General features: G+C 45.9%; 2 protein-coding genes and 1 long non-coding RNA gene across 4 annotated transcripts; all 3 read left to right on the plus strand.

Moving 5' to 3' along the window:
* The first annotated feature begins 1,562 nt into the window (after positions 1–1,562).
* On the plus strand, positions 1,563–5,574 carry CRIP1 (cysteine rich protein 1). Its single transcript, XM_064664378.1, has 5 exons — positions 1,563–1,678; positions 4,427–4,521; positions 4,631–4,688; positions 4,820–4,867; positions 5,224–5,574. Exons 1-4 carry the CDS (start codon positions 1,639–1,641, stop codon positions 4,858–4,860), a joined length of 234 nt encoding a protein of 77 aa, XP_064520448.1. The 5' UTR covers positions 1,563–1,638; the 3' UTR covers positions 4,861–4,867; positions 5,224–5,574.
* A 7,988-nt stretch (positions 5,575–13,562) lies between these two features.
* On the plus strand, positions 13,563–85,088 carry TEDC1 (tubulin epsilon and delta complex 1). 2 transcript variants are annotated; one of them, XM_064664392.1, is made up of 8 exons: positions 13,572–14,129; positions 15,001–15,079; positions 21,709–21,911; positions 34,338–34,508; positions 40,115–40,213; positions 59,620–59,706; positions 62,701–62,913; positions 83,837–85,088. In XM_064664392.1, the coding sequence occupies exons 1-8, from the start codon at positions 13,758–13,760 to the stop codon at positions 84,194–84,196; spliced, it is 1,584 nt and encodes a 527-aa protein (XP_064520462.1). In that variant the 5' UTR covers positions 13,572–13,757; the 3' UTR covers positions 84,197–85,088. The 2 variants fall into 2 exon arrangements, with proteins under 2 accessions (XP_064520463.1, XP_064520462.1); XM_064664393.1 differs by lacking the exon at positions 59,620–59,706 and having other exon boundaries at positions 13,563–14,129.
* A 15,172-nt stretch (positions 85,089–100,260) lies between these two features.
* On the plus strand, positions 100,261–120,204 carry LOC135418777 (uncharacterized). The gene is made up of 3 exons (XR_010432656.1): positions 100,261–100,532; positions 108,979–109,090; positions 114,213–120,204. It is a non-coding gene; the product is annotated as an uncharacterized LOC135418777 (long non-coding RNA).
* Positions 120,205–142,382: the final 22,178 nt, after the last annotated feature.

Below are 142,382 nucleotides of genomic sequence, written 5' to 3' on the forward strand. Positions count from 1 at the left end.
GGCTGGCCAGCTGGAGGAGACTTTCAAGTGGGCAGTTTTCAGCTGCCTGCTAACACAAAACCTGCCTTAAAAGGGAGTGCAGCTGAAGGCGTCTGTCGTAGCCAGGCAGTGGTCCCAAAGCAGCCTGGCACCATGTGGAAGGGGAAGCAGGGCCACCAGAGAGGGGAAAGGACATGCCTTGCCCCTTATATTTCATCAAGGTGCCAGATGTACCCCATGTGGTGTGAGGAAGGAGTCCTGACCCGGGTAGCACACTCACTGGGTGCTGTGCCCCAGTGCAGGGGGACATGACGTGGCTTAGATACGGTGCCTGCCTGTATGTGGTGCCTAGGGCGGGAAGAATGAGGAGGAGGCAGGGTGGAGGCCCTTGTAGGACACCTCTCTCCTTCCATGCTGACTGTCTCAGCATCTCAGCATGACTCATGCCTTAGCCGGGAGCGGGCTTTCTGGTGATGTCCCGCCAGCATGGGTGCTGGCACCCAAACAGTGTCCTTGCAGCAGGATGCCAGGGGTGCTCCCCAGCCTGCGCTGACGCTGCCAGCAGGTGGGGTGAGCCCGGCACCACCAGCAGCTGCAGTGAGCATCAGCGGGACAAGGGATCCTGCTGGGAAGAAAGGCTGGAGCCAGGCTGGGTCATAAAGCAGTCCCAGCTGAACGTGAACTTCGCCTCTGGGCACAGCTTGCCGCCTCTCCTCCTGCACCCACGGGTGGGATCCGGTGTCAGTAGGGCCCTGTTTGTGGAGGCGAGGGATGCCTCACATTTCAGGAGGCAGTCACTAGGCGTCCTGGCGCTGGGTTTCACAAGCCCTCATGACCTTTCCAGCACAGCAACGTGCCCTGGGGAGGATTGTTTCATACAAAACAGACCTTTGGATAGGCTTTTCATTTCCTTCACAGCCAAACACAAAGGAACAGCAAGTCCTCCCTCCTAATAAAATGACAACAGCCAGTGACACAGATGGGCTGGCTCTCCACAGTGAGCGGAGCCACGTCCCGCACCCACGCCATTCCCAGCGTCCTACAAGAGGGGGATTATAACCCCGCAGCTCCCTCCTGCTTCAGCTTGCACCCTGAATTTCCCCACGTGCGGGAGACCTGTCTGAGGGTCGACTTTTACACTCCTTTGGGAAAAAAAAATTAGATCTGCGCTCCAAGGGAATGAGCCCAGGTGTTCAGCATCCCATGAATCTTTATCTGGCAGTGTGGTTGATTGACCGATGCCAGTCACACCTCCAAGCCCCGCTCAGAGCCGGGCTCTCGGCTACCCGCACAGCACAAGCGTGGGCAGGGAGCTGGGGTGCAGAGGGGAGAAGGGCGCAGTGTGGGCTGTGCAGGCGGCGTGGGGAGCACTGGATGTAGCGGTGCACGGGGTGTGGAGCTGCGAACTGCAAAGGCTGCACGAGGTGCAGGTGAAGGGATTGCATGGGGCAAGGGGTGCAGGGGTTATAGGGCTGGAAGGGGTGCAGGATCCCATCCTAGGAGCAGGGCTATGCCCCGGGCGGGCGCTTCCAGCTGCGGGCGGGGCCGCACATCTGGGCGGGGCGGGGCGGGGCGGGCAGGCAGTGACTCTGACGGGGCCGGAGCGGAGCATCCCACAACCGGTGCGAGCAGCGCCCCGAGCCCAGCCGAGCCGAGACCATGCCTAAGTGTCCCCGCTGCCAGAAGGAGGTCTACTTCGGTAAGGGCTTCCTGCCCCCTTCCCAGCCGCCCGCACCCCGCGGGGACGGCAGGGCTGTCGGGCACCGATGCTGCACCCCGCCAAGCAGCGGGTCCCCCGGACACCCCGGCGCTGCGGGTTCTGGGTGCCTCGATGCTGCGCGCCTCATCTTTGCAAATTCTTGGGGTGCCCCAAAGTTTCTCACCCTGTGCTGCGGGTCTCCGGGGTGCCCTGGGTAGGTGACCCTATAGATCCAGCCAAGGAGGTGCCTGGCTGCAGAGCGCAGGCTGCGCTGGGTACTCCCAGCAGAACATGGGAGCTCAGCCTCATTTTCTTCCCAGCACAGCCCGCAGCCCTGTGCCAGTCTGGAGCCCAAAGGCCCAGCTGGTGTAGCTTGCTGCTCTGAAAGCCAGGGCAGGTGAGCAAATCCTGCCCTCTGGCAAGTTCCTGGCTCAGTGGGTTGCCACACACTGTTTGGTGAGGTTTAGCACAGCAGGATGACACCTCCGGGGTGTTATTTTTAAGCCGCGGTTGCAGGCTAGTTGTGAGACTTGTTGGGCTGCTGTCTGCTGCTCGGCTTTCTGCAGATGTCCTGCCTCCAAACTGGGCCCCTGAAGTTTCTTCCTCTTCTGGTGCCATGGTCCTGCTGTCCTGACAGGGTATTTGGGGGATTCAAGCCTCTCCCCCTGCCAGCAGCTGCTGGAACGGGCAGGTTCTGGCTGCCAGACCTCCCCACTTCCCTGATGTAGCTGAACTTGAGGGGAGTTTGCTGGGAGCAGTTTATACACACTCCCTGCTTTTTAATTTACTAGAGACGAGGGATCTGGAACCTAAGTGCCATCGCTGACTTCTCTCTCTTCTTTATTTGTGTTCTACTTGTTGGGTGTGCCCCAACGACTTGTGTTCTTCCAAGAACTTTGAGGCTCAAACACAGGAGCTGCTCTCCTGATCGAAGAGCTGTGTCCATTAGCACACCCTGTGGGTGTGCACTGGGTCTGGCCCGGGCACTGCCTGGAGGGCTGCTGGGGATGTGGTTCCTGCCGCTGGGGAACATTGCTTTGCCTAAACTTGAACTCGCTTTGAGATGAGGTTTTGGCACGATATAGTTTGTGTCTCCCTCCTGCGACTGAGGGTCCTGGGGCACCTCATTTACCCATGTGGTTTGATATCAGGAGCTACCAAGGTGGTGGTGTCAGTATCTGCCTTTCCCTGTGGCTCTGTGTCAATCCCAGTCGGGCAGTCTGGGTTTGCCGTGCCCACAGGTGCGGCCGTGGAGACGGCGTTTGACCAAGGAGGGGTTTGAGCTTGTGCTTATCAGGCTGCTCTTACGAAATGTCTCTGTTGATGCAGAGGCTGAGAAGGGTTCAAAAGCTGCTGGAGGACCAAGACTGACGCCTGATTTCTGTGCCTGCAGACAATCCGGAGCACTGACAGAGGAGGCAGAACAAGCCTCACTTCAGGGCACCCTGGGACTCTCAGAGCCTGGCAGTCCTGCTCAGGCATGCCTCAGGCTGCTTTGGGTCAAAATCTGTCTGTAGAGTGCAGGGATGAGGAGAAGGTGATGCTGAGAGGACTGTGCATAGGGTTTGCAGGAATCTCACCTACGTGCCTGAGCGCCAGAGGGGCCCTGCTGCAGTGAGCATTGACAGAGCTCCTGCCCAAGTGTTGGTGCAAATGTGTGTGTGAGAGCTGGGGACGCTGAGCTCCTTCCAGAAACCCTGTAATGACAGGGCCCTGCAACTGGCCAGGCTTGGGCTCCTGGGGGTGCCCAGATGGGGAGGACACTGTGGCCTCTGCCAGGCTGCGGGCACAGGAGGCTCTTTGTGCCACTGGGGAATGGCAGCAGGGCTGCCTTGTGACATTTGGGCACTGCCCCCGCTCCCACCTCTGCAGCCGCCAGCTTGCTCCCTGCACAAGCTGTTGTGGGCATATTTGGACTCCAAAGAAGAGACGCGTCAGGCTGCCGAGGGCCCCTCGTGGCACGCACTACCCACAGTGGCTTGGTCCCATTGCTCAACCTCCTTTTGCAGGCATGGGGAGAGTGCTCAGACCTGGCTCTGGCAGGGTTCCTGTGGACAGCTCTGTTTAATTGCTTAATAAATTCCCAGAAGCGCAGTTGCCAATATGAGGAGCACACATCTGCAAAAAATACCCTCCTTCCCTGCTGTGCTACAATTAAAAGCCACCCTGTGTTCCCCCCTCTCTCCGTAAACATGTCTTGGCTCCAGGATGTTGTCCCTCCCACGGCAGCCTGAGCCCCAGCCAAGCTCTAGCTCTGCTCTGGTTTGCCATGGTCCCTGTGGAATCAGAGCTGTGGCTGGAAGGGACTGGTTCATATTGGCAGGGCTTGGCAACGGCTTTGCCTCCCCAGTCCTTGCCAGCATTCCCCTTCACCCCTGCCAACTCTAGCATTCGCTCGGGCTCCAGTTTGCTGGGGAGAAATTAATCCCCTTGCAGGCTGATGTTGGAAGGAGGGAGGTCCTCAGATCTTTGGAAGATAGATCGAACTCAGCCCATCTTCATGGATGCAGTAGTGTTCACCCTGGGCGTGGCACTGCTGTTTTGGATCTGTGCGCTTGGATGTGTCTGGCGTTGTGTGTCCACAGTGAACACTTGCGTTTGAAACTCAGTGCCCTCTGTCCTGGACAGATAGACGTGAGAAAATGCCCAAAAATGTCCTCCCTAGGGTTGATGACAGGGAGACCAATCTGCCAAAATGGACTTGTGCCTGTTCAGTGCCTCAACTAACCCATCTCCCTTCTGTGGCAGCCGAGAAGGTGACTTCTCTGGGGAAGGACTGGCACCGGCCCTGCTTGAGATGTGAGAAGTGTAACAAAACCCTGACGTCTGGAGGTCATGCAGAGGTGAGGTTTGCTGCCCAGGAGGTCCCAGTCCTCTGCAGCCAAAGGCTGGGATGGGCAGAGGTGGAGCTGAAGGGTGGTCGGGGCTGAAGCTCTTTCTCTCTCCCTGCAGCACGATGGCAAGCCGTACTGCAACCACCCCTGCTATGCCGCCTTGTTCGGGCCCAAAGGTAGGGTGCCTGTGGCTGGTGTTGCAGGAGGGAGGGCAGGGGGCTCGGAGATCTTGTCTCTGGGCAAGTTGCAGCCCTCAGTGTGCTCCCCATCCCACAGCAGTGCTGACCCTGCTCTGCCTCTCTTCCAGGGTTCGGCCGGGGAGGAGCTGAGAGCCACACGTTCAAGTAAACCTCAGGTTGGTCCTTCCCTCGGAGCTCCCCTCCTGCCTCTGGCTCCATGGGCTGGCTGGGGCTGTCCTCCCTCAGGCAAGCAGGGAAAGCAGGCCATGCCACAGCATCTCTCTGGGCTGGCTGTGACTCCCAGTCCTTGCACTGGTGTTTGGGAGCAACCTGCTGGGTGCCAGCTGCTGCTCTCCACCAGCCCCAACTGACCGTCAGCACCCGCTTAGCTCCGGCACTGGATGACAAAGGCTTTTTGCTTTGTGGCTTGTTGGCAAAGACAGGGTCTGTCCTGGAGCACTGTTGTCCCTGGGATATCTCTGCTCCAAGCCCAGCCTGAGTTCATCCACTCCTCTTTTCCATCCCTCTCCAGGTCTGACGGCCAGGGTTCTCAGCACAGTCTGAAGACAGCACAAACACACCGCGACAGACATGCGTTTTTGTTTTTAATTCACTCTGTACTAGACTAGAACGTTCAAAGCAATAAGTAACCAAGGCTGGGGCTGGTGTGGAGAGGAGCGTCTGCTCCAGATGAAGTACTGCTGGGGTGGGGCCTTTGGGTTGCCCCGCCGGACAGGAATTTGGCTGGTATTGCTGAAGGCTGCCTGGAGAGGAGACCACACCCTTCCAGCCAAAACCTAGCTCTGCTTCTGGCACCCAGCTCTTGTGGCTGGGTCCACAGTTGTATTCTCAGTCTTTAATAAACCAAAAGATGCTTCCCCCATGTAGCAGCTGTGCTCTCTGTAACGGGGGTCCCGCAGGACTCACTTGTGAAGTGCTTGCCACTTGCTTGAGGACCCCTGTGTCCTTTGGATTGAGACACTGTGTGATGGCTCCATGTGCTTCTGCTCCTGGTGTGTGCAGAGTCCTGCCCTTGGCTGCCCAGCCCAGGGGCTGCCTGAGCCCTGGGGCAGTGAAAGCAGTCCCAGGTGCTGTGGGTGAGCATGCCCCAAAGGAAGGGGTAATGGATGTTGTACTGGTGCTTGTCCAGGGTTGGAGTCTCCTTGCTTTTGGGAGCAAGGTCCTACTATACCCACAGCCTCACTGGGTCTGTGTGGAGACATTTGCAGAAGTCTAGAGCATGGTTGCTCCCACCATAAGCCAGCTCTTGTTGCCTGTGGCTGTCATGGGGTTAAAGTGGAGGCATGCAGTGCTGCTGAATGAGGGGCTGAGACTGTTGACCTGAGGTCTCTGTGGCACTCTACAGCCTCCTGGCTATGTCCTGGCCTCAGGCACTGACTGCTGGAAAGCCATGCCCATGGGCAGCCCCCAGATCTGCTCCTGGATATGAGATGGCCCTGTGCAGCCATTTTTTGGGGCAGAGAAGTGTCTTGCTGGGAGGGGGTTACCTGTCACATCAGGATAACCTGGTATTTGCTGCTTTTGCTCTGAGCAGGCATACAAAAAGACCAAGTGATCTGGGAGATTATGGTTGAGGCAGAGCCAGCCTCCCTTGGTAGGGAAAGCAGAGGTGTGGTGTTACAAAACAAGTGCTGGCTCATAACAGCTTTGCTCTTTTGTGTTTTAATGTCTTTGCCCCATTGGAAGAACAGCACTCACAGATGTCAAAGATGTCAACTTGAGGGATGTTTCTAAAATGGCTTCTTAACCATGTCTTTCCCTAATCTGAGCCACCCATTTACATATTCAGAGATACCTCATCACCCACTGGGATATTTTCGTCTACAGTTTATGCATGCATTTCCTTAGAGACTGCTTTGCATCTTACAGTCATGCCGGCCCTGCTGGGACTTGGCCAAAACCCTCAGGGGTCAGCGGTACATGTCCAATGTCAAAATCTTCAGTGTCAAAAGCAGCCTGATCTGATAAGCATCTCAAAACTTCCAATTAAAACTTGCTTGATGCTACAAGGCTCAGCACCCACTAGGAATGCTTCAGTGGGATGAACTCGAACAGCCGGAGCTGCGTCACCTCCCACCCAGTTAGCACAACAAACAGGCGTCTGTGTCAAAGGCAAACCCCAGCTATTGCTGTTCAGCTGTCACCAGACTTCCCAGCCAGCCAGGTCTCGTAGGGTCCCCTGCCCTCCTGCTCCCACCGCTGCCCTTGCCAGCAGCCTCCCGGGGGTGCCAGCACCCATGGACCCATGGCTCCTGGCCACCGCTGCTGGCACCCGGCCACCCCTGGGGCACTGGGACACGGCTTTCCTCTGCCTACTGAGCTTCAAAGCAAACTAGTGATAGAATCTCAGCAGCTTTGAGCGTGCCAGTGAGATAGTGTTTTCCCTCAAGCATTAAAAATAATGGCAAACAGAAGCCTTGTCATCCTCTTGATTTGCATAAGTGTGTCCAGCTGGGAAAGGGACCTGTAAATTGGGCTCCTGGTCTTTCCCAGCAGGGCCTTGCACTTGAAACTTCAGGAGCAGCTAATTCCAAGTGTAAGGCACCAGGCCATCAGGGATGACAAGAGAATCAGTGAGAGGTATGGAAAAGCAAGTTCTGCTGGGGTGATCCAGCCCTTCATCTGCCAGCCCTTTCTGTGGGCAGTGGCTGCAGCTGGGGCTGGAGGCAGCGTGTTGCTGTTTGCAATGTGTTGCCTGGGGCTGCTTTTGTCCCTGCCATGAATTTGAGGTGTAGTTGTGGTGGCTAGGGACATCTCTCCCTGCCCTGACTGTGTGGAGGGATGTAGGAACTGAGCTGTGCCAGCTCTGTGCAGCTGCAGCTAAACTTGATCCTGCAGCTGCCTCACTCTGTGCTGCACAGGGGAGCGTGTGTTAAAAAACAGGGGTCTCTCAAGCAAGGTCTGTGGACAAGCCCTTGGGTATTGATTCCCAAAATCTCCTTCTTAGTGTCCTGTTTTTCTGCCTACCCTGCAGTAGAAGCTCCCTGAGCTGGCTTTTAGCCCCAGGACTCACTGCTGGCATATTCCCCTCCAAGAGCTGTGCTTGTATAAGCCAGTCTCTGCCTGCTCCAGCCTTGATGCTGTGAGGTTGGGCAGTTCAGGCACAGGTCACATCCACAAGGAGCCTTGGTGAAAGAAAATATACGATTAACCTATTTTTTAAAAACTTGCTTTGGTCTATAGAGAGGAAGCAGAAACAGCTGTATTGCATTTGGATAGGAAATCCACACCCCAGCGAGGCCTCCCCTCGATGTGCAGGCTGGATCAGCAGCGGCCAGTGCGCCAGGGAGGTGGGGTGTCACCACACACAATCTTTTCTCCATGGAACAGTATATCTCTGTGGCCTGCAGTGTGAGCTGCACAGACATGCAGCAGTCTGGCTTCCAGTGCATTTTGTCTGTGATGCTCTCGGCTCTGAGCTTAGGACAGGCAGGGATGGTCCCTTTGCTCTTAGTGCAGTGATGCTCTGGCTGTGCTGCTCCTGCAACAGGGAGAACAGGATGCTCAGTGAAAATCCCAGCTTCCTGGGGGGATCAGCCAAAGGATGACAGCTTGGTGTGCCCCACCAGCTGCTCCCACTGCTCAGGGCAGAGAGCAGACCCTGGGGAGGTGGCTGGCAGCCCCCATGTCCTGCCTGGTCACAAGGGAGCCATCATGGGGATATTGCTGCCATCACATGGACCCAGCCCCAAGGTGCCTGTCTGGGACAGCAAAAGGTGTAGGGTAATTTACAGTGTGGTGATGCCCAGCTCAAAGGTCCCCTGCTTTGGTGACCTGAAACAGCACCATTACTGACCCTGGAGAAAGGGGCTGTGCTTTCTCTGCCATTATTTCGGAAGCTTGGGCTGAGATCAGTGACGTCTTTGGATTGTGGAGTGATAGTTGCTATAAACACTTCATCACTGTGACAAAGAAAACAAACAACATCACCAGTTTCTCTGGCAGCTGGGTGTGGGCGAGCCTCAACGCCCTGGGTAGGGAAGCAGAAGAGGTTTTGGCAAAGGACAGGAAACAGGATGGGCTCAGAAACTAAACGGCCGTTGCTCCCCACCCTGGCTTTGTGGCTTTCTCTACAGAAGAAAAAAGGAGAGGCAGACAGAAAGGGGCTTGGGGGTCCTTCAGCTGATCTATAAAATGAATGGATGCTATTTCAGCCCCACTGGAGGGCACAGTGCAGGGAGGAGGGGCTGGTTTGAGTCACCCGACCCTGTGTCCTTCTCTCAGCATAGATTGACAGACTTTAATCCAAAGCAAGGGACCCACACAGATCATCGACTCCAACCTTTAGTCCTGCACAGGACCATCCCCAAGAGCCACACCGTGTGCCTGAGAGTACCAAGGACATGAGAGCCCCGGAAGCACAGATGAGGCCGGGCACCTGCTGTGGGGTGGCAGCAGTTTGTTTCCCTGCAGTGTTTCTCCAAATAAAGCTGTGTCCCTTCAGGGACAGGCAGGGTGCAGGCAGGGCTGGAGGAAAATGGCACAGGGGCTGTGGCTGCAGGTGGTTCCTGCTCTTTCCTGTTCAGGGACCGTGGGGATGAAGCCAGTCTGTAACTGTGTGGTATCCAGCTCACCACTGCTTTGAGTATTTTTAAAGCTGATTTGTGTTAAGTTCAAAGAGCTCCAATATCTTTTAGGTCAAGAATGTGTCTGCCCATCTCCTAACACCTCAGAAATCTGCCTTCTTATCTAGACAGTGTGGTAAGAAGGACTGTGCAGCCGATGTCAGGCACCAGGAGCTCTGCAAGTTCTCGTGGTGAGCCAGGACTTCCCGTCCCAGCTCCGCAAAGCAGTGGGTTGGGGAAGCCCCATCTCACCAGCGGAAGCAGCTTTGCAGAGGTGGCAAAGAGGGGCTCAAACTTTGTTCCTGATGGGGAGCAACATCCCCAGTAAATACTGAAGCAGCTGAAGATACTGAAGGCAGAAGGACTCTGGGTAAGTGGGACAACCAGGGGCATAATGAGAGGTGAATGAGCCCATGAACTAGCCCTCAGTACTGGAGATTGAGATCTAGTCAGGGAGCAAGGAGAGGAGGGGACAGGCTGTTCTACCCTAACCCTGTTCCCATTGCTGGTGGTCCATGTTGGAGAGGAGCTGGGTGGGGAAATGTGGGATGGGTGGGATGTTTGTCAGGTCCTTGGCTTTTCCAAGGAAGGAGCCCAAGCATAAAAGTTGACATCAGGCACTGAAAGCTGAATTTTACTTTCATCCCTCTTTTGTTATTTTCAAGGAATCAGGGAGAGTTTCCAAGGGGGAAGGGTGCAAGAGCTTCCTGCCAAAGCCTCTTGTCTTTCTTTGGTGAGTCTTTTGTTAAAGGCCTGGGGGGAAGAGGTCAGAGGGAGTTTCCCTCTGTGCAGAGGAACGTCAACTTGTCTATTAAAGTAAAAAGGGTGAAACTCTGAGAACAGAAAGTTGCTGAGATCTCAGATCTCTTTTCTAATCCTTCCCAATTCACTTATCATACTGAAAGTTCAGACCCCTGCGTCAGAGGGCCTGAAACGCCAACGCCCATCTTAAACATCCAACTGCTGGGAGCTGACCTTGGATTTTGGTGCTACAGCCCACACACAGGCCTATTGCAGACTAACTGACTGTGTCTAGGACAACCTGCACTAGAGCATTCGTGGAGCTGTTACGGTCCCTTTCAGGGATCTCAGTCATGTAAAATTGTGACACGATGCAACTCAGCATGCTGAATGTGTGCTGGCCATGCCAGCAGTAGCAGCACCTCTTGCACTGGTGAGAGTGGTGTCAGGAAGCAGCTCAGTGCTCTCTGGCAGGGAGATGCCAGGCAGATTGTATTCACAGCCCCTGTGCTGCTCAGCTCCCTCCTGCCAGCATCATGTTGGCCCTGCTGCCATCCCATGCCTTTTCCCACTCTGGTTAACCTGCTGTCCCAGCAAGGGGAGAGAGAGCACATATAAAAGAGTCTGGAGGGCGCAGGAAAAAGGCTGGAAATGTTTGCAACAGAAAATGATGCAGCCTGCCTGACCTGCTCAGGGTGTAAAATGCTCTGGCCACCCAAGGCCTCCCTTGAGCAGTCAAGGAAAGAAGCTGTGCTCTGCTAGGATGGCTGCAGAGGAGGAGAGAGGAGAGCAGAGGAGTGAGGAGCTCTGGCTGCCCGAGCCGTTGATGGAGCGTGGGAAGCACTGATGCCTGGCCTGGGGGTCTGGCCTGGAGACAGGCTGGCTCCCGCCTGCATCTTCACGGGGATAAAAGCATTAAAAAAAAAAAAAAACAAACCACCAAAAGAGCAAAGGAGTTGTTTTCCCAGAAGGAGAGCTCACACCTTCCCCTTGGCGGGGCTGGGCTGAGGTGAAATCAGGAGGCCGTGCTGCCGCTGGAGCGGGCAGAGATGGCCGTTATCACATACAATCGGCATGAGGCAATGGGATGGGCTGCCGTCGTCTCTGGCAACGGTGCACAGAGTCTGTGGTGGCGGGTTGCCATGGCACGGGTGCAAACAGGCGCCCTTGGCCCCGCTGAGTCACCCAGGGCGGAAATGACCCCAGCTGACACACCGTGCCAGAAATGTGCGGCTGCGTGGCTGTGCAGCATCACATGAGCCCAGGAACCCAGAGAGGGCGAAGTCCAGTGGCTTGTCCCCAGGAGAAGCACCCCTGGCCCCTCAGTACGTAGCCAGTCTTATCCTTCCTGTTGTGGTCGCCACTGCCATGCTCACTGCTGGGGCAAACTGCAGCTCGGTTCATCCCGAATCTGTCTCAGTGCTGGGGGGGCCCAGGGCAGTGGCCAAGCAGGTCAAGCCAATGAGCCAGCTCTGTCCTGCTTCCCCCTGCCATACAGAGGGTCCTGGAGGCTTCCAGTGGTCTCTTGAGACCCTGCAGGTGCCCATGGTGACATCAGGGTGGTGTGCTGATGTCAGCCAGCCATTGCTTCTTTCCATCTGCCAGTCCTCATGGGACTGGTGGCTGAGATAGGGGAGGAGAAGGAGGCCTGGATGCAGCAGGGCAGGGGCTTGCTGCTGGTGGGGTGCCATCACCATCCCCGCTGGGACAGCACACTGGGGGCTGTCACGCTGTCACCTCCTTCATCTGTCCACAGCACAAGGTCCATCTCTGCAGCAGGAAACCATCGCCTTCCCATCGGCTTCTCCCACCCTGGGAAAACCACCCAGGGAGTCAGCAGAGCAGATAAGTGGGGCCTCACATGCCGGGACTGAGCCCCCGCCACACTGTGCCGCGCCAGAGAGGCTGGGATTTGCTGCCTGGCGTCCGACTTGCCCGTGGCCAAGCGCCAGCTCTCTGCAGCGCCAGGCGTGTTGTGTCAGCTGCGCCCACAGAGCTGTGTGCTGGGGGAGCCACGGGGCCAGGGACCAGGGGACGGTGGCCAGGAGGGCAGCCAGCCTGGCTCTGGGGCGCTGTGGGGTTGGTCTGGCCAGTGGGATGGAGAGGCGCCACAGGGGCTCTGGGAGTGCTGGGATGGTGTGGATCCCAGCTGCCACTCCATGCTGGGTGGTGATGCTCACTGGCCTGGGGGACCAGTGAGTTGTTGGCCTAGTGTGTTGGCTGGGGGACAGGAGCCCAGAGGAGGGGTGACGGCAGAACCATCTGTGCGTGCAGTAGGTGATGCAGGAGAGCCCTTGTCTCGGCAGCTGCTCTGGGGAGGAAAGGGCTAGACAGAGGATTGTGTGTGGGGACAGGGATAGCTTTGAGCAGGGTTTATGGAGTGGTCAAGAAAACACAGGAAATTGGCTCCAGCTGAAGGTCCTCCTGCTTGGAGATTACAGCGGGGACAGGAAAATAGACAAGCGATGTGTCATGGAAGGAACAGACAGCATCCATAAGCAGCAAGGTATGGAAAGCCAAGGAGGATGCCAAAGACAGCAGAGGATTGTCCAGGTTCGATAAGGCTCTGGGCAATAAAAAAGGAGTTTATGGGCCGTTGGGAACCAAAGGCCAAAAACTGTGTGGAGGTGCCAAACCTGTTAGGAAGGAGAGCAAAGAAATGGATAGAGATTGCTGAGCTAGAACTGGATGAGGGATAAGGAAAATGCTTTCCAGGCCATTAGGAAAGGAGGATGTGAGACAACAGCTGCTAGAGAAGATATTTTAAAAATCCTTAAGCCTGGATAACTCACACCCAGGGGTCCTTTGAGGGCTGGCTGGAGTAGCAGCCAGGATCCACAGGACTGCAAGAGCTCTAAGACAGCACTCAGTGTTGGAAAGGGCTGCGCTCCCCAGCACAGGGGTGGGAGGCAGGAGAGGAGCAACTAGAGGGAAAGAGTGCAAACACAGTTCATGTTGGTTGGAGGTCTCGTTGGACCACTGTGATTTCTCTCCTCACTGTGAGCAGCCACTTGGCTGCAAGAAGCTGTTCTGTAGCAGGAAGGAATTTCACATGTTGTTTCATGTTGTTCAGATATTGGGGAAAAAAAAAGGAAAAGCATCATGCCAGATCCATAGTGAGCATGTTAAATGGGCTATGAACTGGGTAGCTGGCCAAGAAACCACCAGTGGGAGTTTCCAGCAGGTCTCATGTCTAGGCACAGGCAGGACCCCTGCAGTGCTGATGGAGCAGACTGGTGTCCCTGGCTGTGCTCCCTATGTAAACCCTCAGTGGGAATCCATCTCTGGGCCAGGTTTTGGTTGTGTAAACCCTGGCCAAGGGTAGACTTTCTCTCTCAGGTACTCACGCTGTCTCCCAAATGGCAGATCCGTTTCTCCCCCACTGCCACCCAAGGATTAATCCCTGGGATTGCTTCAGTTAAGGGGTTCTATGCCTGGGTACCCGAACTTGCCGCATCACACCCTGCTGAGCCAGAGGCAGATGGGAATATCCGCAGACCTGCTGCTGCTGCCAAACCCTGTGCTCTCCCATCACTCGAGAAGCGGCTCCCTGGTGTGCCTGCAGCAGAACTGCGTTTTTGGAAGAACCGAAGCAGGGTTTTTGCAATAGCTCTTCCCGCCAGGAAAGGATGGATGTTTTTTTTGCCGGGCGGGACACGCGGCCGTGGCTCAGGCCACGTGCGGGCAGTGGGAGGTGACATGTGCGAGGTGACATGTGCGGGTCACTGGCTGCCCAGGGATGGCCGGGAGCGTTCTCTGCCCCCGGCCAGCGCGCACAGGCGGCACGAGCAGCGGGACGAGCCGGGATCCAGGACATCCAGGGAGGCGGGCGGGGAGCCCGCAGTGCTCCCTCCCGGCGGGCAGGGGGAGCCGCAGCGGGCGGGACGGGCGGAAAGGCAGCGCGGGGAGGGCGGGAAGCGGCGGCGGGATGCGGGGGCGGCAGCGCGTGCAGCACCAGGAGGAGCACCGGGAACACCGGGAGCACCGGGAACACCGGGAGCGGGGCCGGGCGCTGTCCGCCGCCGCTGGGGCGCTGTGCCGGGCTCTGCCGCCCCGCGCCCGGCCCGCCCCCGACACCCTGCGCCGCGCCAGGTTCGACCGGCCGCAGGCGGTGAGACCCCCCCTGCGACAGCGCCCGGGGACCGGGACACCCGGGTGGCACTGGGCCGGGGGACAGGGTCTGGGTGGGAGGGCGAGAGGGACTGAGCCTGGGGACAGGCGCCTGGGTGGTGAGGCTTTGGAGTGGTGCTCAGCTGACAGGTGTTAGGGGACTCTCGGCTCGCTGCTCTGGTAAGGGTTTTATCGTGCTGTGGTTTTAATTTAGAGCTTGGTGTTTCACCGTGGTCTGCAACACTCTTTCCAGTGTCACCTGAGGTTTGCTGCCCTTTACTGTACCCCAGCTTGGGTCTTCCTGCTTTACTTCCAAGGCCTGCAGCTCGCACACAGGGTGCCCCCCTTGCTCAGTTAGCTATTTTAAGGATTTTACGAGTGTTGACTGAAATTCCAGCTGTAAGAATCACTGTTTCAGTTTGTCAGTGTGCTGCCCTTGTGTGACCAAGAAATGACTCCCAGTTCCAACTCATTCTGTGCTGCCTCTTGTTTGTGAGTTTTTGACACTATCGTGGCTCAGATCTTTTCAGCGTCTTCAAGTGCTTGTTTGAGCACAGGTGAGTCGTGCCATATGTGATTATATCATAGCAGATTTTGGAAGCTATGCTCCTGTATGTATGTGCCTCAGAGTAGATGTGCTGGGTTTTGCTGCACAACCAGCATTAGCCCTTCTCTTTCTGAGTGCACCTTAACTGTAGGTAGAGTTCATAAGACAGGTAATACATGAACCTGCCTGATTCAACGGTGTTGGCAGGATGCAGGTGTGCCCGTCCATGCATATGATGCTCAGATATGGATTTGTCTAATTAAGGCTAAATATATGGCAGATATTTTGCCTGCTGATCTTCTCTGCCTGTGTCTTTCTTTTGCAGAGCCTGGATTTCTGGAGGCTGCTCTATGCACTTCTGAAACAAATCCACGGAGGCAAATGGACAGAGTCTGATGCCATAGGTAACCTGGTCGGTCTGGCTGTGTGATTTCCATCTGTCCCAGTATGTACTGGGACTGGTTTTGTAGCACCTTTTCTTTGGGTCCTTGCTCCGTGTTCATAGTGCTCCATTTTTAATACCTGTACCACCAACATACTGTGCATCACAGCTGTGCAGGGAGGTTTACTCCTCTTTGACTTGCTTTGTCCAGGAAACTGGGGTGTTCTTGTGTCTTCCGGAGGCTCTTGCTTCCATTTGACGTTTTGTTGCAGGTAAATCTCTGCAATGATCTTGTGCATTCTCAGCATCTACAGAGGGATTTACAGAAATAGACTTGTATTTCCTTTGATTCCTTCTTTCCCCATTCCACATATGACACATGATTTGGTGGTTACTTTTCTATCAAGCCCTGTGTCAGAGCTGTGAATTGTAACATGTGAACCATAAAGGCAGTGTTTTGTATTAAAGTTCTAGACAAAACAAGAAGTAGAGTGTGTGTGATTATTTTAGGGAGACCATGAATATCTTTGTGGACAGGACCAGTACTCCAGAGAGGAGCTGAATGTAGATTGGCTTCTCACAATGACAGAGCACTATTCCTAAATACATGTTATTTCAAGTACGACATGACTCCCCAAACTTCTCTTTTGAGACATGTCTATCTAGAGCCTTTTCATTGACAGAGGAAGTTTTGAGAATAGGATTGTGATGAGTCAAGAAAACACTTCTCAGGCCGAAACCACTTGAAATCCACTTTTGCCATGAAAGCAGAAAACCCTAAACAACAATGTTTAAGCCCCTGAATAGCTGGGAGTCTGGTGGCTCTGTAAATGGAGTTAAAAAAGGTTAAGCATTGTGGAGTGTGGAGCAAAATCAGCATAGTTTTGCTGGTAGCTCAGCAGGAAATCAGCATGGTTCTGTTACTCACAGGACTGCTATTTTTCATTTGACTGTTTTTATTTTTCCACTCATCCACAGTCTGCTGTGTATGGTAAGTCTGTTTATTGACTTTCTCCTACAGCTTTGTGGATGTGGTACTGCACAAGTGCAACCTCACTGGATTCTGGCTGCTTCCATACTAATTCCCTGTAGCATTTGGAAACAAGATTTCCATGTGCACGAGGTGGGTTGCTGGCTCTAGAGAGAGCAAATGCAGCCTCTGCTGGTACATTGTGGTTCTGCTCAGCACTGCTGAGCTGATTTTTAAGAAACTTGTGTAGTTACAACTTGATGATTAAAGCTGAAGTTCAGGCTGGAGAACCATACTGTTTTTCAGAAGACACTAGTTACCTTTGCTTGGCAAATGACTGAGTTGTCTGCCGTGAACACGATCAATATTTTACTCCTTTTTTTCTCTGCCCCTACTCTGGTCTCTTGTGTATTTAATGCAAATGAAATAAGGTCCCTTTGGTCCCTTGGGCATAGGGACCAAATAATTTTCTCAGGTTTGTACAGGATCTTGTTGTACAACAGAGAATTGAAATGGATTCCTCTAATCCAAGTCTAGTGCATTAGTCCATGGATCAGGCTTTCTTTTTCTTTGCTGTTTTTGTACAACCTCTTCATTACCTTAGTTAAAATGAGTAGAGCAGCAGTTGCCAGATCCCAGAGAAAGGTTGTGAAGACTCCTTCAAGTATAAAGGTTACCATGTGCATAGGAACAGCTTTCTGGAAAAGAGAAGCCATTCTCCAATGGTCTGAGATCCTTTATTTTTCCAAAAGAAACACTGAACTTTGGTCCGTAGTTAGCAAGTGTTGTGTGGAGTCACAGTGGTTCTTCTCACTTTCAAGGTGTGTATTTCTGTTTTGAATTAGTAGTTTTTATTAGTCAGTTTTTGATCTGATCTTGTCATATGGGTGAATTTTAGAAGAGATTGAAATTCACTTTGAACAGAACAGCTCCTAATCATTCTCTTGTTATGGCTGTGATGTGATACTTAGCAAAAACTTTCTGCATTATGTTTTTAATGGGTTGATGTATTTTATTGCCTAGCTAGCAGAAAATAAAATAGTTCTAAAATCGTATCTAAAAAAGCCCACACAGTCTGATGTATTAAAATACAGGAACTATTGTGTTCTTGCAAAAAAGAAACCAGCAATCCCACTGAAGCCTGCCAGTCGGTGGTTATGAAATTCTGCACATGGCTCTTGGTTTCTCCTTTTGGAAGAATTTTTTCTTCACACAGTGAAAAGCACTTACTGTAAACTTTGGTGGGAAGCCATTAGCACACTCCAGCCCCTTAAATATGTTGTAATAGTTGGTCTCTTGTCAGTGCAGTATGAGTTAGAGTAAGCTGTGAAAATACTCTGGGCATAACCTTACTGATGAAGTCATGATTAATGGTTTCATGCTGCTTGTCATGCTTCAGGCTGAGAGTCAATGAACTTGGTTAACAACCTGACAGCTACGCCAGGTACCAATGCAATATGCATGTAGATACTTGGAGGAAACATTTCTTTTATGGAGTGGCTATTCAGTTTTTATAGTACGGGAAAGAGGTCTGGAGCTGCAGTATATTTTTGTTTGTTTGACAAACGAAGCAGAAAATGTTGCTCTGAAGCAATATTTTCCGGTAATACCACTACCTATGTCGGTGTTTCTTGGCTGAGTGAATGAGGTAATGTATCTGTGTCTGTTCTTATACTTGGTTTATAGTTCTTTTCCATTTTACCCTGCCAGGCATGTCTCTTATTTGAATATCATCTTGTAATTCTCTGAAAATATTTGTCAGGATTCTTAAAGCGGAAGAGCACAGCTTGAGTATAGTTTTAAGAGAGTTGAATCCTGAGGACAATCCCCAGCTTGATTTTACTTGCTGAACATACTTTTATAAATAATATGTGTGAAGAAGCAGATTAGTTGGAAGGCCCATGTTGGGTCTTTCTCTATAAATTGCCTAATGCTAATGAAATGCCATCAGATGTTGTCAAAGAGGAGGTGTTTGAGTGATTCGTGTTATCTGCTGTCTGAATGATGGTTTTTCCTCTCAGCTTTGTGTTGTGGAGGAATCCATCTTGGTCCTCTGGGTGCTTGTGTAACCTTTACTGCCATATATCTGAGCACTGTTGCTTTTTAGGTAGAGCACTGTAGAGATGAGAAAAACTAAGTGACTTCTCTAAGATCATGGAAAGGCTCTTTGAGCCCCAGTTTCACATCAATGCTTTGACCACTCACCTGCAACTCCTGCCTGATGCTCACACTGATCTGTACCCTCTCCTGTGAGGGCAACGTGTTGCAGGGAGAGAGATGAAACATGGGTAGGTAAAGGACCAGAACAACACAGAAATTCAGGTGGTGAATTGCCTTGGTGGATCTGTTCTGAGTTGTATATCAGAGCAGGGAGATAATGATAAAGGAAAGAACCACCTGGCTTGCTGTCCTTTCCTCCGCTTTGATATGTGATTTTTTTGAGGAGCTCCTTGAACTGCAGATGGCAGCATGTGATGCTTGTTTGCTTTGAAAAGGGAGGAAAGCATGTATTGATCTTCCTTCCTTTTGGAATATTTCTGCTTTTACCTGTTATGGCAGTTCCTTTCTTGACAGATGCACAAAGAAAAGGAAAGGACAGCCTGAAAACCCTGCTCATGTGAGAATGTTCAGGAGTGATCAAAGTAAAATCTCTAATATCAGAGTCCTCCTCTTGTGCATGAGGGATTGGAGTGCTTATCTACAGCAAGATGCTTAGCCAGCATAGACATTTTTGCCACCCTAACATTGTGAAGAGAAGCTGCTTTTTTCATTCACAGGCTCTGCAGAAAGAGCAGTGATTTAGGTGTTTAGGTTTCCTTTTTGTGTCTGTAATGCAGAAACAAGCTAGGTTTAAAACTGCCATCTGTCTCTGCAGGAGCTCTGCTATGCAAAACATTAGTCCTGCAAAAAATTAGTAGCTCTGTGCTTAATCATGCTCCTGATCTTGTTTTTTTTCTTCAGTCATGGTTAATGTCTTTGTCAGGAGTTCGTTTGTAGCTTTCACGTGGTCAGTCACATATTTCTGGTCCCTGCTGCTGAATATGTGCAGTAATCTGGTAACATTTTTAGCTGTGTATTTGGACTGAGGAGCACTCTGGAAGGAGGCATCTCCTTAGGGATCTGCACTTTTGTTTCCCTAAATCCTAAAGTTGGTCGAACAGTCAAACAATATACCTTCCTCTGGGTTTTCGAGGCACAAAGGTCTTGTTGGCTTATTATGTCTCCAGCTCCTCCCAGTCTCAGCAGAGCTGTAACAATGTGCTGCTCCTGTAGGGTTACTGGCATAGGTCTGCTTGTAGGTCCTCCCTGTGTGTTGGCTGTGTATTACTCCTGGTGGGTAAGACTCCTTTAGCATTTTGCAAATCCAGTTAAATCAACCTCTCTTCACTGTGGGAGTCTCTTGTAATTAATGAAATTCCTTTTGAGCGCAACATGATTTTTTTTCTTGTTTTGTGTTTCGAAGTTGGTCTTTATGTGGTTTTTGAGCTTCAGCAGGTGATGCCAGATGCAAACAATATGTGTCAGTGCTAAGGGACACTTTTAACACAAGTGTCAAGGACCAGGCAAATGAGTATGTAATGTGATGAATTGGTGTGTTAATTAAGGACAGCAGTGACAATCCTTAATTGTGCAAAGTTTGTACTTCCTGTTATTTTTGTGTGTGTGTGTTTTATATGAAAGGCTGGGGAGATACTGAAGCATTACACTGGAAAAGGGGAGCAGCTTTCTTCCTTGCTTTGTAAGAATGCCTAAACTGCATCAAACTGTAGATTCCTCTAGCTCCACCCAGCTGTGACAGCTGTCAAAAGTGAATGCCCTGGGGAGAGGAGAGAGCAAATATAGAAGGATACTTTCAGGGTGGGGGTATTTTTTCAGTCTCTAATCTCTTACATCTTAGACTTCCCAATTCAGAGAGGTTATATTTGTGTTTCATAAGCTTCCATGAACTCCTGTTCTGTAAATCCAGTTCCTCCTTGAGCCTATGTGACTCTTAAGAGTCCACAGTGTTCCATGGCCAGAAATTTCAGAGCTTTGATGTATGTGTGAAGAGCTTCTCTTTAACTTGCTTTGACTCACATGCTTGCTAGCTTTGGTGGCTTGCAGTTCTTGTATTGCACATTATGCAAGCAAATTATCCCCTCTCCATCCATTCCACAGCACCCCCATCGTTTTGAAGAGTTTTGTCATATCTGGTCTCAGTCATCATCTTGGTCTACTTCATCAGTTCTTACAATGCAGCTGTACTTGTGATTGTACCTGTCCTTTCTCTTTGTGTTTTTCTAAATCTTCTGTAGCCTTTATGGGACCGAAGAAATAAGGGTCACAGTGAGTACAGACAATGATGATGTGTTGTTCCTTGTGTTCTGTTTAGTGTCCTTTCTGTGTTTCTCACGTTGAGTTTGCTTTTGGATATAAGAAACAACTGTGATATTGTTATTAAAAATCTTACCACCTAAGATTGTGTTCCTGAGTCCAGTGATCAGCTCCAAGCCCATTCTTATGTCAGTACAATTAGGAACGTTTCTTTCCTTGTGCACATCGTTTTTCATTTTTTCTAAAAATAATTTTATCTGTCATTTTAAAGCTTGGCCTCATTAGGCTCTGAAGCTCTTCACAATCTGCCTGCATTCTTGACTACTAATGTCACATCAGCACCAAGCTTTCTGTCACTGTCACATTGTCTGAGTGTCATTTTGAGTTGTTTGAACAGCAGCTGTTTAGCACAGAGTATGTGAAACCACTATTTGTTCCTGCCCTCTGGTTCTTGTCCGCTGGGCACTTGTCATTGATTTAAGGGCCTTTCCTCTCCCTCCACCACAGTTGCCTTAGTTTCTTTGTGCTAGTTGAATTCCACTAGGAAGTCTAAATGTCCTACATTGGTTGAATCTTCCTTAATCACTTCTTTTTGCCTTTGGAGAACTCCAGAAACGTTTTGAGCAGGATTTCCTTTTACAGCTCTTAATTCCTAGTCAGTATGTGTTGTTTGTCATTGTGCCCCCTAATTATGTTCTTTATTCTAACCTTGCATTAGCACAGAACTGGGGTTTACTGGGCAGAACCTTTTTTAATAGTAACTTTCTCTCTTTTTTTCCTCAGTATTTTACAGTTCTGTAGTGCCTGTCTTTTAGCTGTCAGGTAACATTTGCTGGTGTGAAGGAATATGGATCAGAGCATTCCTAAGGATTTAGTAGCGCATGTGGTGTGCTGCTGTACATCTGCCTGCTCACTGGAGCTCAGAGATTTGCAGCAGGCTGTGAAACCCCTATCTCTAAATTCCAGTTTCATTCAGGAGCAAAGTGATTCAGAGTGTTTACTAATTCATAGCATGCTTGGTAGCTCATAAAAAATGAATAGGTGAATTGGAGTCCTGTTGTAGTGGGGATGGCTAGTTACCTTTTTTCCCTTTGTTAATCTCCAAGAGGCCATCGCTGGCCTTGATCTCAACTTTGAATTTCTTCTATTCCCTTGGCAGTAGTTCCTGTAGATCAGAATGGGACAGCTTAAAGAGGGCTTTTACCCTTTACCAGTTGTTGATAAAGACTGTAGTCTCCACAGACTTCCAGTAATCTGAGGCTTGACTAAAAATCTTGCTCTCAGAGGAGGCAGCAGTTTCTGGAACTGAATGGATAAATGCAGTGAGTGGTGCGGTGTGTTATTCTCAGTTGTTTTCTTCTTTTCAGGTAACCAAATCGGGTTTGTAAAGTCAGCGTTGTGGTACCATGGCTATGACAGGCCGGAGCTCTATCAGCTCCCTGCCGACGGCTCAGCGGGCAGTCGGGAGCTCCTGCTGGCGTTTTCCTGGATGCTGCACAGACTTGGCCTCTTGGAGCAGCTTTTGGCTCGGAACAGAGTGAGGACCGGGGATGAAACCTCTGTGTGCACGGTGAGCACGTTTGTGTCCTTTCACCTTATCCTGTCCGTAAGTAACGTTCTGTGACAGCAGCTGTGTTATCACTACTGTGTAATGGGTGGTATCTTGCTACCTTGGCAAACAAATGTCTTAAACCAGCTTCAAAAAAAAAACAACTTACAGGGGCCAGCATCTGAAAACTGTTTTCTTTTCCTTCTCTAAGCTTTCTGTGTTCTGCAGGTCATCTGGGTTCCTTCTCATTCTCAAACTCCCATCCCTGCCTGAATTCCCTGATTTCTATTTCCAGTATAGGTGAGACCACAGTGGAGGAGTGCAAGTAAGTGAACGTCTTCAGTCTCTGCTTCTGAGTTCTGAGCTTCCAGCCTGTGTCTTGAGTGATTCTGCAGTGCAGGCAAACAGGTTAGCAGTGAATGCTGGGTGTGTTGCCATTGGGTAGAGCAAGTAAGGGTAAGGCAAATAATACTTTAAAAAAAACCATCAGTCTCAAATGGCAGCTGCTGCTCTCAAGGTACCTTATGACCTTGTAACCTCTGTGAGAACACAGCAGGGTATGTTGTTGTTTTCATCAATAAAAAGATGTTAGTACATAGAAAGTCTGCTCTGAAGTAAGCTAAGGATAACTGTGTGTCTGCTTTAGCTGCAATATATATATACTTGATAAAAAAAGAGAGAAAGAAAAGGAAATGCTCTTTAAAACAACTGAAGTGAAATTCTCAGCTGAGCAATGGCCTGAAAAATCTTCCACTGCATGGGGTCTCTTTAATGATTATGAAAACTGGAAAATATTTTCCTGAAATGAAAACGTTGCAAAACAAAAATCCAGGAAATAGTATTTGGTTCTGTGCATTGCTAAGATCTCTGCCAAAATGAGCAAAGCATGAAAGCCAGTACTTGCTGGCAAAGTACATCGGTTGGTCTGCTAGTGAGAATAAATTTGAGGTAAATCCTTACCCCTTATCCTCATCTGAAAAAATGGAGTCTCAGTGACTGTGGGCATAGCTGTGGTTCAAACTGATATTCATGTGGTTTGCTTTTAAAATTTTGTCTGAAATCCCCAAAAGTGAACAGGGTCTGTTGTACGAGAAGAGAGAATGCAGCTAATCCCTAAATTAAGGATGCAGTCATGTTCTGAGTATTCTTTCAGCCTAAATTTGAAACAAAGCCTGCAGCCTGCTAAATTGCTGATAATATGCCAAATACCCAACATATCAAGGGCCATTGAAATTAATTCATTTCATTTCAGATTACCACTTTCTGGCCTTTTTTTTTTTTAACTTTGCAGTTCCTTAGCAACACTGTTTTCTTTTCCCTGCAAGTTGAACAGTTCCATCAGCTCTAAAGGATTTCAGGCCAGTTATTCATAGAGGGACAGGGGTGTTCATGACACATGATGGCCATGGAACTCAGCCGCTGCATGGAACTCATAATCTTTAGATCCTGAGCTGGGGAAGGCTTCCAAAAGCTTACTTTTATGTGCACTTACATCTTCAGAATCAAAAGCCAAGTGATTCTTGAAATTATAAACTCAACGTTGGTGAAAGTGTGATGAAAGGTGGTAAGAGGTGGTGCTTTGTGTGGCTAATGTAATAAATATCATCTTGAGGTAGTTGTTGGTAAGGACAGGTATGGTTAGTAGCCTAGGATGATTATGTGGGTTGGCTGCTTTTGAAGTTAGATAAGAAAGTCCTTCAGGGCACCTTGGCTCGTGGCCTCCAGCTTGTATTTTTAGGAAGGGCAGTGCTGCAGTTCATCCTGAGCCGGGATACTGGTGCCTGCAGCAGGATGCCCTGATGAGCAGGACTGAAGAAGCCTTCTCTAGCCTTCCACCCCGTGGCTCTCTTCCAGAATGTGAAGTTTATAAACTGTGGGGGAGACAGTTAAAAGAACAAACTGGAACCTGTGCTGCTGTGCAGGAAGAATGAGAGAGGGAGGAAGGAATCAGTGCATCTCAAACACTAGTTCCTGGCTGCTGTAGCGCAGGTCTGTTCTCTGTATTTACTGTGCTGATCTGTCAGCAGGTTGGTGACTCCAGAGACAGTAAGTGAAAGTTCAAACCTTGCACTGGCCAACACTTTAAAAGAAGTAATCACTAACTCTATTAGATCTATAAAGACTTAAGTACAATCTGAATTGGAGGCTCACATCGATTTACTGAAGTGTCTGCTTGGGAATTCTCACTTGTTATTTCTTTAAAGCACTGGGCAATTAAGTGACAGAAGTGGTTTTCAAAGGCTTTTTACGCCCCTTGTGAATTTCCATCTCAGATATGCGCTGTTCTGGTGTCAGTTTTAATGTCTTTTTTTGCTTTGGTGATCATGTACAGGCAGATTATTGTCGAGTGCCATTCATTGGTTCCTGTTTACACATATAAAATCCTAGTATACAAGACACATGAAAACCTGGATAGGAAACACTCTCCTTCACTGAACTTGTAAGGCACACCTGGGGAGTTCTCATTCTCTCTTTGAGAAGCAGATAATTGATATAAACTTGCCTTTTTAGCACATTTGGTATTTGACTAAATTTTTTTTTACCCGGCTTTTTAAATTTTAGTAATACCATCCCAGCTTTCTCCAAATCTGTGATGGTTTGTGCAGGTAATAGCAGTACTCTGTGAGCGTGTATTCCTTCTGTTTTCAGGGAGGAATACTGCCTGTACTGGTATTGTTTACAGAAATCTTGACAGTCACTGCTGCTCCATAAACCAAGTTATTAGAGGAAAGTGTTAACATAGCAGTCAAGCTTGATGTTTCCCCCCAGCAGGAAACCAGGAAACTGTTGGCACTAGTTTCAGAAAAAAATAAATTTTCTGGGTTTTTTCCACCTCTTCACCTATTCCAGTGAGAATGGAGGAGGGAATTTTATTAACCTTATTGATTCTGACTCAGAAGCATAATTACTTTCCAGATCTTTATGGGCTATTTTAGTCTGTCAGCTTTCATTTTTTGATTTCCCTCCCTTATTCCCTATGCTTTTGGTTCTCTTTCCTTCTGTCTTCCTGATAACTCTCACCATTTATGCTTTTGCCCTTTTTTTGCTATTATTGTTGCTGGATTCAGTAGCTTCTAAGGAACACTTTTTTAAAAAGCCATCTATAAACCTGAACAAAGGGATCTGTAAAGTTTCTCCTGCAGAATTTTCCTCACTTCAGTGTGGCTGACAGGTCTGTTCTAGCACTCCTGATTTGCACTGCTACCCCCTACTGTAGAGGCTTCTGCCTGAAACTAAGGGAGGAAGATGCTTAAGCTTTGATTGTCTGCCTTTTTTACTTTTTAAAGTCACTTACTGTATAGGTAACAAACTCTGAAGTGTTAATTTTTGTCTTTAGTTACTGACATTGCCTGTAGGCTTAAAAATATTTTGTGGAAGAGGTGATTAAATTAGGAATATGTTTTTGCCATACAAGAACTGGAGCACATTTCAGTTTGGACTCTTGAAATACACTTTTTTTTTGTGTGTGTTAAAGCACAAGTTATAAATGATAGCTGAAATTGTCTCCCTGTCATTCTGTGTGTGCATATGAACATGCTATTCCTTCTTATCTTTTTTTTTTCCTTTAATTTCATGCTTTGAACTAGTCATGGAACCTTCTTCCCAATGAAAAACAATTTCCTGTGCTGTACTGGAAGAGGTGTAGTTACCAACATTTTGCTTGACACAGTGAATAGACAATTAAGAGGTGGATTTTTTTTCCCCAGACAGAATGTCAAAGTAAAATGCTCTAGCAGATGAGTCTGAAACGATCAGAAAACCTTATAATTTATTGACTCTGCTGCCTCTTTGAGAATGTCTGAATTTCAAATAAATGCAAAATGTCTTGAACTTGACATGACAGCTGATATGTTCTGGATGGGGTTTGCTGACAGGCACTGGAGTCACTTGAGCTGTGGGAGAAGAAGATGAGGACTGGTGTGCTAATAGAATTTAGTGTGGCCAAATTGGTACTCTGCTGAAATCCAGTGTAGGGAGCTCCTTCCTTGGCTGTTGGGGAAACAGAGGGATTATAACACGTTTCAGTGCCTCTCCTGCCCTCCAGTGACGGGGAGCAGCCAGTACCTTTGGTACCTTCTGATTATCCTTGGAGCCTTTTAATTTAAATGCAAACATCCTCTGCATTTGCTGTCACACTGTAAGTGATCTGGGTTTAACTCACATTGGAGGATCCTTTGAAATAAAGCACATTTCCCTCAGGAGAACAGAAGGACTGTGCAAAGAGGGGCATGGAAGGGCTCCTGCACATGGCAGAGCTCTGCCTCTCCTCTCCTGGAGGGCAGGTACTGTTTCTCCTGCTGGCCTCTGGCTCCAGGTGTGCTGCTGATGCAGAGTCCTGCATCTGCCTCTCTCCACGGGCTGCCCCTGCCCTGCAGCTTCCCACAGTGGAGCAAATGCACATGGGCAAGCAGGGCTGCAACTGCAGGCAGAGGTTGCATTTCTTGAGCCCTTTAGTGCTCTCCGAGTTAAGATCTACCCTGTCATGTGTTTGTCTTAGTATATTTAGTTTCCATGTTTTGTCTGAATACTTAATGCAGTGAGCACTGGGATTTTCATGTTCTTTTAAAACCTTGCAGCTCCAAAGATTAGGCAGTGCTGCCACGCTCTTTTGAAGGCATAGTGCTTTTGCTGTATTGCAGAGCTCTTAAATAACCTCCCAAATGAGTGAGGAGGGACGGGATAAAGGGCTGACTTGCTCTAATGCCTGAGGCCTGTGGCTACTGCCAGACAGTCTTGTTTGAACAAGGCAGGCATTGGTAAAAGCTGTGTTCACATTTTCTGTCTTCCCTCAGCACCTTCTCTTTTTCACTCTTTGCCAAGAGTAAGCTCTTGGGAGTGCTGTTGTAAGTAGTAATTTTTACAAAAGACAGGGAAATTCGAAAGCTAAAAGGCCTTGTGGAAACACAGGATTTCACTTTTTTGGTTAATTGCTGAGTATGCTGTAAGCATAACTTCTAGAGCACTTATGTTCGTGGAAAACTTACCTTCTGTGCAAGTATCTGGAGATTTAATTGGTACGTGCATCATGTGGGAGTGGATTTTTACACCATCTATCTTTCCATGCATAAATTTAATCTGGATCCTACCTTGTCTAGGAGAAAATCCAATTAGTGTTGTTTATGGTGCTATTAATGAGAATAGTGCTTTCCCTTTTGCATTCATCTGTTCAGATTGCTCCTTTTCACGTTTTCCCCTCCTGCAGATAGATATATGACTGTATTAATTAAGAAAGCATGTCTGATACTGTTATTTCTGGCTATGGTGTTTAATTTAAAAAAAAAAAAAAATTATGCTCCGTTTAAAGATGTGTAATTACAGAACTCAACATATGTTATGTCACATCAAAACCATTGTCTGAATTATGAGCGGTTTGGAGCGAGTGCTCAGTAAAAGCTGCAGGAGGGCTTTATTGGCTTGATTTATGTGGTTGCTTTGCCTTTCCCGAGCCCTGCAGTGAGGATCTAAATATGCTCCTTTCCACCTTTGTGATGCCAGGCTGTGTGCTTAGTGTAGCTGAGTGGTAACTGAGTGAATATTTTCTGTCTAGACCCAGAGTAGCTCCGCTGCAGGTGAGGAGGGGGCTGGGAATGTGCATTGGAGGTTTCAGCTGGCAGTTGCTCTGTTTTGCTCTGCTCAAGGATTAATGTCAGGAAGTTAGCACAGGACCTAGTGCAGATCTCCGTGGGTTGAATGTCTTATCCGTGTTTCTGTAGGCTTGCTTCTCCATGGGTAAAGTAAGCAACAGTTTGTTTGCTGACTGTTCAAATGTGGAAGCGGAGAGCTGATCCTTGGAGGGATTTAGATGTCCAGGGAAAAGCCACAAGTCTCCAGGGATGAGCTGGAGGTGGCTGGGGCCTGTCCTATACCGACAGGTGGCAGCTTGTAGTTAGAAAAGAGCATCTCCAGCCCTGCCATAGCCTTGTTTTACAGCAGTGCAGGCAGCACAGGCCTTTTCTTTTCCATTGTAAGTACAGGGCATGGTAAATTTATTAAGGTAAAAATTTATAAGTGTTAAAGATTCCCGTATCAGTAGGAGTAGTACAGAAAGTGTGAAAGGGTGATGAAGTTGCACGACAGAGGTTACCTCTACAGCGTTGCTTGTGACATATTATAAGATCGCCCCTGACTCTGCAAGGAATTTTACATTAAAACAATATTTGGAGTTTGTTTAATTCAAAGTGTATGAACAGAGCAACTCCATACCAGATCACTGAAATCCTCAAATGGAGTAAGCAGTGCAAAAAATGCTCTCTTCTCACGTCTGTAAACACACTGATGATTGCTTTGTTCTTTTAGAAGCTATATGATGAAGTGCTTGTTTAATTTATCTCCATCCACTCTTGGTAGACCTGTTTTCTGATTTCTGGTAACATGGCATTGCTTTATATTTCAAACTGAAAAAAGCTTCATTTCTGCTATAAAAGTTGGGACTTCATAATATTTAATTTCACTCTAAGCACGTTGCATGCAAATTGTTTGCTCAGATGTATGGAATGTAGATGAAAATTGATATATCACCAGGTCTATTTTCACACCCTCCTTTCTCCCACCCCTTATTCTTTTCCTCTAAATACTTTTATATCTGATGGCTTTTTTCAGTTCAGTGTGTTTTGTGAATCTGACTTGTCTGCTCAGAACAATTCTGCTATGAGGACTTTGGCAGTGTTGGCCTTTTTTTGCACTTGCTGCATTGTATAAGCACAAGTCTGACACGTTTTGAGTATTATCTGGCACCTTTTTTCATAACAATTCGACTTGAAATAGCCTGGGGAGGAATGCTTAGGGGAAAACTCATGTGGCGTTGGAGACTGATTTCTAGTCTGCCTTGCAAAAAAATTTTAAATATATGATTTTAGGACATAAACCGTGTTTAGCTCTGACAAAGCCAGAGATGTGTCTATGAGCTTGGGATAGGTTTTGTAGTTTGTGAGGTACTTTAGTTGGGATGGTGATGGATGGTGTCCTGGAGTGTGTATTTGTTATCGGCTTCACTGTTTATTTGCCTGATCTTTCACCACACAAGAGCTGGTTCTGGTGAAGTGTGGGCAGGGTGACAGTTCAGGAATTGGCTTGAAGGAGTTTATGTAAATATATGCTTGTCACTTCTATCAGGCTTGTGCTTGCTTTTCTGAGCCTTACCAATAAATGGATATTGAAATTTAACAGCAGTACTTTGAGCTTTTAGGATAGAAAGCTCATTTGGGGTGAGTTACAGTGGAATTGAGGGGGTTCATTCTGACTTCTGCTTAAGTTACACCAATCACAGGTGCTTTGGCAGGTCCAGATTGTCCAGTTTGACAAGACTAGTTTGGATATCACCAGTTTGATGGGAATAGACTTGACATGGTGATGAGAATATGGATATCTGTTGGTATGGATTTTGTATTGCAAGCCTGTGCACCATTCTGTAGCTGGATGCCTTCTCTGAAATGAAATCAAAGAGAAACATTAATTGCAGCAAACAATTTGCAAGCAAAACAATTCTCTGGTAAGTGGCTATAAAATGATCTCTTCCAGAGCTGGTGTGGAGTGTTCCAAGTGTGGGAAAGCCATCAAGGTGCCTGGGTAGTTGCCTTGGCTGCTCTCTTTATATACTGGACTAAACAAGATGCACTTTTGTATCTCAGAAATGAAGGTAGGTGTGTACCTGTATTGCTGCATAGATTAGATAAATTCACAGTGGTATTTGAAGCAAAGGCTCTAGATTAGTCTGGTATTTTAGTGATTTTTCTCCCACTGGAAGAGCAGTAAATAGACTTAGTTTGTAAAGATGGGACTAGAAATTGAGGTCACAGCATAATATGTAAGACTTTTTTTTTTACCTTGTTTACTTTATGCCAGGCTAAGTATTTCATAGCAAAATTATTTTTTTTGTGCAGTTTGTGGAATAAATAATGGAGAGATCCTGTTAAAAATGCATTGGCTGGCTTCCTAATTTTAATATTAATAAGGCAGGTTGCTACAATAAAATTAGCTCTGCATGGTGTTTGTCACTGTACTGCCAAAGCAATTCAGTCTAATGCCATTCCTTTCTGAGATCAATCCCCAGGAGAGCAGTATTTGGGCTGTTCTGAAACCTCTTAACAGGGAAGTTGGAGCAGAACTGTAAATTATGGAAAATGCAGATTTTAATCTGGGGTTCCCAAGTCTGTCTTTTTTTTGTTGTTGTTAAAGATGAATCTGTGCCTTTAAAAGGAAAAGCCCTTTACCAACCCTACACCTCTGTGATTTATAGCCTGTGTTTATCTGAGCTACAGAGCAAAGGGAAAAAACCTGTAACATTGATACATTTTGTTATGTGACCAGAACAGCATTTTTGTGCTTATAAATAATAGGAACACTCATTGTATTAGAGACTCTGTCAACTGGTGATATTTGAGGTTAAAAGAAGTGTTAGGGGGTTATTTGATCATGGTTATAGACACACTTCTGTTGAAAGACACACTTCTGTTGAAATGTGCATTTAAAGCAAGATTAAACTCTCTTAATTTTACAGTTTCCATTGTTACTTCCAGTTTGGATCCTAAATTACATTCCAGCTTTGCCTGCCAACTGGATCTTTTAAAGATGTTATTGAACGTGGAAATCTGTGAAGCAGGGAAGCACATATGTTTTAATACCATCAAGGTCTGTGGCTCCAAATATGTGCTTAAGTGCTTTCTTGAAAACAATCATATTTCAAGTAGGCTTTTTAAATTTCCACTTTAAAGAAATGTCTTGAGGGTCCAAGAACTGGGAGGCGGATCCTTACCTATCAGACACCTGTTCTGAATAATCAAGTCTTTACAGTTCTGTGTTATTTCTCTTTCTTGTGATATGTTGTAGTAAAAAAATTTGGAATTGCGGGTTGTGTTTACTGTGTGTGATTTCTGTAGACCGTATGAAACTGACAGCCTTACTTTAAGTGGTGCTACAAGCATCAGAAGTAAAACTACCCATGTCTTCTTCCCCTTTTAATTTGCAATCTGCAGGAGTCAGCTGAAAATGGAGAGATCTGTTTGTACATGTGAATGATCTCTTTGTGCAAGAGGCTGGGGGAGGTGGAATTCCCCCTATGTTCCTTGGGAAAGAGATATGATAGAAATGTGTTGCTTTATGCTGTTGGGCAAGCAGAAATTTCATCCAGTAGATGAAGGTGTTGGTTGTTGTTGGGTTTTTTATCTGCAGCAGAAGGAAAGCGGGACAAGATGAACAAATGGAGACTCTTTGCTTCTCCCTTTGTTATAGTGTAGGCTGCAGTTCTCTTTCACCTGGAGGGGTTGCAGTACACCTGGAACCGATTGCCCCAGGGGTGGAAACACAGTCCCACCATCTGCCACGGACTGATCCAGGCTGCACTAGAGAAGGGTGAGGCTCCAGAACATCTGCAGTATATTGACGACATCATCATATGGGGGGACACAGCAGAGGAGGATTTTGAGAAAGGAAAGGAAATTATCCAGATTCTTCTGAGAGCCGGTTTCACCATAAAGAAAAGTCAAGTCAAGGGAGCTACCTGAGAGATCCAGTTCCTGGGGGTGAAGTGGCAAGATGGGCATCATCAGATCCTAGCAGAAGTCATCGACAAGATCACAGCAATGGCCCCACTGACCAGCAAGAAGGAAACTCAAGCCTTCCTGGGTGCCAATAGGTTTTTGGAGGATGCACATCCCCGAGTACAGTCAAATAGTAAGCCCTCTCTATCTGGTAACCCGTAAGAAGAATGATTTCCATTGGGGCCCTGAACAGCAGCAAGCATTTGAACAGATCAAGCAGGAGAGTGCCCTTGCTGTAGCCCTTGGGCCAGATGTGAAAAACGTACTCTATTCTGCAGCTGAGGATAATGGTCCTTCCTGGAGCCTCTGGCAAAAGGTGCCTGGCGAGACCCAAAGCCTCCCACTTGGATTCTGGAGCCGAAGCTATAGAGGATCTGAGGCCAACTCCAGCCCAACAGAGAAGGAGATCCTAGCAGTTTATGGAGGAGTGCAAGCTGCCTCAGAGGTGATTGGTACAGAATCACAACTCCTCCTGGCGCCTTGACTACCAGTGTTGAGCTGGATGTTCAAGGGAAAGGCGCCCTCTACACATCACACCACTGATGCTACATGGAGCAAGTGGATCACTCTGATCACACAGCGCACCTGAATCGGAAACCTGAATCGCCCTGGGATCCTAGAAATCATCACAAATTGCCCTTAAGGTGAGCACTTGGGTCTAGCAGATGAAGAGGAAGAAGAGCCGGTGGTACAGGCTGAGGAAGCTCCATCATACAGTCAACTGCCAGAGGGAGAAACACGCCACACCCTTTTCACTGATGGTTCCTGTCGCATTGTAGGGATGAACCAAAAATGGAGAGCAGCTGTATGGAGCCCCACATGACAAATTGCAGAAGCTACTGAAGGGGAAGGTGGATCAAGTCAATTTGCAGAGCTCAAAGCTGTCCAGCTGGCCCTGGACATCGCTGAATGAGAGAAGTGGCCAAGACTTTACCTCTGCACTGACTCATGGATGGTGGCCAATGCTCTGTGGGGGTGGTTGGATAGATGGAAGAAGGCCAGTTGGAAACACAGAGAGAAACCCATCTGGGCTGCCAATATGTGGCAAGACATTGCCACCTGGGCGGAGAAGCGGATTGTGAGAGTCCACCAGGTAGATGCCCATGTGCCCAAAAACTGAGCCAATGAGGAGCATTGCAACAATGAACAGGCAGAGCGAGCTGCATGAGTCGAGGTGTCACAGGTGGATCTGGATTGGCAGCACAAGAGAGAGTTGTTCTTAGCTCAATGGGCCCATGATGCCTCAGGCCATCAGGGCAGAGATGCCACCTATAGATGGGTGCAAGACCGAGGGGCGGATTTAACCACGGACACTATTGCCCAGGTTATCCATAATTGTGAGACACGTGCTGCCATTAAACAGGCTAAGAGAGTGAAGCCCCTGTGGTATGGTGGATGTTGGAGTAAGTATAGATACGGGGAGGCCTGGCAGGTTGATTGCATCACACTGCCACAAACCCGCCAAGGTAAGTGTTCTGTGCTCACTGTAGTGGAAGCCACCACAGGATGGCTGGAGATGCATCAGGTGCCCCAGGCCACTGCCCGAAATACCATCCTGGGCCTTGAAAAGCAAGTCCTGTGGCGACACGGCACCCCAGAGAGGATTGAGTCAGATAATGGGACCCATTTCAATAACAGCTTTGTTACCACCTGGGTGAAGGAGCATAGCATCGAGTGGGTGTACCACATCCCATACCATGCAGCAGCTGCAGGGAAGGCTGAACAGTATAATGGACTGTTGAAAACCACCTTGAAGGCGTTGGGTGGAGGAACTTTCAAGCACTGGGATCAGCACCTAGCAAAGGCTACATGGTTAGTCAACACTAGAGGCTCTGTCAGTCGAGCTGGCCCTGCCCAGTCAGAGTCCCTTCACACCGTAGATGAAGTTCCTGTAATACACATGAGAGGTGTGTTAGGTAAAACAGTTTGGATTAACCCTGTCTCAAGCAAAGGCAAACCCATTTGTGGGATTGTTTTTGCTCAAGGACCAGGCTGCACTTGGTGGATAATGCAGTAAGATGGAGAAACATGATATATACCCCAAGGGGACCTTATCTTTGGGTGAACTGCGCATAACACTGTGCCTATATTTGTATGTAAATATTTGTAATATGTGTATAGTTGGGGTAATGTATGTATTTATATGGTTGGAAAGGTTTAATTTGATATAGTGCGTTGGTATGAAAAAATTTGGGGTGGATATTGTTACAGCTTCTCTCAATTTCAAATTTATAATTACTTAGGGAGAGGAGCTTGGTCTTCTTCATAACTTACCCTCCTTAGCAAACACTTCTGTCTCATTAAACAGAGACACCCTTCTTCCTTCCAAATTACTCTAGAGAAAGGCAAGACAAGCAAGACAGGCGATAAAACTGTAGCTGGGAGTGCCTCTGTGGCCATTGCCAGCTGCATCGTTTTTTCTTTTCCTCTATCCATCTGCCTGGATGGAGAAAAGAAAATAGCTGGGTAAGCACAGGCCCACGATTTTGTCCTTATATAAGTCATTGATTTACAAAATAGGGTCTCAGGAAGACACTGGAGGAGCTAAATCTGTTCTCTGACATATTAGAATCTAGTCAAATGTGATTTTTCCCATCTGGGTAAAGAACATGCTTGCTGTCTCAGGAACACTGTGTCTTCCTGGGTATGGAAAATGAAAGATGGGAGAGGAGACGGCTCACCAAGTCACAGCTGAGAAGCTGATATTTATTCCACACTTCTCTACTTGTTTAGGCTGTTCCCAGTCCTGTATTCTAAAAGATGACAATTTCTCTATGCTGCTGAAATTGACTTCATTGTTGGGGATTTTTTCCCCTCTTTAGCCTATATAGCTTGTATGTTTTTCACTACCAAATGACTTGAAAGTGTTCAAAATAATTTAAAACGTTTTTGTATTCTTTTCTCCTTTTAGTGTGAAGATGATCTGCCTAACATCCAGAAGGGTACACCTGAAACAACACCTGAATGTGGGCTGGAAGACAGGGTGGATGTTCGATACCTTCAGTGGTTAAATGGGAGGCTGAGGTTCCAATGGCAGAGTCTGCATGCTCAGCACCAAGAGCAGTGCAAACTTTTGCACAAGGTAAATGATTCTTCTAACTCACTATGACGTTGTTTATTATTTAAAAGCCTTGTCAACTGGAGCTAAATGGACAAATTATTCTTGTTTGCTAGTTCTGCCTTTTCTGTAGATAAGAGTGAATTACTCTAAATGTAAATACCTCCACCTTTCCCCAGTGCAGCAGAACCATGAGAAAATGCAATATATACAGTTATGTTTGTAAAGTTATAATTGTATAAAAGTGTCCTTTGCAGGTTTGCACATTAGTCACTTCTGCAACCATAGGCTGTTCTGATTGTTCTAGAAAATGCCTGGTAGAAACAAGACAGAGCATTCTGGTCCCACAGACAAGAAGTAGTGATTCAGAACTCTTAACTTCCCTGGAAACGTGGATTCAAAATACTGAGCACAAATATGGAAAGTAATAGCAAAATAAAATGCAGTTTCCCATTCCAAAGTACTAGGCTACATCTGAGCAGAACCCAGAGTCAACCTGGTTTTAAATCAGGGGTCAGTAATAATCTCTGCATTGCTAAGATTCCAGTTCTGTTTCTGTTTATGAATGTTTAGATGCCTGTCTGGAAATCACACACATCTGTGGGAGCATTATGTCTGTTTAGGATGGAAACAGCCTTCAGTCCCAGAGTTGACAGTGGTGGTGACTGCAGAGACAAAGTAAAAATCTGGTTCTGAAGATAGTCCTATAAGTTATTAAACATTGTTTTCCTTGGGCCACCTTTTTCCATTCTTATCTCTTTGGATAACTTAAATGGAGTCAGTTATTATTGTACCCAGAATCCTCACAGAAAACCTCTTTGTTTTGAGACTAAAAACAGTTTTGGGAAGTTTCTTCTCCAAGAACATTTATCAGAAAGTTGTCAGGATCATCTTCACCTTTGAACGAAGGTGCCTTCTTGGTTTTAGTCCTGTGTCTGACGGAGCAGTGCTGAAAACTATAACGAGGTTACATTTTGTTCTTTCCATGAACTGATTGCTAGGGAAGATGTCTGATTGACAGCACGAGGGGAAAGATCAGGTGCTCTGTGTGCAGCATCTAAAATAACCTTTTGCTTTGCATTGACCACTGCGGATGTGCTTCCCTGACCTGGGAGCAACAGATAACAATTCCTTGTAAGTGCAGGTGTAGTCCTTGGCTTTTCATTGTGATTACAGACTGTGATGTTATTGAGAGAGGTGAAACCCAAGTGAAATGATTGGCATCTTCTCCCCCTGATAAGCTACTTCTGTGCAGGGTATGTTGATTTTTATAGTAGGTGAGGCAAATACCTCCATAAGCCATCATCAGCTGTCTGATTTATGTAGTACTTGACAGTAACAAGTCATTAGGCAGCTCCAGTGCCTCAGCTTGCAGTTAATGAGCCCAAGGAAGAATTAAGAGCAGGTCAAACCTAAGACCTCAAGTACGAGCAGAGATAGTCTCAATGGTCCAGATCAAACCCCGAAATAATGAGGAGATGGTGCTGATTGGCAACATGCTAAACTTGTTGACAGGGGAGATGAGGAGATGATGACCTTCCTGGGGGAGGCTGTACTTGGAAATAAACTTGGACTTATTTTTTATCTCTGAAGGAAAAACATCTTCGAAAGTTAGGACAGCTACAGTCAGACAAATCTAAGAGACAGGTTAGTTATGGTGCCAGGTCCCTGGACCATGATTTCCAGAATCTGGAAGAATAAGCAGGAAGGAGATTGTTTGTCTGTTCATCCAGTTTCCTAAAGCTGCCATTACTGCCTTCTCCAACAATCATCACTGGACTAAACTGAAAGCAGTAGTGGTGCTGGTGATGACTCTAGTGGTTAGGCTGTTTTGCAGTGTGTAGAGGGGCTGCCACCACGGATTTAAACAGAGGAGGGTAGAACAGAGCCCAACCTCCCTCCCTCTGTGATCCCACACTGATATTATGTGTGCTCAAATACATGTGTGCAGCTGTGGGAGTTCTGTTCAGTGCTGTAATAAAGTGCAATGTCCTGATTTATATTTTAGTCTGAATTAAAAGCAGGAGAATTGGAAGGTAAAAGGGACTTTTGAGGGGACTTCACTACAGAGCCACATTAATGTTAACATTTACAGTAACACAAAATATAACATACTTGCACAATTTAACAGCTGCATAAACTGTAATTGATATTTCATGACTCTTTCTGGAGAAATTCCTCATACTGGTGCATTCATTTCAAAACTTTTAAACTATTGCATGTGTTGAAGGCTGAGCTGACCCAATATGACCTCTATGTGAGCTGCTCCTTTTTTCTAATAAACCACAAACACAGTGTGCAAAAGGCTAATGAGTGTTGTGTTTTTTAATTATGCTGACAGATTTACAGAGGGCTTTCTCTACAAAATGATAATTATGGCTTTTACTTGCTCTGTTTAATAACTTACCAGGTTATCTATCTCAGCTGTGGAACAGTCTTATTTACTGCTGATCATGAGCTATAATTCTTGCCAACTAGTGGCGACACTCACACAGATTTCATTCTGTGACTCACGCGGGCTCTGAAATACCGTGTTCTCTATTTGGGGCTTTCTGAGAAAAAAACACCACAGTTGGAAAATATGTGCTTATTCAGAAGATGACTGCTCTTCTACTCTTTTTCGGTATGGATATTGCTGGGGCCTCTATCTACTCCGTCCTGCCCTTGCCACTTAAGGTTGATGGTGTGAAGTTCTGCAGTACCCAGAGCAGGTTGCGGAAGAGGGAAGCCTCCCTGGAGCTACAGCTGGTTATGTGCTGCAAATTGCTTGTTAGGTGGTCTGACTGGCTGTTCCTCTCTGCTAGTTCTTCTGATGAGCTGCTTTTTCAGTGATTTCAGCTCCCAGAAGGCATGTTGAAGCCTACAGATGCACACATGTCCTGCTGTAGTAGGAAGGCTTCCTCAGGGAAATCTTAACCTCTCTGCTGCTGAGGAATTTTGCAGCCTGAGGGTATGAGCTGTTGAGTAACATTATAATGGCTTCTCATTGCAGACAGGTTGGCTCGCTTTGAAAGTATAATGTAGTGATACCATTATGATTCCCTCGAAATTCTCAGCGGTACATATTTACCTGATGTGCCTTCAAATGATATGGAAACGTGAAGGATCAATTACCGTGTGAAGGCAAGCCTCTTGGTTCTTCCATTCTGTTTCTCCCTCTTTCTGCCAAGTGCCAGAGGAATATCTGTCTGCTCAGTTTTTGATCCCTCTTGAATTCACGGGAGAGAGCAGCTGTTGTTGTTTAGTCTCTGAGTTACAGCTTTGCCTTAAAAAATGTGAATGAGAAGCCTTGCATAGTTTCAGAAAAGCAGGTAGGAACTCTGTAGTTTCAGACTGGCATTTTTTGGACTGTCTGTTAAATGCACTGTTCCATGATCTGCGTGTGAAAAGAAAGAGCATAACAGGTGAATTTGTGCAGAACTGATGGATTTCCTGGGGATATTTTTAGCTATCTTCCATCCTGAAATAGTGGAGGGTTAAATCAGGTTCAGAGATTAATTTTTTTTTAAGTAGGTGAATATCTGATTGTGCATATAGGTTAGTAAGAGTAAAATGACATTAAATGGAATTCTTGATAATAGAAGAAGAGTTCAACGTAACTGGAATTATCAGATCGTGGTAAGGCAACAATAAGGGTTATAATATGATTGGAAACTATAAGAGTTTTGTTTTGTCGGTAAGGATGCAGAGGAGCACTGAGAGCCACTACCTTTGAATGGAGTGATTTCTTGTGCCTTCTCCTAAGATAAACAATATAAAATAAGATGTAGTGCAGTGGATTGGATTGGTCATATCTATATACCTGATGATGTGGTAAGAGTAAAGGAACAAGGATAAAGTCTTGATCTCTGAATAATAGAGGGCAGAGACTGGCTGGTGCTGGGTAATTACCTCATTGTCAGTAATTCTTGAGTGAGCTAAACTGCAATTGTTAGATGCATCTCTGTCTTGACATGAAGAATCTACCATGTTCCTCTGTAAATTACTACAGTGGTTATTTATATATTTCTTGTCTATTTGGTTTGAAAATCTTTCCTTTTTTTCCTAAATCGAATCTGCCATTAGATCTCAAAAGCACGTCCTTTGATGCAGTGGAATTTTTTCCTCTCATGCAAATGTGTGTGAGCTATGAACAGGCCCCCTTTTCATCTTCTCTTAGGTGGATTAGACACCCTGCAGGGAGAGCAGCTTGTCTGAGCTCAAGGCCGTTTAGGAGTTGGTACTGGAAACTCCCCAGAAGTGGTGCTAAGTGGGGGGCTGTGCCTGTACTCTCATGCCAAGGTCAGTGTGAGGTTAAATCAGAGTCTGATTCCTGCCTCCACCTTGGTGTATTCCAGTGCCATGAAGCAACAGCTATACGTGCTCTGTCTCTCACCCTTTCACCTGCTGCTTTTACCTTGGTACAATTTCCCTCTTTAAACGTTGTTTTATCTTCGGTACGTCGTGGTTATCAGTAACAGAGAGCAAAAATACAAATGCTGGATTATTCCAGTATCCATCTAGACTGGTCTCAGGGGAACACCTTATTACTCTGTTGTTACATCTTCAGTGTATTTGTTTTGGGCTTTAGCCAGTGATGCTGCTGCCACGTACATTTGAAGATGGGCTGGAATTCATTGCTAGTGGGGCCCAAAGGTTTGGCAGCCGGTTGCACAAGAATGCAGCAGGGAGGGGAGTGGCAAGAAGAAAGGAAGAACACTGTGTGGGGAGGTGCTTTTTTATTTTTAAACTCGCATAGCTCTGCACATGTGACAGATGGTTGCCACCAGAAGTGAGTTTTGGGAAAGGAACGCTAAAATATTCTGAAGTTTCACGGAAGGGTTGATAATTACCCAGTGCCTGTCAACTTTAAAATAGTTGTCAATACCCAAGTGTGTGATAAAGTTCATATTAGAATAAAGAAAGAAAAGCAGGAAACATTCTCTGTCTTCTGGCAGAAATATTAATGAAATATGAGTGATTGTCTGACAAATGTGCACTGCTATCTTGTTTGGCAGCTGCAGTTATTACAGTAACAAAGGGATCAGCTCTGAATAGGAGGAATTGCTTTTTATTGTTCCCTTGACTAACTTGGGAAGCTTCTTCATCAAGTAATTGATGATACCAGCACCAGTGCAGCTGGGACAAGGTCTTGGTAAGCAAAAGCCAAGTGTGTAGCAGCAAAAGAGAAACTTACTGTGACTAAGTAGCATTTTCTACTTTAAAGGAAGAAATAAAAAATTATTCTGAGGGTATCCTTTAGCTCTGTTAAGACTCCTGCTATCTGTGTAAATGGTTTCTCCTTTCATGCTATGCACAAGAGCATGTGTACTGTAAGGAAAATGACTTTAGGACAGGATGCAAAGAGAAATCTTTCAGTTTTACTGTGGCATCAGCTATTGCAATGCCTGCATGTGGTAACACTACCAGATGGACTGTTTTGTGAGATAATTCTGGTTGCATGTTCATCCTTTCCATTCTGGCTGTTTTAAAAAGGTCTGTTGTATTGGTGGTAGTAGTTACGTTGGGAATGGGCTTGTAACCACTGGTTCACATCACCAATCCATACCAACTGTTAGATGTTAGCTAATGATCTTGCAAATGGTCTGGTCCTTGCACTGACAAATATCTTTTAAATCAATCTGTTTCAGATCCATTTATTCACTAGTGGCTCCCATGTGGACCAGGTCCTTGGACATTTTTCTGTCACAGAAACAGATCTTGTTAGACAACCGGAGAACTACAAGCAGGTAATGCTTCTGTAATTCTTGGATGCTTGGTATGCTTTACACAGATGTTGTTCAGGAGAAGACTGCACTCCCTGTAACATTTTTTTAACTTGGTTTCCAACAGAAGTACGGGCTTATATATTGAATTATCAGTTTCCTCAGTTATAACTTGTATTCACCAAATCCGGTTTGATAGAACATAAACTCAAAGGTATCAGGCCACGTCCAGATGGCTTTTTAATATCTCCAAGGCTGGAGACTCCATAGCTTCCCTGAGTGACCTGCTCCATGCTCAGTCATCCTTAGAGTAAAGTGTTTCCTTAATGTATTCAGAGAGAACCTCTTAGGACATCATTTTTCTAGTGTACTGTTTTACCCTTAAGTGTAGATTTCTACTGTTCTCAATTATAATAGATGTTTCAGTTTATTGTTTGAAGTAGTATAATTCACTTCTTTTAATACAGTATAATACATTTGTTTTAAAAATCAGTTTGTAAAAGTTCATTCTGTGTGAAGCTGAAGCAAGGTGGAAATTTTAAGCTCATCCCTAACAAAATCAATATTTGGCAAATTTCTGCAGTCTGTCCAGGTCTGTTTGCTCAAAGAAGGTATTCTTTCTGCTGCTAGCATAAGAACAAAAGCGGGCATTGTAAATATTGTGCACAAAGAAGTTCAGAGCAGTTGATTCGAAGGTGGGAGGATAGTGTTATGTTCAAACCCCCTAAAGTAAAGTGCATGTTAGTCTTTCATTACTGAGCATTTCTTGGATGAACAGCTCACATCCAGCCTCTTGATAAAATTCATCTGTTTAGAACGTTTTCCAGGAAAATTATTGTTTTTCTAGAGCAAATGGCTCTAAGTCAACTTGAGGTTTCTTTTTCGCTTCTGCTTTGCAGTCCCTCTCCTACGGTTTGCTCAGCAGCTTGGAACACACAGCAGCACATTGCTCTGAAGTCTATACTTTGTAGTCTTCCAGATCTTACAAAAGTCTGTAAGGTGTGACAGGCTGCTATTAGAAACTTACTGGCTGTGTAGAAGGACTTTGCAACTACCTTTTTCCCAAAGCCTTACCTTGATTATGGCACTGACCTGTGACAGTAAAGCGTAACAATGCTCCTACAAAGCCTAACTGGTTTTGACTACTCTGTTAATTAACCATTCCAGGAGTTTTTTCTTGCACTCTGCCCCCTTTCCTGGATGTCTGCTCCAGGTGCATTGTTCAGGGTGGGGCTCGGGATAAAATGGAAAGAATCCTTCTGTACTGTAAGCATTGTGGTTAAGTAAAGTGCTGTAGTCAAGTAGGTTTAGTTGGCAGCTATGTTGCTTAGTTAAAATGAGTAGAGCCTTCAATCCACTTTTCCTAGGCTTAAACAGCAAATACGTGAAACAAAAGCGGGGTGATGACTGAGAGGCACAGAGGCAGGGTGGCAGAAGAAGTTTTCTTTAAATAAACTATGAGTGGCCACAGTGTCTGTCTCCAGTTTGTGGGCTCTGACAGGTGCAATCCCAAACAGGTTCCAGCTCCAGTGCGTGTGTGTTGGAAATTCTTTTCTTATGTCGCTTACTGCTTGGACTGATCCAAAATTGGAATTGTTTGTCAGTCTAATCAGCTGTGAAATTCTTAACCTCTTGAAGCTCTCAAACCCATTCAAGAAGGGAGGTGTCCTCTAAGCTGCTCTCATGTGCCTGATTCTAAAATAAACAGGCGAAATTGCAGGAAATGATCACAACACTTCAGTATACATGTTTTCAAGAGCCTCATCATTTTTATGGCCACCATATGAGCAATCTTTGTAGTTTTTGTCTCCCCTTACCCTTATTTCCCAAAAGCAGCTTCCAGAAGTCATATGTTCGGTATGTATGAATAGCCTGATATAACAAGGTGGTATGGACTTGAAAAGGCATCATTGTTTCAAGTGTCACTTTTCCAGATGGATCTAATACTCAATATGCAAAGTGATGCTGCTTTGGAAAATGTAATAAAAAGCCTCTAATTTTCAAATATCTTGTTAAGATTAAGTACATTATGCATATTTGAGTAGCTTGGTTTTCAAATATTGGTGCAGATGGTAGCACTCTGCCAAATGCTTTTTCCAAAAACTGTGAAATAGTTTTTTTTCTTTTCAAGTAATGTGATATTTCTCTTTATGTTACTTCAAGTAAGAACCTGCAGCATGGACCAATAAAAAGAGCAAGCATGTCAATATGCCTTACTGTAATGCACCTCTCTTGGTGGATGGTGTTATGAATTCCTTCTCATCTTAGGCATCCTCTAAAGCATAGTAATGCAAAGTGGATCGAAGCGTCAGAAATTAGTTATCACAGAAAGGACTTTGCTGTCTTTTTATTGAAGCCTCGAGTTAATTTTCCTCAAAAATATCCTGTGGAACACGTTGCTCTTGCAGCAAAACAAGAGATGTTTAGTCTGACAGGAGAAGTGTCATAGGATATAGAGAGCTGTGAAGTTAAGCTTCAGTTTATGAAGTGGAAGAGTCATGCTGTTCCTTTTCTATAGGAGTTGCACATCAATTTCTATAAAATGTTCTTCCCTTGGATTTCTGACTATAAAACTCTTTTAGTGCTTTTACGTACAGGGATTTTACTGGACATTATTATTCTTCTATCATCATAAATGTCTTTGTCAGATTCATGGAGCTGGAAGTTTTCCAAACCTAATGGTTTTAATTATGTTTTTCTCCAGTGGGGCATGATCAAAATTCCAACTTTTCCTGTCGTTTGGCTTGGCTGTGGTTATATATATGTGTGTGTGTGTGTGGCTGGGAGTTGCAGGTCGCTGCTGTGTTTAGTTCCTATGCTGCCCAGGGGTGTCAGTGTAGGGGAGGTGGTGTTATTTCAGCTGGAGTTCAGTTTCCAGTTGAAGTGCGTGTGCATGCTCATGTTAGCTCTTGACCTCTGCACATATGTCCTTTCCTTCCTAAGATGCTGTTGTGTGTTTTTGAGCCCCCCTGGCTTGAAGAGTGTTGCAGAAATGCACTGGTGGTCACCTTCTCAGCAGAAGCCCCTCAGTCAGTGGTGATGGTTGTGGAGCTGTTTGCTTGCCAGGCTGTGTTGGAGCGAACAAACTGGGGACACGTACAGGGAGCTTAGGTGGTCATTGTGTTTTTTCTTGAAAATCTCTTGCACATGTCACTTAGAGTGTCCTAGAAGATAGTCCAAAACATCTTAAATGTCTTGTGTTTTGATGCATTTTCCAGGCCTATCCGTTTTTTAAATGATTCCCTTAATAAACTGGGGTACAGTTGGGGTGCTGCTGGTGTTTGCCAGCCTGAAATATCTCAGGGCAGAAATGGAGTTCTGGTCTCTGGCACTGCAGCTAAAATAATTTGGAAGCCTACTTGGAAGAGTATGAAGAAGATGTGGCTGAGGGTAAGCAGCATCTGCCCCAAACTTTGCTGGGCAGTAAGAATTGTCTCTGAGGATGTGGTCTCATTCCTCCTGTGGCTGTAAGGACAGTGGCTGTGATGTGTGACCACTTGGGTAGCTTTTAATTTTTGTGAGCCTGATATAGTCCCATTCTTGTCTATCAAGCCTATTTACCTTAATTCTTCATTGCAATGTCACCAGTTCTGAAGTTTACCTTGAGCTTGAAAAATGTATGTTGCAGCTGAGTCCCTAAATTAACTTTCTCATCAAATTGTTACCATATAGAGATCAATGAACTTTGAATGAGAACAGCATAGTCTTTCAGTGTCTTCTGTCTCTTCATATACTGCTTTATATGTGGAATTCAATCTAAGTAGAGATTAAATGTTGAAACTCGGGTCATTGGTACAATGCTGGCAGTGCTGAAGTGATCATTGAAATTGTAATGAGTAAAGATGACATCTTTAAATGCCAGTAAATCAATTTATTAAGTGTGACAGCAAATAAATAATGCAACTGTCTGCCAGATGGACATACAATGGTGTTGACAGAACTTGGATGTGAATAGCTAATAATTTTGTTTCAGAAATATATGAAAAATATTTATGCTTGTTGATTGTTAACATGTTTTAAGGGCGATTTATTTGGCTTAAGAAACTAAGGTCCTTGGTAGCAAGTAAATAGGAGCAAACAAGTGGTCTGCCTGCCTTTGCATACATAATGAATCATCAATTCCATGCCCATAAAAAATTCAGGTGAACTTTAGCACTCCAAGCAGCAGGGGTTGGGTAGGATGGGATAGGATGGTGCAGGCATAGCACTGATCCTCTCTCTGGACTGTTGATGTATCAGGGAAGGAAGCCAATGTAAAGTGTCTGTATTGCTTCCTTCAGTCAGGTGGGATCCATAATTTCTTATTGGGTCATTCAGGGGGTAAATGATCAAGATGTATGATCAGTTGATTGTGAACCCTAAATCTCGTGGCGGTTTCCATTTAAAACATCTGTCCCAGATGGCTGTTACAGATGGGTGACACAACAGGTTTATTCTCTGTGAGTTACAGCCAATGATTTGAATTCATGCAAAGCACTAAAGAGCTTCTGTGCCTTTCAGAACAAGTGCATTCAAATTGGGATCATTAGGAACTGATAAAGTTGGAATTTTTAAAATTGTTGACTGTGCATTTACTAGTTACTTTGCATGAAATTTGAATCTTCAGCTGTTGTCATGTGCATGCACACGTGGGCTTGTGCACTTGCATAAAGCCCCCCTGATCTAGTGAAGTCTTTTATCTGCATAAATATGTTACACAGAAAGAGCAACGAGTGTATTCAGAGCATCTGAGGGACAGCACCACCTCCTGGCATGTGTGTGAGGGCAGAGGTGCAAAAGGGAGGTCTGTTAGCTAATATAAGTTATTTGGTTGGCTACTGAATAATTACTGTGGTATTCCATTATCTCCAGAAATGGATCCTAAGTTGCTGACCCTCTTGGATGAAATTGGAATAACTGTGGCAGGATAGTTCCAGCTGCTGTGTCCCAGGCTATATTTGGTGTCCTTGTGCTGATGGTTTGGGACCTCATGGAATGTTCCTGGTGGTGACACACGCTGCAGGCAGGTGCTAAATGAGAATAAACAGTTAAAACTCTCTGATAAGCTTGACACTGTGTCACATTATTGATTTGACACAGACCTGTAGTAGTATTTCTGTAATCAACCCTGTTGTGGTCTTATATGGTGGGGTGAATAATGTAACCTTATTTGAATCTCAAAGAGCCTGTTAGGGAGCCATCTGATATTTTATGATGTCCTTCCATCTCTTGTACAAGAAGCAGTTGAAGAACATATTTCTCAGAGTGTAGATACCAGTGGAAAAAAATTACATTCATCCTATAGACAGTGATGCTGCTGTGTGGAAGGTTAATTCAGAAAGTGAAGGCTTGTACTGCATGTAAATTCCAGAAAAAATATTTGTTCTTTAATGAAAAAATGTCCTTGAGCTTCAAGGACAAACTGCCTTCCTTGCTATAAATTATCATAGATTCAAAATCTTCTGTGATGCTCTGGCAGCTAATTCTGTTTGATCTGGCCCTTAGCTTTTTGTATGTGTATTTCTTCATTCCCTTAGTAAAAGCCATAGTTCTGTCATTTTCATCATGGAACAGGGATCAGTATTTTTTGTTGTAACTACTGTTCTAATTAAGGGTAGCTTTGCCTATTTGTCATCGTGTTCCAGGTTTTTTTGTAAGAAAAGAAAACTTGAATTTTTTCAAGATGATGCTGCCTAAAAAAATAATACAGTGTAACAGGAACCGCATTGAGGCTTGTGAATGTTTGTGAAAACATGGGATTTTCTTGTTTTGGTTTAACTTTTGTGCATTTTCTGTACAAAATCCCTCCTTGGCCAGTCCCGATGCCACAGAAATCTTCACGGATTCATTTTACTCGGTGTTATGCCGGGGTCTGTGTGAGCTCTTCACAGAAAGATTGTAGTGTGAACTGGTTCTCAAGGTGAGGAGAGACTGTGTTGCTGCGAATGAGATTGTAAAGGTGGAGAACAATCCCCCCCAAAGGAGCACAAAGGTCTGCGACACAGTTCTCGGAGCAATAGCGCAGAAGAAACAGCCAAGCTCTGAAGAATTTAAACACTGTGAGATTTTAGACTTTCTCTGCACACTACCAGAATTAACTTAGTTTGAATTAGTAATGACTCCTCATCATTTACCAGATATGCTTCTAGGGCTTCAAAATCCAAAATCTTTGGATTTTAGCCTTGTTGAATTTTCAGAACACCAAGTAAGCTGATAGTTTATGTAGCAAGAACAGTTTTTTTTTCTTTTCCTTTTACAGAACTTTTTAAAGGTACAGGTTTTTCTAGCCCAATGCATCTAAATTGTTACCTGTTTTAAAGCAAGTTTGTTTTTCATTGAAGATTGCTGATGGCTGCATGTTAAATAAGTTTTTTAATGATGAAATGAGATGCAGTTCTAGAACTGCTGACCTTTAATAAAATTTCAGGGTTCACCAATGAATTGTATGTTAGGCCCATGGACACACGTGTTTTGAAAAGGTCAACTATGACAAGTTTTTTGAATTTGCATAATTATGCTCACCGCAGCTCTTTGAATAAAAGTAGAAAATGCTTTGCCCTTTTAAAGTATTCAGGTTTTCCTCTCCTGTTTTTAACTTACTTTTACTAAACCATTCTAACATAATTGATTAAAGAACACAGGGAACATGGACTGTGTTAGGAGCTGCAGACTGGGAGCTGAAGTAGGACTCTGAACAGGCAGAGGAAAGGGATAGGATGGACAGTAGGGAACCTTTTTGCTCTGGCTCTTGTTTAGTGAAGTCAGGATCTGGGAGAGACCCATGGACTAGAGGCCTGCATAAGGGCATTGGGGAGGCAAGGTAACTCTGATATGAAAGAATTCAGATTGTCTGGGTGAAAAGAGCACAAGGGACTGAATGTGGACAGGAAGGTCAAGAGCAGAGAGGAAAATTAGGACAGGGAGCTGTGAATGAGGAAGATGAGTCTGTCTAAAGACTTGAATCACTGTCTTGCTCCTTGTGGGATTCTGAGAAATTGCCTGCTTCCAGGAAAATGTCATCCCCCTCCAATGATGATCCAAGTGGACTAGTTCCTGATGCTGCAGGAGGAATTTTGAAAAGTATCTTTCTAAAAACATCAAAGTTATCAATAATCTAAATAGGAGCACAGCATTGCACTATATCCTAATGTATTATATCCTATATTATATCCTAATAAACAAGATATGTTTATTAGGAACCATTGTATCATTCAGAGAACAGAGTGCCTTATTTGTGAGTCAGAGCTGTGGTGAAGAAAGTGGTTGATGAAGGTGAAGAAATAGGAGTGAGAGGGGGAGAATCACTGGAAGAGGAAGGAAGCTAGAATAGCTGAGGCAGCAGGGCTCTGTCCTAGAGAGCTGCCATGCTTCTGTGTCGTAGGATTCTCAAATTCCCTAGGTTAAGTTACTTAAACTAGACTTACCATGGTAGGAAAACTGCCTAAAGCATCTGCAAGTTGTGGAGTTGTGCCGGATAGACATATCCATGGAGTGCCTTATAGTAATTTTTAAATTTCCTGAAAATCGTGTCTTGGAAGTCTCAGTTGAGGCATCAAAAAAAGGAATGGAAGCATTTTACTTACATCTCCTTGTTTTCATTTTCCAGTTGCAAAATGACATTAATGCTATCGTCTCGTCTCAGATGGGTCATTAGGAAAGATAACTTGTTTATCTGAAAGATAAAAATTCTGCCTTCAGAATGGGATTTGAATGATGTGTGATAAATAAGTGTATGGCTTCCCTGTGAAGAACAAACAGTAATATGGCATTTAAAAGGAGAAGAAATAGCATGTGGAGTGAGCATCAGCCAATCTGTGCCCTTGGTGAGACAGATTATGAAGGGAAATATTTCGGTTGCATGATTCTAGACCTTATACACATGGGATGGGCAAATTAGTGTTGTTTAGGCAGCTTGAATTCTGGCACTTTTTAAGTTTGAATGCTTCAGTTTCCAACTTTAGCATTTTTCCTGCTGGGTTGTGCATTAGAGGTGTAAAACATGCTTACTGCCATGTGCTCTGAACAACCCTGCCAGTCAAAGGCAATGCTTTTTTCCCCCTTGTTAAGTGACTTAATGCTTTGTGTTGTTCTTCCAGCCACAGTTACTTTAGACATTTTACATGCATGATAGTCAGGTTGGTGAGAAATAACATGGGCACTGACATTAATATTGCAGGGGAAAGCAGATCTAATAATGTATTGCATTATAGATGGGGCTCCAGCACCTAAATGCAGGAGGCCTGGAGGCTCACACAGGAAAGCTTGAGGGAGCTGAATGATTCAGAGCATTCGATCTTTGATGGTGGTGGTTCAAATAAGAAGTGGAGGTTGTAAGGATGGGTTTAATATGAAGGTCACCTGCAGGCTAAAATGAAATGTAGCCTCTGTCCTGTTTGCAATGAGCAGGGTCAGGAGTGTGTTGGTGATCCTTGGCTGGTCTGAGCTGACTTTCTGACCGTGTTAGAGACTCCTGCCCTGTCCTGGACTGCTGCTTTCCTGTTGGTGCCCTGGTATCTGTAATCTGAATGATGGAGCAAGGACTAGCTTTAAACCTCCATGAGTTATGTTGGTTGAAAGGCATATTCTTTCTCTGTAGATATCTCTAATTTGGTGTTTTGGTGGTGTAACATCAGGAGTAGAGTGGCTGCTCTTGTGCTGTGCCCAGTGAAATTGCTGCCCTGGGATGGGTAGACTTTCAGACTCTCCAGGGAGGATGAGCTGTGCCAGGAAACACATGTTTTCCTGGGAATGTTCAACACAATAAAAGTGTTTTGGTTCTCTTAGTGGCACTGCCTAGATTATCTTTAAAATCCAGAATACTCATTACTTATTGTTGTTTTTCTGGGAGAGGGCTCTCTTGGTTTGGTTTGAAGCTTGGTACCTTGAAGGTTATTGGGAAAAGCTGTTGTGTTTTGTTTCTCTTGGCTGTGTACATGGGAACCCCTCCTTACACTGACTGGAGCTGACAGTGCATGCTGTCTTACAAATGAAGTGATTTGGTGGTTGTTATGCATTTCCCGTAGAGGAGGAGAGGGGCTACTGAGAAAACAATTTAAAATGGAAATCAAAAAGCTCCAGGCGATTCAGATATAATTTTTCTTTCCCACATGTCATTGCAAGGCAAGAATAAGTGCTAAGAAAGCAAAGAGGCTGTCAGTGACAGCATGTGCTGCCCACCCCGTGCTGCGTGGCAGGAACAAAGAATGTTATTCCTGCCTTTTTTAATGAGTCACTCCACAGAAGGAGCAGGTAGGCTGCCATGTCATTTTCCTCCTGAAATACTGTAGGCAATTGGTTTTCAGTTCATTTGCTGACATTTGTCACATAAAACACGGTTTGCTGTAGTAGTTATTAAAACGTGTTGGAGACAGTGGATCCAGGTACTCATTTGCAAAAATGAGGCAGAACAAGATTCAACCCTTGTCATCTGTGTAAAATTAGGAAGAATTACCGAGGTCAAATGGCTTCAAAGCTGCTTTTAGACAGTGTCTATTTGTAGCTGAGTTCCCGATCCTTGTTAAGAAAGTGAAAGGCTCTGATGAGCTGTGTGCTGTAGAAGCAAGAGCAGTCCAAGTGCAAGGTAATGTATATTGGAGTTTCTAAGGCAGATTCAAGTCAATTTTAGAAGGAAAAACTTTGAAAAAAAGTTAAAATACAAATGACTTGCTTTTGAATGCTTTGTGTGGTCCCCTCTTGGGGCAGGCAGTGGACCAGTTGTCTTGGGTGAGGAATTCCTTTCCTAACTTCCCTGGTCATTCCTGTAGTGGTGTTGCTGGAGGTTTTAATATCCTTCTGGAAACAGTGGGGCTCGGCTTCCAGATCCTGTCTGAAAGACAAGCAAGCATTATCCAGAGCTAAGAAACAGATGCTAGTCGGGGTGGAAGTTTAGGCTTGATGACAGGAGAAAAGATGCCCGTGGGAGAGTTAATTTAGGGAGGTTCAAGAGGTCAGAAATGTATGGAGTGACTCTCCCTCATGCTGTAGAAAGAAAGAAAGAAGCCTCTGCAGGAGCTAAACCGCTTTGAATTTCAAAAGATGAATATGATCAAAACAATTCTCCTTCCCCACAACTGTGTGGAATCAGATGGTTTCTGTTCCTCTGATGCTGGCTGTTACCAGGTGGTTCAGTTGTGACTGCTCTGGGACGGGCACTCCCCACCTCTGCAGTCCCCTCGGATCATGCTGCTGGTTCTCTTTCAAAGCAGTGTGGAGTATCCCATCCCAGAAGGAGGCAGAGACAGGTAATTAAAGAGCTTTGAAAAGCAGGTAAGGACAGAGAATGGCCGGTGTTTATGTGTCACTGAAGGAAAATCCTTATATCCTTTTAGCCAGCTTCGTTAGAGATGGGCTGGATTAGTGAGCGGGAGCATGAGGGGAAAACTATGGGATACTGAGCTCAAATTGGTGCCTGATTGTTAGTGGTGTCCCTCTGGGATCAGCTCTTGGTCCAGTACTGTTTAACATCTTATTCATGGTTTGAATGATGGGATGGAGCACACCACCAGCAAGTGTGCTGGCAATACCAGATTGGGCATAGCAGTGAATATTCGCTCAGGGGGTCCGAGATGGGCTGGAGAAATGAATGAGAGGAGCCTCGAGAAGCTGATCTAAGGCTGGTGCAAAGGTACCAGCTATTCCATCTGAGGTGGAACAAACCCCTTGCTGGGAGCTATCTGCTTAATAAGCAGCTTTGAAAAACACCCCACACAGGGGAAATGGAGAGATCCTGTCCCTTTTCCCAATGCTCGTGAGCCTGATTGCCAAGTGTCTGGTTTGGGCTCCCCAGCACAAGGATGGTGGCACACAGGAGCAAATCCAGAAAGGCCACTGAAGTGGTCAGAGATGGAGCATGGGCCAGGCCCTTCTCAGAGATGCACCTGGACAGGAGAAGGAGCAACAGACACAAGTTGGAACACGAGAAATTCTGGCCAGATAGAAGAGGTAAAAATTACCATGAAGATATTCAAACTCTGGAACCAGATCCTGGAGAAGGGGTGAAATCTGCATTGTTGATGTTCAGGACTTGCTGGGCAGAGCCCTGAGCACCTTGCTCTCCGTGGAGGATTGGATTAGAGACCTCCAGAGGTCCCTTCCCACCTGCATGGTTCAGCTCAGCAGCTGGCGGTGAGACCCTTAGCATGAGACCAGCTTCTTCACTGACAGGCACTAGCTTGTCACCAGCCATGGATCATTTAGTTGTTGAACTCGCTGCCCAATTTCATTTTCCCAGTGCCTCTTCTGAAGGAAGGGTGCTTTATTTTTTTTTTTATTACTCCAGACATGTTTAGTGCTAAAATATTTCTTTAGATATTTTTTAAGCAAGGTGGCCTCTGGCTGCAATTAGTGTCCAGTTGGAAGAACTGGAAGCATTATATAGCAATGCTAAAGCAAATCATTCTACCTCATAGCATTATTACCTTGATCTGAAAATTTCCCCAGGCTGCAATTTGTCACTAATATTGCTTTCAGCTAAACTTATCCGTACAAAAAAAAAAAAGGATTTAATAGAGCTGCAGTTCTGTAGTTGCCGTCACCATTTTTTTGGTGATGAGTTATTAGTACATTTTACTGACCAAGCTTATAGAGTTCTTGGACCTTGAAAAATGATGCAGTGGTTTATCACAGACTCCATAAATTCTTGGACTGTGTAGCAGCAATATCTTAGTCTCCTACACCATAAGAAAGAAGGGTATCTCTGAGGCACGATAGATACATACTGCACTGATACAAACACTTGGTTGTGATTGTCAGTGGCAGAACTGATAGAATGATACTGAGCTTCACTGCTGCTTTTGTGCTTTTGCTTGTTTTATGCTGTACTTAACATAATTTGAATGCTGTGACAGTGGCAATGACAGTGACATACTATAATATAATTCCATATGAGACAATGCAGCTGGAATTAATAAGCTGGAGAGACAAGGCTGAGGTGCTTTGTCATCAGTTGGCATTAGATTTTTAATTTTTTTTTTTTGTGGAAGTGCCAGCAAACCCAGTGGTGGGAGCAAGATGCCTTGGCTTGGGTGATGCTTTGGGTCAGCACAGAGAGGCCAGGCAGACTCTGAGGTCCCATACAGTGCTACAGAAAAGCTTGTGCCAGCATCATATCTGGTGTCTGTAAGCTGAATGATGAAATTCCCACTTATCAGCTGAGGTTGCTGAGGTGTGAGAGGTGTGTCTTGTATCCACATTTATATCAAAATACCCTGGTCATGCCGCCTCTGAACTTTCTGTGGTAGGAGACTTTGGAGTGAGAGTGGCTCAGTTGCTGACAGTCTTTAGCTAATGGAGTCTGAAGTGGTCTCAGTGGTCCAGCCAAGTTGATTTTAAAACTGGGGTATTGGACCCTGAAGGAACAAATTAAATATCAGGAAAAAACGTTTAGGTAAGGAGCTTTCAAACTCATAACTCATCTCTTGAATTGTGCCTTGAAGGTCACAGTAACCACTAGAGAGTGCAGAGCATCTTTGCTTGTGGAGTCTGTGCTGTTGTTTTCATCCAAAAGAGAAATCAGTTATCAGCTTCTAACAGAAAAGGGACCTCAGGCTTGTCACTCTTCTCTTGTGCCAAAATACAGCTGTGGATCAAGTCTGATCCTGAAGTGCCCCAGAGCTATGATGACCTTGTGATCCCTCACTGAGGCCTCATGTTGTCCTCCATCCACCTTTGCACGACTTAACCCATCCAGAAAGTCAAGAAAGACAAGACCACTGCATTCTCCAGCCTCGTGCTGGTTAAAGGAGACTGCAGTTAAATTCACACATTGCAATGGCTTTGGCCACAACTGAACTGTTTCTGGAAAGCTAAACTGAACTGAACCCTTTTTCTGGAGGCAAGAATGCAGCTCAGATTGGGAGGAGCTTTTTTTATAGCCTTGTAAAATTAAACTTTGTGTGCAATTGGCCCATAATGTTAACTCAGCTCTACTGGCAGGTATTTTTTAATTTTTTAAATAGCCAAGGAAATAGAGTTATAAAATCAGCTGTTATTCATGCTTTGCAAGAGGTTTTGGATTTGTGGTTCTTTTTAAATGTTTGTTGTTTAATTTAAAGGGCTGTGAAAGAGACTAGCAAGAGAAATGAATTGACATGAGAGACTGTAGCACATTTTAAATTAGTACTTTCTTTAGTCATTAGTGCATATTTTGAAATGTGTGAATACACCTGCATACACGACAGTCTATGATGGCTTGTCAAAGGAGAGCTAGGCTGGGAGACACTATTCATATCAAGTTGGCAAGCTTAGACTAATCCACATATTGAATAAATTTCTAAATTAATTAAGTGACATGAACATCTGTGATAATTCTGTGTGCTGTTGGATCTCCCAGGGTAGAAGCCATTCTTTTTTGTTTCTTTTTCTGTCTTTGGGTGAGAGCTAAATTTTATTTAACATTTCTATATGAGAGAGCTGTGAGGTACTTGGTGTCAGGGCAGACATGGAACACATGCACAGCAAACATACGGCACATGTACATATGGAAATGCTTCTCCTATAACTGGCACTTCTTCTTGGTGTAGTAACATCCCCTGTGGAAACACACAGAATCCAGGATATTGGAACTGTTTGGGAGTGTAGCATCAGTGCTGAATTCAGAACAGTTTAAGAAGCAAATTAGAAATTGCTTGTTCTTGTTGATTTCTATGTGTGTTTCTGTGGTCTGCTAAAAATATAGGGAAATGTGCAAGTATATGGGGGGGGAAGGAAAAAATAAGTATGGATAATGCTTTGTTCTGTGTAGAGGAACAGTCTGAATAAAAGCAGAAGAATAATGGTCTTTTTGACATCTGCTACATAGAGGTTCTGGTTGGCAGTAGAATAATAACAGCTGTCAGGCAGTACTGTGATACAATTTGATGCTTTTCTTTGAAATCTTTTGGCTGAGATTTCTCTAAAGTAAATTGTGATTTTTGGTATTTACTGGCTGTGCTTTAACTGAGCTAAAGATACTTCATACTACCTGAAAATGTGGCTCTTCAGGAATGCCAGGTTAGGCACCCAAAATCGGTTGTACCTTAAGGGGAGAAAATGTGTACATTTTCCATTCTCCTATATCTTGATCTTGGCTGTTGAAGTAAAAACTTGCACATTAGTCTTCTTTTTCGTAATAGTTTTTTCCTGTTTTAATTGTTCCATTTCGACAGGGAAAATGCCAAGTGGTCTGTTCATTGACCTGCTCCTTTGCAAATGAATGTTGTTGGTACAGCCCAGTTCATCGCCTGCCACTGTGAAAGCTGTAGTACAACTTTTATCTGCCAAATGCCTCATTTTGTTTGTTTTAAACTCCGTTTTCTTTCAGTTGCATTTTAAACAGCTGTTTTCTGAATCCCTCCACAAATAGCAATTATGTTTTATAATGATGATCTTTGTCACTTAAGTCTTTAATTAGCGGTTTGATTTCCTGCTCTCAGCAATGAAAGACTGAGATGGCTCAGCTGAAGTTTGAGCTGCGGTGATGTAAAACTGGTGTTGGCGAGTGCAAAAGTCACATACTTTGGTTTAGGTGTTGGAGTTTTTGCACATGTCCTGACATCTGGAATTACACTCCTCCACCCGAAGTTCCTGTGTTTTGTATTTTATGTATTGCTAAAGATCCAAATCCTGCTTTCCCTTACAGTCTTGCACCACAAAAAAAAAAATGCCGTTGCAATTCCAAAAGAGGTGATGTTCAGCACATGTAGAAATATCAGCTTCTGGAGCCACACAGGGCTTTTCCCACTCCCTGCTGGGGTGTCAGTCAAGGTCCCTATGGGGTCCATAGCTGGTGCTGGGAGAAGTTCCACTTCTGTCTTCCAGGTGCCTTTCAGATTCACCTGCCTCATGATAGTTGGGCTGTGGTGCTTCTCCTGCTCTGTCTCAGCCCTCAGCTTTCACAGGCAGAGAGAGATGACTTGAGTAGATCCTTATTTGCCTTGTGGCTAGAGGCTGCTTGTTGTTCTCTTGGTTTTTGCTCTTCAGCTGCTAGTATTTCACACTACTCCAGCGTGACTTTCTAGTTTTCAGGCCTATTTATTTTTGCTTTAACCTTCAAGGGATATATGGCAATGTCTTAAACCAGCTTTGCTTCTGGAAAAATCACAGTGTGGAACTGAATCTTGGAGCACTAGAGTGTGTCCACCTACGGTGTTGTTTTTCTGTCCCAGCCCAAGATGTTTGTGATACTGAGGTCTTCTCTGGGTTTTTTTTTGGTGAAGGCAATCTCAAAACTTTGCCCTGCTGAAAAGCAATTTGGGCAGCGTGTGACATTTTAAACTGAATGTAATCCACCTAACAGCCTGCCTGCCGAGAGGCTCTTATTTGTCAAGGTTTAAGTGGTTTTTTCGGTAAGGGAGTTTTGTACTGATGGAGGTGAAGCTGTGTTGAATTTGTTTGTTTCATCTGATGCTTGGTTATGTCTCTAAATCCTTAATCCCAGTAATGGTTTTCTTCTGATAATGTGAATTGTGTAACTCTCATGAGCGTTTACCCCTTTCTTTGCATTTTTTGGAGTGAACTTCTCCACTTACCTTTTGTGGTTGTTAGATATTCAGAACTAGGATTCAGATTACCAAAATTCACATTTAATAAAGCCATTTCCTATTAAACAAATAAAGTTATTAAATAGTCTTGATGGTTCCTCCTATAAGCCTTCATACTAAACCAACCCTGTCTCAAGCCTGGAGTAATACTCCAGAGATGCTGGCCTTTGGAGTGAGGTTTGCAGTGCTCAGGAGTCCAATGCAAGTTTTCTGTCTACAGACATATGTGAATAGGTGATGAATCAGCAGTAGTTTGTCTCTGAGCCAAGAAACATAATTTATTGCTGTAATACCATTTTTTTTTCTGTCTAACAATAAAATGATTTTCTGAACATTTAGGCAGAGCAATTTTTGATTAAAAATACTTTTGCCAGTGGTGTGGTAGTTGAATTATGATTTGTGGGCATTGGAGATTAAGTACTTGTTGTGGGGAGCTCTCTGGAACTAAGCCTGTGAAAAGGGTGCATTATGCTGCAAATTATGAAATATTGATTTCTGTAACAGTCTACAGGCATCAATGAATTTTGTAATATGCTAGTAAATAATATGAAAGAGATTAATATCTCAAGAGCATAAGTAATTACAAATGGGTCTAAATGGCATATGCGTTAGATTCGTGGATACTGAAGAAGTTTCAACTTTGACCTCTGGGTGAGTACCACAGAATGGGTAGGGTTGGAGGGGACCACTGGAGGCCATCTAGTCCAAACTCCTGCTCAGAGAGGGTCCCCTGGAGCACATCAGGTTTGTGTCCAGGTGGCTTTTGACCATCTCCAGGGAGGTATCCAAAACCGCCTAGAAGATCTTGTCACCTCGGACTTTTGCAGCCAAAGTTCCCAGAGCTTCCTGAGGCCTGTGATCTGTGTTGGATGCTGGATGTTTGGCTTTGGAGATCACAGCCACATGCCAGAGGAAGCGAGGCATGTTCTTTACAAAGCTGGCATTCTTCTGCATCACTCTGAGGTTTCCTGGCAGCCTGCTCTGAAGCAGCTCAGTTAAGCACAGTTTACCCTCTATAGCAAAGCTGTTGCTTGCACCAGGGACGGTTTCTTTATAATGGTTTAAAGAAGTCGTTACTGCAAAGTGTTTGCTCTCAGCATTCATTATGAAATTGCTTCTCCACAGAGATTAGCAATTTGAATTTGTCATTACTTTTTCTCTCAGTGTAAATATTTTAGAGCAATAACTTCCTCCAGAAGAATGAAGGAAATGGATTTTGTTGTCTTAATTTTGTGTAGAGGGAAAGACAATTTTCAAACGTTATCCTTAAGCATCACTTAGATCCATGTGATGCACATTTCTGATTTGCTGCCTCGCTTTGTTCATGAGTCAAAATTAATGCTTTTCTACAGACTTCAGTCTTTAAATTTCATTAGGAGGCATGATAACATCTGGGTCCTTAGGTCACTGAAAATGGGCAGCCAGCTTTAGTTATAGCTTATGAATTTTTTTTTTTTACATTTTGAGGGGTTTATGTAGTAGCAGAACTGCTTATTGCATATATGTGAACTCTTGTTGGTACTAAATGAACAAGAAAAGGAACTGTATTGGGGGGAAATGCAGAGGTACAGTTTGGGCCATGGTTTCCACAATTGCAAATACAACTGAAATACCAGCTCTGGTATGACTTTCAGTTAGTGACCTAAAAAATGTATGCCATTGACCTCAAAGTCACAAAAAGCATAGCTTAGTTAAAGAACAAGAAATGCTTGTGAAAGGCTTGAGTAAAGGATGGGGTTGGGGGAAGGAAGCTGTCTGATAGAGATGTTCATTCCTGAGTGCAGGTAAGTCTGAGTGAAAGTCTGTCACCCCTGGGTCATGTGGAGACTGTCCTTGTGACCATGCAGTCACAAGGCATGCAGACATACATCCCTTCCCAGCCTTGAATATTTATTTGCTTTTATGATTTTAGCTAAGATATCTCAAGGATATTTGTAGTACATTAGTTTTTATTGTGTTCTGCTTTATTCTCTGTGTTGCAATAACATCAAAGTCTTGCAAGGCCCATATAAAGGATGGCAGAGGATATTGTCATTCAGGAACAGTGCCTAAAGTCCCTCGGGGTAAAAACTCAAATGCTGGCTATTGCAGGCTTGCCTAAGGCTGCCAGGGTGTATTCCTTCTAGGCTGGAAACTGTCCTAGGATGAACAGTGCAGTGATCCCGTTACTGATTTAAGGCTGAAATAATCTAGGACACAGTTTCTGAGGGTGGTAATACCTTAGTGAAAGGTGAGAATGCTGTAGGTAGGTGAGTCAGATGAATGCTTTCAAATGAGCTATTCAAGTTTTGTATAACTAATGGAGCAGTTAAAAAAAAAAAAAAAAGGCAACAAAACCCTCCCAAATGCAAAAGATCCTGAAGGGTTTGAGGTTAGGGGACTGCTCAGAAAGCTTTGATTATTGTTAAGGTCAGTTAACTCCAACAGATCCTTTACAGGTTTGGTGAAGTTTCAGAACCACATCCTTCCAGTTGTGGTGTGAAAGCAAGTGGCAGTGGCATATGGCACTTCTAACATTCAGGAGCTCCTCTAGTGAGAATAAAGATGATGACTGTCTTTTTACTAAGACTATTTTTTTTGAAGGCTCAAAATGAAAGACTCCCCATTCCAACCCTCAGCCCTCTTTAGCTGTAATAAGACATGTTCGTAGTGCAATCACACACAGCTTGTGAGCACATTACAAAGCTGCTTTAAAATCAAGTAACTTAGCTGTTGCCTGAATATTTAATCAACTTTTTGTCTGGGTTTTATTGCCAGCATCAGATCCCATAATGTAAACCATTTGTGCTGTAGATATACCTATGAAAAAAAAAGTAGAAAAGAAAAAGAAGGAGATAGAAACTCATTCTTCCACCTTTTATATCCCAGCTGAGCTTGAAATTAGCAGTCATTAAGTGTAATGCCAAGTGTCAGTTGTGCAAACAAATGTGTAATAATTGTATTTTGGATGCAACAATGCTTTAGAGGAAACTGCTTATAATTTCCAGCAGTTACTCTTGCATTCCTTTCTTTGGGTCCTTTATCTTCAAGTTATATCTGCAGAATAAAATTGCAAAGTCAACGCATGCTTTGCAGTTACTTAAATTAGGTGATGTAGTAAACTCAACAAAGCTAGCAGAAGACAGTTATCTGTGTAAGGTGGATTCAAGTAGTTATGATCTGGTCCTCATCATTTTCTTTGAGGCCATAGTTTTATGTGTGTCATCTTAAAAAGTTGTCTTTGGTGTCAGATTGGTGCTAAAATTGTTAATTTCAAATATACATCCAGTACCAAAATTGTTAAATCTTATAAGCTTTGATTTATACCTAATTTGTTCACCTTATCGTTCTTTCCAAGAACTTTTTTTTTACTGATACATAAATATTTAGTCTTGGAATGTTTCTTCCGTATATGTGTGTGCATACATATGTGTTATGTATATATTCATGAAAAAATAATAATTCATGTACCTAGAATGTAGGTAACGTCTCTTTCAAGTGCTTTCAGGTAAGGGGAGGGATTCCTCATGCAGCAGATCAAACAGTTTATCACATTTTTAGTGCTATTTCAGAGTGAAGGGGTAGATGGGGTAAAAGTACTTTTGGATAAACAGGGCTTATTTTGGTAGTCAAGAAACACAGAAGATTTGAAGATGGTCATGCACCTAATTATATATCAGAACTATGTCTCTTTGATCCCTCAAAACAATATGGAAGCTCACAAATATGCACAGAAAAGCTGATCAAGTTTGTACATTTGGAGTGAGGGTGATGCTGAGAAAAGTGTTTCACATCATGTTTCTCCAGCTGGTTTTACAATGTCCTTGTAAAGCAACCCAGTGCTGTCCCATGTACCACTCACTCTTTTTGTACTTCAGACCAAACATACATTTCATTCAGTTCTCAAGTGACCAATGTTACCTTATTTCCTTTCCTTTGTCTCCTTTCCTCTAGCTTTTACAGCTTCTGGAGTCTGAAACCATGCAACTAGAAGCCTTTCTGGAGTGGAAGCAACTGGAACCAGTTTATTGGCAGTGGATGGTAATGAATCAAACTGATTTTGAAATGTGCAACTTTCTTGACTCTAACATAGCTAACTATGTCCAAAGGCCCCTTTCCACAAAATAAATGTTGCAAACCAGCTGTTCAACAGCATTTGAGATAAAGTCAAAAAGCCTTTGGTAAAGTAATGTTTTCTTAGTTTTCTTTTGTTCCTGTTTTCTTCAGTAGGACTCACCCAGCTAAGCTGAGGAATTGCAGAACAGAATGGCAGAATTTCATGTAGTTAACACAAATGTAAACATCTGATCTTCATCTTGTTAATAGTTTTCGAACATAGCAATCACACATTTTCTTCAGATTAAATGGCTTTTCAGAAGAGGGCCTCTAAGGTTTATTGCAGTCTTGAGAATAACTAAATTTGCAAGCAGCTGATACTGAAAACAACTTCATTTTTCCCAGCCAAATTGTGTGTTGACATTGCTGATTTCCCCTTGAACTGTGTTGAATGATCATAAGAAAATCAATAAGCCTCTCTCTGTGCATCTTAGGATTTCTCAACTAAGTGCAAATGATGCCATCCATCTCACTTCTCTCTACGACTTTTGCCCGTTCGCTGTTGCTGAAATAATTCTTTAGAGCACCACATTACAAAATTTTCATAATCAGTGAGCTGACTGGTAATTGCCCATATGCCTCCTTCTACACTAAAATCAAGGCACAGGGCAGTGTAAAATTGCCTCACTTGAAAGATGCTTCTAGCTGCTGTTAGTTCTCTAATGGCTTTTGCTTTACAAGTTTACCATCTTAACTTTTTTTTGAGAAGGATCAACTCTAGCATAGGCCTGGCTCCCAATAGGCAAAATACAACTGCAGGTGTTATGGCCAAAATATTTGCCTTTGGCATGTTGCACGGTGTGGGGAGTGATAGGGAACTTCCTGGAGATGTCCTAAATAAATACTTGAAAAAAAATCAACTGACCAGCACATCTTTTTAAATTATTCAATATGCTGGATGGTGAATTTGCCTTTTGTTTCACTGGTGGTTGTTCCCAGGTGCAGTAGGATGTATGGAAATGAGATGTGCTTTGAAAATACACTAGTTTTCACTTTCCCCTTAACCTGTGTTTTGCGCTGCTGATCTGATGGATGGGGTGGTTCTTGCATAGCTACTGCCAGGTCTTCCTGATGGTTGTGGGCAGGAGCATGACAGAGCATGATATCACTGCAGTAATTATAGAATATCCTGAGTTGGAAGGGACCCAGAAGGATCATTGAGTCCAAATCCTGGCCCTGCATAGGACAACACCAAGAACAACACTGTGTGCCTGACAGCATTATCCAAATGTTAATGTTACTTCAAAATTTTGTCATTTAATGAATTTAAAATGTGAACAGAAAACGCCTCCAAAATGCAGCAAAACCAAAAAAGCTTTGTTTTACTCCCATGCAGTTTGTTATCCTGTCAGTGTCCCCCCATGTCTGTGTTCTCCTGAGCTGGGCCTTGGTCAGCATGAGCTGCTGGCCTCAGTGATCCTTTGTGCCAATTTGCAATGCTGATGCTTGCTGAGAAAGGAGGTTTAGTAGGGTATCTTATGTCATTCTTAGCTGTCTTATGAAGTTTTTTTCTTGTATGAGCCTAAAAATCTCTTGCTGTGAATTAAGCCAGAGTTTTTAACCTACCTTCAGAGAAAAGAGAGAAAGAGGCGAAAAAATAAAAATTCTCATCCTCTTTATAGCAATCTTTTATATAAGTGAAGGCTGTTAGCATGTCACTGCCTTCCCAGTCCCTGTTTCTAGGCCAAGCAAAAGTTCTGATGTCTTTGTGTCTCTTTGTAGGCCATTCTTCCAAACTTGTGATGGTTGTTGCTGCTTTCATATAGGACTTTCCCTCCCCTTTATCTGTGTTTAATTTCAGGTGCCTCACCTGTGTGTCAATGTTACAGTTATTGCTCTTTTATCACAGAGACTTGTGTTTATACTTGCTAACATGGTACTTGACTTTAACAGTGTGATACTGGTGACTTCTGGCTTTCTGATCTCATCCAGCAGTGTTGCTGCTGAGCCAGTAATTATGGACTTGGTTTTTCCTCACCTGCGTGTAGACCATGCTGTTCAACTGCTGAATTTCCTCTCAGTGTTTTTAAATTACTTCTTCAATTACTAAAGATAATTCTGAATGCAAATTATGTCCTTAGAAGTGATTATGACTTCTCCTATTTAATGTCTTCTTGATAATGGTATGGAAATAAATATTTAATACTCCGTGAGTGAGGCCTGGCTCCTTTAGTTGTGCTGTGCTACCCTGGCTTGAACACTGTGTGTTTCTACACAGTCTGTGCACCAGAGTGAATATATGCATTTCAAGGACTCTGAAGGCTTTGTTTATTTGGCTGTGGATTGTTTGTTTTTTTTTTTTTTTGAGTATATGAAATATCAGTTGCTATCTTGGAAGGCACTTGCAGAATTAATTATCAAGTCAACTAGATGGTCATGATCAGCTAGAGCTGACAGCTCCTGACCAGCGTGGAGCAGGGATCTCTTGGGGTTCCTCAACTTGTGGAGTTTTCCATGGGCACAAGTGATCCCATGGGTGTTATAGCTTGCTGTGCCACATGTCAGGTGAGGCTCTCCTGTACAGTGTAAGCACTTACCTCCTTCCTGATCATCACTTTGTTACAAAAAGCCATAGAAGTGCATCCAGCCTCAGAGTCTGAGAGGAAAGGGCATATCTAGAGCTGCTGCAGAACTAATCACCTCCATCTGATGAGTGTTACTTCATGCTTTAAAGCAGTAGAGAGTAGCTGACTGTGCAGTGCTTTTTAAAATAAGCTAGGTTAGCAACATAAGTTTTCTGTTAACTTGGAAATGTGTTACAGTGAACTGAGGGGGTTCTCTCTTAAAATAACTCTGAAATTGTGGAGCAACTGTGTATTGAGATGGCAGCAGTGAATTCCTAGTTATGAATTACCAGGAAGATGGGGGGGAACCATTTTAGCTCCTGCTGAAAAGTAACTTTTATTGTTTTGCCTTTAGGAAACTGTGTTGGATAATATGGCTGAAGAGGGAAATATGTGCAAGTCCCAGGACACTCATGTCGAGAAAAGAAGGCTGCCAAAGCTGACCTCCTGCTGCCCCTGGGCTGACAATCTGACTGGGCAAATTGACAGATTATCCAGAGATCTAATGACTCTCCAGGACCAACTGCATAAGCTTGTAGCCCACCGAAAGGCTGCGTGGTGTGAGAAGGTAAGGCTTCAGGTGGTGTTCATGATCACTAGTGATTCCTAAGATCATTCCTGGTTTTCATCTCTTTCTCTTTGGCCCCTTCTGGGGCAGGCTCCCTGTTGCTGCTGTGTGTCAACCTTGCTGCAGTCACGATGTCAGATCTGTGGTTACTTGTCTGTTTATGCCCACAGCATGCCAAGTGCTCTTTCAAACACAAAGTAGGCATCTGTCCCGGAGAGGCAGCATGCTGAAACAAAACAAGTGTTCTTTTGGAAAGGAAGGTTTCAAAGGAGAGGAGAAGAGAGGGGGGAGGAGGGGAGGAAGGAGGAGATCATGGCAGCCCCCAGAGGGGATAGATGCAGTAGGCTGAAAGCAGTAATGATTATAGTGAGAAAATAAAGACAGGTATTCACAGGGAAAGAAGGGTGGGAGAGGCCAGAGCTTGTCATCTTTCACTGAATTAGGAGTCTTTGAAATGTCTGATGGGGGAAGGAATAAGAGGGATTTGAAACCTGTGAAGTGAGAGAAGAGACTAGGCATAAGATTTGATGGAAGAACAGACTGGCTGTGGGAGGCTGGCTGTGGAGGAAAGCAGGTGATATGAAGGAAGTGTACATGGTATTCACTGTCATAAGGATGGGGAGATACTGGGAAGCACCCGAAAGGGGTGGTGGGGCATAAATAAAGGAGATGTTAATGTAGATGTAAAAGGTGAATCTGAATATGTTGGCACAAGGAGAAATTACAGTGAGGATGCAGGCATAAAAAAACTAATGATTCTTCTCAGGCATCAAGAGGAGAGAATCACAGAATCATAGAATCAACCAGGTTGGAAAAGACCTCTGAGATCATCAAGTCCAACCCTTGATCCAACACTGCTGTGGTTACCAGACCATGGCACCGAGTGCCACATCCAGTCTCATTTTAAAAACCTCCAGGGACGGTGAATCCACCACCTCCCTGGGCAACCCATTCCAATGTCTGATTACTCTGTCCGTAAAAAATGTCTCACCCCGCTCTCACTGCCATGCCTGTTCGCCACGCTCCGGGTCACAGCACTCCCTGCAGCACTTTAAATCTCCCGAAAATGACCTCGACCTCAGCTCCACTCCCTGATCAGCTTATTAGGCCTCTTAGGGCAGCTGGGCTGAGCTGGGCTGAGAAGAGGATGCCAGAGAATTTATGATACGTCTGGATGGAGAAAAAGTGAAAGAAAGAGTTTGGGCAGATGGAGCAGTAGCAAAATTGCTGTTTCACTATTTTGTGTCTGTATTAACTCAGGAGAGGGTTTTTTTGCTTGAGGTGTTAGACTTCTTTCTTTTCAAGAGAGGGGCGAGTATGTGCTTTTAGATTGAAGTGTTGGTAGACAGGATTGTAGATGAGCTGACAAAATGAAGATGGCAGGTTGTCAGATCAAGAAGTATTTGCCCAAGAGTTCAAAACAGGTTTGGCGTGGAAAAAGTGTGTGGAGAGCTAATCACTCTCTTCCACTGTAAGGAAAAGGAACTAATTAGGATCAGTTGGACAGGGACAGGCCCAAGGAGCTGCTGCTTCACATAGAGTACAAAACCTCTTCCCACAGGGCACTGTGGATATAAGCAGTGTACACGGATTCGAAAATGTTGTACACATTCTTGGAAGTTGAAATCCATCAAAGACTATAAAATATGCAGATAAAAAATACAGCCTTACGAGTTAGCGGGAGAACAAATCATTGCAGGCTGTGGGAATATTCTGAGGAAGTATCTCCATATATTTGCCTTTGTCTTACAGTATTCTCTAGGCACTTGTGTCGATCACTGTCAGTGATGGGGTACTGGACTAGGCAGATCTCAAGTATCATCAGATTTGGTTGCTTCTGTGGCAAAACGGACATGACTGTTGTGGGACAACTCAGACCCTAGAATTCTAAAAATAAAACTTGCAGTGTGTGATTTCTAAAGCAAAATATGCTTGGACTTCTCTTATATATAACACTATGTATGCTGTTAAATATGATGTTAGATATTATGTAATATCGCACTGAAAATTTTTTATGCTTAAAAAATTTAAGTCCAAAAAGATTTAACTGATGATTTCTTCTTTGAAATAGGTGCACTGATTGGATTTGAATAATGGTTGGTCATGTTCCAGTGTTTCTGAGATTCTGTGGGTATCATGGGTTTGTGACTGGGTAGTAGATGGAGTGCACTTTAAGCGTGTTGTTAAAAGGATGGATTATCGCAGATGCCTCCTCTTCTACGTGCCCTGAAACAGAATTGTTTTGTAATGCCACATGACAGCATTTTTTGGAATGCTGGGGGTCAGACGACTCTCCATCAATCCTCTTCATATCAGGCCTTCCTTTGCATAGTGTTGCTGCTTATGTGATGCTTTTTGCCTGTGGTCTGTCTTTTTTCTCCGCAGCCAGGCTGCTTGCTGAATGCAGGCTCCTCTATCAATTGGATGTTTCTGACCCCTTCAGTCTTTTCCCTGGAGAAATAAGCTTATCAAATCTTTCCTTCTGTATTATTTTTTTAATCAAACAAAGAGAAGATACAGCGGTGACTGAAGTCATAATCACTGACTTTGTATCTTGCAGTACTGAGACATCTGGAAATTATCTTGGCTCTTACAGGCATGCCCAGCTGAGGGACAGTGCAGTTTATTACAGCTCTTGTGTCCACTACCTTGTACTTCACAAAGAACATGATAATCCACAGAGTATTTGTCTGTTTTTACCAGTGGGGCTGATACTTGTGCCAGGCAACCGGGTGGAAACTGTTCTGAACAACAGAATGGAGGGCACAGCATTCAGTGTGATATACTGGGGAAGAGACAGCACAGGTTTTTTTGCAGAGAGGAGTCATGACTCTCAAATCTGTTGGAGCTCTCTGAAGGGACCAGCAAGCATGTGGGCAGGGGCGGTTGGATCGATGTCGTTTAATTGCATTTACAAATGGTATTTGATGAAGTCCCTTTCTGAAAAGATTCCCAACAAAAATAAACTGCCCATGTGATTGTCTTTCCTCTTTTCCTTGAGCAAACAGCAAAGCAGGAGGCAGAGAGGAGAGGGCTGCGATGGGTTTGTGGAGCTGGTCACTGGTGTGGCCTCATAGCCCTGTGCCACTGCTCTGGGAAAGGGCCTGTATGGGGAGGTGCCCCAGTGGAGAGGGGAGATTAAATCCCTGAGAGCACCTGAAGGAAAACAGCAAAGGATTATTGAGGGTCCTTGTTCTGAGTGGTGAAGTGGTAAAATGTCAGATGAAATTGCGTGGGGATGAATCTAAGAAAATGCATCTGAAGGGAGGATCATAATTTTACATGTGTTTCTTCTGATTGTCTTGGCACATGAATGAGCTCTGTGAAAATGTCAGTGGTCAGAAATAGTAAACTGAATCCTAAAAAACTGTTAGGAAAGCAGAAGAAAGCAAAACTTAAAATATTCCCATCTGTTTTTGGAATGCCGTGTGCAGTGCTAGTCCCATTCATAAATAAATAAAAAGGTGGTTGAGCTGAAAAGGCACAGGGAGGGGATGTAGTGATGACCCAAGTTGTGAAAGGGTTTCTCTGTGAGGAAACTTACCTAGGCTGGACTTCTTGCACAAGGAGAGAATGAAGAGGGATATTACAATGGAGCAGGAGGAGACGGGTTTTTTCTGTTCTTCTGATGCTCCTTGGTTTTCATGATGCATGAACCTAGAGGGAATTACTGGACAAATTAATGAAGAAAAATGTCATTGTTAGAAATATGGAAAGTACTCTCTGTTCAGAAAAGACCTTTAGCCATAAGCTGCTGGAGTTTAGGAAGTTGTATTTTTAAGTGAGGTATTGTTCCATATATGTCTATTCCTAAACCTATTCCCTAGTTATTTGCTATGACTACTGAAGACAGTGCTGGGTTAGATAGAGCTTTGATCTAATCAGGTACAGTTCCTCTTTCCTCATATCCATTGTTGAGCATCACCACTGAGGAGAGAAATTAGGGAGAGTGCAGAAGACAAAAATGAAAATAAGTGTGAAATGTAAGGTCTTTGGAAGATCTTTGTGTTAAAAATGGCAAGACTAAGGTGAGGTATATGATTCTTTGTTCTTTTTTTCCTCCCTATATCCTCAGAGAATGGGACAAGAATGTGTGTAAATCACAACATAGAGATTCTAATTAGATACTAGGAAAAATTAGATACTTAGGAAAAACTCCTAATATCCAGGACAGAGAAAACTTGGGAGTAGGTTGTCTGGTGAGCTGTGAAGTTTCCATTCTTGGACCCTGCATAAACCAGGTTATCAGGTGTCTGTCAGGGATGGCTCAATAAGAGTTGGACCTGCACTAAGACTGTGGATTTGGCTTGAAAATCTGTTGAAGTGTCTTTAATTTATGAAAGCCTGCAATTGATTGATTTGTTTATTTTGGACTGTGTAGAGGTATTTCAGATGTGTTACTCGTTGCTATGCCATGATGCCTGGTTTGCACCACTAAGCAACTGCTTATGATTCAAGATGTGGTTTCAGGGGCAATGTGTCTGTTTGTTGTAAGTTTGGTCATTTGCACACTGTGAGTCTGATAATTAAAACTATCAATCTTAAATCTCTTAAAATTAAGAAACTTTTTAGTTATTTTGTTTCTTTGCTTGTTTCCTTATTTCCTTTTGTTTGTTTCTGCCTACCCCCAGCTGTTTCTTTGGTTATGTGCTTAGAATGACCCTGAAATCCTTTCCCCTTTCAGGGACATTCAGTTGAAGACATTTCAATGTTACAATAGGATTTGGTGATTTTTGAAATCCTGATTAATATGACATTTTAACTGATATCCATCTCTAGGCAGCAGCGTGTTCAGTAACTTGAAGGAGGAGAAAAGGTATATGAGAGAGGTGTGATCTGAATATGGGGCTTTCTTACTGTTAGCTTTGTTCTTTTCTGTGCAGTGCTGGGCAAATAATCATAATTTCTTTGGTGACATTTTGGAGATCTGTAAACTATCAAAAAGTGGAGGAAAATGGTTAAGCTTTAAGAATGTTTCTCCTCTCAGAAACAAACTTAACCGTGAGAGATGAAATCTCCTATTTCCAGAAGATCAGTTGTTTGTTTACTTTTTCCTTTCTGAATATTTCATGTTATCTGCTCCTCACTTAGAGGGGAGGATTTGATTTCAGTCTTTGTTAAACATTTGGCATCCACAAGCTGGAATATGGAGTATTTGACTCCAAATGGTAATGGTCTCAGTTTTCATCACATAAATGCTTATACCATTCTGAGCCTTTGTTGAAACTTGGGATATTGTATCCTGGGATCCTCTGTGTTCACTAGCATTTAAAAGCAAGCCAGAGATGGCAATATGATGGGATGGAGCTTGCTCATGCATACACCTCTGGAGCACGTACCAGAAAGGCTTAGAGTCATTAATCTGAGCTTGAACATGCTCTTTTCACACTAGAATTCTCCCCAGAAATACTGTTGGCTGTGCTTGCGTGCTTGGCTGATGGTGTGTCCAAGTACCCTGAGCTGAGCCCATACCAGACCTCCTTAATGACAGTGGAAGAGCACGAAAAACTACATTCTGTCTTTGGTTCTGTATTTTTCTCCTGATTGATCACCTCCCCCTCCATTCAGTAACCTCTAACCTTCCCAAACTGTTGCACCCACAGCCTGGATAGGGATAGGAGAGTACAGGGCTGCCTCATTTCAGAAGTAATGCCCTTTGAATTTGTAGTGTGTTAGGGAGGGGCTGTATGGAACTGAGATGTTTTGTTTTCTCTTTCAGAGGAGAAGGAGGGTGCAGGGATGTCAGGAATGGCCTGGGACACCCCAATGAGTTGAGGTGGTGAGGACTGAAACACAGAGGCATTTTCTCTCCATCCCAAGAGTTCTGTGATTCACTCAGAACTTTTTGCCACTGCCAGCTCATCGCAGAATGCTGCTGGAGACATCATAGAGTCTAATAAAAAGATCTTTTTTCTAAGGATCTTACATTTCTAAAAGACAAAATGGTTTTTGATGCATTTTGATTTAAGTCTTCAATATTTGAAGTAAGGAAGCAGCTCCAGAGGCTGATGCTGAAACATAGTCCTACATCCTTCTGGTTTTGGTTGAGTTTTTTTCTTACCAAGATTGAGTTGAATTTTATCTGCTCAGGCAAGTGCACTTCCAAAGTTTTTCTGTATGACTTAAAATGAATCAGAGAGGAGGGTGAGGAGCTGTGGGTCCCTAGCAACCACTCCTAGTGTTTGCTGGCTGTACTGTGGCTAACCTGCATGAAGATAAAGGCATGTGCAGTATGTATGTGGGTGAGGGAAGTATAAATTCTCCACCATGCGAACTTTGAGGAGCACTGGTGGGGCTGGACTGCCTCCTGGTGTGCTGCTTTCCCTCCTGCACTGCTGTGGGGTTGGATTGTTTCTTCTGCCTTAAACCAGGGACTTGTGGCAGAGACAGCTGAGCTCTCACTGAAGAACTCTCTGAGGCTTGTCAAAAACTTTTTTTTTTTTTTTTAAGCAAACTGTTCCCATTTCATCTTTGATATTGCTACTGCTTATTCTAGTTCTCTGGGCTTTCAGCTAATATGAAGATGTTAGTGTAGCGAGTAGTTAATTATCCAGGCTGTCTGGGGTGGAGGAAGTGGAGGAGTGGTAGGGAATGGTTCAGTGCTGGTGTATTTCCTCTGTCAGCATATTCCCTTCTCTGGTCCCAGAGCATTTCTGTGTTCCACTTTGTATTTGCAAACCTCCATCTGGAGCACCAAGCAGCTGTCAGTGGAGCTTCTCATGCGAAAAGAAACTGAAGAATTAGCAAGACCACAGGAGCAGCTTTTGGAAGTGCATGGTTGGCTGGGCCCAGATGCCTGGGTAGGGAGAGGAAACCCACAGAGATCATCCAAAACATCCATCAAAGGGAGCAGTGGAGGACATGGACAGGAGGATGGCAAGGGGGGACAAGGCTAATGGCTCTTACGTGTAGTTCTTATTTAGTTAAATGCAGGATTAAATTTGCAGCTGATGGAATTGCCATGGTATTAGCAGATTTAGGTTATTAGAAGTCATGAATCTGCTCTACATAGTAGGAAGTAAATCTGATCTTTGGGTTCAGTCTTTGCTCATGCATTTTCCTGCATTGGTTTATTTGTCACTCCTCAGTATTCCTAGCAGGAGATCTGAGGCTTCTTGCTTTTGGTAAGTGCCTGTAGAGATACAAGTGATTGTTCATGGAGGGCAGTGTGCTGTCTTGTGATGGAAGGAGAAAAGGAATCATCTCTCTGTGTCGTTCTCTGTTTGACAGCAGGATCTAACATCTACTTTAGCCCTGAAGACCCTAGGGAGCCTGGTTTAAGGCTGGTATCCATGTGGAAAGTTACTGCAGATGAGCAGAGCTGGGGGATTTTTGAAAGACTTTTGCTCGCTTCTGAGAACTGTATGTAGGTTGGCCAGACTTGAGTAGTCAGTGTTAAGCTTGCAGCGTACAAAGGGTTGAAAAAGATAAGTATTTATTCTTGGTTTGCAGATGCAACTTGCTGCACAGATTGCTGAATAAGTGCTGAACTGTGTGAGAGACAGAGACACTCTATGTACCAGTGGCTAAATCAGCAAACTGATTTCAAACACACACAAAAACTGTAACTGAAAATAAATTACCCAGCCTGACATTTTTCATGGTGCTTATATATGCTAAAAGACTCCAGCTCCTTAGGGCGGAGAGAAACATTAAAAACTTGAGTGCCGTCTCCTGTTTTGTGTGCAGAACTCTGGGGTTTGAAATAGGCGTGGGTGAAAGGTTTTCTCAGTTCCCAGAAGATTCTGTTTTCCCTTCCTTTGCCAAAATGCAGAATGTTTGCTCAGGTGACAGGAACAGTTAAAGTTAAATAACCAGTGTTAATATTTTACTCGCATTATTTACGAAGATGCTGGATACTGACCAAGGCAATGAAACATGTAGTAAATGCAGCTGGAGAATTATACTCCAATAAATTATAGATGAGCTTTATTTAACGATAAACCGTAAAAAAAACCCGTTGCATTGAGAGAATGTGTTTTGTAGCCACTGTAAATGTTTTAGTGCATTTTAAAGAAATAAGTGTAGCACTTAGGTTGTCACAGTAAAAGCACACAATAAAACAAGGATGGAGACTAGGAATGCCTGTAGGGTCAGATGCACAAGGCATGTAAGGTCCCAGCACTGCCTTTATCATTTGAATGTGAAAAGCTTGGAGGCTGGTGTGTGGGATTTGAGGTACCAGCAACCACAAAGCTGATAGATTTGGAGACTGTCTTGCAAGTGGTGAGCCACTGCAACAAACCTTGTCCTTCACAAGGGCAGTCCCTTGGGGATGTAGCTAATTCTGGCTGACAGAGGCCGTGCCAAACACCATAGCCAGTGGCTGTGTTTTAGATAGCTCTACCTGAAACACTATTAGTGTGCTTTACTGAACCTTTCAGAGTGGGTTTTGGGGACAGTAACTTCCAGGAGGTAGCTGGCTTGCCTTGCACCTCTAGGCAAGCTTTCAGCACGGGTTCCCCCTCTGCCAGCAGGAGTTAGTCATTGCCTGCTTTGCAGCACTGCTTGTTTTTCTGGGGAGTTGACAGAGGTGTTTTTAGAAGGACTGTTTGCATTCATGCATTCAAAGCTTAGCTTTGTTTCCTTTTTTCTTGAAACCTTGGCCTTGTTCTCTCAGTCGTCTGCCTGAAATCAAGGGTACTTGATCATAAGAGGAAAAAGTATCCAACTGGTTTCTGTGTCTTTGTCCCTTGTGCTTTTAGAAGAGCTGACATAAAAGTAAGTCTGTAATTTGGTGTTGTCACATACTTTCTTTCCAGCCAGAAATGCATCTAAATAAAGCTTTAGTACACTTCTGAGCTCAGAACTCACCGCTTTCAGCTCTTCCTCTTACTGGCTCTCTCAAAACCCTGAGACCTGTTTGGTTTCTCTCCTTGCGGGGTAGCTGTCAGGCCTGGCCTTTGGCTGCTGAAAGAGTCACAGTGGCCATTCAAGCAGCTTCACATCCACCTGCAGCTGCTACTCACCATCAGATGGTGAGATAATAAGAGAAACTGCTGAATGCACTTGAAGAGTAGTGGCTTTAGGAAATGTCTGCTTTTTCACTGAGACGCTGAAAATGTTTTCAGTAGACAAATCTCTACCTGGGAGTCAAAGTTCTTTTGCCTCCTGCTATAGCTGTGGATAGGCTGGGCTGCTGGAGTGACCTTTGCTGCTCTGGATGCACTGCTCCTGCCTCCCCCAAAAGCAGGGAGGGTGCTGGTGGAGGTTCTGCAGTGGTCATGCAAAGCCCCTGAAGGGGACAAGAAAGTGTTTTCTAACTGAAAACCAAAACGGTTTGGGGGCGAAAAAATTCCCTAAAGGTTGGGAGGGGTGGTTGGTTTTTTTGGTACTTTTTGCTTAAGAAAAAACCTTTTCTGAAAATTTGTATGACTAGGTGGCAATGCTTTCCTCTCATCTCTGTATTTAGGAGTGGTTTGCATCAACATTCCTTGTTTTGGCTGTCTATACAGGGACTACATTGCTTGAATTTGTTTCACATCCTGTTCTCCCAAAGCAGGGTGATATAGAGAAGTGCAAGGCACAAGCAGCACTCTTTCTGAAGGGGTTACTTTTATGTTGCACAGTGATAAAGGTCTTCTTAAAACAAAGTGGGACCCTCCAAGCCTCTGCAAGCCACTTAGATCTGAGATGATCTATCATCAGTGTTTGTCTCTGCTGCCCAAGATAAAAGTTTGGTAGAACAAATTGAAAAGTAAGCGAGCAATTTATTATACGAAGCAATACTTGTCTGTTGCCTTCCTTTGTAATTTGTAGTTGTCAGGGTCTTTTTCAAAACAGCCCCACAGCTTTTCTGCAAGTGTCTGAATTACTTACATATTCTGGGTTTTATATCATATATTTTCACTGTGTGCCTATTACTACTTCAGTTTGTGTGATCTTCTAATTAAATTCAAGGATTTGGGAAAGTCTAGAGATAAAACTACATTTAAAAAGAAATGCATTATGAAAGGCTGGAACGTTAGAATGGAACTTTTTTAATTACTGCAAAATGCTGAAGATTTCTCATTTGGAGAGGGAAGTAGGTGTTTTTCTCTTATTCCCTATGGTCTGCATTCAGAATTGTGTGGCATATGGGACTTTCACAAGTATGAACTATGTCTTCTTGTAGCTGATGGTAAAGAATCTGGAAGTTTGATATTCCTGCTTGGAGCTGTCCCACTTCCCTAGAGCAGTGGCAGCCTTCTTGGGAAGGAGCTGTAAAGTTTTAGATGAGCTCTTGGCTCCAGAGCACAGTGATTCTGGTCATCTTCTTGTATGCTCTTGCTGAAGCTTCATATCTGCTCTTTTTGTGGTGGAATCCTCTCCAGGTGAACAGAGGTGATGCAGAAGTTTCTTTGAGGACCATTTATTATTTTAAGATTTGTCCCTGACTGGTTCTGCAGAGTTGTTGCAATAGCATAACATTTTTGACTCCCATCTATTTTTTTTTATTTGATTTCAGTTGTTCTCCTCAAAAGTTAACCAGTGGAAAAGCAAATTACGTGCGCCAAAAGCTCAGGCACAGAGGGTACAAAAATATCATAGAATAGAATCGTGGAATCATGGAATTGCTTAGATTGGAAAAAACACACTAAGATTGTCAAGTCCAACCCAGCACTGCCACGCCCACCACTAAACTGCGTCCCTTAATGCCACATCTACACATCTACACGTCCTTTAAATCCCTCCAGGGATGGTGACTCAACCACTTCCCTGGGCAGCCTGTTCCAGTGTTTGACAACCCTTTCCATGAAGTAATTTTTCCTAATATCCAACCTAAACGTCCCCTGGCACAGCTTGAGGCTGTTTCCTCTTGTCCTGTCGCTGGTTGCCTGGGACAAGAGACCAACCTCCACGTGTCTACAGCCTCCTTTCAGGTAGTTGTGTGGAACAATAAGGTCTCCCCTGAGCCAGGATACATTTTTATAGCTTTGTGGAGGAGGAATATGTCTCAGGAGGCTTTCAACATAGCTGCCTGAGTTCTGGGCTGTTTGCCTCAGGTATGTCCTTAAGCAATCCAACCTAAAGGCTATCCTTGAAGGAGCTGCCTCTGTGCATCTCTTTTAGGGTAGATCCAGTGCAGCTCCATCAGAGGAGGAGAGCTGGGTGAAGCCCTCACTGTAAGCAAGTCTGCTCACACAGGCTCACGGTGCAGCTGTCATAGAGTTCAGTTGCTCTGAGGCCAAAGAGGATTAATTTCCCCTTGGCTTTGCCTGTGTCACAGTTATTTGTAAACTCAGCACACAGGCAATGCTTTTATCAGTCGTGAGCTTTTGTGTTGATATTTGGAGGTATATTTGTATTTTGCTGGTAAAGTCCCTGAAAAATCTTAATGTTGTTCTTTCCTGTTTTCCTAATCCCATATACTTTTACTTTATATTAAGCTAAATTGACTTTTCTGACTTCCATCAGTGTGTTTAGATACATGAGTCTTAAATACAGACCTATTGGAATATCTTAAAAAAAAACCAACCAAAAACAAAGCAAAAAGCCCTCAAAGCAAACCAAACAAAGCCAACAAAAATATGTTATCCTTTCAGAGAAGAAGAGGTCACTCCTCTTTATGAAATTCTGTCATCTAGATGCTTTAATTAACATCTAACTTTCCATTACTGTGCTTCCTTGCTATCTAAAAGCTTTCCATTGGAGAACAGTGTGGATGTTGATCTGAAGGCTTAGGAAGTGCTTGGATGTATACTTAGGCAGTGTTGGATGTATAATTGAAACAGAGCAGCAGTGCCCTGCCAGACTGTGGCAGCCCTTTCTGTCAGATGCAGCTATGTACGTTCTGGGTATTAAAACTTATTTTTAGTTTCTTCTCAGAGGACTCCTCCCCCAGTTAAAAGATCTGTTCCTAGATAAAATAGGTACCTGGCCTCTCCTTGGCTTCCCAGTCATTTTGTTTTGGAATGACATATGTGTGCCTGGGAGTTAGCATTCCGATAGTGAATGTCTTGCCTTAAAATGCAAAAGATTGGAGATGCACACATTCCTTTCTAATTGCAGGAAATTGCAGATCTCGGGCAAAATTTGGAATGCAGCTGCCTGTATAATTACATCTTCTGTCAGTTGCTATAGCTCAGCTTTACAACCCTTCTAAAATATCTTCACAGTTTATGGTACAAATAACGGCCCCATCAGTATTACTTCGGGATCACCCCTTTCATTTCTTCACCACCAATTCCAAAGGCCTGAGATTTTTCCTCCTGCTGAGCTAATAAAGAGTGTTAGAAATTACTAATTATAGTAAGGTGAAATTTTGTTTTAGCTGTTGTAATTATTGTTAAGCTGAAAGAAATTATTTGAGTTTCTTACTGTTGCTGGGGTGTGGGTTTAGTAAGAAATATGTACTTCAAATGAGTTTGATCTGCCTACAGCATCAGGTTTTGGATATGTGCAAACCTTTCCATTTCGTGGCCCTAGGAAATAGAGGGTAATGGGTCATGGAAGAGTTGTTAGGTTATTGGCAACTAAATGTTGCTGTCTGCCACTGGGCAGATAAGATATAGATCACAATTCAGAGCTTAATGAAATGTGTTGGCCCCACTTATACCACCCTCACAAACGCTTTAAAGATTGGAAAGGATTAAAGGAGGGGTAATAAGGGATTTAATTTGGTCCAGCTCTTTGAGAAGTGAGAATAGTGTAATTTAACCAGGGCAGAGTTCATAGCTGGATCGTGTTCTGGAGGTTCTTAGGCAGAAGAGGAATTTCGAGGGTATTAGATGAAAGATGGTAAAGGAAGACACAGTGGCTGAGGTGGAACTTGCTGAGAAGGGACATATTTTAAACCGTAAATGTATTTCACTGCTGAGGTAATGCAGTGATAGAGAGCTGGAGCCTGTGTTTAAAACCCCTAAAGTATATGTTTCTACAAGAAACCCTGTAGTTTACCAGGAAGTAGCATAACATTGCAGAAATTACCAGGTGAGATACTGTAGCTTGTGCTTTTAGTAGGTTAGACTATTCAAACAGTTTATTATGACTTTAATCCATAAATGCATGAAAATTGGTATTAAATGGGCTATTTCAGGTCTCTTTGTGTACAATCAAGGATCTCACCAGAAGAAAGAAACCTCATTTAGGCAGGACAGTGTGGGAAGTCTTCAGCTTTTAAAATAGTAAGTGATGATTTCCAGCTTTTTAAACTGGTTACTTTTTAGTGTGTAGAAATTGCTGCAGAAAATTAAAACCTTTGAAAGCTTACAGCAGAGAAGCTTGATTCAATGAGACAAGGTTTATAGAGCTGCAGTACTAACTCTGTAGCTTTCTTAAAGGTTTGAAATTACATTTGGGCAAGTTACTATAGGACATGAATTTGAAATTAGAGTAAGGTATTTTTTTATAGTAAAACACCTGCTTACTCAGTGTTGTAGTGTTTCCAGAACAGCTGATTGCAGATATTAGTTTTGCTTTAACTTGTGGACTTTTGTGTATAAGCAGCAAATGGCTTTAGATGATTTTGGGGGCCTGATTTTCCTGCTCTGCAGGGTCCTGTCCCCCCTGCTCTGTAATTTTTCCCAGCAGTAGGAGCTGCCGGGTTTGATTTTGTCAGTTATGCATTTACAGCATCCCTTGAAATGGTGCCTTTCTCTGTTCCTCTGAGGCTGAGTGGGTTACTGTCTACAGCTAAGGAAGGGGAAAGCATTTGTCATATCCTTAACTGTCATTGTTCAAAAAAAAAAAAAAAAAAAAACGAAAAATTTTGTTAAAAGAAGCTGGTGCCCAGCCAAATTGTTGTTTATTGTTAAAGAACTGTAAAGTCCTCACCCTACTTATGTGTGAAAAAGGCTTTATTTTTATGTCTTTGGGGACACACAAACTTCTTGGGTTATTGATTTCTGTTCTGTGCAGTGAGAAACACGGTGAACAACAATGCTGGCATGTTCAGCTCTTGCTGTCCCTAGTGATCTTTGGGACTCTGCTTGGACATCTTCTGTCACACACAGACCATGGTGCTGTTTCTCAGTGTTACTCTGTGTGCAGCAAGGTGCAGAATGCGTGTTGTATAGCCAGGAAATTCGTGTATGGGAGTGTGAAGTGGTTGTGGGTGGGAATTGTGGGATCCCTGTGACTATTTTGATTGTATTCCACTCTTATTTAATACTTACAGATGTTTCTGCTATGCTTATAGTGACTCTGCTCTTCCCCCTAATATGTTATTGATACTTTTGTTTATCATTTCCTTTTGCTGTTTTGTCTTGTACTTGATGCTGTTTTTTCAGTGATGACAAGGAGGACTTTCTTAAAAAGAGTTTGCAAATCCTTCTCTATCCTGTTTTGTGTATCCTGTTTTCTGTATCCTGGATAGACTGTCAGCTGGGATTGCAGCTCTGCAAGGCTTTCCTTGGGGGTGCTGGTGGAAAAAACACTAGATATAAACTGTAAGACAATACAAGGTATAAATAATGATCCTTTAGAAAGTGTTGTTCAGGGTGTACTGATTAAAGACAAGTATTTGCAAGGTTCAGCCCCTGGACTGACCTGGATTGCATAGTGGAAACTGAAAACTCCTAAACCAGCCTCAATTTGCCATGCCTGGTTTCCAGTGGTCAGCTGGCAGGATTTGTGCACAGCATCCATGCTGGCAGCCTCTGAGCAGTGCCAATATCTCTATGCTTATCCCACTTCCATTTTTTACCTACAGACCTTTATCTAAAATTGATACTTGAGTGTTGAATGAGAGTCTGCTCAGTTTACAGGGAGACTGGGAGCTCTGGGCAGCTCCTCTAGGCTGGGGAACCTGTGCTTGGGGTATTGCAATGTGCTGTGGAGCTGTTCAGAGCCAGGCAGGTGAATGCTCTGGCTGGCCTTGCAGGTCTCTTCTGTTTATGCAGGCTGACCCCTCATTAATCTTCTGTTTCCAGGCATGTAATATTTCACTTCAGGGGCCATCTTAGACGTGATAGCTTTAAAATAAAGCTTGGGAATGTGCTTCCTTTAGGAGTAAAAAATTCTGCAAGTTAAAATGCTCTGTAGTGTTTTCAGAAGAACTAGATGAGTTTATGAAATGTGTTGGGTTATTATGCCCTGATAGCAAAGGAGTGTGACTTCGTGGCTTGGATATTGCATCCATTTATATTTCCTAATTTCCTTTCATTCTCCAACTCAAAAAGACAAGATCTGAGATTTTCCTGTTTGTTCTTTGTGAGTAGAAGCACAAAGGAGCAAGCTGCACTGTTTTTTCTGGCAGAGGCAGGCATTGCAGTTTGTAGTATCTGTACAGCATGGCAAGGATAATTTGTGTTTCATACTGTATGCATGTGGGGTCTTCTCCCTGTTCATGAGAGAAATACGAGATGAGTGCACAGATAGGACTGGAAACAGAAAATGGGCCATTTTTAGGCTTTTCTGAAGAGTGATTTTCTGAGTGATACTCTTATAACCATTTCTACAAAATCCTTAGAATAATATGAAGAGATTGTGACTTAAAAATAATGACATGATTCTAGTCTTTATCATCTACTTCTAAAGGAACTCCAGCCATTTGGTTCTCTATTCCTTCTTTGAAGCTGGCAGCAACGTGATCATAAAATGGAAATGCTCCTGTGCCTCTCCCCACTCTTTTCCTCAAAGTAGGTGTTTGGACCTTTCCTTGCTGCTGCTTTTTAAACCTCTGTCACTAGCTAGTGGCTTCCTTCAGGCTTGTAACTGTGAGGCAGAGCATTCAGTTTGCTTTCTGAGGCTTTCAGGCTGCCACGTGAAGTTTTAACAAGCTGAAATGTTCGCTCTCAGCATTTGGAAGATTGTCAATTTTCCTAGGTCATTACTGGAAATTATTTAAGTAACATGATGTGGTTATCTAGATCTCTTAGCATCTCTTTGGGATGTCTTGCGTGCTGGTAAAATTCCCTCCAAATAAGTTCACGTTCAGCTTGCTTCTTAGCAGAAAGAGAACCATTTTGTACGTAACTTTTACTGCACTTTTCAGCTGTGGGTTATTAATACTGTGAGGGAGATCAGGCCCTCTGGGATGTTTCTGAGTGCTACAGAATGGAACACAAAGCTCTGGGACGCTCATGACCAGAAAGGTGCAGGCAAATGTGAGGGAGCTGAGGGGCTGGAAGTTCTTCTCTTCGAGGAGAGATCAAGTGAGCCAGATGTGTAGAGCATCTTAAGCCACTGATGGAAGTGGAGCTTCACAAGATGGGCAGTGGAAAGACCGGGGCAGTCCACATGACAAATTATCATGTATCCAGGGGAGATGAATCTGAATATTACTGTTCTGGCCTCAAAACAATGGAACATGCAAAAAAACTGGAAGGCAGCTCACTTAAAATGTGTGACATGTTACCTTTTCCGTGATTTGCCCACTGAACTCATTGTTGTAAGATTTATGCAAAGCCAGAGGATTCCCAGGACTGAAAATAGCTGGGATAGCTGTCTGGATGAAAAGGACAGCCAGTGATATCTTTGGTTAGAAGTCATTTCAGAGAAGGTAGGGATGATGAAGTGATGGGGAAATTCATCATGTTTGTTAGCGTTTGCAGGCTTGAAGTCCCTTATGTGCATTGGTGCAAAAGTTAATTCACTGTGGTGAGGATTGAGCCAAACTGCCTGCTCAGCTTGTTTTTTGGATGTGCCTCACCTTTGGAAGTTCCCCTTTCCAATTCTACTGGGCCCATCCTTTTCTGTTTTGGCTTGGCCATTTTCCTCAATCAGATGTCAGCCTGAATGTTTTTGGAAATGCAGCATCTGTCATAATGATGTCCTGGGGAGATGGTAAATCCTTTCCACACTTGATGGATGTCTTGCCTGGCTGGATCCCACTCTGTCAGGAATGAGAAGGCAGCTGCCCACCCTCCAGCTAATGTTGAAGAGATCTGTTTTATTATGGTGCTTATTCCTTTGCATATTCCTTTAGGAGAATCTGCTAGCATTATCTGTGCATGTGCATACTGCAACCCCTTGCACTGTGCCAGGTTTGGTTGGGAAGGGCAGCACAGGCTGTCTGTAACTTTGGTCCCTTTTCAGTCTGATCTAAGAAGCAATCCTGCTGTCTGCAACTCCACTAGTTTGTTGGCTTCTCCTTAGAACATGGAAGTTATTATAGTTTTCCCATTAGCTTTTAGTTTCTAATACCTTTTGAAGACTGAAGTTATTGAAAGGAAAACATTTACGAGCACTTGGGGCAGTTTGGCCACTGTCCTGTCCCAAACAGTGATTGGTGACAGGGTGATGTGAAGAGCTGGAAGGAACCCAGCAGGAGTATTTGCCTCAGTGTGCACTCATGGCATCTCTCCATCTGCAGCCCTTGTAGAGCTGGTGAGGATGCCTGTGTGCCATGGGAGGTTCCTGCTCGCTTATCATGGTCTTGGGAGAGTGAAATCTGGTAGAATATGTTGATGCTGGAGTGCAAAGAGAGACAGCACGCTGCCATGGACTCAGTGTCTGTGAGTGGCTGCTCTGCTGTGAACAACTAACCAGGTCAGTACCCTCTGCAGAGCGGGATATGTGTCATTTTGAAGATGCTGATTCTTCATCAGTTGAGTCCCTCTACATTTGGAGTGGATTTTCTCAAAGTGCACCAGCTCCCTTTGGGATGAGGCTGATTCTGTAGAAGTGGAAATGATGATTATCATGTTGTTGTATTTATTTGGAGAGGATGTGCAGCAGTTGTCAGACAGCACTATGCACCTAATTGGGAATTCAAATTCCGGCTGGTAGATTGAGACTGAAAGGCAGAGCTGTGGGATAGAAATGGGCAGGCACAAAATGCTGAGGCTCCTAATCTTTTACAATATGTTTGTTTAATACAAAGTGGTCTGTTGAGATTGTTTTGCAGAGGAGAATAATCATTGTGTGCTGACTAATGGGAGACAGCAAGCTGTTAGAGAGCATCAATTAACCATACAGGAGGAGATTATTGAGTATTTTCACAAGCATTCAGGATGTGAAGAGTAAAGGATATTGCATGAAGGTAGCCCTCAGAGATTTTTAGCAATTGAAATCTATAAACTGCAACAAGAATGTATTTGTGGCCATACATATGGCTGCAGAGCCTTCCAGGAAGAACAGTGTAGGTAGCTTTCCAACTCCAGATTGTGCTGATAGGAAATAAATAGTGCTTTGCTGAACTTGTTCTCTTGTTTCATATTCATTAATTTGAAAATTTTCCCTCTTAAATTTATCTAATGTTATCCCAGGAAATACTGATCCTCTTTATAGAAGATAGTATGTGCAACACCCTTCTGATCCTCGGATGTAGGAATTTATTACACTTCCCTGACTGTAAGGCTGTTTTTCCTGTCCTTACAGCTGCTCCTGCTTCTGTACAGTAATTCTTATCCCTACTATTGCTGTGAGTTAGAACTCAATGCACTTAGTGCTGAGAGGAGCATGCTGCTCCTCCATCATGTGCCTCGTGTATGATATTAAAATTCTCCAATTTTGACCAGTGGAAGGCATGAAAACCTATGTTTCATTAAGAATGCTTTTATACAGCCCTACTTTGTTTCTGCTGGAGTTTAATGCGAGAAATAAATAACATTTTGTGGGCTCTGTTTGCTGAGTGATGTTGTTATTTGTAAGTAACTGGAAATTTTTCCCATCCTGGATTCCAGCGTTAAATCCACTTTGTGCAAACATAATTTTCCATTTATTCATTGGCTGTGGGGAGACTAGGTAACATTGAATTTATTTTTTCGGTTTTGTTCCTTCTACAGCGGCGTCAGAGAATTGGACCTCAGATATTCTTTTAGCCAACAGCAAGAGATGTCCTGGGATTCCTTGGGGATTATGATAAAGAGGGACCCCTGGTTCTTGGACAAAGACAGACTTCTCTCAGCTTCAATTCTCTATTTAAATGCCTTAATCAACAGAGGTCTCCTTTAACAGATGGTTCTGCATCAATAAAGCCTTTAATGTGTTAGCAAAAATTCAGAGAAATTTACTCCCTCTCTGATTTGATTGATTTTCTTAATCTTTTTTAAGCGGAGGCTGAGGGGTGACAATAACTCATCAGAAGACTATGGAGAGGATTAATTACTTGGCTGCAAAACTCATGAAGATACTCTGAAGGAAGATGTGGGATGAGTGAGTGAAGCTCTGATGAAGTTGGTGTCACTGGGGAAATTTGACTGTGACTGCAGCCCTTGCACCTGCACTTTGCACCTGTTAGAGAATGTAGACTGATCCCCTGTATTTCATAAGCTTCTGAACTTGTGTCAGTAGTAAAACCTTCCCCACTGATCTATGGAAAAAAAGCCCTTTTTCTCCAGATACAGCAGCTGGTTTGACTCTGAGCAGCTGTAGCTTGATGGTGGCAAAGGCGAAGGGGCTTTTCTACCTTAGGACTCTTGTCCTTGCAGCTGTGGCTGCTTTCAGCTCTGCTTGATCTCTGGTGCTTCAGAGAGCTGCCAAAATATCTCTGACTTTACAGGGAACTTGTCAAAGCCCTAATGCGTGAGGTGCCGATATCTTAATGCAGATCTGCAGATTTAAAACCCCAAGGAGTTGTTCAGCTTCACCCGCGGCCAGGAATGGGAGGGGTTGCAGAGCAGTTTCAAGGCTGGAAGGGGTATCATTAGCACTGAGCTTGACCTGAGCTGAGCTTTGGCCAAAGGATTCATCCCTGGAGCTGCAGTGAAGCATTTCATGGTTCATTATCCTCACAGTAGGAAACAATGTCTTACTCTGAAGCTGAATATCTAACTTGAATTTTCATCCATTTGATCTTCTTATGGCTTTGTCAGCAGTCTGATCTCTCACCACCTTCTTTTCCACTTTTTTTTAGGAACTAAAACTAATTATATATCTGTCTCCATAAATGGGATATTTTGAACTCTTGAAGTTTCATACTCTTAAAGCTTGTTTACTGAGCTGTGGGTCATTGGGTGACCTGCCTTTGAATCCTACTCTCTGTTTCCCTGTGGTTTTTTGAAGCATGAACTCCAGAACTGCACACAAGTCTCAGGAGAGCTCTGGGATTTGTGCAGGTTGCAGAGGCAGCATCCCTTTTCTGAAACTTTGCTGCTTTTTGGCTGAACTGATTTGGCAGCTTGTTGCCGTAGCAGAAACAGAAAATCCCATTGGACCAAGAACCATTTCCCTGAAGGCCTGAGTAGGGTGCCTCTTCTTAGTGATGTTTCCCCACTGACAAGTGCATTTTGAGATGAGTCACTGAATTCATATTTAATCCACTAGTAAAATTGGCAAGGCAATTACCATCTTGCAAGTTCTTCAGCTCAAATTGTTAGAGAACATTAAATCAAATGCTTTGGAGAAATCCCAGTATATACTATGGCTTTTATCATCCAGATAAAAGTGATTCTGTCAAAGAAAAGCTTTTGTTTTATTGGGGTCTGTCTTCACTGAAAGTGTGCTGCCTGGTACTCATTTTTGTCTTGGCCTCTACTTCTTTGTCTCTGGTCCTTTATTTTCCTTTTCCTAATTGTTACCCCATAATGGGAATTGAGAATGAAGGAATTGCTAACTCACAGTTGTCATCCCTACTTTTTAGCATTGCCAAATGCAGAAAGCATTTGCAAACTGAAATAATGCTGTTATTCACAAGGTAATTAATCTGTTATGACAGCCTGGTGGCTTAAAGCACAACAGTGATGAAGGTTGCTCTGCTGGGTCCCCCTTTTTGCTCCGTGTGTTTTGCTCTGAAGCCAAACCACCCACTCCTCAGTAAGAGGGAAGCATGCAGAGCCCTTGTGTATTAGTCATCAGTGGAGAGGCTGGTGGACTGTGAATCTGCAAACAAATGACTACAGACAGCTTTTTGGTTACTGAGGCTGCTGCCTGATAGAAAGCACGTTATCTTAATTCAGTTTTCACTGCCACATGCTTTAGTTTGTACTCACAGTTGGCTCTTCTTTTTGGTACATCCTAGTCCAAACATGACATTTTGTGTTGTTTCCTGGTGGGAGGATTTTTTTTCACAGAAATGTACCATATCTTCCCCTCCTGTTTTTTTTTCTTCTCTGTACAGGTGAAGGCAAGAGAGGAAGAACTACAGAAGGAGGGATTCTCTGCCACTGCTAGAAAGATACAGGAAAGAGTTGAACTAAAACTGCTAGATCTTACACGCCTTTGTGCTCCAAAAAAATATAAAATGCACGGTTTGTACAGGCTGGTGTTGAGGAGCAAACATCCTGCCAGCAAAACGGGCTTTGGCCAGTGTGTATCCAAGGAGCCTGTTTCAGCTGTCAGTGCTACAGAGGTGATCAGAGAACTGCGGATGAGAGAGGCCAGCCTGCAGAGAGAGCTGGAGCAGCTGCGGGAGGAGTGCCGGCACAGGCTGGATGCAATTGCAGAAGGGTTGGATGGAGTGATTTGTATCTCCCCTTGAGGAGATAAAGCTGGTCTGAGAAGAGCAAAGGAATAGGCTGACATGATGAGAACACGTTGTGCAGCCTGGCGTGGGGGAGCGCGAGGTGAGGAACCAAATGTAAGTTCTGATCTTTTTTAGCCTGGGAATCATAACTTGTTATTGCTTTGTGACTTGCACTGGGGCCATAACCTTTGTGGCTCTCTCTGCAGCCCCTTTATTGCCTACCTTGCCAATTAAATTCTGCATTAGGCCTTGGTGGGAGTGTGCATAAATCTCCCTTTTATCTTTGGGATTCTTCTGCCAAGCACTGTGCTCTTTTACAGTGCTCAGCTGCTAGGCACAGCATACATTGAGGCTGTGCACTGAAGTACTAATTGCATTCAATATTTTCCAGCAAATAGAAGAGTTCATTAGTCAGAAAAATCCAAGTATTGGAGAACATGTAAAGTACCAAGGCTTAGAGGGATTGGAAATATTCAAGAAAATATGCTGTTTCAATTCAGCTGGTTTGAGTATTTGTAGCAGCTATAATGCAGTCATGATAAAGAAAAACAAATGCCTAATAATAAATAAAGCAGTGCACCAATTTCATTTACTGGTGTGATGCACTTGAAATAATTGGGTTCTCAAAGAGAACAAACTAGAAACCCATTCCATCAAGTTATGAGTCACAATGAGATACATAAGTTATGGATCTGCTATAGGAAATTTCTGTGGTATAGAAATATGACCTTAACTTCCAAGCTTGAGGAGTCTCCAAGTTCTGTCTCTGGAGACTTCTTCTCTTGGAACATGCAAATGTTTTCCCCTTGACCTTCATTTCCTACCGTTTTCTATTTTGCTTTCACCAAGGAATATTGTTATATTCTGGTTGTACACTTTCAGGAATAAATATATTTTAAAAAATCCAGTTTGCTTTTCATTTGTGAATTGCTGTGAGCAGTGGGCTCTCCTCCATCTGGATTTCTGTCTGCTACCCCAGCTCAGGGGTGTCACTGATTGCCAGTTGCTCTTGGCTCTCAGCAGGCAAAGGTAAGCACCTTTAAGGACCTACTTCCAGGCATCAGTACTGTTGCTGCTCCATGGGGAGACCATGTGCAGGTGGGGTGGGTGGACAAGGCTCAGATCTCTTTAAGGAAATTTCAGATGCTTCCAGACCCAGTTGCTGCTCCTGGAAGAATATCAATGGCCTTAAAAAGCCAATGCACACCACTCTGCTTTCCAGACCATCTCTGTAGGTGAAGGGTACCAAGCTCAGAACTGTTAAGGCTGGTACAATTTTGGGCAGGTGTTGGATCCAGGGCTGCTGACATTTAATGTACAAGAGGACTTACTCAGACACAGGTTTCACAGAAAATTATTCATGAATGGGAGAGAAACAGTATATCCTAGAACTAACAAGAGTGGCAGCACCAGTCTATCTCTCTTTGAGAATTTCATATCCTCCTTTAGCTTTTATAGAAGGAAATTTTCATACTGCATCACATTTCAGTTTAAAAACATTGCCCTCAGAAGACCCTTTGTTCTCCTGAGATTTTCAGCAGAGAAGAGTGTGCAGATATTCTTGAGCATGGCAAGAACACTCAGATTCAAGTGCAGGTCTAGCTCATGCCTTGCTGTGGCTTATCAGGGTTGGCTTAATGCCGGATGCCACGATGTATTATGCTGCTGTCCCCTTGAACTGACAGTAGTCATTTCTAGAATGACTTACTTCGGATTATCAGCTCTTGTCATTGTGCACTTTGTGCACTGTGTTCATCCAAGGACTCTACCTCATCAGAGACCACAACCAGCAGTGCCTTTACCCTGCTTGATCCTGAAGAAGTGTTTTTCTCTCTGGTGGAACGTCAGGAATGGCAGTGCTCAGTATGTCTGTGTATGTGTGTGTGTGATGTATAGAAGTGCCTACAGTGACTCACAGAAGGCATAAGCTGCTGAACTGACATAGCCACTGAAGCTGTCAGGATAGCCAGTGGGAGCTGGAGCTGCTTGTTCTGGCTTCTAGATCGAGAGGGGCTGCAGCTGAGGCAGGTTAAAAGATCACCTTTCCAGCTGTGGGGCTCTGCTCATGATGTGTGCTGTGGACACCTCGCACTAAGAGCATAGGCAAGTACAGTTTTTATTTTCTGACACCAATTTTCCACTGCCTTTTGTTTCACATACCAATTAGCTTAAACCAGAGCAGCTACTCTGCAGTCCCTGTTGAAGGTCAGTGGGGCATTTTGAGCTGGCAGTGGTTTTAAAACCAATACCTGTAACCTCCTCTTTCCTTTGCCCCTCTTCTCAGCACCAGCACAGAGAGTACAAAGCAGGAGGTACTATAAGGGCTTGGCGCTCTCATGCATCAGATTTTGGAGGGTGGTTTTCCTGTGAAGGCTGTCTTTTTAATATCACAGGAATTGGACACACGGGGTCATGTCATGTGGTCATGCCTCGGTGACTGGTCACACAACTTTTGATGGCTTTGGAGGCATATTAATACACCTGAAATACAGATGCTTTCCAGCCTTCATGAGCTTGGCCAGGCATCAGCTGTCTCTCCAGTACTGGTGGGAGATGCTGTATGATAAACATCACTTGAAAGCCTAAGAAAATACCCCTGCATTAACACCAGCTGCAGTGAGAGCAGGAAAGTGAACTGAGTGACCACAGTCACACTTAATGGGATATAATCTATGAACAAATAGGTGTTTGTCACCTTACCATGGCATTTGTTCAGGCTGACTTCTCTCACCTGCCATCACAGCCCAGCAGTTTTAAAGGCTGCAGTGGCCCCCTCAGTCACCAGGGCTTCACCCCGTGTCAGGAGTCAGGGATGCTGCAGAAGTGGGAATGGCTGCCCTGGGAATTGTGCGACAACCAGTAGCCAAGTGACTGGTTGGTCTCTGGCAGATGCTGTGGCAGGTGGAAGATGACTCAAGGAGTGCGTGTCATCCATGGGCTCCTGCATGCTTGGTAAATGTTAGGCATTACTTTACAGGAATTGGGGAGTGTTGTAAACAACCCACTGCAGGCTGAAGGAAAGACAAGAGCTGTTAAGAGGTTTATCCTTTGCCATACCACCATGCTGGTTGTACATTTCTTTGTGAAAGCAGGGATCTGCCCTAAAATTGTTGATGGGGTTGAACAGAGAAGAGTGGGTATCGCTGGGCAAGCTGAGTGTTACATTGTGTGCAATTGGTTGTTGAGTGGTGGGAGAAGGCTCATGGTGATGTCTGAACATCTGAGACAGGCAGCAGGGTTTGGTTTGGTTTCTGCTTTTTTGAAGAAGCTACAGCAGAAGTTATCCCTGTTGGTGCATCCTAAAGGGAGTTAGTTTAGTTTGGGTTTGGATGCAGGGTTTCTAAGTGATGTTAGGGAGAGAGGAATCTATTAGAGGTGATGGCCCATGTTGGAAAAGCAGGAAACCAGTGTTAAATCAGCACCTGGCAGGGATGCTGCACGTGGTAGTGGGGTATACCTGACAATGATCGGGCAGTGAAGAGCTGTCCCAGATGTTCACCTGGTGACAGCTCCCAGCTCAACCTGTCTATGTGAAGACCCCATCACAGCTAAGCCTCCTTGTGGAACTGGGAGTACTTGGCTTTTGTCTTCGTGTTCTGGTGATGCTTCACTGAAGACAGGCTGAGTTACTGCTGCAGTGTTTGAACTACACTCTCTGGTGATGGAGTGCTTTCAAGCGTAGCCTTAAGAGAACCTTTTACAGGACTTCTGTGTGTGCAGGTTCTGGTGTGCCAGCATGGAGGTGTTTATAGAAGAGCTCAGTTTAACCTTTTGCTCCGATGTAACTGGTGCTTGCTTTCCAAGCATCTTGCTAGGAAAATGGAATTGGCCATAAATACTTAATTGGCTGATAACTCTGGCTCGCACTGTGTAGCTGGAAATATTCCTCCCCAAATAACTGAGCATCAATCAGCTTGCAGTCAAAACAGGAGGTTTACTTTGCAAAAGGCAAGCGTGGCATCCGCAGTCACCGCTCCTGACAACTTTGTGCCTGCTGGTAAATAACGGCTGCAACCTATGTTTAAAAATAAGAGCTGCTGGGAGTAGTGATTTCCAGCCTAGAGTGTTTTGGGTTCCCTGTGGGATCCCTCCACCAGCTCCTGCTGGAGGATGAGCTGCTAGCAGTTGGTGTGAGCATGTGTGTGTGGCAGCGTGGTGCAGGCTCAGTGGGAGTTAACACATGCCTGATGGTTGAGCTCCCTCTCCTCTGACCCTCAGCCACTTGCAGTGAGAGCCTCAGGTCTTTCACCCTCACGCTTCGCCTCCTGGAGCCAACAGCTCATATGGAGCTGTCTGCCAGTACTGCTGCTCCTCAGCTGACAGCCCAAGCCCTCAGGGATGGTGTCTTGCCCCTAGGCTGGGAAACCTCTCATCCTCCCGGACACTTCATACCCACCCTGTGTCACAGCCACCAGGACACGGCCAGATCCCTGTCCCTAAGGGGTTTTGTTCTCCTGCTGCTCTGAAATGGGAGGCAGGGAAAATGAAGGTGTGCAGCCCTTGGAAACTGTGTGAGCATCCAGTCTCAAGTGCAAGCTCCTGGCCCAGGCTGGGGGTGCCTGTTCCAGCCCCAGCTTCTGGCTCCAATGGGATTTGTGCATACAAATCTTTGCCAGTCTCACCATCATCCCCCAGCATCCCCATCTCTTCATGTCCCACTAAGGAGCTGTTGCAGGCAGGTGCCTTTGTTGTTAACTGTGCCACCTTATTTCCCAGCATGAATCTTAGTGTCTCCCTCCAGTCCTTCTGGTTTGCTTCCTTCTGCAGGGCTGGAGAGCCTGCTACTCACCAAGAAATAGTCCTCGTGCAGGTCCATCTAGGCAATGAACAAAGGGAGTGCAAGCACGTGTGGAAAGCAACCCCCTGTGGCACCTGGGGGCTGAGAGGGGCAGCAGGGAGAGGGAGAGAGGCACAGCCAGCCTGGGCTGGGTGGGCAGTGAGGCCGGGAGGAAGCCTTGCTCTCTTGGTGGCTCATGCTTTGATTTAGCATGACGTACAGCTAAGAAATATTTGAGTGTGGCAGCCTGCATCAGAGACAAGCAAACAAGGGATTTACTAGGGTAGTGTCATAGCAGGCTCTCAGTCACTACTAATGCTCTCCTTCTCCCATCTGACCTTATTAACTCAGCCTGGTTGTTTCACAGGACGCTTCCCTTGCCTTGCAGCAGCCCACAGCTGCTCTGGAGGGAACAGAGCTGCAAATCCTCTGGAAAGGCCAAATGGCTTGGTGGAGCACAACCAAAATGCCAGCAGGGAGCAGGATGTGGGGGGTAAGCCAGCACAGCAGAACTGTGCCTGCTCTTAGGCTTGTAAAGGAGCCACCAAACATCCTTTATGTTACAAGTACAAATCCAAGGTAAAAAGCTGGTATTTTCTGCCATTTTCTGCTCAGTTGGCAAAATCTCCAGCAGCTGGGGTGTGTGTGTGTGTGTGTGTGTGTGTAATTTGCTTAATCCTGCTAGGCTGTTGTCATCCACCTGGGATTTGCAGCTTTCCTGGGCCATAAGCAAATGGGTGCTGGGGCTGTGCTGACAGCCAGGTCCTAGAAGGACACAGGACATAGGACATGAGGGGTCTGGCCATCGAAAGGCAGCAGTCAGATGTTTTATTGGGGTGCTATTGCCTTAGGACGCCCTGTTGAACCAGAGTGGCCGTGGAGCATAGTGTGGGAGCTGGAGGGTCCTCCAGCCCCCTGGTCTCCTGCTGCTGTGTCCTCCTTGTCAGGGAGGGATGAAGGGCAGGTACAAGCCTGTGTGTTTTCTGTAAGCACAAAAATTGCTGGCTCAGCCCCGTCCCTCGACAGCGTCAGGCCCTGGAATGATGTCGCTTGTCCAGGTTGCACCATTAATGCCATAAAACAGCCCACTTCTGTCACGGGCTCAGCAGGGAGTGGGAAGAAGCCTTAGACTGACTGACTCTGAAGCAAAGTTCATCCTATTGTTGGCACGAGGTGGTCTGTGACTCCTGGAGCGGGATTAGCCCCTGATCTAAAATGAGAGAAGAGGGTCCCACCCCAGCTGTGGGATGAGCCTCGAGGTGTGGTGTGAGGTGTGGGCGAACCACGAGCCTGTGGTGGTTCACTTTGCGTGAATGTTTCGATGCCCTGAGATGTGATATTAATTCATTAGTGTCCTCTAAGGAAATGAGCTTTCTAAATTATTTTTATAGAAGTATCTTTTTTGTTTATACTGATTAATATTAAAAATGCTAATATGTATTTTTTAATGCTAACCGCTGGCAAGGAGACCACGCTATCACCCTTGATTAATGCCAGCTTTCATGGTGCTGACAGAGTGTCTTCTCTCTTCAAAAACCCCTTTTTGAAATGAAAATGCACTGTAAAGCCCCCAGCCAAGGGTCTGGGCTGCCTGGTGGATGGGGGCAGATGTCCTGGCCAAGGCTATGCCCCTCTCCTTGCCTGCTGCGTGCCACCACGGGGGACAAGGCAGCATGGCCAGCCTGTGCTGTGCACGCTCATGTTCCCTATTAATCCTTGGCTCCCTGCAGATTCAGGGCATGCATTAATTTCAGGCTCTTACAGGTTTCCATTTGTATTCTCCCATTTTCATTGCTACCCTCTCAAGGCCAAGGCCAGCAGCAAAAGGCATCATAACAATAAAGCTCGATTGCAAGTTATTTGCTTGGCATCGTTGGATCTGCCAAACGGTGATATTAATTTTGTCTCTCAATGAAGGAAATATTCTGCTGATTAGCCATGGGGGCAGCATTTGTTCTAGAAAGCAGCTTTTAATAGGTCTTTATATCATGCTGTAATTTGTATTGCTAAGTCAAGAAGAGCTTTTCATTGACACGCTCGGGGTCTGCACCTCCAAGGCTGGACAGGGGGGTGGTGGCTTGTGGCACTGAGATGAACACAAACTTGTGTTGTGGTGGAAAGTCAGGTGTCATGATTTGAACTGTAAGTGCTGTGGGGAAGGAGGGGGCTGCAGGATGGGAAGGGCAAGTACTACAGTGGGGAGGGACAGCATCACCTTGAGCTGCCATCCCTGTGGGGGTGCTATGGGGATGTGCTGCTGCAGCCAGCCCAGCCCCAGGGATGCACAGCCCTGCTGCTCCCCCAGGAGCTGTGATGGGGACAGGGACGGGCTCACCGGGCTGTGAATCTTCCCAGGGAGAAGATTGCAGCGCCGAGGGGGTTGGAGAGCACGTGTTCTGCAAGAGTGCTCCCCTGCCCACCAGCCATGGCCGCGCTCCAGCCTCGGCAGGGAGAGGGATGGGAGTGATTTATGGTCTCGCTGCTCAGCAGGGATTTTTCTCTTGCCTATGTTTAATTTTGTTTGGAGATTATAGTGCTTTTTAAAACAACAATCTGTCGTGCACTTGAAGAGATAACCTGGGGCGAAAGTTTCCTGGTGCTGCCCTGGCACACAGTCGTGCCTTGAGTATTTAATGTGGGGTGCATGGAGCCTGCACCAGGGTGCTGATGGGGACATTACCCCCTGTTCCAGCTACAGCTCAGCATTTCTGCCTTCGTCCTTTGTTGCCGCTGCTCTCACACACGAGCCCTGACTAGACGTGCACTTGGCCTTGGCTGCACTGCCAAGGGCAGCGCTGGTGGTCTGGAGCCCCTCTCAGCTGCCCTCCCTGTCAGCAGTGCTGTGCATTTCTTCCCTCTCTCAGCACCATTTTCCCAAGCACAGCCATGTGGCCCTCTGCTTTGAGCTCTGTTTCTCTGTCAGCAGCCCCACAGAGCACAGCAGTGCCTGTGGCAGCCCAGGGGTCCCGGTGGGCACGAGTGTGAGCCAGCTTCCATCCACTGGTTGCTCAGGGGGAGGCACATGCCCTGGGCAGTGCTGAGGGAGCAGATGGCATTCAATTTCTAAGGGTAAAAATGCTTTTTAAAGTATTTTTTTCCCCCCATCTATTGCTCAGAAATTGTTTGCCTTGAAAGAAATGGGTTAGAACAGAGCACGGAACAGGGATTTTGCTGTTTTGGCTGCAGGGACTCTGTATGCTAATAAATTATCAAAAGGACCCGAGTCCCCCTAAGAGTCCTGCTGTAAGAGATGCTCCAACTGCCGCTTATCCCTTCCATTGCCACCTCTGGCTTTGGGGATGGGCCCTCTCTCTGTTTACCCATCTCAAGTAGCAATCCCAATGAGAAAAAGCGAGGAGGATGTCACCAGGCTGTACTTTCTCTCCTCTCACGTGTTGCTGAGGGATGGAAATTGAGGTGTGTGCTGCTGTCCTGGACCAAGGGCAATGGTATGCTCTTGAGTCAGGTGAGCTGGGCAGACCTGGGAGCTCTGCCAATGGGGCTGTGTGGCCAGGGGAGGATGGTACAGGGTGCTCCAGGGCTGCATTTACCTGCTTCATGCCCTACCAGACAGGACCAGTGAGGAATAGGCTGCCACCAAGCCTGAATGCTGCGAGCATATCCTCTCTCCTGCCAGGGAGCATCAGCAGCAATCCTCTGGGATGAGCTCAGGGAGGTTTTGGTGACAGTGCATGGCCTGGAAGGCTTGCTGGCACACAGGACTGCTCCCACAGGACCCTCGGAGCCCCAGGCAGAAGGCTACTTTCAGGTAGGAGCTTGCTAATCCTGCAGTTGGAACATTTCAGCTTTACTCAGTGGGAACATTTCAATGAGATGTAGGCATTTTCCCCAGCTACTTCCAAAGAACTGCCACAACCTAGTCCTTGAGATGAATATTATATTCACAAAGTTATTGTTTCATAAAGCGTTTCTTTAATAGTATGAAGTTTTAATGCAGTTTCAAGTGTGCTTCTGTGTGGGAAGTACATATATTTAGGAATGCTTATTTGATAACTGAAGACCTGCTTATCTGATAGCTCAAGACCTTTCCCCACGCACAAAATCCCCACTGTCTTGTAGAGCTCCCAGGCAGAGTCACGCATCATCATGTTCATTTGTTTTGAAGAATCTGTACAGAAAATTAGGCAGTATCAGCCTCTCTGCCTGATGTACTGGTGCAGGTTCAGATCTCTGGTTTATCAGCCTCCTGAACAATCTGTATTTCATTCCTCATCCTGCCTCTTTGCTGAACTTGGAGACCTCGCGTGGCTGCCAGTCAAAGGAAGAGAGAAATTAGAAATTATTTCAGATGAGGCTGGAGTATTTAATAATTTCAGTCTCCAAACTATTCAGTGGGGGGGTCATCTAGATAACATCCCCAAAATACTGTCCAGTAATATGTGATCAAATAATCAGGTGGCCTGTTTTTCAGGTTGTTTGGGGTTTTTTTGTTTGTTTGTGTGGTTTTTCTGGTTTGTTTTTGTTTGGGTTTTATTTGTTTTTTTCTTTTCTTTTTTTTGGATATTGCTGCTGCCTGTGGATCCCTCCCAACCTTACACTCCGTGCTCCCACATGCTCCCACATGCTCCCGCATGAAGGGAAAATCTGTGGCATCTTTGCCAGAGCCGTGCATCCCCAGCGCCCTTCGGCTTGAGAAATAAACTAATAAAGGATAAAAGGGAGTTATGGGTCTAATAAAAAGGATTATTTTTCCACAGGACAGGCCGTGTGCCTTCAGCCCTGTTGCACAGGGCATCTCTGAGCCTCACTAAGTGTCAAATGAAATGGGCTAATGAAATGGATTAGGATCTTAATAGCACATTTGATTAGTGAAGCTCTCACCTCCGGGCACTCTCTCATGTGTGTTAATGGGCGCTGCGGGGGACGGCTGCCTAAATGAGTCTGTTAATGTGGATGAGCTGATGTGGGCTCCCTGTCACCGTGTCGCCTCGGCTGCAGCCAGAGCCCCCGGCTGCCCACGGGGAAACCTTCCTGTCTGGAGTGGGAAAGTGCACTTTTGTATGAAAAGGGGGGGTGGGGGGTGAAGGAAAAATACAATTTTTTTTGTCTATCGGTGAAAAGAAAAAGACGTGTCTGTTCTTGAAGTACGTCACTCTAGGAGGGTCTGACGTATTGTGATGGATGAGGATCTATGAGTAGGGCTGCTGTTCCAAAAGTATTCGTGGAGCCCTTTAAGAACGTGCTGGGATAATTCTTGTGTACTGGAGCACCACCTGTCCTTCCCCCATGGCTGGATGTCCCCAGGGTCTCAGGCACAGGGAGAAATGGCTCTGCCTTAGTGGTGGCTCCTGACGTAATTAAGGATTCCTAGGGCGGCACAGGGTGAAATCGGTGTCTGCCACTCATTAAGATGATTGTGCCCAGTCAGTGCCTGCTTTGCCATCCTGGAGGGCTTGGAGAAGGAGGCGGTGGGAGCAAGAAGGCTGCAGGGAGGGAGAGAGGGAGCCCTGCTGCCCCGCCTGCAGGTTGGGCAGTGGAGGGTTGGATGCATCAGAGATATGTAAACACTGCTGCACTGCATCCAGGGTGCCTGAATAACTCCTTAACACATTTTCATAATGTTTCTTATTTCAGTGTCAGGCAGTAAATAACATAGAGCCATAAACAGTTCGGATGCTGTAGGGAGCCAGGAGTTATAAATTGCTGATGCAATAAGCTATCACATATCTTAAGGAAAGGATTTAAAATATTTAAATGAATAAATGTACAGAGCTGGCCTTGTTTCTTCTTGTTTTGTTTTTGTTTTGTTTTGTTTTGTTGGTTTTTTTGGTTGTTTTTGTTTTAAAATTTTTATTTGGGTTTGTTTTTGTTTTTGTTTGTTTGTTTCTTTGTTTGGGTTTTGGGTATTTTTGTTTGGTTTTGGTTTTGGTTTTTGGTTTTTTTTAATCAGATGGCTCCAAGATCCAGCAGATTCAGAGAAAAGGAGTCCACAGGCAGTCAGCCCTGCACATGGCTGCTGTCTGCTGAGAGCAAGAGCTTCATTGTCCTGTCCTATGAGTTGTCTCTGACTGGGGCCTTTTTTATGGTATTTGTTATTTCAAAGCAAAATAATTGAACAGCCAACTCTTTGAGTGCCTCTCACGTCAGCCCTTGTGGCAAAGTGCCTTCTTCCTAGAGTTATTCCTTGTTCTGAAGTCTCATGAATTCTCTGAAATTATGTACTGAGGGGACAACCAGCATCTCCCAGCCCAGACACTCACTGTGCTGTAGCATGTCTCAGACTTCTCTGTGGGTTGATCAGGCACATAGCAGTCTTCCAGTACCTAAAAGGGTTATAAAAAAGAGGGAGAGGGACATTTGTCAAGGACATGTAGTGACAGGACAAGGGAGAGTGGATTTAAACTGAAAGAGGGCAGGGTTAGATTAGATAATAAGAAGAAATTGTTTACTGTGAGGGTGGTGAGGCAGTGGCAGATATTGCCCAGAGAAGCTGTGGATGCCCCATCCCTGGAAGTGTTCAAAGCCAGGTTGATTGGGCTCTGAGCAACCTGGTCTAAAGGAAGGTGTCCCTGCCACCATTCTATGATTTTCTGGTTCTGCCAGAGGCAGAAAGGGTTCTTGAACCGTCCTTATGGTAGTGGGCAAGGCAAGTGGTACATCAGCTTTCAGTCTTGCTGTTGAGATTGAGCTCTTTCTTCCTCACCTTTGGGGTTAGCATGCCACTGACAACTGTGGGTGCAAGTCCTGAAGTGTACTGTTGTTGGTCCCTTTCTGAGCTGCATGGACACAGCTGCCCTGCCTGAAGTGGTTCTGCACACAAGACTGGGTATGGAAGCTGGGAAGGGTTCTCAGAGTAGGAGCATAAGAAGCAGTTACTGTGAAGGACAGGAACAAGTAGGCATTTGCCATGTGTGCAGGTTCCAACTGTGTAGCCAGAGACAGGAATGGCCACAGGGGTGGCACAAAGCATTGTGCTGGAAACTTGGGAGAGCTGCACTTTTTGGGATGATAGGATCCTCATCCTAGGACCCTTCAACTCAAAAAAGCCACAGAGAAGAAAAGGCATGTAAGGAGAAAAACAAAATAAGAGAGAAAAAAGACTAGCCAGATTACTGTCAGCAGCAGCAAGTACCAAAAGATGACAAAACAGGAGTACCTGCTAAACTAGAGTCTAGGCACTACCCGGGCAGCTCAAACAGGTAAAAACCAGCTCTTAAGAAGCCCAGAAAATTAAGATTCAAAGTAAAAGTGGGCTGGGGCCCAAACAGCCCCTCTGTGCCACGCATCCAAGCCCAGGCAAAGGTCCCCAGCTGTCCTTTTCCAGCCCTGCTCAGAATCCCTGCAGGTGAGGGATATATTTTGGCATCTTCCTGTATGTTAAATACAGATCTCTGGGGCCTGGAAATTGTTTCAGTAATTTGGCTCACCGTTGGTAAAGCAATCAGTCATTGGAATAACGTTAGCAGTGCCTGATGTCACCACCGTTTCCATGGCAATGGGCAGATTCCTGAGGCAGAGAGGAGTGTGTATATGTGTGTGTGTGTGTGTGTGTGTGTGTGTGTGTGTGCACGGGAGCTGTGGCATGGTGTGTGCAGGAGAACAACCAGCCCTGAGCCAGAGTCCAGAGGTTTCCAAATCATTGCACCAGCAATGCCAACCCTGCCAGTGTTGCAGCACAGGGCCATCCCAAAGCAGAAGGGTTCCAGTCCCCTTGTCCTTTATCCCTAGCTGGCTGCTGAATGGTGCATGAGAAAATGATGCCAGGAAGGGGAATAAATCCAGAGCAGTGATGTGTCCCATGGAAGGGGGGCATCTCCCAGGGGTAAATGACTGAAGGAGGGATGCCCTGTGCTCTGCAATAGCAGTCTGAGAGCAGAGGGAAGTGACAGGCTGCTTGTTAATGACAAATGTCATTAGAAATGATGTGAAATACAGGGTCAGGTGAGTTATGGCCTAACTTGTATCATATTTTAGTATGCCAGCTCTATTAGAACATTTATACTGCTTTTCTCCCTAAGTGCTAGCATAGCACTGAAGTGACACCTTGCTGTCCAGAGCTCTCAAGACTCCAGGTATCCCCTGGGTCCCTGAGAACCTGCGGGGATGGGAGGCGAGACAGACTGAGCCTCAGGACACAGGAACAGCACCAAAAGCCCTGATTAGGAGGCGAGAGTGAGGAAAGTAGCATTGCTGCACCTCTGCTTCATAGAGAAGGTCTGCCTGGTCTCTCTCTTTCCTAAATTAACTCCCTGGTGAAGCTGGAAGAGGACCTCTGTCCAGCCTGGTCAGTTCCTGGCCCCTGGCTCCAGCCTGCATTAGGAGTCTGGGAAACCTGTGAGAGCTTGTTTGCATCCATCCTTCCCAGCCAGGTATGACAGGCAGGGCAGACACTTTTCCACTGCCTGAGCATTCAGGTCTAATCCATGTTGAGGGCAAACTTCTCGAGCTGGTGGAGAGCATCCGCTGGCGAGGTACAATGACTGGGAGGGAGATAATGCAATTGCTTCATTTGGAGCAATTAGAGCGGAGCAAAACCATGTTTTTATAAAGGAACTCAATATTGGTAAGTGATGCATGGCTGCTTTTTGTTAGCACAGGGTTGAAAAGCAATTTTCCTGCGCGTTAGGGGCAGCGCAGAGGGCTGACTTGTTTGCAGTGTGGGCTGTGGTGGGAATTTTCAGTCTGCATTGGAATGAGCTACTCCATTTGAATGAGCTGCCCAGGGAGGTTGTGGAGTCTCTCTCTCTGGAGACATTCAGAAATCACCTGGACACGTTCCTGTGTAACCTGCTCTAGGTGACCCTGCCTTGTCAGGGGGGTTGGACAAGATGATTTCCAGAGCTCCCTTCCAACCCTAACAATTCTGTGATTCTGTTTTCTGGTGAATTTAGAAACAGGCTGTGGGCAGGAAGAGGGGACAGCGGGTACCTCCCAGAGATTTCCAGACTCTCAGTGGCACTTGTCATGGCTCAGGTCACAGCAGTCCTGCCTGAGCAGCATTTGTGCCATCGGGTTTTGGACCATCCTGTCCTCCTGGGTCAACTCCTAGCCTAGAAACTGCTGCCAGAGACAGATGCAAGAGGACACTGGTGGCTGCTGGGGTGCATCACTGGATGCTGAGGGACATCACAGCATGTTATTCAAGTCAGCTCTTGGAATAAAGGTTGTAAGGAAAGCTGGAATTTAATTCCATTGATCCAGCCTCAGGATCAAGGCTCGGAGAAGACAGCATGATGTAGTCAATCTGCAGATCAGGAGATAGCAGCAAGAACAAAAGAGCATGAAAGCAATGCCTTTTCCTCTGGCACTCAGAGATGGGGCCAAGGAAATTTAGGAAATTGATACCTGACAGATGCCTTTTATATGGCAAGGATTCCATGCAGGAGTCAGAGAGGATTTAGCTGTTGCCAGAACAGAACCTGATAGCCTGAGGTGTTTCTATACCTGTAGAGAAGATAACAATAATGATAACAACAACATAAGGAACAAGGTAATTAATGCTCTAAATGGACTGCAAGGTCAATCCTATAATTTGTGTGGGAGGTGCAGGGATGCTTTGTACCCAGTAAGGTCACAGCCACATCCAGCTGCCTGCAAAGCCATTGCCACCTTCCTCTGCCCACATCCCTCAAGTGCAGCTGATGTGGTGCCAGGCACAGTGGTGTCAGCTGCACCCCTAAATCCGTGCTGGGGCACAGATATGTGATTAAGCCCCTGCCTCGGAGAGCTGGAGCTGCTGTGGCCAGTGGCTTGGTGGACTTGTTTGGTGGGGCTGAGCCATGTGACAGTGGATGCCCTTCCACAAGCACGTGCTGAGTTGTTTTCCAAGGGTGTTTGTGTTTGCAGCTGACACCGGCTTCTCCATTGGGAAAATGAGGTGAACGTCTGGAGAGCGTCGGTTGCAAAGGAGGGAGGCAATTGCACAGTGAGATCATTAGTTGGAAAGGAAAATGGGAGGCAAAGTGTTTCCATTTTGGGGCTCTTTCTGTACTGGCTGTGGGCTGTGGGTCCCCTGCATGGGACAGCAGCTTTGTCTGAAAATGCTGGTGCCTCTATGGTGCCTCTACAGCTCAGCTCAGCTCATCATGACTTGTCTCAGCTCTGTGCTGGGAAAGTTTGGTTCTGATTTGGGTCAGGAACAAGGGTCCCTGTCCCACCAGCTGTGCACAAAGGGACATGGATCTGGTCTGAGCTCAGGGCAGCCTATGGATGCCTGGGAAGTCACACAGTCCTTGGGCATGGTGGGCAGAGTGGGCATGGTGCCAGGCACCAGGGAGAGGCTAAATGTCTCTGGGACAGCAGCATCTTGTGATATTGATCCAGCCTCTCCTGCTCTCATCCCAGAATGCCTTCACTGACAGTCGTGGTTTAAAAGTCACGGGCTTCGAGATTAATTGGGTTGTCAATTCTTTTTTCCAGCAAATGAACTATCCAGAGAGTCTTTTCCAAGGTCCTATTTTCAGTGGGCAGAAATGTCATTTCAACATTTGGGGAGAAATATAGGTGGGAGCTTTGTGAAACAATTTATATCCTACTTGCTCTGTTTTAAAGCTGAAGCTAATTGGAGCAAGCCTTTATGGCCAAGGAGCCAATGTGTTTGATTGATTTGAATTACTTCATGGCTGTGGGGTGGGCCAAATACTAATTGATGCATGAGTTCTCCTGTGGGATGAAGGGAAGGGTGAGACCTCCTATATGGAAGGAGAAATGGGCTCTTTGGTGTCTAATATGCTTTAAATTTGGGTCAAAATTTTCCTGCCTGTGAGGTCTAAATATACCAACCAATACTTCCTTCATAAGACTGCTGTTGTTCACCCTGTAACGTGCTTCTGCCCACCCAGGACCTCAGCAGTGTTTGGTGGGGTGTAAGGGTCAGTGGGTTGTGCTGAACTGGGGGTTCTGACTCCTTTCCCATCACTGCCACAGCATCTGCCTGCCTTCATCAGTACCTGAGCCCAGAAGTCACCATGGATCATCACATTCAGTCTCTTAATAACTAACTAGAGATTAAGTTTTATTAGCTTAAATGCAGATGCATTTTCAACAGCCCACTAACCTTTCCTTCTTGAATCTTTGCTTATGTCTTAAAAATCCACTTTCAGTATAAGACTGTCAGATTAAATCCTTTTTAAATATCCTTTTCTCTGGTGAGGCAGCAAGATTTCCCAGGCAGCCCTGAAACTTGCAGATAAGATTTTACTGAAATAAGACATCCAGATGAAATGAAATCTCTATTTAAAGCAGCCTTTTGGGGGGTATCCCACTTTGTCCATGTTTTTCTATAACTTTTAAGCATCAGTTTCTTCACAGGACAGCTCATTTAAATTTGGCTGGAAAAAAATCAAAGCTTGTTTTGCTTCACAGGTGAGAGTCCTCAGCCCTGGTTTTAAGGTGGGCTGTGAATCTGGTGGGTCTCTGACAGCCTTTTGGTGTGGAAGCTTCATTCCTGTCACACATCTCCGAAGGGCTCTGCTGGAATCTCCTGGGTTTTTCCTTGTGGGTGAAGACCTCAAGGAGCCTGAAGACGGGACTTGCAGCGCAGTTGTACCAGCAACCTCTTTTGGTGAACGAGCCCATGCTGGTCACCACCGACTTCTTCCCCATCCCCATCAGGTAAGGCACACTGGTCCTCCTTTTTTAACACCATGCAACACATGCCATTAATATTAAAGTCTGGAGCACGTGTTTTTATCCTGAGCTCTAGGTCTGATGATTGATGGAACCATCCATGAGCATGTTGGTGGGACTGCACAGAGGGTGGTGGCACAGCTAGGGGAGGTTGCTCTCACAAGCACAGGAATGGGAGCAAGTGGGTCAGGCTGGGCTGGGCTGTGGTGATTAGAGAAGAGAGACCTGTACACCAACAGGCTTTTCCCTCTCCCCTGCTCATGCTGTGTGCCCTGCAGAGTGGCAGGGAGGGGGCTGAGCCAGCAAGGTGTGGGGTCTCTGTGTCCCAGGTGGGCTCAGGCCATGGGACATAAGCAACAGAAAACCACAGACACAGCCAGCTGCAAACAGGACTCACAGTTGGTGGAATGTGAGCTGGGGGTCCCATTCCAGGGAGAGATAGGTTTGCTTTTGTGTGTGCCTTTTATTTATTTATTTTTAAATTAATTTTCTGTCCAAATAAGTGTGGAGCTACCTGCTTCTGGGTCACTAAAAATAGCTGTAAACACAATGCTAAGGAAGCACTGAGCAGGTATGTGGCTGAATGCCTATATTCAGGGGCAGCTTTGCCATTTAGAGATGCACACCACGATTAGATTAAAGGCTTAATGGCTGCAATTAAACTTCCTGCAGGAATGATTTCCTTGCTGAGCTTTACTCGGCAGCAAACTCTGCGGTGGCAGCATTTCTACAGCAGTAAGGAGGTGTAGAGGCAAAGCCCAGCATAAGCCCAGCCAGAGGTGCAACCTCTTGCCTCTTGGCCAGCTCTCAGGTTAAATAAAACCCCTTTGCAGCCATATCAGTAGCATTTCTGATGCATCAGATATTTTGCAGAACGGGTGTAATAAGGTATGAGGAAAGCCAGTGGGTAGGTGTCAGGGTGATATTGGGCAGCGCTCAGCTTGGGAAAAATCCACCCACTTCCAGCAGTGCTGAGGAAAACTGCTTGAAATGAGCACACAGTTCAGCTCAGAAACAGAGAGAAAGCGCCTGACAGGCGTGGGGCAGGCACAGGCATTCAGCATCGGAGATTCACAGGGACCACACTCCCTGTGCAGCAGCCCAGCCAATGCATGGAGTGGGGAGGGTCCCCACTGTTCCCCGTGGGGCCTTACACCCACATGCAGAGGCAGGAGCCTGCCCCGCCTGTGCTTTCCTGGGCATCAGACATCCAAAGGCACCTGGGTTTCACAGCCTGCGTTTCTGGGGTGAAGAGCAGCCACCCCCAGGGCAACGGAGGCTTCACAGCAGCGGCTCCTTGAACTCAGCCTGTGCAGCAAGTGTTACATTCCAATTAGTCCTCATTCCTGGGGACACAAAGACAAGAAACAGGCTCTTCAAAACTGTAGAAGTGAGCCAAAAAAGGTTTATTTAACAGACCACGTTCACTGGCAGAGAGGAAATATTCTGAGGTGTTGCACACGGAGCTGCAGCAAGAGCCTACAGCCCCATGCCCCTCAAAACACAGTCCTAGCAAGCACAAGGTTGCTGTTTTGACTTTTATTTCAGCCCCTTCAGCAGACTGCTGCTGCCCTGTTCAATATGAAGTGTTTTGCCTTCTGACATTAGGGCAGCTGAGAGATGCCCAGCCCAGGGGTGAAATGAGTCTCAGATGTTCATGCTGGTCCTGGTGCTTGCTCTTGCAGGGTGTGTCTTCTTTATGTGTAGAGCTGCTCTGATGAGTCTGGGGACATTCAGGGTGTGTTTGCATCATCACCTGGGTTTGCCCTGACCTGAGCCAGGATTTGGCTCAGACTGTGCCGTGGTGTGCAGCCCCCCAGGAACAGCCACACAGAACAGGGCACACAGAAGCCAAGCTGAGTTAGCCCTTCTAAGACTAAAGCCAACTCTCTTTATTAAATGGGAAGGACAAAAAAATGCACACACACAAAAAAAAGGAGGATTCAGCTAGTCAGGCAAGTACAAACCTCTCCTTGGCCCTTGTGCTGGACACCACAGGTCCCATGGGGCGGTCACTGGGAATATCTTTGCTCAGCCAGAAAGGCATGGCCATGTACAGGGGGAGCAGGAGAGCTGATGAGTCTAATTAACAAGCTGGTTTTGGGTAGAGGAACACAGCAAAGAAAGCAAAAGCCATATTTATGCTCACCTTTATAAACAGGGCTGCTGACAGTGAGCTCTGTTGTAAAGCACTTTGCTGTCTGAGGATGAAAATTGCTAGATGAAAGCTTTGTATATTATTTTTGCTACAAGTACAACTGTTATCATTTAAAGTGATCTTTAGTGCCTGCTTTTGACATCTTCTTTTCAACCTTGCAGACTTATTTTCATTGGCTTGAAGAGTAAATCTGGCCATTTCCAAGATGAAACAATTTTCTGCTAGAAATTGCAGCAAGGTCAAAATTAAGGCTAATACAATATTGTTTGGAACCATTGTATGAAATGGTGTTCAGATGGAAACAAACGTAACAAGGGCCCAAGAAAACAGCCGAAAGTTACAGCACCGAAACACTATATTTTTTCATTACAACAGCAATGCTCCCTTTGAGCTGGCCATTAATTTAAAAGTCTTTAAAAAGAGGAAGTGCAAACAAGCTAAAAAAAAAAGGATCAATAAAAGCAAAGGAATGAAAAGTAGTGAAACCAGGCTCGTATGAAGGTTAATGCCCAGCTCCCAGTAATTACACTTTCACTGCAGTGGCACTGTCAGGGTTCAGGAAAACAAAGGCCACATCATGGCTTCTCTCCTTGGAATCACAACGGAAAGATCTGAACCAAAAGTAAAACATGATTAAGTTGTTCTGGTCCAATGGCAGAGGAGGCAACCTGAGAGGTGACCGTGCTCAGCACTTAGGAGGGGGTGTGCTCAGCTGTGCCAGCGGCTCTCCCTGTTGCACTTGGGATAGGCAGCAGATCTGCTTTTTGATGGTTAGATGAACCTGAAAATCGGGGCAGAGGGTGTCTGTGGTGCTTTCTGCCAGCAGGTTTCCACGTAGGAAAGAAAGGGCAGTGAGATGCAGAGCAGTCATTTATCACAACACTGGTTTCTCTCAGGGGAGCAAAACTGCCTGGAGAAGGGTGGGTGAGCAGTGATACTCCAGAAACAGCATATCCTCAGCAAGTCCTGCCTCTCTAGGGAAGGATGCTGCTCCTCAGATGAACCAGCTGGCATTTCCCCAGCGAAATGTTGCCTATTACACCCAGGACCTGAAAGCTGCCTTCATGTGCCCCTGAAGCAGAAGCTGAGCTTGGATCCAGCAAGTCAGTAGCAGGACCATGCCTGACACCTAAGAGGCTGGTGTAAGCTTCTCAGCTGCCAGCTGGACATGCTGCTTTTCACCCCCTCCCACCCAGTCTATGGGCACTGCTGGGCACACAGTTCCTCTCATCACCAACGTAGGAGATCAGCCCTGCAAAACACATGGGGAGCAGGAGGCAGGAGGAGGGCAGCATCACTGTGGCTCAGGTACAATATCCATGGCCATCCACCCCTCGATGGTGTCCACAGCCCCACAGTTTCCATCTGTTTTCATGCACTCCAGGTAGGGGAAGGTGGCTCTGGTCTGGTTCAGACACTAACCACAGGGCAGGAGTGGCCCAGGCAGTGCTGCAGGCTCCAGAGAGGCAGCTAGGTAGGTCAGCCAATTTTAAATATGACTCTTTGGTGAAAATAGAAGAGGGAGCATCCATCACCTTCAGCTGGTATAAATGCATGCCCTCTTTCTTTCAATCACACCTGCCTGCCTTTTCCAAACTGTGAGCCTTTCCTGCCCACAGGAGGATCCGCTGTCTCTTTTCTCACTCTGTTTAAATTCTCCTTGGAACATTGGCATTTATACCAATGTTGAAAATTTTCTTATTACTTTGCTTCTTTTTCCAGTATCCCATGCTTCTCATGGCATCTTCTTCAGACAGCTTTCCCTTCCTTGTTTCCCAGCTATTGTTTTCTTATTTCTAACAGCTGTCAGGCTAACTTCTAAAGTATTTCCTTTACTGTTTCTACAACACCTCTTAAAGAGCTCTTTCACTTTCTGCTTACAGCCATTTAGTTATTGGTTTTTTTCCACCCAGTCAGTTTTGCTGGTAATTTCCCCTGATTTATCTCAGCATTTTTGAAGCATAGAGTTGCTGTATTGCTGTCTGGGGCTGCCCTCTGCTCCTACTGACTGTAATCGGACCACAGTCAGTACTTCCCAAGCAATTACCACTTCTTTAGCAATTAAATCAGTGCAGCAATAGAGCATCCTCTTGCATCTGGCTTCACTGTTCCTATATCAGGAAATGTCCATGTGAACCCTTTGGAAACTCTCCTGACACTTGCCCTGGTGACACACACCCCCGGTAGGGGTTTCTCCACAGCATCACCATCCAGACTGTGTAGAAGGGAGGCTGCTGGGACCTGTCACCAATTTCTGCTTTAGCACAGCAGACTTTTTTTCCTCTTTCATTTTTTTTTTTAATATGCAACAAGAAAAAACACCAGAAACTGTAAATTGCCTGATGAAGCCACCTGAATGAATTATCAAAAGGTTTTTGTTAAAACGCCCTTCTTCAAGGCTGCCCTCAGTACAGAGTCCTTGAAGCTTCCAGGCACATCTAATGCCAACTGCACTGTCCTCATGACATTAGCCTGTAACACAGCAGGAGTAGGAAATATGTCCCAGGTGCTATATAATTCTCCCACAACTATAAAACAAGTGGCTGGGCCCATTTTCCCGTTTATTCTAGTTCAGATGCATCCGATCAGGTGCAATCTGATGCAATTCTGTCCTCATACTGCACAGAATGGCTGTTAAGTGTTTTTGCTTCAAGACTGTAAGAAGAATGATTTATAGCCCAGGGATTTAGTGACATCTTTTTCTTGTTAAATCATCTCTTTCTCATCCAAGGTGTAGGACTCGGTGTCTTTCCGACAAGAAAAAAAAGAATTATCTTTTTGTCTTTTTTTTTTCCAGTGGCATCTTACAAGGCTCCTTTTTCTGTTGCATCTTCAGCACAGATTTTGGCTGCACTGAACAGTCCAGGGAGACCTGCTTCTCAGAGCTGAGGGGGAAAGAAAGCCTGGGCCCTTCAGACGACTTTCCCCTTCCAATGTTCTCAGCTCCCTTCCTAGGCTGAGGATTGGTGGGGGAGGACCTAAATTACCTTGTTTTTTACAGCATCTCTTCTCCTTTCATGATGTCTGCCTTGCCCAGGAAGGGAGCTGCAGTGGCCAGACCCAGCAGCTCATGTGGAAACATGTCAGCATCGGGGCACGGCTGCTGGGAGTCACCTGCAATCAATCCTGTCTGCAGCCCCCCCAGAGGTGAATTGAAGCCTCGCTGTCTCGACTCTGCTTGTGGCAGATCCCTGGGTAGAAGGAGCTCCAACCTCAACCCTGCTCCCAGGGTTGCTCCCCTGGTGTGTAATGAGCTGAGACTGTCACCAGCCTCTGCAGTCCTTCCCTGCTCCTTCCCTGCAAAGTGCTTTGCACACAAAAAAAAACTTTGCAGAAAAAAAAAACCCTTCATAAAATAAACTCAGCTTTGCCTTTCTCTCTCAAGCAGCCTTTTGTGCCAAGAACAATAATAATCTGTTTTGTTTTGGTTTTTTTTTTTTTCCCTGGGAAAGACTTTCTACCTTGCCCTGGTACCAGTCCCAGATCGGACAGTTTTAGCCCCGACATGTTGCCACAGTTCCCCTTGTCCTGCCACCTATTCATGCCCTATGGAGGAGTTGGGGGAGCAACTGTGATGCCTGTGGAGGTTTTGGAGGTTACAGCCACTTTTCTCCGTGCTGTGATGGCCGAGAGCATTGCCGTCATATTTTACACACGGCTCAGTCTGTGTTTGCTGGGGTTTGTGTTATATATTTTCATTACTGGAAAGAGCTGAGGGCTAAGGATACTTAAACTGTAATAAATACATAAATTGTTGCTGAAGACTCCCAAACACCCTGATGGAGGCCTGGCGAAGACACAATTACCTTACAGTGTAATTGAAGCCCTTGGAGAGGTCACTTTATTTCCATAGCCCTTAATTTTTTATGACGAATGGTTCCTAATATGCGCCTGACAAAGATGCTCATATAGTGTTGCTAAGTGAGAATAAGAGAAGAGAGAGGGAATGTGATTATGGGGCTGCAGAGGGTGACACACTGTCTTTCACGGCACCGCTGCCAGTGCCCCCTGTGCCAAATGCACAGTGGGGCTGAAGTGGGTGAGGGGCAGTCTGGCTATGGGGGGGGCAAAGGATGCCAGCAGCATGGTTACACCTTGTACATCCAATTTTGGGGACCCTTGGTCTTCCCTCCTGGCCTGTCAGGGCTGCTAGGAGGAACAGGCAGACCCACTGTGGTGGGCTGGTTGCCCCCAGAGATAGCAGTGGGTGCCGTGGGTGGCTGTGGGGCGGCTGCCAGGCAGTGGTCCAAACAGTCCCTTGAAAGACAATCACAGACTCATAGAACAGTTTGGGTTGGAAGGGACCTTGAAGATCATCTAGTTCCCACATCCTTGCTGGGCAGGGACACCTCCCACATAGATGAGGTTGCTCAAAGCCCCACCCGGCCTCAAACACTTCCAGGGAAGGGGCAACCACAGCTTCTCTCAGCAACCTGTGCCAGTGCCTCACCAACCTCACAGTCAAGAATTTCTTCTGTATATTTAATCAAAATGTCCCCTGGTTCAGTTTGAACTCATCACTCCTTGTCCTGTCACTACAGTTCCTGATGAAGAGTCCCTCTTTGGCTTCCTTGCAGGCCCCCTTCAGGTACTGGAAGGCTGCTATGAGGTCTTCAGGTAACCTTCTCTTTGCATATCTTCCAGACAACTAATTAGTACAATCTGCAACTTGTTTGTCGCTAATTTGTGAAGGGAGAGAGGGAGGGGAAGAGGAAAAGCAAGTGAGCAAGTGACAGCTGAGTCAGGGGACAAATATGTGCCCCAGGCTCACAGACAGTGCAGTGCTGTCCCATGGGGCCAAGTGATGGAACCCTCCTTTTTGGTGGAGAGAAAGCTGCTGGGAGAGATTTGCACCTCTAGTAGGTGGGCAGAGAGCCCCTTTGCTGCCTGTGCCCTGGCAGGGGGCGATGCTTCAGGGGCTCTCAGTGAATCCTGGCAGGCACACAGTGGGTCAGAGAAAACCTTGATGCTTGCAAATGCAGAAGCTGCTTTTGCTGTGGTGCTTTATCTGGTGCATTAACTCCTTGGGACTACAAGTTATTTAGCTTTGAAATGGAGCTGGGAGTCCACATGAAAGGGACTGACAGCTCAATTTTTCAGAAATTTATTGTCCCCAGTATTAATTATATGACCAGCTTTGGCTGCAGGCTTTTATCTTTGCCTGCCACTCATTTTGCTGTAAATCTCTGTCCAGGAGTTTTGACTCATGGGGTACCATATAATTTGGTTCTGTATATTCATTAGTACTTTCTGATATCGCAGTAAAACCTTTTTGCATAAAAGTGGCTATTCATTTTCCTGCAGTAAGTGTAAAAGACAACCAATGTTACCCATAAAAATAGCAGTTTATTCCAGCAGCAAGTGTTTCCATGGGAAGCAAAAGGATCACTGCCAGGCCAGCTGCCTTGTGTGCTTAGATACTGCCCACTTATAAGGAAAAAGTGAAGCCTTTAACGAGTACTGCTCTGTACTTCTGCAAAGGGGATGGCTGGTGCAGGCTGTGAGATCACCCTGGGGACCTGCCAGTCCCCATCCTTGAGGACCCTGGTCAGGAGCAGTGGCCTGTCAGAAAGAGGAAACACAGGAGCTGAGATCCTCTAAAACCCACGGAAAAGGACGTATTTTGTTTGTTCTTCCCCTCTCCAGCCCTGATAAACAACAGGCAGTGCGTCTTCAGGCTTTTCATTGCATTGTTTGTTGGCGTCTGCCCCACCACAACAAGCACTTTCCATTTTATCCCACCTAATAAATGACAGACTCTATTGCTGGGCTCATTACTGAGGCAACTGGCTGATATTCTCTGGCGTGGCTGTGCTCCTCAGGCAGCACCATGGATGCTGCCAGTGCGGGGTCCTGGCGGCTCCCGGGATGTGGGCAGCCTCCCTGCTCCCCAGCCACAATTAGGCATTCAGAGAAGGTTCCTATCAGAGGATGTAATTCCATTCCCACACATTCCCCAGAGAAATGAGAGTTAAACAATGAAAAGATTGATTTTCCAATGAATGCCAATTTGTTTTCTAACTGGAATATCAAATTACAGAGAGCTGGGAGGAGGGGAGCACGGCACAGTGCAAGAGGGGACTTCTTTTAAATGGGCAAACAATTAATTCCCAGATTCATTACAACGATTTTAAGTGAGGGTACATGAAACAGTAAATGCATTTAATTTGGAGCCTAGCATTTCCCCTGATGAGTGGGGAGCTACAATATGCTCTTGCCATTGGCGAAGCTTCCTTTCCACTGCAAAATTTAATTACGTCTTCATTACTTCAGGAAATTGATGGGAGACTGACGTGAGGCTGGAAACAGGACGCTCCCTGAGTTGCCTCCTCCATCATGCCACAAGGGCTGTTGAAACAGAACTGAATGAAACTTCACCTCCCAGGTATGTGATTGGGATGCCTCACATCCCCTCAGTGCATGTCCCTATCTGCAGGAGAAGCTTACCCTCACTCCTCTGGGTGTCTGTGTCCTCTCTGCAGGGGTGGAGTCCCTGGCCAGACCAGGGCTGGATGCCCCAGGCTTCTGGTAGGGTGGCAGCATGCCACCTCCTGAGCTTGCCTTGATGGGGCAGTGGGGAGTCGGGGGGCATAAAGTGGGGGTCTTGGCAGTAACAGCAGCAGCTGAAGGACAGGACAAGACACCTGCACAGATGATACCCTACAAAAGGGCACAAAGAGTGAGGGATGATGCTTTATGCTCCACCAGAGCAGCTCAGTGTCTCCTGGTGCAGATCCTGAGGATCCTGGCCACTTGCATCAGTACTTGGGAGCAGCTCTTCAGAGCTTGTGGGCCTGGGAGAAATCAGCAGGATGGGTGTGCAGTAAATAAATTGATCCAGGCAAGCTCAATTGACTTCCCAGGTAATTACCTAATGACTATCTGAGAGGAGCACAGCAGATAGAACAGCACAGTCTCCAAGAGGGCTGCTCCAGAGACCTTGCACATCCCAGGCATGACAAGAAGATCAGGTACAAATATAGCACTTCAGACCTAGCTGCTGTGACAGACTCAGAGGGTGATGCTGAGCAGGGATGCTTGCATCATCATGGCGCTAGCCATCCCCCAAAACCTCACCCTGCCAATGGCTGGTGAGGATCCAGCTGCCAGTGACTGCTTCCAGAGCAGGCAGCACTGGAAGGGGACACTGACCACTTGGCACTAGTCAGCAGGGACAGGTTTCATCCCAGGAAGGGAAAGGAGAGCAGCGTCCCTGGGCTCAAGTGCTGATTAACAGGTTTCAAGTGCATGCGACTGCCGTATCCCTTCCACAAAGCCCCGGCACTGCCTCCAGCACTCTTGAGGTGCTTCCCCTGGAAAGTCAGCTGCAGACAGAGCTGTCAGCAGTGCTGATGCGATAACAGCTTTTGTTGGCAGTGCCGGTAAACAAGTGCCTTGGAAACTTCATCTGAAAATAGAGTTGTGGCTGTCTCCTGCTCTCCTAAGGAGAATGGAACATTTCCCCCCGCCCAGGCACTTTTTCCAAAAAGTCCCCAGATAGCTCAATCTGCCAGTGAAAATGCAGCAGCGATCTGGTCCAGATGGAGCTGATGGTGTGGAGCCTCCCCTGGGTCCTCCTGTGCTCCCCAGCCAGCACCAGTATGCAAGGCAGACCTCAGCTGAGCTTGTGATTACCTGCCCATGTCTTTTAAGACAGATGATCCATTTTATGGGCTGCCATAAAAGGACAAGGAAACTCACACAATTCAGGCAAAGCTGCCATTTGCCTGAAATGATCCTTTCTTCACTCAGTGACAGGGACCCACGTGGAGCCCATTAGCAGCACTCCTTGGAGACCCCGGGGATGCTGCCAAAGCACACAGCCCACCACGGGGGAGCTGCTGGGAGAGGTGGCAGCTTGCCCGGCACACGCAGCTTCCCGGGTTTGATGAAGAATCACTGGCAGTGTGGCTGCTCCCAGGAATACCCGGGCACTGCAAGACCCTTTGGACAAGGTTTAGCTCCTTACAGATGCCTGTCCTGCACACTGACCCTCTGGCTTCCAAACTTCTCCCTCTGTTAAAATGTATTGTAGTTGCTTACAGTAAGAGGAAAGAAGCACAGTAATTTGGGCAATTGGGTTTGGGGAAAAGGGATTTTCTATATTATTTTTTTTACTACAAAGTGAATAGTTAAATTGCCCCTGAGGCACTTGCCCTGGTCCCCTAAAATTTGCTTTTACCTTCCAACACTACAGGCGTGTTGAAACCCTCAAATTTGTGACCAGCAAGATACGATTCAGCAAGAACATTACAGCACGTTTTAGGTATGAAATTAACGGTGTGTAATTAGAATAGCAATAATGAGAAGTTATTTAATAATTCATTTCTTCTCATGAATTATTTGGTGAGTTCTTAACTTCATGACCAATGTGTTATTTGGCAAAGAACACCTCTGTAGCCCTCTCCGAGCATCCTCTGGGTGCTGCTCATGCTGGAGCCACCACCCCCGAGGTCCAGAGGGTCAGCACCATGGAGCTCTGAGCTGGATCCTCAAGTGCATCCCCAAATGCAAAACCTTTCAGCTACAGAAAATCTCATTTCAGGCAATACTGCAGCCACAAGATACTTCTGCTTCTGTGGAGGGAGGAGGGACCTGTCACGCACTTGCCCGTGTTTATGGTTTGAGCCTGTTTGCTCTTGTTAACTCTAAGTTACTAAATTTATAAAGAAGCATGTAAATCAGCCTTGGCCCTTCACAAGGCATGAGATGTTATCTGCAGGCTGGGTTATTCACAGAGGGCCTGAGCTCAGCTCTCAGGATAAATGAGTTTTGGCTGCAGATGCAGAGCCATCTGTCCTGCCAAACTCAAAACTCAGGGGAAGCATCATCCTAGGGACTTTGTGGATGCTTCCTGCTGATGCCAGTCATCACCCTGCCCACAGCCTGGTCTTGTCTGCCTTCCCTGCCAGCCCTGCAAGGTGCCTGGGCTCTACTGGGCACCACAATCCCCTGAACTTTCCAGGCCTATCAGCCCCATTGCCTTTGGCAGTGTCTTCCCGGTGAGATGCTGGCACTAGCAGGACCGTCTCTGACTGCATTCCTCACTGTGGTGTTTTGCCTAGCCTGGCTGGAGACCGTGTCAAGGCTCATCTTCTCTGAAGCAGAGCAGCTTCTCCTGTGGGGTTTGAGCACACCGTTAAATTCATCACCCTTTACCAACTCTACAACACCAGCTCTATTGCTCTGGCAGGCTCTGGCTGGCCACATCTGCTCCCCTCACCGTTCAGATAGATGACTTAAAAGATTTTGCCTCCATGAGGAACTCTGAGCCCCAGGGTGCCACAGTCCAGTGGAATTACTGCTTTGCACACCTGACTCTGATGCCCCTTGCCAGAGGGCACTGTGACTGTCAGTGTGGGCAGGCATCGCTCACCCCACCTGCTTTTCCCATTTGCTCTGTGCACACAGCCTTTCCATGCAGGCTGAACCTCATGTGCAGGCTCTTGGCACCTAGGGATGGTTCAAACCACTGAGACATTGAAGGTATGTCACTGATGTGTGTTGATATCCAGCCGAGAGTGGGGTTTACTCCATTGGCATCTGCATCTTCGTCACACGTGTTAGAAGGAGCTTACAGACACGACCCTCCTGCAGGACACTGATCCCTGGCCTTTGCTGCTGCTGAAGTAGCCAGGGAGCATACCTGTCACAGCTATACCTGCCTGAAGATCCAACCTGGCAGAAGGAGCTCAGTGCTTCAATCACAAATGACTTTAAATTCATAGCTTTTTTTTTTCCCCTCCTTGTGTGCTCTTTATTGAGCAAAACCCCCATGGTTTTTCATTGCATAAATCTGTTGGCACAAAGCAATCAACACGCTTCAGCCCTTGTCCTGCCTGGCTGGACCCTGTGGAGAAGATGGGTTTGGAGCATGGAAATGCTCTTTGGGCTCCCAGTGGGATGGCCAGCATGGCATAGGCTATGGCTGCTGAAAATGCACAACTGCAAGGTTCCCATGATGTCCCAAGTGGTTTTTCTATTTCACATAGACATGACTAACTTGCAAAGCATGCCAAAATAGGCTCAATTTGCTCCTAGAGTTCTCTCATTTGGGTTTCTCTCCATTTTCTGAGTTTTTACAGGGACTGCAGAGGGACCATTCACCTCCTGGCTTAGCAAAATGAATTGTGTTGGACATTTACACTGTTATTATTTCTGCCCATTACATTTTCTTTTTCAGACATGTTTTAATTAAGTGAATTTTCCTTTAATTTTGTCTTTTTTGGCTGATCAAGAACAGCATTGAAAATCACAATTAAAACCAAAAGAGAAAGGTCATTTGTTAAAGCAATAATTTTATTTTTTCTACCTTCTTTCCCACTGGCAAGGATTCAAGCAACCACCCACAGCCTGGTTTCAGTTTGAATTTAACAAAGTGCCAGTGAAGTGCCTCCTCCTCCCAGTGAAGGACTGCTCCTGCTGCTCTAGCAGGAATCCATGCAATTTATCATTGCAAACACGATGCTGCCAAGGTGGGATGCTGCTTCAGGGGTGGGCCTGTGGTCCTAGGTGGGCATCTTGGAGCTGCCACAGCAAGCTTCAACTCTTGCCATATTTTGTTTCATTTTCTGACACAGCCTTGGCACATAGTACCTGGCAGTAATTCTCTATACACCAACAGAAGGATTGATTTTTGATATTCAGCAGTAAATCTCCTCCCGACCTCTCTCCAAGGGGGTGCAAAGGGCAATGTATCCTGTGAGAGCAAAGGCAGTGGCTAAACCCACCACATGTGCAATTAGCTCTTCTCCTGTCAGCCCTTTCTCAGCACCCACTGCTGTGCCCTGCTTGTCCTGCCCTCCCTCTTTTCGACTCTGCTATCCAATTTCTTTCCTTCAGGACTGCCTCCCAGCAGTGTCCTTGACAATGGCTCTCCAGGCTGGCATGGCTCCTCAACAGCATTACCTTACAATAAGCTTTTCCAAGCTATTAGATGGCAAGGGTTTGATTCCCCCCCCCCTTTTTTTCCTCCGCCTTCTGAAAACCTTTACCTGCAGTATCCTCTTGTTCCCTTCCTCCTGAGTTTATGTCTCAGTGGCTGTAATAAATTGCAATGGAAATAATGCTCTGTATTTCCAGGAACTAATCAAGCATGATTGTGCCGCAGCAAAAAGCCAGCACAGCTGCTCAAAGGAGTAAATCCCAGGGGAAGGAGGGATATAAATCCCTGTCAGACCAGGAGAGCAGGGTGCATGGAGAAGGAATTCCAGCTCACCTGGCCTCCATCCTTCCCCCACTGGTAGGGAATGACCAAAACCAGCCATTTAAAGCATTAGATATTGAGAAAAAAGTTGCCTCTCATTTCACCCAGGTTTTAGTCATTTATTTGGTGGAGTTGGTTGCAGTCCAGGCTTGGCATACATAGGAGAAGTCATCCCATGGAGAGCGTCTGAGAAGAATTTGGGACGAGGGATCTGCTAATATCAGCATCAAGATGAAACGATTTTGTGATTTATATACATTGATGTCAATCACACGTCCCTTTGGTGCTTCTCTCCCTGCAGGGAGAAGCAGTAAATCTCATGCTGCCTGGCCTTGGAGGCAGAAGATGAAGCCCAAGCATCATGTGGGTGGGAAAATACAAGGACTCCTACGAACATCAAGGAAGACATCCGCAGCTGGTGTAAGCCACAAATCCAGCTATGCCTGATCCTACCCAAGGTCCCGTACAGCCAAAAAGAGGCTTTAAAATATCCCGGGGAGGAAGCAGCGATAGAGCTTGCTGTGTCCAAGTCCATGCATTATGTATTTCTCACCGGAGTTTGCATGAGATCAATGAGGCTGCGTCCGTCGACAGCCTGCTCTTTGATGAACGCTGTGCTGAAGTCTGGGCACGGCAGCACTGGCTGGTGGTGGGAGCGCAGGTTGGGCAGGGCACAGCTTTAAGGCAGAAGGAGCAGAGGGAGAGGAGGAAGAGGATGCACCCTAAAGCTTGGGGCAGTCACCACTGCGAATTCCTTGCAGCCTGGCTGTTGTGATGCTTCCCTGGGTTAAGGCGCAGAGCTGTGTCGCTGCCACTTATGAACTCTTCACTCTTATTTATGCACTCTTCCCTACATGCTCTTATTTATACACACAAATAAAAGCTGGGCGGTCACCCACTGCATTATGAAAAATCCTGCCATGCCCATTTTACCTGATTTAGTGTGTGCTAAGTAATTTTCAGAAGATAGCTTTAGGACTGCTTCACATCTCTCTTTTTGAGAAATGCAGCACTTCCCTGGACCACAGCAAACCGTCTTCCCTCCAGCTTCCCTTTTGCCAGAGGGAATGAATTTCAGAGCTTTTTTTCAGCTCATTATTCTAAGCATTTCCCGTTACATGTCTGATTAACGTTTCACAGGCTGTGTTGTGGTATAATATCTGCTTCTGACGTGGGCTGCTGCGGCAGGCAGAAGAGAAATCCATTGCGTTTTAGATGGAGATAACAGTTTAATCTGATCTGCACTTGGAAAAGAAAAATCTCTCGGGGGAAAACCCAGATCCCTGGAGGCAGTGTGCGAGGCCAAGGCACTGCTGGCTCCCATAACCATCCCTGCAGAGAGGTGACCTATTCTCACAGAAAGCACTAGGAGGTCTTAAGTTTTTCAAGCTGACTTTAAGCCTGCAGTAAGACCCGTGAGCAGGCTCTGTGCCATAAAAGACGAGAGAAATTGAAGCTTTCCCTGGCTTTGTGGAGGACTTGATGCTCAACATGGAAAAACCTCTGGGAGTTTGCAAATGCTGCAGGAGGAGCAGCAGAAGTCTGTTGTGCTTGAGGGGAAAAATCAGCCTGTGGTCTGAAAACAGGGCAAGGACCCTGCTTGGTCAGGGGAAGGACTCTCCCCTGTACACCACATCGAGTGCTCACTCTGCTCGTCTTAAGTGCTACCACAGCTATGACAGCCTTGAAACCTCAAAGTCGGATTTGGTTTTAAGATGAAGTTAGCCAAGAGCAGCAAACAGATCTGTTCATTTTAAGCCCATTCCTTTTTTTGTTTTTGTTTTTCCTACTGACTGTAGTTGCATAGAAAATCTAAACCAAAAAAATAAAGTTTCTGATTAATCGTTTCTTATGTTTGAAGAAGAAAGGCTTTGGTTTTGAATTTTTCTGAAAACAGAGTCCTTCCATGCTGGGCAAAGAGAGTTACCCAGCAACAAGGCAGGGGAAAATAAAGGGAAAAGGAGATGAGGGGGAAAACACAGAGCCTGTGTTCTTCCTGATGTCCTTGGTAGGCTCAGCGTGCAGATGCAAGGGTGGGTGTCCTGAACTGGTGCATCTCCTGGGGCATCAGCCACTGCCCATCCTCCTCTCCTCTGGATACTGGTGTGCAACAAGCCCAGTCCTTGGCAAAGTTTGGGGACAGTCTCCAGCCATCCATGGATGTTCTTGCTCCGTGGAAAGGCGCCTGCTCCAAGAGACTCAGAACAGGACATTGTTCAGACCTTCCATAGCATCATTTGCTTGTTCTGGACAGTTTGTTCCAGCTATACCCTGGCTCTTTAAAGAGTTCAGCAAAATCTGGCTTTGAAATGCCACATGTTGGAACATCTAGACTGAAGCTGTGGTGGAGCATCTGAGGGTCAATTACACTCCCTGCATAAAAAGCACTAAGGGGCATCCTGTCCTTAATCTTCTTTATGGTTTTGCCTGCTTTAAAAGCTCCATATATAAACAAACCTTTAAACAAATAGACTTGGAAGTATAATCTCCTCACATAGATTCTTACAAAATTGTGTTCAAACCATCTCAATCTTCAGGACAAACTAAATGGATTGAAACCATTACGTTTCTCCGTCTAAAGTGGCTTTTAGAGATGACCCTTCTATGAGCTCTCCTGTTTTTTCTACTTGTGCTTTTAGATGTGTAGGCAAATCAGTAAGTGCCAATACCAGCCTCAGCTGGTAAGCTAAGCCTCTCTGCTTAGCTTTTTCCTTTTTATTCATCAAAGGATCTCACCAGTCCATTTGTGCACAGCATCAAACTCCTCATGAGCACTCATGATTCCTCTGACAGTGCCTTCATCCACAACTGCACAGGACTTTAGGAGAATTACACTGTGTTTGCTACCTGGCTGATCAGAACAGTCCTCCATCATTAATAAAGTCCTCTATGATCAATACTCCACTGAATCATGAGTGGGATATTTCTAGAGGGATAAATTTCTAAAAGCTTGGGGCTAACCTATGCTCTCACTCAAGTACCAGCTGGAAGCTGGGAGCTTCTTGTTCCTGACCAGGACAAAGTGCTGTGTCTACCCTTCTACTTTTTTTTGCAATAGAGAAGTTGTAGCTGAGCCATGGTTGAGAGAGGGGTCGGGCGCGTGATTTATGATATAAGTATAGTTCATTGTAACTCAAGATGGCAGCTGCATAAGCCAAACATAACTCACCTTTCCATCTGGTGGCTGCTGGGAGTGCTATTTAAAGAGGGAGAGATTGCAACAGAAGAAAAGAAATGGATGCAAAGAAACAAAAACCTCTGTGAGGTACTGTGCCAGCACAGAGATATGGGGATGATGGAAAGCACTGCATTTCCTTTGGGTCTGTTCCTTGGGAAGCTTTACTCTGAATTTCTTTGTGTTGCATCCATCTGTTCTCTCAAGAACCTCCCATTTTGTAGTTGCAGCCAGCAGTAGCATCCCCCAAGCCTTCTTCTCTGAGCAGACACTGTGCTCTTGGCCTCTCCTTGCCTGTCATATGCTCTGTCCACCTCAAAGTCTTGCTGGCCTCCACTGGACTCACTCCAGAATATTCACAGTCTTCTTGTGCTGCTCCTTTTTCTTATGTGTCCAGTGCAGAAAGAACAGGCTCTCTGAGCCTTGCTGCTATGCAGCCAGGCCTGGTTTGGAGACAAAAGGCTTTCCTGAGAGCCTGTCTCTGACTGCTGCTCCTTATTATTGTGCTTTCTTGTGTTTGAGCCAGTATCCATGATCAACCAAGCCTAAGGAGAGGAAAATCATTACAGTGCACCAGTTCCTCCTCTCTTTTACCTAGTGAAGAAAAAAATCATGCTGGCAGCAGACCTGGAAGCAGTGTGTTGTGTACTTTTAGCAAACACATCAGCTCAGTCCTTCCCTGAGCATCCCAAGGCAGATGGCCAAACAAAGGACTTCCAGGCTCTGCAGGGACAGGGTTCACAGAGTCCCCTCAGTAGGACCTTCGTGGGGACAGGACAGCAGCAGGACAGAAGCACAGGCTGCTGGGTCACTAACCTGCCTGGATCTGGGTCACAGCCTGTGGCTGGCTGTGCAAGGATGCCAGTGAACAGCCTGGGTTAAATACCCCAGAAACAGCCTTGGTGCAGAGCATGCAGCTTTATCCAAGGGGTCTTTCAGCAGGAAATGAAGCCACCATGGCTCCTCCCCCCAACCACGCTCTCCCAGGCTGTGTCTCCTGCATTTTTTCCCTTGCTGGTCCCCCACACCCATTTTTTCCTCTTCCTCCCTCCCAAAAGGGCAGGTAACACCCTCCCTTTATGTTTATTTATTTCCTTTGCTTGGCCTCAGTCACTTTCCTGGGATCCACCACCTGCAAAGCTCGGTGTCAGAGTACTGGGTACTCACCAGTACTACCTGACAGAAGATCTCATCTCCAACTCCTTTCAGCATGTGTGCACCTCCTCCTTTTCCAAGCCTGCCTGATAGCCTCAGTCCCATGGAACAGGCTAAGCATTTGTGTGGAAGCTATATGCAACCGAAAACTCATCATTAGCCTAATTAGCCATTAAGGATGCTAAAGCATGCAAAGTACATTAAAAACCTCTTCTTAAACAGCAAAGTCACCCCATGGCTTTTAGGGTCAGTGCAAATTGAGATGTATGGCATTAGTGCAGCTGCAGAGCACCAGCAAGTTCTGCCCTCTCCTTCCCATAGCAGGACCTTTGACCTGTGAAGCTGCAAAATGGCTTTGAACTTTTACAGCAACCTGCCTGGCCAAAGAGATTTATTTGTTCCTTTCTACAGGTGACAGCAGTTAGATGTAGTGTACAATGTAAGGGAAATGTAAGAAGCATCACCTGCAGCACAGCTCCAGCTGAAGGTGTGCCAAGGGTCACAGAGCCTGTACTCCTGCCCCAGACAGGTTCTCAGTGAGCATCATGCTGCTGGGGGTGTCTGTGATCCCCTGAGGGCAGGAGGTGAGCTCAGGGCAAAATCTGGGATGCCCACATCATAAGAAGCAGGATGCAGAGCAGGCATGGATGTTAGGGGGTCTGTGGGATGCCCACACTCCCTGGGAAATACCAGGTTTGAAGCCTAGCAGGCAGGTAGAACTTTACCTCCCTCCTGGAGGCTCAGCCTTTGTGCACAGTGCTGGACAGCCGATATCAGCCTGTTTCAAGCCTGCCCCCAGGCTTTCAGAGCCAGAGTGACCTGAGTGAGGCCTTCATGACTTCTCCCAGCACGAGATAAAAGTGGTTTATTGCGCAGCGCTAACAATGTGATTTGTTCACACATTACCCAGGGGTGGCACAATCTGTACTGGTTAAAGGGAAATGTTAAACCTGTCACTTCAGCAGGAGATATTCGAATGTGCTAAATGGGTCCTGCTGTTAAAACAAATATTCCCAACCTAAATTTATGAAGTACTGTAAAGGGACAGATATTGGAATGCTGCAGCATCCAGAGCCTCCCTCTCACCGGCAGCTACAGCATCAAGGTGCTGGTGTGTGACTGAGGCTCCTTTTGTGCAGACACAGAAATTCCTGTGCAAGGCAACAAGTGCACTGGCAGGGAAGGTGGTGTTCCCAGAGGCTCTTAACAGTGGCCAAAAGAGCCTATTTAGTTGCCATCCAGCTGGGCTCTAACAGCACCTGTGGGAGTGCAGGTGCCACCTGCCCAGCACTGGGTTGAAAAGCACACCCAGGGCTGAGGGGCACAGGGAAGGGGAGGACATCATGGGTTCGGTTCTCATCTTGCAAGGACACCACAGCAGAGGTTTGTGGTGTGGGGCAGGTTGTTTTGATGCACTGCACGTTCCTGCTGTAGCCGGGAGATGCTCTCCGAGACAGGGGATGTCTTTGTCTGCATCACGAAAAAGGCCCAGAGGAGTCTCCTAGCAAAAGGGAGAGCTTCTTATCGCCTCTGCTCAAAGCATTCTGCAGGGAACTGGACTTCCAGAAATTACCTTCTTTTCACTGAACACACGAATGGGGAGGGATTCCCAAAATTTCTTGTTCTTTTCCATCTCTTCCACACTGTTATTCTCAGCTGGCCACTTCCATGGGAAAAAAACCCCATGTGAACCAGTGTCAGATGCTGGCACTGGCCTGGCCCTTGGTGCATCTCTCTAATAGGAGAGCAGAGATGCAGCCTGGACCTTGCGTGTGCTCTGGCTTACCTTCTCCTCCCAGCTGTGGGGGGTTGCTGGCCTGTGGAGATCTGAGCCTGCACAGGCTGTTTCCTCCCTCACATGTCAGCTCAGCCGAGCTCTCGCATTTAGCCCTCCCTGCCCGCCCGTTCACAGGTGCGAAGAGAGCTGTTGCCCTCCGTGCTGTCTGTGAGAGCAATCCTGCCAGCACCAGTAATTACATGGAAAGGGTCAGCAAAAGGCAAATCCTGCTGTTCCTGAGACAAAAGGTCTTCGAGGGTCCCTCAGCCTTCCTGCTTGCACAACCCCCTGGTATCTGAGCAAGGCATTTGTGCTCTGCCATCCCCTCCAGGTGCCTGACTTGCACAGATTAAAAAGAAAAAACCCAGGCGCCTCATATCCTAGTGCTCCCAGGACAGCAGCTTTTGTTTGCAGAAGGAGTGGTGTCTTACTCTACAGCCGAGGGGTTTGCCTCACTAACTGGTCTGGGAATGACTGGGAACTTCTCTGTTTTTCAGCTCCTTTAGCCCACACTGGACCCCAAAAAGGTTTGTGTTCTTCACACCAGGGAAGGAGAAACTTGGAGTGCTGGACACCCCTGCACCATCAAAGGACCTAGAGATATTTCTTCAAAATCTTCATCTACCAGAAGGCACAGCTGAATTTGTACATCTCCACCTTCTCCCTCCTTCATTTTCCTGTGTATAAGCTCTACTGTCAGATCTTTTCTTCCTTGGACATGCCAATAAGCACATAATGAAAGTGCCGCCTGCACTATGAGTAGGAGCACACTGAAATGCACACAGCAGTTGATATCTTGCAGTAACTCTTTCAGGCTCTCTGCAAATCACAGCAGCTCTCCCCAGTTCAATTACACATATTTTCCATTCTGAAACCAGTAGCTGCAAAGCCAGAAGCATTATTTTTGCCAACACAGAAGGTCAGGGGATGGGGAAGAACTCCCATCTTAGATGGAAGAATAAAAAAAGAATTCAACATTGCCATGAACTCCAAAGCTCTAACACAATGCAGTAGCATGCCAAGTGAATATACTGCCTCTTAAAATCCCTAAGATTTGAAAAGACCTCTAAGATCATCAAGATAAATGTTACCCCAGCACTGCCACCTTCCCCAGTAAACTATGTCCCTAAGTGCCACATCTACACATCTTTTACATACCTGTATGAATGATGACTCAACCACTTCCCTGAGCAGCCTGTTCCAACGCTTGACAACACTTCCACTGAAGATGTTTTTCCTAATATCCAGTCTAAGCCTCCTCTGGTGCAACTTCAGGCCGTTTCCTTTTGTCTGTCACTTGTTACCTGGGAGAAGGGTCCCACCCTCACTTGGCTACAACCTCCTTTCAAGAATTTGTAGAGAGCAATAATGTCCCCCCGAGCCTGCTTTTCTCCAGGCTAAAACCTCTCTCAGTCCCTCCTCATCAGACTTGTGCTCCAGACCCCTCCCCAGCTTCACTGCACTCGGCTGGACACGCTCCAGCATCTCGGTGTCTTGTGGGCCCACTTCTCAAGCTTGTTTTGATCCCCCTGGATGACATCCCTTCCTTTTGTTGTGTCATGTATTTCTTGGCTTCGTGTCATCTGCAAACTCACTGAGATGCACTCAATCTCCCTGTCTATGTCATTGGTAAAGACATTAAAGAGTACCAGTACCAAGATAGAGCCCTGAGGGGCTCTTAATATAATATAAAGCAATCAACAGAAATGGAAAAGTATCTTAAAACTAGATATTGATTTCCTGTCCAATGAGATATATCTCAGTCACTTCCCAGCCTCACTGAAGTCACAGCTGTGGGGCTGTGGCTCTGTTCTCAGGCTGTCCCAGGCAAGGAGGGCTCTGACCTCCAGCAAGAGCAGGGCTCGCCCCATTGTCTCCCAGTGAGCTTAGATCAGAGCAAAACAGGAAAAATGAGATGAAGTCAGTTTCAAAAGCATCAGAAGTGGAAGTTCCACACCAATAGCCAGAGTTTGGAAACAATATTTTAAATTAAGAACCATTTTCAAACACTCCCCAGCTGATTTCTCATCTACAGTCCTCTTCTCTCTCAATCTGCAACAGATGAATCTCCACACACCTGCCTGTTGTGGAGTACTGGAAATATTGCAAATATCATTCCTATGGTGGAATCACCTTTGTGTACATAACTGTGCATACCCCAGGCTGTACACAAGGAGCTCACTACAGGGCAACAGCTGAACTTGTGCAGAGATGCTCATGCAGCCAGTGATTACCACCAGCAGCTTATCAGAGTCATGGGTTAAGCATTGGGGCATGACAGAGCACGGCCATCCAAGGGTATAACAGTCAGGGACAGGTTTCTTTTCCATTACTTGCCTAGAAACTTTCAAAGTCATGCCAGTCTTTTTCACTCACTGCACCTTGTACACTGAGCCCCCCTGTTTCAGTACCCACCACATGGAAAGGAGTATGGAGGTCCAGTATACAGGGATTTGTTCTGCTCTTCCACCCCTCACCAGCACAGACCCCTCAGCTGGCCCTTGGAGCCATGCTGGCATGTGTTGTGGGATGCTTTATTTCAGAGGATCTCAGGATTGCCCAAGCAGAGCTGAGTCACTCCAGAACTATTTGTTATTGTCATACCAGTGCAAAAGAATTGTTTCTTCATGTTGGTATTTGGAAAATCAGGAGAGGACTAACAGACCAGCAGAAAAAGCAAAGGGACTCCTGTGTGCTGCCCATAATTTCTTTATTCCTGACCAAACCATCCACTCCTGTCTGCTCAAGTTGTTGTTGGGCATGAGTGAGCCTTATAGAGCCCTGGAAACAACCAGGGCTGAACAGCAGAGTTATCAGTCTGCTTTGATCATCCTCTGCTTTTCCTGGGGTTTGCAACCAAGGCTATTAACCAAAGGAAGAACTGGGATCCACTTTACTGCCTGCCTGTCACTCCCACCCTTGCAAATGCCTGCCACTGCTGCAGATTCACAGGCAAACTGGCAGGGATCTTTCTCTAGGAAGAGGGAAACATAACTGGCATAATTAACAGCATAAGGAAGGTCTTTGATTTATCAGTCTGTTGAATAAAAATAAATTTCTAGCAATAATCTGTGAGTTGCCAGCATGCTAAAAAACCAGAAGGGAATAGACTTTTCCAACTTTGCCCTTCCTAATTTTTGAAATGTTATACTGAGTGTCACTAAAAATGGCTAAAGATGAGCTCTAGTTGAATAGCAGGACCTAAGTTTGTAAAACCTGGGTTAAGTAAAGCAGAGGAACATCAAGGTGTCTCAGAAGAGCTGGAGGTATTGGAGGGAAGGCTGAGATTTTCCTTTTTTATTATATCTGATCTAAGGCTATTAAACCTTGTGTTGGGGGTGATGTAGCATACTCAAAACACATTCCCATGGGCAGATATACTTACACAGACCTCGATTTGATAGCAGACATTTGTGTATACTCATGTAAGTCAAGATGTAACAGCCAAATACAGTCATCTCCTTGCTATTGTTAACAAACGAGCTCTACTATTCTTGCTCTGTGTGACATGGTTTTCTGAAACCCCCACAGTGTTACTGTCACTGCAGGTCACCCATAAGACAACAAAACAAGGCAAAAAACCAACCAAACAAACAAAAAAACAGTGGAGGTTTTTCATGGGCTCTCCCTATTGTAAGAGAAAGGCCCTCACACAGCAGAGATTGTGACCTTGCCCCGTGCCAGGCAGGTTTCTGCTCCCTGAGCTGCACCAGCAGAGAGTGCATGGCTGGGACCTCAGCCAGACCTCAGCCTCCCTGTGAACAAGGGGCCCCAAGGGAGAGCAGAGCTCTTCACCTCTCCCGTGATCTGGAAGGCAAATCACTCAGGCTTCAGAGGCTGCCTGAGGAACTTTATTTTTAGAGGAACCTCTGAATTATGCATGAAACATAGGGAGGGAATGTGGCATTTTATAGGAGACTGTAGCATGGGGCTGCATCAGCCCCTTCTTAACAGGGGCACTGGGGATTCAATCAGGCACCTGCACAGAGTGTGGGACTGCTCCAGCACGAGCTGAAAGGAAAGCTTTGCTGCAAGTATCCCTTTAGGACCAAGCCAGCCCCAAAGCCAGCTGCAAGCTCAGCTTAAAGCACAGGGAAGCTCAGAGGAGAACGATAAAGGATCACTGGATTGGGACTGAAGCTCTCAAGTTCCCTTTGCTCAGTGGCCACCAGTCCCATGCAGCCCAGGGGTAGTCCCAACAAGCACAGCACTCTTCTGAGCGTGGTGCCTACAGGCAGAAAACTGTGGCAAAGAGCTGTCTAGACAGGGAAGCATAGTTTCATCCTCCAGTGCTCATCCAGGCTCCTCTGGGACCCCATTCGGATGGATGGAGAGCTCAGCTCCCAGCAGCTGTCAGAGATGGGTCCAGCTGCTGCCCACCTATCCAGATGCAGAAAGGTTTCCAGCAATTGCCATGCAGGCTGCAGGGAATGGGCAGCAGTGGAGATACAGGGGGGTGATCACAGCTGGGAGATGCTGCAAAGCTCTTTCTCATCTGCTTTCCCATGGAAGGGACCAAAAAAAGAATTTGCTACAAGACAGATGTGATTTTGTGGTGTTTTTTCTCCTCCCAGCTACACTATTTGAAAAAGTTCATCCCTGCTGGCTTGCTTTCCTTGATCCTCCTTTCCCTGTTTTTGCAGAGGCAGGAAACCTCCTGAGGTGGCCTCCAGATTCACACACAGTGACTTGGGCTCTGGAAGTAGCTTTGGATCAGCTGATGCAGATCAAGGTAGAGAGGAGCATCCCCTGTGGACTGTAACACTGGCTGTTCCTGAGATGGCACAAAGCCCACAGGTTCTGCTCTTAGAGGAGAGTTTATCTTCAGAGCTTCAGGCAAACTCTTCCCATGTTCCACAGCACAGCCAGGGATAATGGCTCAGCCAGACTGTGACACCTTGCTCTGGGCAAGGGGAATGAGTGGAGGCAGTGGGAGAGGGGCCAGAGACAACCCGGCCATCCAAGAGACCGGAAAAGGACGGCAATGGAATAAGTAAACATGTTGCTAGGAGACACCAAATTTGAGATCATTAATTCATGAGATCTCTGCAATGAAGTGAATAATTTAGGTTGTGGGAGGCAGGGGGAGAAGTGGGGAAGAAGTTTAAAGCCCCCCCCCCCCATCATCACTGGTCCCTGCCCACGCATCATGCCAAAATATCACCCAGCCTCACATGGATGGAGAGAAAGACCAGAGGCTTCTCCATACTTGTAAGAAACATTCAGGACACCAGCTCAACCTGGCCACATCAGCACTAGTGGGCCCCAAACGAGGCTTGGAAAACACAGCCATCTGTTTAGAGGCTGTTCACCATTTCAGGCTCACCTAAATGACTGTACTGGCAAATTGTTTTTTCCTTCCCCCAAATGTGATCGTTTGTAAGTCATAATGTTAAACAGAAAAAATCCTAAAAGGCTCCAGTGATCCATTAGAAATGTTTCATTTAGAAATCAAGCTAAATTTAAAGGGGAATTATAAGTACTGCAGAGCAAACCCAAAATATTTTCTTATGAGTTGAATCAAGTGCTCAATTCAATGCGAAATAAGGTTGATTTGTTTCTTTAAAAAAAAAACAAAAAAAACCCCAAAAAAACCAAAAAACAACCCACCTCTGGTCACTGAAATGGTAAGAAACTTTTTTCCAGAATGCTGCTCAAAATTAATTTCTGCAAATGAGTTTAGGGAGGTAACTTGACTGATAACACAGGCATCTTTGGACACTCCCCTGAATACAAGGTTAAGGCTTTACCCAGACTCTCAGGAGACAGTTTTTCCCCCCCAACCACACAGGTTCATGTCAGCTTCCCTGTACATTCCTCTCCAGCTTGGAATTCACACAGCCACTGGAGGATGAACCAGCTTCTTTTCCCTGGAAAAGGAAAGATGTCCTTGGGAGTCTCAGGACAGTGTGAAAACGTGGAGGGAGCTGGGAGCCATCCTACTCACTACTGGTTTGAAAAGGATACCAAGGCCAGGAGAGGAAGAAAAATAATCTCTCCTTCACCCCCTTCAAGAAAGTCCACTACACTGAACCTGCTGGGAAGATTTCCCATGGCTCTGTAAAACCCAGTACTCATTGGCATTCAAGAGAAAGATTGTTGTTTGAAAGTGCTTTTGCTCCTCAGAAGTCAGAAACAATTGGAAGAAAACAACCAGAGTTTGATTTGTTCTGAAATGAAATGGACTTTGGACAGGGACAGGCTCTAAAATTGCCTGGTGCTACCCAAGCAGTAACAGCTGAGTGAGTGAGTTGTTCATGGAGTAATGAAGAGGGTTTTCTCCCCCACCAGAAATATCACTTTGCCACTAGCAAAGGCTTTGTGAGCAAGGAGGGTCAAATATTTTCAAACCTAGTTATATCCTACTGTCAGGCTTGGGAGGCCTCCTGACAATGAGGCTTTTGCTCCCTGCAGCTCCAAGCTGGGCATCCCATGGGAAGTGCTTTGGGAAACGGTTGAAATGGAGAGAAATGTATTACTCAGAGCTTGGAAAGCAAGCCAGAGACCTGAGGGGGTTTCAATAACAGAGAAACCAATTCTGCTCTATTTGCAATATTATATCCCCTCACTATGGGCTTTATAAAGTGCTGGGCCCTGACGAACTGACCTTTTCCTTTGAACATATTTTTTGGCAATAGAACTGCAAGAAGCTCCTTGCAGGAGGCTGAGCGCAAATTAAACAAAATAAGTACTGATGTGCTTTTGGCTCCAAGAAGACTAGAAATTGCTGTGGCTATAACTCCAATTTGTGCAGCTGACAGGAGGGAGAGGGCTCGACACGAGGAGCAAACCACAAACCCATCTCCTCCAGCCTCCCCATCCACTGCTGCTGGCACTGGGGTTTGTGAGCATCACCGAGCTGTCAGAGGTCTTTGAACAGGGAAATAGATCAGCTCAATCTCTAAAAGGACAAAGCTCAGCTGATCTTAACATCCTTTTCTTGCACACACTGTGCAGTTGTAAGACATAGTCACATTACAATGATCTACAGGATCTTTTGCTGGAGCCTTGCCACATCCTGGCTGAGTTCCTGGAGGAGCTTGCGTGCCCTGCAGAGACAAAAGCTTCAACATTTTGTGGCTGCATGTCCCTCTCTCCATTAGACCCCACATTCCTCCTCCCCAAATGCGTTCATTGACATGCTGCATGTAGACATCCCCTTTTGGAGCTGCATCTAGTGCTGCCAAAGCAGTGCTCTACAGCATGTGCAGAGGCAAGCCGTGGTGGCTTTACTTTCACAACAATAATTACTCCACAAGGCACTTGTCAGTTATTGTGCTCTGTGGTAATCAAAACCTCCACTTTGAAAACACAGGGTGTATTCCCATATGTTTCTGCTTTGCTCTGTGTGGGAAGATCACTCATTCATGGCTCTGTCTTGCAGCCAAGTCATGACAGATGGGTGGGCTGAAGTGAAATTCAGGATGTGGTGACTCATGAAATTGCTCCAGCAGTTCAGGGGTTTCACGCTCCCTCCCAGCACCCAAAATTGTGCCCTGGCTGCTTCTCTCTTGCAGCTTTTGGGTGAGCCACGTTGCTGCATCATGTCCCTATGGCACTTCATGAGCAGGGCTGGGGGCTGCAGGGGAGCCCTTCTCATCCCAACAGTAAGGAATGGGAAGGCACTGTTGGTGATTCATCCCAATTAAGGGAACAGTAGCAATCCTCATCTAACTCCATGGTCAGCTTCATCAAATCCCAGCTCCTCTGCCACTGGATCAATCATAGGATAAAGCTGCAGGTCAGCACTTAGCAATCTCCTGGTCTCAACTCCAGCCAGCTCCCACACATGTGGTCTGATAGAGCTGTCTGAGCTCAGCCACTCAAGCCATACCCACCCTGGAGACCCCTCTCCCAGCTTGGGGGAGGTCTGGAGGGTCTGCGGGGTCCAACACAGGATGCTGTGAGGGTCTGCATGCAGTGACAGGATTGCACAGGCAGCCACCAACACAGCTTGCAAGTGGCAGGTCCTGGGATCTGCTGCCAGAGCCAGAAGGAAATGCACCACAGCAGGAGGCAGTGACACAGACCCAAGGGTCTGCACATGGCCACATGCAGTGCAGGCTGAGACCACCCTCCATCCCCAGGACCATGCATGATTCTGGCACAGCACAGACACCACTGCCTGCTCCAGCTCCTTGCAGTTCGTATGAGCTGAGCATTCCCTACAAGACATATCACATGTAATAGATTAGTAGTAGTAAAGTAATTTACTCATCAAATTAGTAGTAGTAGTAATAGTTGTAATAGTTGTAGTAATTTACTCTTTTAATAGTATTGCATGTTATATTTATATATATATATATATAATTGTAATCAAGGTTCTGTTAAGGCCGGTGGACTGTAAGTTACAGAATGGGCAATTAATCTTTCAGTACTATAAACTGATAGTCCTGCAGCTGCAGTTTCTAAGCTGACAAAACAAGTTATGTCTTACTGAATAAGTCTTTTGTATATTGTCTAAAAGTGTATGCTTAAAGTAACGAAGGGAAGGACAAGGATCAAAGGGTCAAGAACGAAGACGATAAAAAGTATCCAAGATGGACATCTGGAAGAGACTCACACAGTAGGCCTCAAGGATGAAAAATTACCTAAGACTATGGAAAGGGAAGTACCTGGCAACTAAAAGCGAGCTTGCAAAAGAACCAACCAGAACCAGACTTGTGAACTCGGATCCAATAGAAGGATAACAGGTGACTATGGGAAGGGAATTGACAATAGTATAAAGAATACTGGTTTTGCCCACTGCTTTGCTGGCCTTGTGTGGAGCAGGGGTCTCCCCGGCAGCCCAGCGCGCTGTTTTGCTTATTTGCAATTTATATAAATCTTTAATAAATTTTGCTGCTATATTATAGCCTAAGTTTCAGTTTACTAATAACATCACATGAATCCAACGTTTTCAGCCTTTGATCTTGGGGCTGGGAGTTTCAAAACCTTAACTTTCCTGCTAGGGCCCTTTTCCTGATCAGCTAAACCCTTGGGCATTTTGGCTGAAAGGTGCATGAAAAAGGTCAAATTCACTTCTTTCCATGCTGGAAAATTGCTCCGCAGGCCATGACATCTGGGCTGGGTGCACCAAGAGTTGTGTCAGGCACATGCCCTGGAAAGTGACACAGCACCACGATCCAGGTGACAAGTTTCAGCCTGAGAAGTGGTTTGCCTTAAGGGCAGAGACTGCTGGGGCAGGGGAGCACCATGAGCAGAGCACAGCAGGGTGGAGGAGGCAGAGGTGACAGGACACAGCTGGGGGAGCACACAGCAGCCCCCTGCACCATGACCAAGGGATGCAGTGCTTTCTCCCGCTTCTCCAGGATGGGCCCAAGGGCAGGGACAGGAGGCTGTCCCTGAGAAGGGGCCACAGAAGCTGCCTGGCAAATTGCCAGCCGAGAGCCTTTGAGTGCAGCAGCGACATCGCTGCCACAAGAGCTAATGCATAATACTGTGGTTCTCTGGCTACAGGTGCCTGAATCTAATTAGGTATCTCAGCGCAGTGATCATTTTAATTAAGTAAAGCCAACTGCCTCTGCTGGATGTGCTAGTGTCCAAAATTCCCAGGCAAGTTTCCATTGCAGCTCTCCCAGTCTGTTCATTTCCTCTGCTTTGTAAACAGTTAGCTTGGAAAAAAAAAAGAAAAATCCATTCCCCCCCCTCTCCTGCAAGTACAACAAAACAAAACTAGGTCTCAGAAACATGCAGAAGACTCCTGAGGCAGCAGGAATGGGGCATGAACTGCAAATCAGGGACTGTGCACGCTGTGCAGAGTGAACACAGGGCTCTGGTCCAGGCTGGATCCACAGATCAGAGGATAAGGATCACAAGGGCAATCTTCAGCTATCAGCATCAGCTGCAGTAGATTTCCAGCTATAAAGAAACTGTCAGGAGCCTTCACCAGGCCAGTTTTTTTGTGATAGTGAGAAGCAACAGGAATAAGAATCATGAAATGCAGATCAAGAGCACAATTCCATTATACAATTCCTACTTCACAATTGATTAAAAAAAAAAATAGAAAAGATTGCCAAAGCAACAGCTTTAAGGACTGGGGTTAGTCCAATTTCATTAGGAGCTAAGCATTTCTAACATGTGTGATAGATCTTATTTAATGTATGCACTTCCACTGCATACAGAGGCCCTACTCCATCACTAGATAGCAGACTGCAAGGGACTCCAGGAGCTGCACTTCATCTGGGGGGACTAGCAGAATTTGCTGCCTGTCCCATGCAGCCCTTCTCCAGGAACATCCACACCTCTTGGAGCACCAAGAGGCTTCATCCCTTGGTTGCTCTGTCCCAGGGAGAGAGACTGCCCCAGCAGCACTCAACATTTTGTGATGTCATTGGAAGAAGCAAACCATCATTTTCTCTGCCATAAATTCACCATCTTCTTCCCAGCAGCCCAGAGATGGTATGGGGAGCTTACAACAGCTTCCAATTCTTCCTAAGAGCCTGTGCCACATTCCCACCCCTAGTCCCACCCCTCAGAGCTTCCCATGAGCCTGGAGCTGCCTTTTATCCCCCAGAAGCATGCCCCATGCCAATGCCCATCACCTGGCACTGCCTCCCAGTGCTGTCCAGGTGTGCTCAGCAGCCCTGGTCCAGCCTCCAGAGTGTGGCAGGCTCATGACAGGGAGGATGTCCTGCATGGGCAGGACCTGCCTTGAGCTCCCTCATTCCCAACCATGGGAATCTCCTGAGGGATACTGTGAAAAGTTTGGATCTGACTATCCCAAACTGTCTGGCTAAGCAGCTTGCTGGGCTCCTGCAGGCAATTTTCCAGGCAGAGACATTTTTCCATCTAAAGGGTTTTGCCAAATGGCTCCTCATGCACATCTCCATGTTCCTGTGCAAGAGCAGCAGCAGCTCTGGGAACTCAAACTTCTGTAAACTTCTGGAGGAACAAATGGCCTACAACAAACATTTTCTTCAAGAAAAAAAATAAAACAACAATATGTGGAAAGACCACATGCTTAAAAGGAAATCATTGGGGCTGCTTAATTTGTGAATCCAACCCTATTTAACTTTTTTTTATTACTCCCATAAAGCCAGCAGTTTCAAGCACACATGCAATATTGTGAGCAAATTTAAATCTAATTAGCTGTGTTCACGTTAATTAGATTCACTGTGTATTTGATGCTCATCTCTTCCTTCGATTTTTATCTTGGAGCATGTGTTCATAATTAACCCAAATTTAGTGTACAGTTAGGGCCAGTTCTGTGGGAAAGGCTTTGCTCCTGCTTTCCCCATGGACAGTCCCTGGCATTTGTTGCCTGGGTTCCATAAGGGATGCAGGGAACTGGTCCTGCAGGGCATTAGGCAGAATGATGGCTCTTTTAATCCTGAGATGTCATTTGAGGCTGCAGAGAGACACGAAATGCATGGAGAAATCATCCATCTTAATGAGTTGAGCTTGCACAGTCCAATAGCAATTACCCCAGGGGAGATGGTAGCACCTCTGCTGATGTTTGGGGGCTCAGAACGAGGACAGACCCCCTTTTGGCCCTGCCCATGGCTGCTTGGGACTGGGGCACTCTGGCTCTAGCAGTATTGGAAAGGTTTGTGCTTTCCAAACATCACCTCTGGCATGTGGTCCTGCTTGGTCCTGCTCTGTGAGCACAAAGAGTGAAACAAAGGCTGAGTGCCAATGAAAAGTGCAAGTTTTCATTGTATAACTGTTTTTTTTTAAACATACTTCACATAGGCTTCCTAAGAAACATATTACAACCAGATCTCACCAGTTACACCTGCGAGGGTTCTATGCTGGATCTGCATGTACCCATGGAGAGGGAGAAATGAGCCCGGGGGGATGAAGAGCAATGCTGGGGACATGACATCTCCATGAGTTCAGAAAACAATGTTGCTTTTGGGAAGGATGTCATTCGTATAAAGCCTGGCCGGTTCTATTTCAAACAAGCTCTTTTTTTCCTGACCTTGGTTTCATTAGCCAAATATTTGCTCTTACATCTCACTGGTAATTAGAGTAATGCGTATTTCCTCCTTATCTGAGAGGAGGTTTGGTGGGCACAGAGATTCCTACGGCGTGCCTGCCTGTGACTGCTGAGAAGCAGCAACATTTTTCCAGGGCTGTCTGGGAGAGAGGATGGAGGGGATGTAGGGGATGGAGAGGACGGAGGGGATGGAGGAACCCCACTGGTGGTCAGGGAAGGCATCAGTGAAGCTCCTGGTATTGTGTTCTCAGCCAGGGTTTCCATGAACCACTGCCAGGGGAAACATTTGGCCAAATGTCTTGGAAGAGAATTTGGAAAGTTCGATTTGCCTTGTCCCCCTCAAAAAAGAGAAAAAATGGTGAAGTGTTCAGTGACACCCACCCATATGTAATATTTCCTTTTTCTTCTTTAATTGGAAGGAACAGAATTCTTGGTTCCATTCAAAGAAAACTGTGAAGGGTAGTGATGAACGGGTCACATCAGGAAATGGTTTCTTTCATAGTGGTAAATGACATTATTAATTTATTTCGTATTTACAAACCACAAAAAAGCCTGACAAAGTGCTCTGTTTTGTTGACAGTGACACAAAATAACCATGACAGGTCATTCCCACTCTTCAGATTTGTCAGAGGAGAAAAAAAACCAGAGATCTGTTGGCTTGTCCAGCTCTGCACCCAGAGAAACCAGGGTGGTGCTGAGGCAGAGCCCGGCCCTGGGTATCGTTGCTGGGTGAGAGCGAAGCATCTCTCTCTGAAAGCCAATTTTTAAGAACAGCATTACACAGAACAAAGCAAAAAGCACTGACTTTTAAACTTTTTTTTTTTTTAAACAGGAAAAAGGCTTGTGGTTTTCTTTTTAAGAAAAAAACATCTCTGAAAGGACAGCCCATTTATTTTTCTTTAATGTCTACAGCGATACCTTCCGGAGTTCAAGGTATTTGGCTGCTGAGAGATCTGGGCTGTCAAAGGGAATTCCTGCCAGCTGGCAGCGTGCAGGCAGCCTGTGTTCAGAGAGAGATGAACTGCACTGCAGGCGGCACCGGGAGCTCGAAGGGCGGGCAGGGAAGAAACTCTTGGTACTCGAAGTCGACCCTTTGGAAATTATGAAGTTTACTGCACTCACTGATATTCTGCTTAAAGAATCACAGAACCATAGAATATCCTGAGTAGGAAGGGGCCTTCAGGGATCATTGAGTCCAACTCCTGGCTCTGTCTTGTGGGCTGAATCACTCTGTTCCTCAGCCCTTCACCCATCCAGCCACTGAGCCATGTCTTGCTGCTTCCTTCACCCTGATGACACCTGCTAAGTCCAATGCAGCTTCCTCTGTGAAGTTCAAACAAACTAAAAGTGTGACCTTTTCCAGGCCAAAAAAAAAAAAAAAGGTGAAAAGAAAGTCCTTGGTCTGTTGAGAGAAGCTGTGTTCACAGATAAAACCACATAAAATCACAGATGTGGTAAAGCAGAATAGAGTTGGCTGGACACCTTTAATTCAGAAAATGCTATTTCATCAGAATATTCTGGAGGGAGAAGTGAATTTAGGTGTAATCTCCATAAGAAAGAAGAAACACATACCCTGCAAAACTCCTTATCACCCCATTTATTCCCTTTAGAGCAGAGTGTTTTTCTCCTTCTCGGTGGCTTTTCCAGTTTTTCCCAGCTTTTCAAAAAAACCCTTCAGTAGTTCAAGCCATCCTTGCAGCTTTCCATTCCCGTGTGCTTCTCAGCTCCCTAACAAAGAATTGCAGCAGACCGGGAATCTAGCTATAGAAATCAATATGAAATTCATCTTTGCAGCTGACTTCCCTGGCAAGCTGTATGCGGAGTGGGAGCTCAGAGAGCACAACGGCACAACCTCTGCAATACCATCCCACTTCTGATCCCCCCAGGGGCAATGGAAACCTGCTCCTGGAAACAGGGACTGTCCTGCCTGACATCACACAGTAGTTATTTTGCTGCGATTATTTTGCAAGAAATCACTTGGCTCTGGGGACAGAGGGGCACGACACCGAGGAGATGGGCTGGGGGAGTCCAGGAGCCTGGCAGAGAGCCTGAGGACCCCAGGGACTGCTCAGATGCCATCCAGCACACCTGCTGCAGAGGTTTTGTGTTTTATCCCCCCTCTGATGGATCGCTGGGTGATTTTTCTTGGCTCTGGAATGAGATGCAGAAAGCTTGACAAATGGGGAGAAGAAAAATTTCTCACGCCAGAATAATTCAATTTTATTGTATTCTTCACTGCACATCACGCTGCCTCAAACTTGCTGGGGGGTGAAAATCATTTGACAGAGAGTATAACATGCGGAAAGTGTCAGAAAACTCACTAGAGGTGGCTGTGCTTTGGTCCTTCCCTGCTCCCAGCCCCAACTGCACTGTCAGGGTGGGAAATGCAAAGTAATAGGGCTCGGGGTGGTGTGATGTTGGTGTCCTCTCCCTAAAATCTTGGTCTGTGTGTTGGACCAAAAAGGGAGCCCCAAGCATCTCTGATGAGCGTGCGTTTCCTTGTCAAACTTCCAGGTCATCCTTACTTTACAGCTTCAGTCACAGCCATGGTCTCTGCTGGGTAATGGCATTTTCTTCTTCAAAATTCTGCTGGAAGTTTTAATGAATGAAAAACTTTCCATTCTGCCCATTTTAGGAGCTGAGATGAAGGAAAAAAACTGTTCCCCTATGGAATGTGGGGTGGCTTGTTAAGCCCTTTGTGATGCTCTGCCATTAAGAAAGAAACAGAAATGTCAAACCCCACTGGCCTTTTTGGTAGTTTATCATTAGAAGGTCCAAGGGACACTCCAGGCAACCACAGAAGGATAAAAATTCTTGGAAAGAAAAGTCAGCCCACCATTCCCTTGTGTGATTATTTTTAGCCCTTTGGACCTAAAAGTCTATGCTGGAGAGTGGCAGGTGACAGCGTGTGAGATGAGCACAGCCATGCCTATACTGGGGTGATGCAGGAGATGTGGCACTCAGGGACATGGCTTAGTGGTGGACTTGGCAGTGCTGGGTTAACAGGTGGACTTGATGATCTTAAAAAAGACCTTTCCAACTCGAGTGATTCCATGATTCTTTGATGCTGTCTCTCCCAGACACCAGGGAGGCAATGGACCGCCTCTGGAGCTGCAGGTCCCTGCTCCATACCCTGCCTGCCCCCAGGGCTACCTGGCATCACCCATGCACAGCTCTGCCTCAGGGGCCTTCTCATTTTGGGAGGGATTCAGTATCTCTCACTGCTGTGATTCTTGAAATAGGTGCTAGTACCCACTCACTGCAGGGGATGTGTTTCTTTGAAGGTCTCCTGATGCTGCTGCACTTTTAAAAGCCTTATGGACTTATGTGTCTGGAGAGGAGGAGGAGCAGTGGGGATAAATTAGATCTATTTGAAGTATCTCAGTAAGTGCTGTTAGCAGGACTTGCACAAAGGGCAGAAAGCTCCTGCAGTGGGATGGGCAGCACAAGACAGAAGAGGATGTGCACCAAAGCTCTCCCTCTGTTTCCTGGGCCAAAAATATGGCCCTGTCCCTTTGAGCATTCGTGTTTGTGTGTGAGGGCTTGTGCATGCTCAGAGGACCACGCTTGGGCACTGTTCAGTGCCTGGCATCGCTGCCTGCCCATGGTGTGGGACATCCCAGAGGCCTCCCCACATCATCAGCAGCATCCCTGGGTGATGATTCCCTGCTGATGGCAATTTCTAGCCTGGCCAATTTTTCTGCCTCTTGACTTATGCTTCATTGATGTTAGGCAGCACTATTTTTCTAAAATAAAAAAATAGTTGCAATGCCTGAATCAAGTGTCTTGCAAAAACTGGAATGGCTAAATATAGTCAATTTGCACAGTAACCTTCACCTGCCAAGCCAATGTTAATCAGCAGGAGAGCCAAGACTTTGCTTGATGGGGGAGCCTGGGGGCTGGATTTTAGCTCCTCCTTGTATAATGGCACTCGTGGAGGGAGGAGCAGGCAGAGGAACCTGGGGGAATGCTGTCAGGAGGTGGGCAGTACGGCCAGTCCCAGTGTAGATGGTGGTACCACAGAAGTCAGGCAGTTTTGGAAGGATGTGGGCTGCACCAGGTTGGCTGGCCTCGGGGGGAAAGAACCATCAGCCTTGCCGGTGTGGGGTGAGGAAGGTGTGAGGGAAGGTGACCCTTCCCTGGCTGTCACAGCTGGATCCTGCCGTGCCTCAGGTCACTCTCAACATCTCTTCCCTCTTCACTAATAGGATTTGGGAGCTTAGCTATGTTTCTGCAATAATGACAGCTTACCCCAGAGTCTTTCAGGCATGGCTGCTTGGCTGCCTAAAAGCCTGGAAAACCACTAATGAAAACTAATTCCTGGCTGGAGCCACGGCACCCAGCACGCCTTGGGAGGGTGATTCGACCACACGTGTGGCCACTCCTTCTGCACATGCTGCCCACAGGGGGTGCCAGCCCCACACCACCCCACAGCACATCGTGTCCTCTGGGGACAGCTGGTCTCCCCATGCCCATGCCACCTATCCTGCTCCACAAGTCTCTCCAGCACAGTCTTCCAGAGAGCTGCAGAAGGGCAGGGGCACTGGTCATGGTTGCAGAGCCCTACCTAGCAAGGGGGGCAGCTCTAGCAGCAAGGGGGCTTTTAGTCTCACAGAAAAAGCTTAACAAAATTCAGAGTATGGAGCATTTCTGGCTGGAAATGAGGAAGGTGCGAGTGTGCTTTGGCTTTCCTACACCCAAGGCTTGGCATCCATCCTGACCTCCTCACAGATGCCCAGGGAAAAACTCATGTTTTATTTATCCCTCTTGGCCTACTGAAGCAGTATTTTGTCTCCCCTCCCTCCTTCCCACTTAGCTGTTTCCTTTTCCTCTTCTTTGACACAGCCTGATGCCTCCCCAGGTGCCTCCCTGGTGTCTCTGCCACAGGAATGCAGCCTAGCTCTGCCCTGCAAGTGCTGCCGAGTCTAGAGAACGATTCTTTTTTTAATTTTTGCCAAAAAAAGATGAACCTTTCAATTATCATCCTAATGGATGTGACTCGTTCTCCACGTACTGGCACATAACATATGGCGCAAGATTACATCCCTCTAAATGATTCATGCAGTTCATCATCACTACGATTATCTGCTCCTTTCCACAGCCATCTCTTCCATGCAGCTAAAATTCACACCCCCTCTCCCCATGGTCCCTCCATTACTCCAGCTGCTGTGATATTTTCAGCCTCAGGTAGATGTTGGGCAGCTTTGCCCATCATACAAGTCATCTCCAGCCTGGCCATTTGTGCAATCCAGCCAGGTCACAGAGCATGCAGGGCTGGCTTCACTCCTTTCTTCTTTCATCACCTTTTGGCCAGGCCAGGGCTTCCCTGCCAGCACTTCCTTGATGAGGCTGCAAGGGCTGGGGATGCACACCCCAGAGGTGAGATGGCTGGAGCAGTTTACCCACGAGAAGAATTTATTACTCCTGTAATGGAAAATTCCTTCAAGGAAAAAAGTACTCATTGCAATGCAAATTCACTATCTTTTCTGCAGAAAATAAACCCATTTTCCCCTGCACAAAGCTGCAGTAACCTATTTGTAATAGCCCCGCTCAACAGCGATATCTTCAGCTCCCCAGGAAAATTAGTGCACATTAGTGCACGGAGCAGTGTGTGGGAACCAAGAGCAGCATCCTGGCCTTGCTTATCCTTGGGACATTCAAGACGGAATTAACACAATTTAACTTTTCTGATTCGCACATTTTGCCGGAGAACTTTAAATGGGTTTTTAATATAGAAGCCTGGTCTGCAGCATGTGAATCAAGAGCCTCTTGGGGCATTTACCAACCAGCCTGCTTTAATAGAAAAACCATACCACGGCGACACGCAAAGCTCTGCATTACAGGAGGCAAGGTAACGACACTATATGCTGCTAACTTATAACTAACAGCTAATTATCCAATGGATTCCTTGGGAATGGAACTGATACTGAATTATTTAAGATCCTACAAAAAGCTCTTTTAAAAGAAAACATCACTCAGGCAGCAAGATAAGTGCTCAAATGTTGGGAAAGGCCAGATTTGCGGTTCCCGCACAACTTTAATTTTGCTCCGTCTGCACTGGAATGAGTGAAAAGCCTCAGGAGAAAGGAGTAAGTGATCATTTAACTAAACGTTGCATAATAATGTAGATGGGGGCAGAACGAAGATCAAGCCAACTACCATAAAACTAGCCCTGCCTAATTTCTGATGCTTGAGCTTTCAGCCTTTTAACAGAGAGTTTGGCGAGATTTCCCAATTTTATTTTTTTTTTTAAGTTTTCCCATGACTCCAGGGAAACTCAAGGGAAAGGAGCGATACTGTACAGAGCTTTCCTGTGCCTGTGCCATACCAAGCCATCTGACTCGCTGGGTAAGGAGCAAGGCCAGCAGCTCCAGTCCTTGGTTGACCTGACAGCGTCAGCCGGGGTGTCAGATTAATAAACCTCAGCTGTCAGATCTCCCTCATCAGACAGAAGTTCTTGTTGTCCAAACAGCTCTGGGCCCGAATCATTTCTCTCTTTCTAAAGTGTATCGAAAGGCTACCAGTTGCCTCCCAAGGTATTCCTGGGCAGTTTATTTTGCCAGGGCTGAAACCTGTCTGCCCTTTGTCCTGCCGGGGGTCTGGGGCCACCATGGCCTGTGCAACCCCCCTTCCCCTGGCCTTCCTCCTGCCTGGGACCTCTCTTCCTCACTGAGCAGAGAAATCAGCACAGTCCCAGCTTCTGAAAAGCTCAGCAGGTGCCCGCATGCTTTTTGCAAAGAGCCTTAGATATACCTCAGCTGTATCCCCATTAGCTCTCAGTCTGAAATCCTCCAGGAAATCAAACAGTAACCCTCCAGGCATTTGAAATTAAATATAACCCAAATTTGCAGCTGCCTGGGCTTCTGCGGGGAGCTTTTGTCTCACCGCACAGTCTCCAGCCGTGCGTTCCCTATACAGTCATTTGGTCCCCAACCATAAATTGCACAGTAAGACTGTGCCTTATCTCAGCTCTGAAGGGTTTGGGTACAAGAGAGTATTTCAGGGTACCACTAGCCTCTGATAAGACCTGCAAGCCAAAGCAGCCTGTCCAGGCAACCTGATTTAAAAATATTTATGTCTAGTAAATATTGTTTAATGCCCTTAATATCAGTTAAAAATGAACTGGGAAGTATTTCACCTAGCAGAGGAGCAAGAAGAGTAATTAGCAATAAACCTCCCAAATCCACCAACAGCCAGATTGGGAAAATAGACAGCAATCAATGCGAAAAACAGCAAATTGATCTGGGAATCAGAAGTAATGATTGGAACAAATCGCTGGTCCAAGGGGGCAAGAAAGCAGCAAAGGGGATTTTCCAAGTTCTGAAGGAAGCTGAGCTATGTGGTGCTGGGGGCTGTAACCCCCGAGCTATACAGATGTGAAAAAGGCAGAGGTGGACAGTGACTGCTCCTGGTTTTCCTAGGGAGTGCAGCCAGCCAGTTGGACAACCATGCCCTGGTAGGAACAGCCTTGCCCTCCGTCCCACTGTGAGCTCCCAGCCACCCATCCCCCTGCATCCACGACCGTGCCTGCACAGCCAGCAGCCTGCCAGCTCCTCTACACCAGCTCTGTATAATTGCTCTTGCAGCTATAAATAATCTTTCTCTCCTTCTCTGCTCTTCTCATGACGGTCCCTGGGATGCAGAGGTATGGCTTCCCCTGACTCAGCCCTCAGCACTGCTCAGCCCCTTGGGTGCTGACAGGTGGCTGAGCAGTGAGGACAGGCTGGGGACAATGGGGAGGTGGCTCTGTCTTGTCTCTACAGCTGTGCAGAGCCACGTACTGGCCACATGCTGCATCCCAGAGGGATGGATTTGGGGGAGGGGGAAGGCATTTCAGGGAGGGAGGCACTTTTAAGTGAGTTTTGTTTACAAAGGTGAAAAACAGAACAAAGAGGAGAAAGAGAGAGAGAGAGAGAGACAGAAAGAGAGAGAGAGAAAAAGGGAGAGAGAGAGAAAGAGAGAGAGGGAAAGAAAGAAAGAAAGAAAGAAGGAAAGAAGGAAAGAAAGAAGGAAAGAAAGAAGGAAAGAAAGAAGGAAAGAAAGAAGGAAAGAAAGAAGGAAAGAAAGAAAGAAAAGAAAGAAAGAAAGAAAGAAAGAAGGAAGGAAAGAAAGAAGGAAAGAAAGAAAAAGAAAGGAGGAAGGAAAGAAAGAAAGAAGGAAAGAAAACAAGAAAGCAAAAAAGCATTTTCTTTTCCCTCGTACTGATTGAAGCAAGGAGAGCTTGCAGGGATTTGTCTCCACGTTCTGTGCTCTAGAAGGAAAGTGCTAAGGAAAGCTGCTTTTTCACCAACTCCTCCCCTTGCCATGAGAAGGCACCACTAGACTACAGTCACTGGCATCCCTGCGTGAGCTGTGCCCACCTTACCCTGGCATCCACAGCAGCAGGAGGCACCGTGCCAGGGGTGTCCAGGGGGACGAGTGTGGAGTTCCTCTCTACAGTGAGCAGTACCAGGAATGGCATGTCCCCATTCTTGCCCTCATTATCCCAAGACATGCCAGGTCTTGGCATCTCAGGGGGCATTTCTCAGCCATGGCTGCAGGAGCAAGGTGTATCACTAGCATGACCTTGGCCATCTCCTCATCCTGGTTTGGAGGCAGATGCACCCCAGGGAGCCCGTGGGGACAGACAGCTGCTAACAGGCATGTAGAAACCTTTCAGTGGAAACATTGCTCTCCAGAGAAACACTTTTTCAGCAGCAGCTGTGAGATTCAAAGTCATTTCCCCCCTTTCCATTTAAGAAGATACCAATAACAAACAAGCACAAACCTACACCTTGGCCCCGTTTTTTCAGTGTAGAGGAAAGAAGAAATTACACTATTTTCTAAGAAAGTCATGATCCAAATGCCCAGGGTTTAAAAAAGAATTTTCCCTCTGAAAACAACCGCTTTCATCAGCTGGAGGTAAAATCCACGAGGCTTCCCACAGACAATTTCCTGGCTCTTTGAAAGCACCAGCTCCCCACTGGGTGCCCAAGTGGGCTTGGTGTCACCCCACTGGAGGACAGCGCTCAGTGTGACCTCTCCCTGGGTACCCAGCCCTGGCCGCTGCCCACTCACCAGAGCCAAAGCCAGCTGGTAATTGGGACCTAATTGAATCCACTGCAATTACCTTTCCCCCAGTTCTATTCCCCCCCTGGAAGGCTGTGCTGTATTGGGCTGACAGCAGCATCTGAAATTATCAGTGCTAATTCCCTATGGCTCTGTTTATTAGGCCAGAGGACTTCCCCAGAGTAATCAAACCCAGCCAGAAGATGCATTAAGCCCACAAAACAAACATCGGTATTTGCAGCACAAAGACCTTCCTGTCTCATTAAGATCAATTAGGTTGTCTTGAGCAAACTTTCCCCTTTCTTTCTGCTAAGCCCGGACCATTAAGCCCATCCTCCACCTAAACAAGCTCAACAGCAAATCTGAAGGTGAAAAATACCCGCGCATCACTGCTTTACTTCCAAGCAGGCTCTCTTCAAAACGGTCTGCAAACATAAAGGCATCAAGGTAGGGTGGATATTCAGGACACCTCTCTCAGAGCCCTTTTCCCCTCAGGAAGGACGCACACACATAAGACACCTCCTCTCCATTGCTCGGGGGACCATCCCATCTCACCGAACCCTGGCACAGGTTGCAGAGTCCTCTCTGGGTTGCTGAGATGGTCTGACAGGATGCCCTCCCTGCTCAGCCTGGGCTGATATCTTGGTGTATTTATTGGAGGCCACAGCAAAGTCTTCCAGCTGGTGTAGAATGGCACGGCTCATCTGTGGCGCTGATTTACATGGAGCATCTGCTGCAAGGGGAAGGGAGGAATACATTAAAGCACTGTAAATTCAGGTGATGGAGCAGCCCTGGCAGCCCTGGCTCCCCAGCAGCCAGGGTTAGCTGTCCCTGGCAGAGTGAAGGGTCTTGGGGGAGGACAGCCCCAAGAAATGGGGAGAAGTAATGAAAAGAGGTATTGGCTGGTCCCCTGGCACCAGCTGTGAATGGGGCTACATCTTGGGCTGCACCCTGACCCTCGTGAGCTGCACGCATCGACACAGCAAATGCAGCCAAGCAGGGGGGGATATCCCGCGAGGAGCGGCTGGGTGTAAGCACCCGAAGCAGGGACTTCCACTGCAAACCCTCAGATCTGCAGCCTCCATCCCCAACTCCCTGCTCTGTAACAAGCCCACTTTCTCCCAGGTATGGCTGAGAATCAGAGAGAAGAGCAGATGTGACTTTGCTGAGAGCCAGCAAGAAGAGGAAAGACATAATTAAACTCCTGACTCTGGCTACAAACATTGCATAATGAAATTAGCCCCTCAGTCCCAGACTGTGAACTTCCTGCAGAGCAGGCGAGCGCAGACCGCAGTAGCAGCCCTCTGAGGCTCCCACAGCAGTGCCAGCTCACCTTCAGGGGTGTTCATCGGCCCCACTCAAGGCTGGGCATCTG

Source organism: Pseudopipra pipra, chromosome 9 (assembly GCF_036250125.1).
Source record: "Pseudopipra pipra isolate bDixPip1 chromosome 9, bDixPip1.hap1, whole genome shotgun sequence".
Lineage (NCBI taxonomy): Eukaryota > Metazoa > Chordata > Aves > Passeriformes > Pipridae > Pseudopipra > Pseudopipra pipra.

Bases quoted from the DNA above. Each gene is read 5' to 3' on its own strand.
- CRIP1 (XM_064664378.1), top strand. From the start codon at position 1,639: ATGCCTAAGTGTCCCCGCTGCCAGAAGGAGGTCTACTTCG. The intron at 1,679-4,426 runs GTAAGGGCTTCC...CTTCTGTGGCAG, and splicing joins CCAGAAGGAGGTCTACTTCG to CCGAGAAGGTGACTTCTCTG. The intron at 4,522-4,630 runs GTGAGGTTTGCT...CTCTCCCTGCAG, and splicing joins CGTCTGGAGGTCATGCAGAG to CACGATGGCAAGCCGTACTG.
- TEDC1 (XM_064664392.1), top strand. From the start codon at position 13,758: ATGGCCGGGAGCGTTCTCTGCCCCCGGCCAGCGCGCACAGGCGGCACG. The intron at 40,214-59,619 runs GTAATGCTTCTG...CCTTTCCTCTAG, and splicing joins AACCGGAGAACTACAAGCAG to CTTTTACAGCTTCTGGAGTC. The intron at 62,914-83,836 runs GTAAGGCTTCAG...TTCTCTGTACAG, and splicing joins AGGCTGCGTGGTGTGAGAAG to GTGAAGGCAAGAGAGGAAGA.